The sequence below is a fragment of the Myotis nattereri genome, assembly GCF_964212035.1.
Source record: "Myotis nattereri genome assembly, chromosome: 5".
Taxonomy (NCBI): Eukaryota; Metazoa; Chordata; class Mammalia; order Chiroptera; family Vespertilionidae; genus Myotis; species Myotis nattereri.
Genome location: NC_138080.1, coordinates 83,070,339 through 83,213,076, shown reverse-complemented (window position 1 = coordinate 83,213,076; position 142,738 = coordinate 83,070,339). Strand labels below are relative to the sequence as shown.

The window sequence follows — 142,738 nt, the reverse complement described above, 5'->3', positions numbered from 1 at the left end:
AGCTCAGATGACCCAAGACAAAAGCAAAGACTTCAACTTGCTTTAAAACTTCTTTATCTAAATGAAGCTTTAGAGTAGCTATTGTTCTCACCTGAACTGAACACTCAAGGTCAAACTACAATGAAAAGTCAAAAGAGTGAAAATTCCTTTTATTTCACATGCCCACTGTGGAACTGGCTGCTAGAATTGTTGTGTTGCAAATAATTCTGAGAATGCATTAAGGTTCAGCAGGAAAGGGCCAGGATTCAGAAGTGGTGGCTGATTTTTCCACCATTCCTGCGTTCAGGTCCCATATCTCCGAATTGCAGAGTGAGGAATGCTCCATCTTAGGGGTTGTGAAACTGGGCATGATCCCATGCACCGAAAGGTTGCTGGTTTGATTCCCCATCAGGGCACATGCTCAGGTTTTGGGCTCAATCCCTGGTGCAGGGGTGTGCAGGAGGCAGCTGATCCATGTTTCTCTCTCTCTCTCTCCTGCTCCCTTCCTTTCTCTCTAAAAATCAATTTAAAAATCTTAAAATTAAATAAAGAATGGAACTGTCCTTGTTGAAATAGGACCCTTCTCACTCATCATGAGGCACTTGGAGCATAGCCTGAAACATCACTGCATTATGAGACGATGGCTTTCTGTGTTGCAAGAAGAACAGCATGTAATAATTTATTCATATTAAATTCCGTAAGAGGGATGATCGCAGAAACTGAGATCCAAAGAGGTTAAGGGCTAAGCCCCAGGTTCATGGCAGATGGTGTGTGATGAAGTCAAGAACCAGAAGCCAGGCTCTAACGCATCACTGCAAACCGCCCAACCGGTTTGGCTCAGTGGATAGAGCGTCAGTCTGCGGACTGAAGGGTCCCAGGTTTGATTTCGGTCAAGGGCATGTACTTTGGTTGTGGGCACATCCCCAGTGGGGGGGGTGTAGGAGGCAGAAAATATATTTAAAAAAAAGAAAAGAAAGAGCCAGAAGCCAGGCCTCCACCCTCTTACTTGGGTGTTACCCATCTCTAACTCTGCAGCTCCATCAGAGCTCGTCATGCCCTGAACACCTAACACCGGGGACTTCCAAAGAAGAGAGCGTTGAAATAAACTCAAGGAAGGGGGGGAGTGCTGCCTCTCTGTCTGAAATTCTGCCTCACACTGCCTTCAGCTACGTATCATTTCCACAAGCCCTTTGTCAGTGACACATTAGAGGCCTGCAACCCGGAGCAGCTCAGGGCTCCTGCTCAGACTCAAGTTTCCTTCTCACTTTATGAGCCGTAGCAACCTGAGCTTGTCCTCGGCTCCTCTTTCCGCAGCTATGTCCAAGGAGAGCCTGCCAGCTCTCCCTGCCTGGAGCCCGGGTGGAGTTACAAAGGCTGACACAGGCTGGTCACAATGAGTCCCTACGTAAGGAATTTACAAATCACAAAGCATGTCTATCGTCCCACCAAGCCCATCCCGCACATCACCACCATCACTTCTAGCCTGAACCACAGTGGCTGCCTCCCCTCCCACTCTGGCTTCACCGTGATCCCTTCCATTTTCCACACTGTAGGCAGAGATCTTTGAATAATGCAAATCTGCCCGGCTGGTGTGGCTCAGTGGTTGAGTATTGACCCATGAACCAGGAGGTCACTGGTTTGATTCCTGGACAGGAAACATGCCTGGGTTGCTGGCTTGATCCCCAGTAGGGGGCGTGCAGGAGGCAGCACATCGATGATGTTTCTCTCTCATCAATGTTTATATCTCTCTATCCCTCTCCCTTCCTCTCTCTCTAAAAAAATAAAAATATATTTTTAAAAGATAATAATTCAAATCTGATTGGGTCACTCCTTTGCTTAAAACCTTCAATAGCTTCCCATTGTTGTGAGCACTTGCTTGTGAGAAAAGGTGTGGGTGTGTGCGCATACACTCTCACAAAGGAGGGCTACAGTATTTAAACTGGCCCGTGACATTAGTACAGGCTCCACCTGCTCCACAGAGGGCGTATTTATTTATTCCTTTACATTTATGTAGGTTCTGCCTCGCTCCACAAAGGAATTGGAGTGGCTGTGTACATTTATGTTTCCTGGGGAGGCAACAACAGGAAGCTTTCTCAGCTATTTTCTGGAAACTTCATCCCGTGGTATCAGCCAACTACAGGACAGAATAATAATAAATGAGTGTTTTATTATCCTAAAACCCCCAAAAGGAAACTAAGGGACGAGATGCCTGCAGAGGTGCTCTGTGGCAGCATCAGGATGACTTCTGGATCACCGAAAGGGCCTTCCGAGGTGCCTTAGGAGAAACTGAGTCATCACCTAAGCCTACGTGTCAATATCATAGCAGTGGTGCCTAGATCCCTAAATCAAGGGAAAGTCCCCCAACCATGTTATTAGAATTTAGAAAAGCGCCCTTTCTAATAGAGTTCCCTTGGTGGCCTAATCTTATTTTTTATTTTTTAAAAAGTACTTATTTTAAATTATGCAACACACATTTCAAAATTCCAAGGGTACGGAGTGCCTATAATAAAGGCTTCACCCTATCCCGATCTTCGAGCCACCATGTTGCTCTCTCCAGGAGCAATCACTGTTACTAGGTCCTGGAAACATGCATACATAAGTCTGCATGGTCACAGTGTTCATTTTCATTCAAATAGTGGAATTCTTTTCACAATGTCCTGTGCCTTGCTTCCCTCCCCCACCCCCCACCTTGCTTTTTCAGTCACCGGTTTATCTTGAGACCCAGCCTCATTACCCGTGATGATCGGGAACTGTGACGGGGCTGAATGCTCCTGATTTTTCAGGGGCGTGACAGACGTGGCTGCAGCTAAACTGCACCTTGGGGCTGGGGAGCTGGGCTGACCGTGGAGCGCATCACCTGGAGAAGGGCAGCTCTGGCGCCAACAGGGCAGGGTGGGCTGACCTGGGGTCAGACAATCAGCCTGAGCCTCCCTCTGCACATCACTCAGGGACACGCTTATTTTTAGAGCTTTTAAATCATTTTTAATGACACAGGAAACACACAAATATATTCCCGCTGGGGGGAAAAGGTCAAACAATACAGTTGAAGTAAAAGCCCATTTGACTCCCCAAACCCACATCCACTCTACCCAGAACTATCCACTGTGGCCAATTTGGTATTTTGTGTGTTTTGAGCCTTTATTTATTTTTTTTTGTGGGGAAGGTTGTTTTTGTTCTGTTTCCTACATAGGGTCATATTCAATATACTCCACAGCTTTCTTCCCTCATTTAACATTTTGTCTTGGCCTTATTTCCATTGCAGGGTGTGTAGATCTACTCATTCTTTGTAACCACCACATTATGATGCTATTGTAGGGATGTGGCATTGTTTATGTAAGGACTAGAGGCCGGGTGTACGAATTTGTGCATGGGTGGGGTCCTGATGAGGCTGAGGGGAGGGGGGGCCAGGACGTGATCAGCCCTCCGGGCAGGTGGTGGGGCACCCTTGCTGGCTCGGGATCCGGATCCGTCCCTCTGATGTTCCCGCCAGTTGTCAGGAGCTACCTGGCCACCGCTTTTATATCCTTTCTTCCTTGTGGAGCGTCTAGGGAGGGGAAGTGGCTGCAGTGTCTGAGGCCAACTTCCAGGAGGCCTGTGGTGCTGTGGGGATTGTGCCCGCGGTGCTAGTCTGTTGGTGCCTGGCCTGTTCTCTGGAGATTGGACCTGCAGGACTACTGAGGGAGGGAGTGGCTGCTGATGGGCTGGTGGGCCGCTGGGACGGGTCTGTCAGCTGAGTGCTCCCACTGTGGGAGCACACTGACCAGCAGGGGGCAGCTCCCGTGTTGAGTGTCTGTCCCCTGCTGGTCAGTGCGTGTCATAGTGACCGGCTTTCTGTTCGTTCAGTCGTAATGGTCACTTAGGCTTTTATATATATAGATTTCCTCTTGATGGACATTTAAGTTGTTCCTAATTTTTTGTTCTTACACTCAGTGCTATATCTGAAAACTCTGCACAGGAGAAATAATTTCTCTAAGATAGAGAAGAGTAATGTTGCAAGTAAAGGGTATGCACATTTAAAATTTGAAGATACTTCATTTATCCTCCAAAAAGAAAGCTCCGGGTCTCCACTAGGCAGTGACACTGTGAGTTGTACAAGATTGCTGTTTTATCCATGCAGACTGTGACTCGAAACTGATGTAGGGCTCACCCAAGCACAAAGAGGCATGCAAACCCACAGGACAACGCAAACGCTAAAAAAATAAAAAAGCACCACTTGCACTGTCATCAGGATCAGGGGCAGAGGACAGCCAACATACAGGGGGAGAGCAGCCCCCTCCTTGCTCCTCTCTCCTCCTCTCTGGATGAATAAAGCAATATGGAAACATGGGAGGAAGGGAGGCAGGACTTCAGATGGAGTGATGCAGACATAATGAATATTTGCTCTAAGACTTCAGGAGGGAGGCTGCCCTCCTTATTGATCTCAGAGAGAACGGGAGGGAAAGAGAGATAGAAACATCAATGATGAGAGAGAATCATTGATCAGCTGCCTCCTGCACGCCCCACACAAGGAACCAAGTTCACAGGTTGACACTCAACCACTGAGCTACGCCGGCCAGGCCCTGTCCTGTTCTTGAATGTGCTATCGGCCTCTGTTCTCACCTCTGGGACGTGCTCATCATTGCCGCCGCTATTCCTTCTTCAGTTTCCCAAACACCAACGATTTTACTGAGGGTTGTGGGTAAAGGAGAGGGGTTGTAGCGCAGTGTGGAACGAGAAACAGATTACAAGTCCCAGGCAGCACTCTTCTGAAAACTCCTTGATCACTGTATCCTGGCAGGGGCCACTGGCTGAGCTTCTCATGGTAACTTGCCAGGTCACCTCCTCTCTCCCAGGGCCTTCTGCCATCTCCCCAAACCTTTCCCAATTCCACTGTCCAGGAGACAGCTTCTATTATTTATTCTTATTTGTGCCAGCTATTGAACTCTCTTGGTTTTGCAGAGGGGTTAACAGGCTTCATATGTTCAGATCCAGGCTCTGCCACATGTTTCCTGTGTGATCTTTGGCAAGTTACTTAGCTTCTCTGAGCTCCAGTTTCTTAATATGTAGAAGGGGTTACCTTAGAATGTGTTTAAAGTACCCGATATGTTAGTTCCTATCATGTGCAAGAGGATATTGTTCATGCTGGGAAAGACCCTGCAAGGTGTGCACCTCTCAAAAGAACAGCTACTGCCCTAAGTGAGTTCCACCACCACCCTAGGACACTTAGCAACTGGTTTTTAAAATGATTATTTTCTTCCACATGAGTGTGTTGTAAGAAAGCTTCCTTTTAGCTTAACTCCTCAGAAGTGTTGCTTACAAAATGCTTTAGACCTCAGCGGTGTCACGATGGCCATGAAAGAGGCTCTGGAACAACGTAAATAAGCTCCACCCAGGCCGCAGAGCTGAGATTCCGTGCAGTTGCTCCCCTTCGCACCCTCGGACACTTAGGAGTCATCCTTTCACTTTTCTCCCACCCACAGCCCCCAGCCAGCCCTTTGGGGTTTACCTGCAAATTCTCTACCTCCATCCCCATGTCCCAGGCCAGGCCATGCCACCATCAGCTCCTACCTGGGCACTGTACCAGTCTCCTCGCTGGTCCCCCTGCCTCCACTCTCACTTCCCTACAGCCCATCGTCCACCAGACCAGCAGAGTCATGCAAAAACATGCCAGGTCACTTCCCTCTCCTGCTTAAAACCTGTCGGTGCTTCCGGTTGCCTTCAGAGTAGCATGCAGGCTCCACGACAAGGCCGAGGGGTTCTGTCTGATCCCTGCTGCTTCTGCAGCTCCCTCCTCTCTGCCCTCACAACTCACCTCCGTTCTCCTCCTCTAACCGCCAGGCCCCACCCGTGTGAGCCTTTGCACTGGCTCTTCCCTGGAACAGTCCTCACTCCCGAAGCAACTCCACGGCTGCTTCTCAGCTGGCCAGTCTCCGTGCAGAAAGACTTCCCTGCCACTCACTCTAAGCGGCCCACCGCCGCCAATTTCCCTGGATGATACCACCCTGCTGATTGCCTTCCGAGTTTCTATTCACATGTGTACCGTGTGCGCCCCACAAAGCAGCGAGCTCTGTGCCTGCAGGCGCTTTGTCCGTCTTATTCCCTGTTCTGGCCCTAGAACCTTGCACAGTAAGTACACAGTATACACTTGTTAAATGAATGAACGAACACATGACTACATCAACGAGGAAAATGAAGAGGAAATGCCCAGGGCAACTTGTGATCGAAGGAGATGCTCCAAGGGAGGGTCCCAAGGAAGCTACCTGTCCATAGAGGAGCCTGGTCCTCATGGTGAGACAGGAGTAGAGGGAGCCAGGAGTGACAGCCCTGAGGTCCCCTTGGCCTCCTGAGATGGCAGAGGGAACGTCTCCTCATCACTCAGAAATGCCATGAGCACCACAGCAAAGGGACAGAGCTGCTGCTTCCAACGCTGAATTCCACGCAGCCACTGCCTTCTTCCTCCCGCCAGAGAGCCCACCGAGTTGCCATAGCAACAAAGGACTGCGCCAGAGTCCAAATAGGGATGTCTGTATCTCCCAGCACTTCTGGGAGGGCAGAGGGCAGGAGGGGAGGGGGGTTGGCCCATAGCTGTGTCCTTGCTCTGTCTGCCTCGGGCCTGTCTGCTCTCTCTGAGCAGAGCGCCCTCCCCTGCTCCGCCTCCCCTCACTGAACATCTGAGGGAGCAGCACTCCCTTCAGTCTTCTCCATTGTTTTCTCTCTCCTGCTGTGGAAGGAGAGGAGCTGGTGGCCTCATCTTTGTATCCTGTCCAGGCCCACAGATTGGCCAGAAGAACAAAGGAGAAGGTTCTCTGATGGCTTCCAGCTCTCAAGACTGCCTTACAAATGTTTTCTCTCTGAACGCCGCGTTATTAATCTAACTGGTCAGCTCCTGGAGTTTTTTAGCCTCTGTTGGCTGTCTTTTTGGTCCCCCTAAATTTAGCAAAACATGGCTTTCCTCCCCAGAAGCTGAACCCTTTGAGGAAGCAGCTATGAAACAGTTGTGTTATTTGTCAAAACAATGACAATAGCATCTAGCACTCACTAAGTGAGTGTGTGGCATGTATCACTTCTCACAATCCTTTCAGCTGCCTGGGGGAAATGTCTTCATGGTCCCTCCGTACATGTAAGGACACAGGCTCATCGTTCCTGGGGTCACAGAGTGGCTCAGAGGCCCGCTGCCATTTGGACACTGCACCCTCAGACTTGGACACCCATGCCATGGCCACCGCTCTACATTGGGAGGCACAAACAGCTACAGGGAATGGCACCTGTAACTTCCCCGGCCCAGCCAGCCCCTTGGTCCTCATGTGGTCCTTTCCGGGTCATGGTGGCCAGCAGTTGGCTCTGGCCCCACGTCGCATCATCTCCACAGGGATCTGACAGCAGCTCCCTCAGTGAAGGAACAAAGGCATCTCTTTTATAGCCCCTTCTTTAGAAACCTTGACTTCTTGCTGCGTAAGCGGCTGCTTGGATTGGCTGCTGCCATGGCAACTGACTGCTGCTCTCTGTCCAATTATGTCAGCCCAGACCGAAGGGCCTCTGGGTCCGTTTCCTGCCCCAGCTTGCCAACCCAGCCCTTCTGACCTCCGGGCAGCTTTGATTGCCTAGGCTTTCTAATTACAGCTGCTTTTCCGTTCCCTGGTCCTGCCTGAAACCTTGGTAATCTGCATTGAACTTCTCCTCCCAACAGCCCATTTGTCCCACCAGGGCCCCTTGCTCTTTATCTGTGGTTTCTGAAGCACTGGTTGTGTATCCAGGCTTGCCCCCAGTATACTTTCGCACCCTGGTCGGCAGATAGCTTGGACACAAAAATTTCAAGCGTCCTGGGATTAGTATTTGGCACTGTGATCTTTCTGCTGCAATTGTGACCTTGTAGGGGGTCTACAGCGCCCTAATTTCAAGCCTGATTTTTTCGTTCATACATTTATTCATTCACTGATTCATGAGCACCTGCTATGTCGCAGGCTCTAGGGTTACCACAGTAAATAAGAGAGTGGAACTTTGCATTTTCCTGGGGAAGAAGGGTAAACAGATCAGCAAACAAATATATATAATTTTGGTAGTGGTAAGTGTGAAGATACAGGAGCTAAGAAGCTTTAATCCTCGGGATGGCCTTTCCCTCTGGCCTCGTCTAAGCTCCCCACCTCCAGAACGAGGGGTATACAGATGACGGGGATGAGGAGACGGTGCATGGTGTCCAGGGGGCACTCTCAGATGCAAAGGGCAGAGACCAAACTTAGGGAAGAGGGGTCTTTAGGCAATGCTGCTGCTGGGGGCCTGAGGCCTGGAAGTCATCAGGACACCCTCACCATCTCCTCAGGCCACCAAATTCCCTCTCCTAGTTGTGGCTTTCCCTACCAAATAGAAAGTGTGGCTGCTGACAGACTCTATAAGCTTTACTTTCCACAGCCTCGGTCATGGAAGGCAGCCTGACCTCAAGCATTCCTCCATTCCAAGACCAAAACTCCAAGGGAAGAGACGAGTTGGCCCTGATCAGAGGTCCCCAGGACCTGGGCTGGGCTAATGAGAGACGGCCAAGGATGGGTCAGAGTTCTAACAAAAAGGCTCCCTATCAGTTAGCTCCCTAAGGTTGGGAAGGTGAGTGAGACCCATCCAGGTGTGTGCCCCTCAGTCCCTCCCCCTCCCCCGACCCCTACTCCTACTTCCCCACTTTCATGGTCTCCATTCTGTGCCTGAGAGGCAGCTTTGTGCCAGTGCCCCAGTTTATTCCCAATTCTTAAGGTCACCTTCTGTTCTGGGGGCTTCTACCCACTCTATGCATGCCCTCAAGTCACCACCACCACTAGCTGTTATGTACAGCAGGTTTTTCTGAAGGCTTGGGGGTGACAGATAGGGAACACCTTGTCGCTCAGAACTAACTTGAACTCCATCCATAGAATCGATTCTCACTGTCTTCTATCCTTAGTGCTCAGACTGATATCACATCGTTTCCTTCTCTCCTTGACCGCTCCCCCAGTACTGGCAGCAGGCACCTTGAAATTCCTGTTTATTTCCCATGTAGAGCTATTCCGCTTTTCGCTTGCACTCGAATCAAATTCCTGAACCTACCCTGGCCTAAAAACACACTTAGATGCTTTGCTAAGCCAAAGACTCTTATATCCGAGCCTACAAAGGACAGGAGCTTTGGAACTGAAGTTACTGGTCTAACTTATCCACTATCAAATACTCAGGGCTCCCCTTTACACCACGCAGAGCAAGGGCAGGAGGTGGGAGTGGATGGGGTCATGCATTTTATCAGATTTGGCTGCAGGATAAAGTGCTGTCACCTCAATGCTGAGCTCTTGCAGGGGTGACTGGGAAACATACACATGGTACATCCCCTTTGAGGTTAGACGGGGTTGCATGCTCGGATCCCTTGGACTTCCTTTGAAGGGTAGACTCAGCAAGTCATACACTAACCCAACACTTTGGGGGTGGTACAGAGGAAGAAAGAACAGCTATCCAACTGTAGAGGTCAGGGATGCCTCAGCAAGGAACACAAAATCTATTTCAGAGAAGAGAAAGAGTAGCAGGACCCCTCCCTCCCACTGTCAGTTATATTTTCCAGCTGAAAAAGTTCAAGTTCGTGCCTGCATGTCCAATGTCTGCCCTTTTCACTCTCAGTGCTGTGGGGATTAGCAAATGCTAGAATTCTAACCGAGAGATTTCTTCTAAACCTAGCTATTGGGTTGGTGAAGATTCGAGGTGAAGGCCTCTGGAGAGCTGTGCCCTTACATGTTTCCAGCTGCCTGCAGCTATTTCTGTGAACAATCAGAGCTCTCTTTGTGGCCTTGACAAACCTGTTTGGGGGCAGACTGCCCACAAGGACACTCATGCACAGTTCTCAAGTCTTGTTGTCAAGGCCGTTTTTAACTTTAGGGAGGGATGGCAGGCAGTGGTGGGAGAGACAAACTGCCCATTCTGCTCTGTCCTCTTTTCCCCAACGATTTCATATGAGAATTACCAAAATCTCGGTGCTCATTCCTGAGGAGTCTGGTTCCTTCTCATTAACTCAGGGTTCCTGGAGTCTGGACTTATTAATGGACTCCTTCTGACCTTGTGGTTATGAGCAAACTGCAGGCTGCTTCTGCAAATAATTTGACTTTGGATCTAGGGACTGGGCTACATGGTTGGTGAGATCCCTTCCCCTTCTTATAAGAGGGAATTAACTGGTCTAGGGGCATGAGAATGGGCCAGGAACCAGGTAGCTTTGGGGATCTAGTCCTAGCTCTGATGAAGTCCAACTCTGAGCAAATCCCTCACATCTCAGAACCTTGCTCTTCTTATCTGTTAGCTATATTGTTTGACAGGGGTAGTTTCCTAACCCATCACTCATCTCTACCATATGTTTTGTCATACCTGTACTGTTATATAATGTTTGTGTGTGTTTTTTTTTTATTGAATTGCCTTTTCAACTTGGCTTTATGCTAAGCAATATATCCACGGAATCACATAATAATGTGCTAGGTTTGTTTCTCTGCTATTCGTTAAAACAAATAGTTATTTGTAATCATACTCATCTGTAAAACTCCTGAGACCATCCTGAGTACCATACATACCACCCTTTGGGAAACAGTGGGTTAGAGCATCACTTCGGCTCCCAAATATTTCTTCACTTCTACTGTGGAATTCTAATAATCCCAAGAGGTAAAGCAATTTCAGATAAATATATATATATTTCCTGAGCCAACAGCCAGCATGAAGCTTGAAACAAAATGGTTGTGTTTTGACTTTTTCTCTTCCATCAACTTCCAGACCCAATTCTGACCCCAATTTCCCACCCACTGCTCTTCCCTCAGCATCTCAGAATTCCACATGGTCTACTGAAGGCCTCATCCCAAACTACCCTAGGCCTGCACCTGTATCAGAGTGTCAAACCTCAGAGGGAAGGCAGGGGAAGGTAGGAAGATGGATAAGAGATCAACCAAAGGACTTATATGCACGCATAGAAGCAAAACCAATGGACATAGACAGTAGGGGGAAAAGGGCATGTGCTGGGGGGTGGGAGTGGCCGGGGAGAGGTCAATGGGGGAAAAAGGATACCTATGTAATGCTTTAAACAATAAAGAATTTAATTTTTAAAAAATCACCCAATGATATTCTGAAGATCTGCGCATTGCATTGTACATAAATTTTACCTAAGTTAAAAAAATACAAAACTAAAAAAGGTATGTTCTAGCCCCACCCCATTCCTACTGAAACAGAATCTCCAGTGGTAGAATCTGAAAAAGTCCCCACCTTCTTCTGACACACAGCCAGGGTGGGGAACCTTTGGCTCCTCAGAGAGCTTTAGCTGACTCCCTCATAGTTTACCAGATTTAAGAAAATTATAAAGCGGCTACTAGAACGAAAGATTGTGTAACAGCTATTGCTTATTGAACACTTATTCTGTTCTCAAATTCTTCCAATAACCCAGCAAAGCAGGTACTATTTTCTCCACTTGCCAGATTTTTTTAAAAACTGAGAGTAAGACACTTGCCCAAATCAGACAGCTGGGAAGTAGCAAAGGTCCTTAGCCCAAGCCTTCTATACTACAACTATCTCATTCTTTCCACCATGCATTCGTTTCTTTCATTCGTTCATTCGTTCATTCATTCACTGAAACAATAAAAAACAATTAAGAATTGCCTGTCTTCTTGGAGCCTGGCCCAGGGAGCAGGCCCTCTGCTGGGCGTTTTGCCACACCACCTCCCTGAGAAGACGGAGGAGTGATGGGCGAGGGAGATGAAGTCTGTGAGGCAGCATTTTCCTTTGCTTTGTAGACTTGGGGAGGAAATGGGATCCCGGGCCTCTTTTGATTTTAATTATTCAGGTGGCTTGGGGAAAGGCAGGAGGTTTATGGTTATATAAGCATAACTAAAGGAAGCCTCTGTTGCTTACTTTGGGAACTTTCCAGAAGCTAACACCAATAGCAAATCATGTTAAAAATGGGTTAAAATCATTATCAGATTATGAATAATTCACAAGGCACCCCCTGTTACCCATTACATTTGCTCTACATAATTGCTTCCTGGAAATCTGCTCCCAGTGCAGAGAATTGGGACTATGCATGAAACGGAATATTTCTGCCCTTGACAAGGAAATTCAAACAAAATTGTGACTTAGTTTCAGTCCATTGCTGCCTATCCCCTTTGAGTTGCTAAGACTGGTCCTTTGCTCCAGAAAAATAACTGAGCAAGCAAAAAAGGGTCTCGTTCCTTGGAGAGGGAGGTCAGCCCCAGCTCCTATCCATACCAGGCAGTGCCCATGCTCTAGATGTTGTGGAGGGTTCAGGGCTAGAGGAGGGATGCCTGTGGGAGAACCAGAGTCAAAATGTACTCTGGATGGTACAAGATAAAGATGGGAATGACCAGACAATGAGAGTAATCTTTTTTAAAAAAAATTCAGATGTAATCCATGCTTTAATGTATACAAGTCACTTTCCCCCAGCCCATTAATCTACTTCTGTTTGCCTTTTATGGGTGTTTCACATAAACAGAATCATGCAATTTGTTGCCTTTTGTGACTGCCATTTAGCATCATATTTTCAGAGTTCATCCATGTTGTAGCATGAATGAGAATTGCACTCCTTTCTATTGTTGAGTAATATTCCATCGCATGGATACACCGTATTTTGCTGACTCATTCATCAGTTAACGGAAATGGGGTTGCTCCCCTTTTTTCGCTATTATGAAGAATACTGCCATCACCATTTGTGTATGGGTTTTGTGTGGACCTATGTTTTCAGTTCTCTAAGGTTTCAATTCCACCTAGGAGTGGAATTGCTGGGTCATAAGGCATCTGTTCAATTTTTTGAGGAGGTGTCAAATTGTTTTCCACAGTGTCTGCGCCATCTCACATCCCCACCAGCAATGCACCAGGGTTCTGCCCTTTTCTAGCAATATCTCCTTTCTCTAGCAATACCCTTGCTTTATCTCCTCAAAATGTATCTGTTCTCTGTACCATTCACAGCTAATCTGGCTTCATGTGTCATCCCTCTGGACAACATGTTCACAATTTAAGAAGCGCTTCCCGGAGATACACTAATACATTATTCAGGACACTTTCAAATTCTAACTGTCTGAAGAAAAAGAGGAGTTATTTACTTACGTAGCTGAGAAGATAGTGGGGTAGTTTACAGATGTAAGGGGGAGATTATGGGAACCAAGGCTTCAAGGTGAATCTCTTGCCCTCTCACACTCACCACCCCCACCTTTCCGAATTTCCCTCTTGTTTCTTTTCTTCGGTGCCCTCTTTCCACGATACTCTCTCCATCTCTCATCTCTGTAGCCTCTGCTGGGCCTCATTTAACATCAGGTTCTTTCCAAGTGCAAGAATATGGCTACCAGCAGCTCAGACTGACATCCTCCCAGCTTAGTGGCTTAGGTCTAGGGACAGGAACCTTCTCTGTCCCAGCATCAGGTATGTCATGCCCATTCCTGGGTCAATCACATGTTCAGGAAAACGAAGTCCAAAGGTGGGTCCACACTGGCTCCCACAGAAGAAGGGAATGGATGTACAAGGCCAGGGGGTGGGAGGGACAGGCTAGGCAACGGAACATAATCATATTTCAAAGGGGAAGTTCTAGCCTGGCTGGTGTGGCTCAGTGGCTGGGCTAGTGTGGCTCAGTGGCTGGGCTAGTGTGGCTCAGTGGCTGAGTGTCAACCTATGAACCAGGAGGTCACGGTTCGATTCCCAGTCAGGGCACATGCCTGGGTTGTGGGCTCCATCTCCAGTGGGGTACGTGCAAGAAGCAGCCAATCTATGATTCTCTCTCATCGTTGATGTTTCTATCTCTCTCTCTCCCTTCTCTGAAATCAATAAAAATATTTTTTAAAAAACTCACACAAAGGGAAAGCTCTAGCGTTTGAGATTTCCATCATCATGGCAGACACATAGAAGGCTACAGTGGGGCAAGAGGGACCTGAAAAAGACCCCATAGCTTTCTCTGTCTGTGTCTGGAGCCAGCCCTGCTCTGGACAGTTTCCTGGGGTAACAGAAGATACCGAGTCCCTGGGAAACCAACAGGCGTGTCACACACTGTAAGGCCACACGCATCACTGCAGCACACGTGGAGGCCGGGCAGGCCCACGCCTGACCTGATGACTGCCTCCTTCGTCATTTCACTGTGTGCAATTTTAATTTTTCTAAATGAGTGGAACTGAATCTTTCTCAGAAAATGGAGAAACAACTTCAGTAATTGAAAGCATTTTCTATTTTACTTTCAGTGGCTTCTAAAATTTGAGAAGGGCTCTCAAGGGACTTTCAAACCTCCCCAAGAAGGTTAAACAAACAGCTATTAGAACCTACACATTAAAAAGAAGAAAATGAGCTGAATCCTCAGATGTCAGAGCAGAAGGAGCGTGTGGGACCACCTGGTCCCCCCACTCATTTTACAGAGGGAGCAACTGAGACCCAGAGGTTGCAGGGCCTATCTGGTCATGTAGATAAGAGCAGGGCTGGCCCAGACAGGCGTGGCTCAATGGTTGGGCATCGACCCAGGAACCAAGAGGTCACTGGTTCTATTCCCGATCAGGGCACATGCCCGGGTTGCAGGCTGGAGGCCTGTAGGAGGCAGCTGATTGATGTTTCTCTCCCAAGGGTGTTTCTATCTCTCTCTTGTCCTCTCCCTTCCTTTCTGAAATCAATTAAAAAAAATTTTTTTAAAGAGGCAGGCTGGCACTAAATCCAGATCTCCCAGCCCATGCCCTTTCTTCTTGACCAGGCTTCTTGTCTGCACAAACTTTGATTTAAAAAATACAGTTCCAGATGCATAGTAAGGGCACAGAAGGAGGTGCCGTACAGATGCAAATACTCCAGTTTTGACTCACTTCCTTGGGCACTGCAGGATCCCGCTCTGCGCCCTGGGGAGGATTCTTGCTGAAATCAGCACTGTTTGGGCCATAACAAGCTGTGAGTCACACACTGCACAGGAAGCATCTTAATGAGGTTTCTGAGTGAGAGAGAATTCTTAAGGGGGCGGGACAGAAAAAGGTGCAGACATTTTTGGAACTGAAATAAAGAGCTGAAATCAACAGATTCGATCTGAGTACTGACAATGTGTAATGTTCTGTGGGCAGTACAAAGACATTTCAGACACAATCCTCTTCTTGCCCATTTACAATCCAGTTACCCAGGAGAGGACACATACTCCTGGAACGTGTTTAAGAGCCTATTTTAAAAAATATATATATTTCTTTATTGATTTCAGAGAGGAAGAAAGAGGGAGAGATAGAAACATCAATGATAAAAGAGAATCATTGATTGGCTGCCTCCTGCACACCCCCTACTGGGGATCAAGCCCGAAACCCGGGCATGTGCCCTTGGCCGGAATCGAACCTGGGACCCTTCAGTCCGAAGGCCAACGCTCTATCTACCAAGCCAAACCAGCTGGCTAGGGCTATTATTATTATTATTATTATTATTTTGCATTCAATTGAAAGGGCATTTGAAACGAGTTTAGTTCTTGTCTGTCTTATAAATTATAAATATTTCTCTCCAGCTTTCAGCTTTTTAAAAAATATTTTTTTATTGATTTCAGAGAGGAAGGGAGAGGGAGAGGTAGAAACATCAATGAGAGAGAATCATTGATTGGCTGCCTCCTGATGGGGATTGAGCCCACAACCTGGGCATGTATCCTTGACTGGAATCGAACCCGGGACCCTTCAGTTCGTAGGCTGATGCTCTATCCACTGAGCCAAACCAACTAGGGCCAGCTTTCATCTATTGACTTGTTTTTCTCTTCTGAAGTTTTTAATTTTCATGTGATCATATCTATCAATTATTTCCTTTGTGTTGCTTAAGCTTTGATGTCATGATTCAATATTCTTTTCTACTAGAGAATATCATCAGCCTATCTAATAATAGACAAATAGGGTAATTAACCGTACCTCTGTTATGCTTCCCATTGGCTAATCAAGGTGATATGCAAATTAACTGCCAACCAAGATGGCGGCCAGCAGCCACGCAGCTGAAGCGAGCAGGAGGTTTGCTTGCTTCAGTGAAGGAGGAAGCCAAGGTTCCCCACCTGCCGTGGCCCAGCTCTGAGCTCTGAAAGCAACAATGTTTCAGGCTGTGTTTGATACGCTTACCCGCTTAACCGCAGATACCCGTCTCCCAAATACATCAAGATGTTTGTCCTGGATGAAGCTGATAAAACGTTAAACCGTGGATTCTAGGACCAGATCTATGACACATTCCAAAAGCTCAACAGCAACACCCAGGGGCGATGCTCGCCCGAGACTTCACCGTCTGCCATGCAGGGAGATAGGGACCAGAGGAACGAGACGTGATTATGAGAGAGTTCCGCTCCGGCTCTAGCAGAGTATTTACCACCACTGACCTGCTGGCCAGAGGCATTGATGTGCAGCAGGTTTCTTTCGTCATCAACTATGACCTACCCACCAACAGGGAAAACTATGTCCATAGAATCGGTCAGGGGTGGACGTTTTGGCTGTAAGGGTGCGGCTATTAATATGGTGACAGAAGAAGACGAGAGGACTCTTCGAGACATCGAGACCTTCTATTACACCTCCATTGAGGAGATGCCCCTCAGAGTTGCTGGCCTCCTGAGAGGGGCTGCCCTGCCTCCTCACTCCAGCCAGGGTTCAGACGTTGGGGGACTGAGGAGGAGCAGGAGGGAGTAGGGGAGGGAGCCAAGGGATAGACATCTTGTCATTTTATTTCTTTTGTCTTTTCCTTTGACTAAATGTCACTTTTTGAGGCAAAGAAGGAACAGTGAACATTTTAGATATTCTTTTCTTTGGGGTAGACTCAGCACCATCTCTTCTCTTAAAAACACTGATCTACTTCCTTGACTTAGTAAACCCCCAAACTCCACAGGCTCTCCCTGCTCCAGCCAACTTCCTCTGAAAATGATCCAAGGGGCCATAATGTCACTCAACCTCATTTACCAGACCAAATCTGGAGGGAGAACCCCTGAGTTAGGTGGCGCAGGGGATTGTACCCAAGTGTGGGGAGGAACAGGGAGAAAAATGGTAGCTATTTTTACATTTTTTGTATAGTGTTCATTAATTTAGGAAACAAACTCAAAATTCTGAATAAAATTACTTGGAAACTGAAAAAAAAAGATGAACGGCTGACCCCATATCTATTCTACTTCAATTTCATCTGAATTTTCTTCTAATACCTTTGTACACTCAAATATTAAACCATATGGAGTTTATGTTGGTGTACAATGTGAGGTAGGGATCTAGGTTTCTGTGGTTTTGTTATTCTTTCCAAATGGCTAATCAGTTATCACAACAACTTAATGGCTAATAGTCCTCTTCATTCCCAGTAATATTTTATAGAGGTGCAGACTGGGAAAAAGGAGGCTGGGTTGTTGTTTTAAAATATGTGCATAATACATGACACTTCCCTTTAAAAGGTGGGATCTAATCCCCTCCCCTTGAGTGTTGACTGGACTTAATAACTTCTAGTGAATACCTAAGAGTAAGGGGTTTGATTAAATGATGGCATATCCATAGAATGGAACATTATTTAGCTTTGAAAAAACTATGCTGTAGATAAATACTCACAGATATGAAAAGATGGTGATGGTAAATTATTTAGAAAAAATTTATTGTAGTATGTATAATACCATTCGTATGCACACTGATAAATATATGGATGGATATACATATATATCAAACACTAACAGTAGCTGACTTGAGATTATGGGTATTTTTTTTCTTCATTTTGTCTATATGTATGTTCTACACATCAGCTAGGTGGGTATCTGTTACCTTGTAAAGAGAAAACAATGGTAAGAATTATTTTCAATTCAAAACGTGACTGCCTCTCTGCTAGATGGCTGAAATAAAACAGACTATGATACAAAGCGCTGGTAAGAATATGGAGCCACTGGGACCTCATCTATGGCAGAAAGGATGTAAATTGTTACAACTGCTTTGGGAAACAGGGTGGGCAATATTACCAAAGAAAAACATACTCTATCCCATGGCCCAGGGTCATGGCATATACCCAGTTCCTTTCCTGAGTGTATACCAATAGAAATGAGTGTTTATGTACATACACCAAAATACACGTACGAAAGCATTCATTATTGCCTTACTAACAAGAGTCCAACACTGGAAAAACACCAGTGTTCATCAGCAACAGAATGGGGAAAATAAATTGTTACCACAGAAGATCACAGAGCAGTGAAAAAGAACAAATGACTACAACATGCTATAATATGGATAAATTTCACAGGTTTAACATTGAATGGAAAAAAGTCTAATACAAAAAAAGCACATACTATATTATTCCATCTACATAAAGGTCATAAACAGGCCCAGTGAACTGTGGTAGGCAGTCAGACAGACGTGAGCAGAAGAAGGACGATGGGCCAGGTACAAAAGGCCGCCAGGGCAGAACGCCGCAGGTGCCTAGCCAGGGACAACTGTAGGGCGGGCCCTCACCCCAGGGTGACCTTTCCTCCCCTAGGATATGGATGACTTTTCCTCCCTAGAGATAACATCTAGGCCTCAGTTGTATTTCCGCTCCAGGCCCAGAAAAGCAGCAAAACCAGACAAGCAATGCCAAGGCTGACCTCAGGACCAACTGCATTGAATAATGACCCTTGCCCTGGCCCTCTGCCCTGTCACCGACCAATCAATCAGTGGAGATCGGACTCTGAAACGACACACCCAGGAAGCTGCTGAATAGTCTATTGAGATCTTCCCCTAGGACCTCCCCTAAAATCTCCACCCTTAAACCCCTTAAGACCCAGCACATGCCAGTGCCTTTCCCTTCCCCGCCTTCTCCACCTGGCACATAACCATTACCTTCCTCACTCCCAAGCTCTACGGGCCCTCCTTTTGCCTCTACAACTTGTTTCCTCAGCCCATTGCTTCTAAAAATTACTCTACCTTTGTGATTTTCCAAATAAATGTTCTCTTATAGTTTGAGTCTTGGTTCTGAATTCTTTCCTACGCAGAACTCAAGTACCAAGGTTGCCGAACCCAGGTCCGAATTGACCCCACCGGTCTAACACCTGGTGCTATTCCCACCGCCCACAACAAGCCTAGGATGACAGAGATCAGAATAGGGGTCACCTTTAGGGATGGTACTGATAGAAAAGGAACATGAGAGAGCCTTCAGGGTGCTGGGAATGCTCTATACCAGCACTGTCCAAAAGAAACATAATGCAAGCTGCACATGTCATTTAAAATTTCCTAGTAGCCATTTAAAAACCTAAAGAGAAACAGATGAAATTAAGTTTAATGATATGTTTTCATTGAATGCAATAAACCCAAAATATATGTATATTTATTTATTTATTTATTTTATATATATATTTTTTATTGATATTTTACAGAGAGGAAGGGAGAGAGATAGAGTTAGAAACATCAATCAGCTGCCTCCTGCACACCTCCTACTGGGGATGTGCCCGCAACCAAGGTACATGCCCTTGACCGGAATCGAACCTGGGGCCTTTCAGTCCGCAGGCCAATGCTCTATCCACTGAGCCAAACCGTTTAGGGCAATATATGTATATTTAATCATTATTTTAAAATTATCAATGAATGCTTCCTTTTATCTTTTGTACTAAGTTGTCAAGAGTGTATTTTACACTTACAGCACACCTCAGTTCCAACTAGCCACACTGCAATTGCCTGGTAGCCATACGGTGGCTGGAAGCTACTGTACTGAGCAGCACAATATCTTGATCTGAGTGGTGTATACTTACATAAAAATTCATCAAGCTGTACATTTAAGATCTAAAAGTTATACATCAATACAAGAAACGTAAAACAAATTTTTAGCCCTGGTGGATGTGGTTCAGTTGGTTGAGCACCTTTCCACGCATCAAAGGTCACCGGCTCAATTCCCTGCCGGAGCACATGCCCATGCCCAGGTTGTGGGCTCGGTCCCCACTAGGGGGTGTGCAGGAGTCAGCTGATTGATGCTTCTCGCATCAATGCTTCTCTTTCCCTTCCTTTCTCTCTAAAAATCAATACAAACATATTTTTAAGAAGTGTTTAAATAAACATTTTTATCAAAAGGACTAGGAAACATATCAAGTAAAGAAAAGCTGCCTGTGGCTCTTCAGCTCAGCTGACAAGCTGCTTTGGAGCAGAGGACACTGTTCAGAGTCTCAGGGTCACCTCTCAAGTCAGCTGACTTGCCTGCACTACAGAGTCTTGCCCCGGGGTGTGGCGGGGCAGAGTGCAACCAGCTCCGCTGAAAGGCGGAGAAACAGAAACTTGAGGAGGATATGCAAGTGCTAATAGGAGTGTGGGGTGATTTTAAAAGTTAAAACACAGCGCCTTCTAACTGTGTTTGCCCCACTGAAGAGAACGCTCGGGGACTCATGCAGAAGGCAGGCAGGTGAGATCCCAACCCCCTGCCAAAAAGGTCTTCACGGCCCCAGCAGACCTGTGTTCCACTCAAGCCTGAGAATCCACCTCCGCAAATTTACTCTGAGCACCATAATTTAGGCCTGTGTTCCAAGGTGGGGCACATGTACCTGATGGTTTCAGTATACGCCAGGGTATCGTCCTTGAAAAAATGTGTGTCTAAGTCCGTTGCTAGTGTCTGAGTTTGAATGGGTCTCTGTGGCTGAGTTTGTAGCAAAGTGTTTTACACGCGTGGATTCCCTTCTCCCCAAATGCCCCGGAGCCTCCTCTTCATCCCCCAGCCAGGCACAGGCTCACGCCCTGCCTCCTCTGGGGGCAACACCAAGGCAGACCGGGTTGGTAAATGCAACCTGCAATAGTAGTAGAGTCAGGAATAAACAAACGCAGAAAGGAGGGAGGGGAAGGTCAGCCAAGAGGATAAACAAACAGGCTGCACTTCTCTCAATCCAGTCCACACTAAATTAGATACAAAAAAATCAGTGCCTCAAATCCAAATGTGAAGTGATTCATATGAATTTCATCACTGAACTTCACAAGGGGAATGGGTCTTTGTGCGGAGTGACATACAAAGGAGCACCTCTCTGCCTCCCCCACAATGGAACAGCAGCAGCCAAGGCCAGAAGAAATAAGAAGAGTGAGGGGGCTGGAAAGATGGTAGGTCCTGAGGGAGTAGCCTTCTGGGAGCAGGAACGTGTCTGGGGTGGGGAGAAGCAGGAAGAGCGATTCCTCCCCCGTCACGTTCCCCAGAGGTGGAGCCTTAGCACAGTCATGTAATAGTAAGATGGTGTTAATAAGTCAAGTGCATTCAGGATGAAAGTTATGGAGGGGCCGAAACCGGTTTGGCTCAGTGGATAGAGCGTCGGCCTGCGGACTGAAAGGTCCCAGGTTCAATTCCGGTCAAGGGCATGTACCTGGGTTGCGGGCATTTCCCCAGTGGGGGATGCTGCCTCCGGGGATGTGCAGGAGGCAGCAGATCGATGTTTCTCTCTCATTGATGATTTCTGGCTCTCTATCTCTCTCCCTTCCTCTCTGTAAAAAATCAATAAAATATATTAAAAAAAAAAAAAAGAAAGTTATGGAGGGAAGACATGCGAGAACAAACTCAGGAACCCCCCTAAAAAGACAGCCATCCATGAGGTACTTTTAAAAAATACATATTTTTATTTATTTTAGAGAGAAAGGGAGAGGGAGGGAGAGAGAGAGAAACATCAATGATGAGAGAGAATCATTGATCAGGTGCCTTTTGCATGCCCCACACTGGGGATCAAGCCTGCAACCCCACATGTGCCCTGACTGGGAATCGAACTATGACCTCCTGATTCAAAGGTCGATGCTCAACCACTGAGCAATGCTGGCTGGGCTCAAAAGGCACTTTTTCACCAGACTTTCTTCCTCCCCTGACAGTGACTCCAGCCCTGCCCCTGACTCCTTCCCAACATCTTATGTAATAAAAGCCTACTATGTAAATTGACCAAACCACTGAACGACCAGTTGCTATCATGCGCACTGATCACCAGAAGCAGATGCTCAACGCAGGAGCTGCCCCCAGCCCACAGGCCCCACCTGGCGGTGGCGATGGGGGGCGGGGACAGCAAGCAGGTGGTGCTGGGCCAGCCAAGGCAGGTGCCAACGGGGCCTCCCCGATCGCCCTGCCGGTTGCCCTACAGATCGGCCCTGATAGCCGGCCAGGCCTAGGGACCCTACCCATGCATGAATTTCATGCACTGGGCCTCTAGTACTAGAATAAAACTATAGCTCTTCTCCAGGAAATGCTAAATGCAGGTTCATGGGCACTATCTCCAGAGATATGGCCTCAGCAGGCCTGGGGTGGGGCCAGGAATCTGCATTTTGACCCAGCTGCCCATGATGGCAGTGATGCAATGGCTGGAGCCCACATTCTGAGCCCTTCTGACTACCCTCAGTGGCAGAGACTCCCTTGGGGTCTCCCCAAATTCCTCTCCAACCTCCTCCCTAAATTCCTGAGATTATGAACAGAAAAGTTGGGGGTGGTGGTGACATTTACCCCATGACAATATGATTCTTCCTTTCCCAAAATAATTTGCTAAGAGATGCTTTTGTTTTTTTTTAGGTGCTTGTCTTTATGTGTTTGTTTGCCACACTGAGCATATGGGAGAGGTTTGGCAGATGGCATTCAGGGGAGAGAGGGAGAGCCTTTTGAAGCCACTGGCAAACTGAACATCCCTGAGCAATGAAGGTAAAGGAGAGTTGGAAGCTAAAGTTACAGAGAGAATAGGAGTTGATTTACATACTTTTCAAGAACACTTCCTCTTATAACTGCAATAATAGTGACTCATGAGACTCCTGAACCAGGCCCTGTGCTGAGTGCTTTCTTCCTTAATTCACTAAAAATATATTTACACATGAACAAGTACATAAATAAACAAGCACAAAAATATAATCAGAGGCCGCATCTATAGACGGCCGATCCGTCAAGCAGTGTAGCCTTGTGGTTTAGCACAGGAGCTGTAGACAGCCTCACGTTCAAGTCTGGCTCTGTCAGTCACCCACTGCGTGACCTTAGCCAGAAACACTCCTGGGCGGGCCTCGGTTTCCTCATTTGTCAAATAAGGGAGCCTGTAGCTCATGGCGCTGTTCTGTGGACTGAATGAGATGATACATACAGAGTTCTTAGCACAGTCCTACATATAGTAAAACTGCTAACGAGTGTTTTCAATGGTTGTTATTATTGCTGTCAGAGTAGAGTGTGAGTCCTCTGTCCTAAAGTGGGGTGAGTTGATTCTATAGCCACTTCTGACTTCACACGTCCCTACAAAGAGCCAAAGAAATCAGGGGTGGGGTTGGGGGTCCGGGGCAGGCAGCTGCCAGGCCAGCATAATCACTGAGGTGTCGTCCAGAGCTGGGAGCAACCTGCCTCCAGCATTCATTATGCTGGCTGACTCTCCAGCACAGAGAGTATGTCCTAGAAACTGCAAAGATTTATAAAATAGGCATGAGGTCGTTTTAAGAATTAAATGAGGTCACAGACAAACAGTACCTGGCTCATGGACAGTATTCAATCATTATTAGTCATCATTATTATCTATAATTTTATAAGACATTTGCTGTAGTGTCTCTAAAAATATGGCCTCATCCTATACAATAAAAGGATAATATGCAAATAGACTGAACGGCAGAACAACCGAACAACCAAAGTGTAATATGCTAATGATATGCTAAGGCTGCTCAACTGCTTGCTATGACATGCACTGACCACCAGGGGGAAGATGCTTTGACTGGTAGGTTAGCTTGCTGATGGAGTCCAGCCAATCGGGACTGAGGGAGATGGGCCGGACACTCCCTGGAGCCCGCCCGTGGTCCTTCCCCAGCCTGATTGTGCACCAGTAGGGTCCCTCAGCCTGGCCTGCACCCTCTCACAATCTGGGATCCCTCAGAGATGTTGAAGAGCCGGTTTCAGTCTGATCCTGCAGGCCACTCCCCTTGGGAAGGTGACAGACACAGGGCTCATAGCTGTGAGTGCTGCTGTGGCAGCCCGAGCTTCTCCCAATTGGAACTGATTGGGCACGAGTCCGCAGCAGGCACAGTGGGGCCGGGATGAGCGGAAGCGGCAGGTAGGAGCTGCAGGCGGCATTGGACTGCGGGTTTCAGACCGATCCCTGCAGGCCAACCAGAGGGACCCCACCTGTGCACGAATTAGTGCACCGGGACTCTCGTCTATAATAATAAAAGTGTAATATGTTAATTAGACTGGACAGCTGAATGACCTTCCAGACGAAGTGCGGCAGTGGCAGGGGCTGAGGCAGAGGCAGTTAGGGGCGATCAGGCAGGCAGGCGAGTGGTTAGGGGCAATCAGGCAGGCAGGCCAGTGGTTAGGAGGCAGCAGTCCCAGATTGCGAGAGGGCTGTCCGACTGCCGGTTTAGGCCCGATCCCATCAGGCCTAAACCGGCAGTTGGACATCCCCTGAGAAGTCCTGATTGTGAGAGGGTGCAGGCCAGGCTGAAGGACCTCCCCTCTCCCCGTGCATGAATTTCATGCACCGGGCCTGTAGTTAATAATAATTAGCATTAATTGAGCACCACTCCAAGAGCCATCTCTTGGGTCTGGGTGCCCGATACTTTCACCTTTTCCTGATGGCAGCAGTCTTCTTTCCTTTGGGGAACTTCAGCCCCCCATCCTACGGTCTGGCAGTGCTGCCAATCACAGACTTCTAATCCAGCCCCTGGCAGTCCCGTTAAAGCCTAATTAGCCAGAGGCCACCATGGCCAAGCCTGCAGTCTGGAGTCCGATCTTGACTTGATAGAGCGAGGCGGGGCATTCCAGAGGACCCATGGAAGGAGGGCAGCTCTTTTGTAAATGTTGGGTTCCAGCTCAAGAACTGAGTGGGGTCTCAGTGAAGCAGCAATCACTTCTGGTCTGGCTGCTCTTTTGGAGTGGGGATTGAGAAAAACAGAGATTAACTACAGATTGAGTGTCGCCATTAGGTGAGGACGGCTGAGCAGTTGGTTATCCCAGTGGTAGATGAGAACAGCAAAGCAGGCCTTTGCTTTTGTCCTAGATCAGAAAGCAGTAGTCACCCAACCGGGGGTCCTCGTGACACTTCACAGCTTCTGCACGGCTTCGGGAGAACGTCAGTTATGTACGTGTTCATATGTTTCCTGTGGCTTTGCAGCTGGCTTTAACTTCCCTCTCCTCCAAGCTGGCTTTTTTCTTTTGCAGTCCAAGCTAACTTCCACTTCTGGTCCCAGACTGGGTTGGGCTCTTTCAGCCCCAATTGTGACTTTGTACAAAGATACCCTTCTTCAAGACACTTGACTATTATTTGCTAAAAAACTGTTATAATGAAATTTCCAACCTCTGATGACCTTGACATAAAGGTACCACTCCCACCACCCCACCCTAGAGTTGTGCAAAGCCCAGCCTGTAATTATAGGCAGCACCCTACCACACATGCCCTGAGCTGGAGCAATTAGGTGGGAGACAAAGGTCAGAGCAGGGACATCGAAGGCACAGTGCCAGGGGAGCCAGAGCGAAAGGCCAAAGGCATGGTGCTGAGATGCCTCCTGGCCTCTTCACCGCGCCTCCCGGAGGACCCATTGATGAGCTGTTCTTTCAATTCTGAGAGCTATCCCAATGTTTTTCCAGTACACCAAGCCACTCAACTTCTGCTGCTTGCCACCCCAGAACTCTAAGTGCCATATCTCTTTCTGTAGGCCTTGTATTGGTGACTGGGGAGGAGAGGAATATGATGCAGGCCCGCCTGAATGTACTCACTAACTACTTGTGATTAAAGGGAGTGATTAGTCTCATGACAAAAAAGATTCTTCCCTTTGCAGAATAATTTACTCCTTGGTCCTCATTTCCTTTCCCAGCCCCTCATTCTGTAAACTCCATGATAGCTCACCCTACCCCAGCGCCTGGCCCACAATAAGCCCTCAACACTCACTGAATGAATGAATGAATGAATGAATGAATGGTATGATCATCTCCATTTCTCCAGATAAGAAAACTGAGCCTCAAGAGGCTTATACTGTAGCTAGCCTCGCACATGCTATCAACAGAGATTCAAAACCAGGTCAGCCTGTATGTTCTCTCTACTACACCACACCATGTTTCTTTTATGTGCCTTAGAAAGGAGCACTCCTTTTCTTAGATAGGAGAAAGCCAAGGTGCCAAAGAAAGATTCCAATATCAAAATACCACATTCCAATTTGGTGGGTCCTCAAAAGTTAAACACAGAATTACCATATGACTCAGCAATTCCACTCCTGGGTATATACCTCAATGACGTGGAAACAGGTACTCAAGCAAGTACATGCACATGCATATTCACAGCAGCATTTTGGCAAAAGCCAAAAGGTGGAAACAGCCCAAAATGTCCACCATTGCATGAATGATAAACACACTGTGGTATATGCATGCAATGGAATGTTATTCAGCCATAAAAAGCAAAATTGTACTGATATACGTTACAATGTGAATAAACCTCAAAAACACTATACTAAGTGCAAGAAGCCAGACACAAAGGAATCATATTGTATGGTTCCGTTTATATGAAATATTCAGAATAGGTAAGTCCAGAAGCAGAACACAGATTTGGTTACCAGGGGTTGGAGGGAAGAGGAAGTGGAGAAACTGCTTCCTGGGTAGGGAGTCTCCTTATGGAGCGATGAAAGCTTTGAATTAAATAGAGATGGCGTCACATAGCATCGTGAGTGTACTAAATGCCCCTCATTTTTTCAGTTTGAGATGGTTATTTTTGTCATGTGAATTTCATCTCCATTTTAAATAACACATTCCAGGAGCTCTGTGGGCACTCGGAAACACCAAATGTCCTTGACACCTCTCCCAGCCCCAGGCATACAGTAGGTATGCAGTGAATGCTTGATGCTTTCCGTTGGTTTTGAGGCTGTGCTAGAGAAGCTCTCTTTTGGAGAGAATACGATCAAATGCCTAGAAGTACAGACAGCTCAGGTTCAAACCCCAGATGGGCCACTGCCATGATCTTGGGTGAATTTTGTCTGCTAGTTTTCTCATCAGTAAAACTGGAATAACTGTGCCTATCTCAGAGCGTTGTTCTAAGCACGGAGATTGTTATGCATGCAAAGCACTTGAACAGCCCCTAGGACACAATACATAGTCAGTATTTGCTGCTATAACAATGGTGATTATCTGCTACAGTGGGTTCCAACGCTCTCAGCCCCTCTATTTTCAAAAGTTTTTGTCATACTATCTCCCTGTAGTACATTTTGTGCTGCAGAGATCTGTTTTGCCGGGAAAGAAGCTATTATATTCAAAGTGGACTGACTTGCAAATGAGGAGACCTCCAGCGATGAAATTTCAAGGACACTCTGGAGGACCCTTCTTGGTTTTTATTTCTCTTAGCAGCAGAGAGCTCCCGGGAACTGAACTCAATGCAGAGTAGCTTAGAGTGGTTCCTGTTCCCTTCGGCTGCTTGTGCAATTTAGTGCATTTCTTGTGAGGTCTTTTCTCCGTTATTTGCTATGTGGGGCGGCATTGCTCCCCTCACAGCCCCAGGCTATTTCCTGTGCCCTGTGATGTGGAGGAGACTTGAGATGTGGGAAACATTCCGCACAGCTGGCCGGCCAGCTCAGAGGCCCACCCTGGTGCAGAAGGGTCACCAGCTCAGAAATCATCCTCCCCGGCCCCCCCCCCCCCCACACACACATATCAAGCTTGTACCCCTTGTCACTGCCCAGTTCACACATTGGATTTTTATTATTTATTTATTTATTATTATTTTGGGGGTTAATCCTCACCCGAGGATATTTTTCCATTGATCTTTCTAGAAAGAGTGGAAGAGAGAGGGAAAGGCAGAGAGAAACATTGATGATGTGAGAGATTGGTTGCCTCATGCACAAGCCCTGACCAGAGCCCAGGCCAGGGAGGAGCCTGCAACCGAGGTACATGCCCTTGAGCAGAATCAAACCTGGTCCGCAGGCCAATGCTCTATCCCCTGAGCCAAACCGGCTAGGGGCACACATTGGATTTTTAAAAATCATGTTTTAAAATAATTAAACTTGTTTAGTATAGGTAATGCATTCACAAAGGATGTAGTGGAGAGAAGCCACAGGCTGACCGGGTTTGAATCCCTGTTGATAAAGTGTGCATAGGCTGGTTGCAAGCCTCTTTTAGGCTGTTTCCTTATCCATGCGGTGTAAGGGAAGATGCTCTCTGCTCCCCGCCCCCAAAGAGATCATCGCAACTGATTCTTGAATATCCTTCCAGAGATGGTTTATGTATATGGGAACAAATACTTGTTCCTACTTCCATGACCCCATGCAAACTTTAGAATAAATGATACTATACATGGAGTTCTGCCTCTCGCTTTTTTAAAACCTATCTATTAGTTCACAGAGCTCCGACTCCTTTTTAATGGCTATGTTTTACTCCATTTCATAGGCACAAAACTACATCAAACCAGCTCATGACTGATGGATACTCAGGCTGTGGCCAATGTTTGTATTTAACAAGCAGGGCTGCAGTGACTGCACTTCCTTCTGCGAGGGGTGGGGCTTCCTCCCTCTCCCCTTGCACTTTCCCACAGGGGTGCCTACATATACAGGACGTGTCCCGTACTTTGTCCTGCATTCTGTACTGACTAATAGTTCGTATTCAGCTGCACCCCCCCCCCCAAGAAAAAATTACAAAAATGCATCCGAGCAATTTCCTCCACAGTAATTGGTACTTAGTCACTTACCTAGCAACACTAGCTGAAAAGCATTTCTGCACAAATAAAGACCTAGGCCACTTGTTCTCAACCTTCCTAAAGCCGCGACCCTTTAATACAGTTCCTCATGTTGTGGTGACCCCTAATTTCATTGTTACAAATTGAACATCATTAAAGCACAGTGATTAATCACAAAAACAATATGTAATTATATATGTGTTTTCCGATGGTCTTAAGCGACCCCTGTGAAAGGGTCGTTCGACCCCCAAAGGGGTCGCGACCCACAGGTTGAGAACTGCTGACCTAGACGATTCCTTACGGTTTCCTTCTGGTTTGGCGAAGGGAAGTACAAAAGGGGAGACTGGGAATTAAAGGGACTTATTTTCATATTCAAGAAAGGAAAACACTGTTCTTTGAAAAACCAAGTTCTGAACAGCAACCACCCTTAGTTAATAAGAAATAACTTACGATTTTTGTTCTGAAAATCAGCCAATCAGCAATACTCTCACCCTAGTTAATGCTTCTGAAAGTGAGCAAATCCATGGCAGAACCTAGTTTCTGACAGTCAGCCAATCAGTGACAGCCCCACATCTAGACACAGCCAATCAGCGAGCGCCTCACTCCAGGACTGTGCTTGAAGTCAGCCAGTTAAAGGCAGCCCTGCTCCAGAGATGCACCGACACAGCTGAAAGGCCTTACATCCCTGAAATACTTCTGAAAGCCCACCAGCCCCTGCGCCAGGCCCAGCCTTCCCCAAACCTTGCCTTAAACCAGTTCTGGCTTTGTGGGGGAGACGTTGCCTTAAAAGTACAGTTCTCACTTTCAGACAAACAGGAAGTTCACCTTCTTTGCATCAGATGTCAAGTTCAAGTTAATGAATTTGGAGCCCTTTCAACAATTATGAGTTCAGACTTGTGATAGATGCCCTGTTGCCATTGTGAGATTATCAAATTCAATCTCTTTGATCCTTACAGTGGTTTCTATTATATATTTAGTGTATATTTGAACCCCAAATACTAAAAAGCAAGCAAAAATTTCAGGCTGAATTTTCTGAGCAGCGAACATTAAATGAGGAAAAATTCCATTTGAAGCTTTCTATAGTATGCAAGTGTTCATTTAACGTAAAAGATGGAAAATCAGATATAAACCAGCATACGATGCATGAGCTAAGCATAAAAGATGCATGAGTTCCTCAAGTAGTCCTAAGAAAAGTGATAACCTAACACTTTTTTTGATGAAGAGAAATTCAGATTAAGAAGATAAAATAATTGTAGCAGAAATGTAATGGACTTCCCCACTCTATATCATCCTCAGTCTTTCAGCTCAAATAACTGTTTGGCTCAGCTGGTGTGTCTCAGTGGTTGAGCGTCGACTTATGAACCAGGAGGTCACAGTTTGGTTCCCAGTCAGGGCACATGTCCAGGATGCAGGCTCAATCCCCAGTGGGGGGCGTACAGGAGGCAGCCAACCAACGATTCTCTCTCATCACTGATGTTTCTATCTCTCTATTCCTCTTCTTTCCTCTCTGAAATCAGTAACAATATATTAAAATAAAATAACTATTTGAATGTACTACTACCAGAAGTGTTTTCTGGCTCCAAAATTGCAAGCACATTTTCAAAAACGTAATAGCTCCATTTATTATTACAAAGATTATCAAAGATCTAAATGTCTCACCTTTTTATGGCATAGCCACAATGCAGGTAATCACAATGCAGAAACAGCTCTTCCTTTGTGCAGTATTTTTCTTTGTCTTTTTTAATATTTTTATCGATCTCAGAGAGGAAGGACACAGAGATAGAAACATCAATGATGAGAAACAGTGATTGGCTGCTTCCTGCATGCTCCCCACTGGGGATTGAGCTGGCAACCCTGCATGTGACCTCCTGACTCAGGTCGATGCTCCACCACTGAACCACACCGGCTGGGCTGTGCAATATTTTTCTTATCAAAAACGTTTGCTTATGAGGCTATTGGGAGTAGAATTTTTTCCAGATGAAACTTCAGAAACAGTAGCAAATTTTTGCAGAAACTCTGTTATTACTTGTTAATGATAAACACACGCCAAAAACAAAGGAACACAAAACACTTTTGGAGGTGATGTATGTCTATCTTGATTGTGGTGACGGTTCACAGATGTATGCAAATGCCCAAACTTAATCAAATTACACATTAAATATATGCAGTTTGCATATATAAAAAAATTTAATTTGACATTTTTTACTACTTAGTTGGAGATAATACAATTTTTGATGAATGTCTGCATAAGGGTACAATGTTCATTCAAAGTTGAAGCAAAGCATGGATAACTATGGAAGGTGTTGCTTGTCCTGACTACATTCTGCATAATGCTGCTCAATAGTACTGATTGTGGTGAGCCAGCACGGCCATGGCATACTCAGCCCCAGGGTGCCTTATGTGCCATGACAGCTCAGCCAGGTTCAGTGAGCCTGAGAGGGGGTGATGAAGGATTAAGAAAGGACAGACAAGAGAATAGAAGCTGGGTCTGGGTGGGACGCTGTCCTCTCTGATGGAGAGCTAGCGACAGCGCCACGGACTACAAGCTGTGTCTTTATTCTATAGCCAGATTCCACGAGGCAAAGTAAGGGCGTGGCCAAGATGTTTACAACATTCTCGTGGGTTTCGATCCTATTCAACTACATACACCTGAACTCTATCAAGCCCATATTACTCAGACACGTGGGGCCACGTGTTCGGACCATAGGTTCAAGCTTACAACTATAGCTGTTGGCTATAATTGTGCTGGGAGGGCTCTGCCCTCCAAGCTGGGACTTGCATGTGGCCATGAGAGGACTGTGCTCTCTCATTAGTCCAAGGCTTGAACCTGTCCAAACACTGTAGCCGCTCTCCACATCTGATGTCTTTTCTCTTGAGACTGAAGTAACTGTCATGAAAGTGTTCTCCTACTTCAGCATTTACACTGTTCTAACTGAACAATGTAAGGATTTTGGTGGTTTTGTTGATGTTCAGTATTCTTTATTTCCCTCATATTCAAAGGCCATTGACTCTAACAAATGTCATCGGCTCTGGCCAGGTAGCTCAGTTGGTTAGTGCCTCATCCCAATACACCAAGGTTGAGGGTTCAATGCCCGATCAGGGCACATACAAGAATCAGCTATGCCCTGATCAGTGTGGTTCAGTTGGTTGGAGCATTGACCCAGACATTGAAAGGTTGCAGGTTTGATTCCAGGTCAGGGCACATATTCAGGTTGTGGGTTTGATCCCCAGTCAGGGCAGGTAAGGGAGGCAATTGATCAATGTTTCTCTCTCATGTTGGTGTTTCTCTCTCTCTCTCTCTCTCTCTCTCTCTCTCTCTCTCTCTCTCTCTCTCTCTCTCCCTTTCCCTTCCTCTCTCGCAAAAAAATAAAATAAAATAAATAAAAAAATAAAAAAAATCAACCAATGAATACATAAATAAGTGAAACAAATCAATCTTTCTCTCTTTCCCTCTCTCAAATCAGTAAAAAAATGTCATTAAGAGAATCCTCCATTTATATGAAATACTGACATTATACTTTAATTCTAAAGAAAAGGATCCCAAAATTCTGGTTGACTTTTGAAACACTACATTGGATAAAGTCTACTTATTTCTTGTTCATCTTTCAATATCAATTTAGCAATAAGACTACACAAAATGAGAGAAAAGCAGTGTCTCTGAAGTACTCCATTGCTTAAAGAACTTGTTAAATATGTTAAAGAATTAATGGAAAGTTTATCCCTTTTATTAGCAAGCTGTTCTTAAGAGGGGCATTCTATATAAACAGGAAAATAAATCACAGGCGAAAGTGGATAATTACTGTACCACTTGCTATGACTCTTTTGAAATGAATCTCATCCGGTGAAATTTTTTATTATTTTACCTGGATGTTACTCAGTGCTCTTTCAGCACGGGGACAGGTGGAATCATCATGTGTAGCACTGAGGACTCAGGGAAAGCCTTGGCAGGAGATTCCAAAGCAGGGGGAGGGCGGCACAATGTGGGGGCGTGGGGGTGAGGAGTGGAGTGTCTCTGGTGGGTCAGAGATCGGGGTTGAATCCCCTGCCCATCATCCACTCCACACGTGGAATTTTTCTGAATATAATGGTACAGAAAACCGGAGAAGAACCAAGCAACGCTTAGAGAGATGGAGTTACATTTATTATTATTATGCGCGGACTCAGAGGAAAATGTCTCTCAAATTCTGGGCGAAATCACACAGGAAGTTTCCTGTATTTATACTATTTTACCTTCTTTGTCTCCTAAATATGGGGTTTTTCCAGTTCCCTTTGCAAGTTCTTAAAGGGCCCTATGTGCTGGGGCTTTGAGACCTCAACCAAAGGCTTGGCCTGAAGCCAGCACCGATAACTTCATCTGGAGAAGGTTTAATGGCCTCTCTGAAATGGGAGTAGTCTCATTTTCCTTATTATTTAAGCCAGCAAGTATTTATGGAAGCCAGAAATAGCAGGGTTAAAATTTCAAACAGCAGTTTTTATAAAAGATGGATGCTTCAGTATTAGAGATCTATTGCTGCTAACCAAATATTGTATAAGTTATCAGCTTAAAAAAAATACAGATTTTTTTAAATCTCATAACTTCTGTGGGTCAGGAATTCAGGAGCAACCAAGCTGAGTGTTTTGGGTTTGGTGTTTCTCAGGAGATTTTCCTCAGGACACTGACCAGGCCTGCAGTCATCTCACGGCCGTGACCGGGGCTGCTGATCCACTGCCGGGGTGGCTGACTCCCGTGGCTGTAGGGAGATCTCATTTTCTTGCCACATGTGCTTTTTCCACTTTTCTCCTTTTTTCTCTTCTTTCTTCAAAAGAAAAGTATTTTCTCAGAAGCCATCCTTTTAATTCCTTGTCAGAACTAAGTTACCTGGCCTCCCCGAGGTGAGAGGCAGGGAGCGTATGAGGCTGTCCAGCATCTACACTGGAAGCAAGGGAGAAGGAAGGCTGTACCTGGCTGTTGGGTTAGTGTCTTCCATGACTACCCTGCCCTGAACCAGTCATGGCCAGCGGCATGGAAGCCTCTAATTCAGTGGTTCTCAACCTTCTGGCCCTTTAAATACAGTTCCTCATGTTGTGACCCAACCATAAAATTATTTTCGTTGCTACTTCATAACTGTAATGTTGCTACTGTTATGAATCGTAATGTAAATATCTGATATGCAGGATGGTTAGGCGACCCCTGTGAAAGGGTCGTTCGACCACCAAAGGGGTCGCGACCCACAGGTTGAGAACCGCTGCTCTAATTGGTAGGGCCAGGTTCATCAAACTCACATGAACCAAGCAGGATTTGGGGGGAAAGGAGCAGGATGTTTGTGCAAAGCAAGGGCGTATTAGAGAGCACAAAAACATCCATCCACACAGCGGTGCAGGAAGTTCTGAGACAGGCTAATAAGCCAGGACGAGGGGAATAGGGACACTGACAGAGAGTTAAACAGCCAAGCAGTTAACAGCCATCTAGCAAATCGAAAAATCCTATCTTCTGTGACCAAGGACACTTATGAAAACATCTGTAGTTGACTGGATTTTTTTCTGGCTCCTTTTTCCTGCCTAATAATCAGTTATTTCTTTTATAGTTTTCACCTGGCACACACATGACAGCAGAGTGGAAACAAATCACAAGTAAGAGTGTACCAAAATAATCGAAATTGTTTTCATTTTGTAAAAACAAACAAACAAAATGAGTAAATGGTTTACACTTCTCCTTAACCAAAGAATAAATAGCTTAAATCATGCTTTTCAGGGAGATATATAGCAGAAATCCAATTAGTGCCATTTGCCAGCCACATCCAAGGACAGAAGAAGTTAAGGGAATAAATCTCATTTTGGCACCTCAGCATAAAACTGATGAATATTCTATTGAGATCCTCCCCTAAACTTTCAGCCTTTAAACTCCCTGAGAAAACAAAGATCCCAGCATGGGCTCTTCCTCCCAGGAGCATGCCTGTGCCTTTCCCCCTCTTCTTCCCCACAGGCACGCACCTTCTAAACTCTAAGGGACCCCACAAGGCTTGCAATCAGGGAGCAGTGGGCAGCGGCAGCTCGTCCAGGGCTAACCCCCTGAACCTGTCCTCAAGGACCCCTTTCGCTGGCTTCTTAGTGAACCAAAGCAGCCCAGCCTAGTCCCTCTCCTGTTGTTTCTTCTATCCTAGGCCCTTCCTTGTTTCACTGTCCCCAGCTTCAGTAAATATCCTCTAAAAATGACCTGGACTTATAATGTGAAATCTTTCCTGCACGAAGTCAAGAAGGTACACACTACCAGCTGGCCTCGGCAGACCCACTCAGGGCCAGGTCCTCTTTCCAGTAACAGTTCCACTGTGTGGATGAACTCATGATTCTTCAAATTAGTCAGTCAATTTTAGTTCTGAAACAAGGGGACGGGAGTCCCGACGGGTGTGGGTAATAGTTTAAATCCAGGCATGGAGTGGGAGGAGTGTGAAGGGGGCAGGAAGTCAGGGTGGAGAGCATTTCAGGGTTAGAGAATGGGCTGTAAGGAGAGTAAGAGGAAATAAGATTTAATCATGGCTAGCCATGAATGCCAAGCTATGCTAACATTTCATTTAATACACACAACAGCCACATGAGGTCAGTTTTCCTTAAGTCCCTCTAAACTCCCATGTCCCATCCAGGTAAGAAAATAAGAGCTGGAGAAGGGGCGTCTTTTGCTGGAGTCACTCACCCGCGAAGTGGAGATTGGCTAGACCAGAATTCAAACCCAGGTCTCTCTGTTTCGTCCCCAGGCTGACTCCACAGATTCCAGATTTCCCTACAGACAGGAACATGCCCTATTAAAGTCACATGAAGTCATTCCTCCTGGAAAGATCTGGAAGCAGCTGCTGCATTCCAGCCCATGTTATCTGATGTGTTTGAAGACTAGAGCTGGAACCTCACTGTGAGACATCTGCAATCCTCATGCTGAGATGAGATTTCGGACTGAATTAAAAACAAGCTATACCAAGGCCCTGGCCGGGTAGCTCGGTTGGTTAGAGCATCAGCCCTAGATGCCAAGGTTCGATCCCTGGTAAGGGCACAGACAAGAACGTATGTCAGGGCATGTACAAGAATCAACCAATGAATACGTAAATAAGTGAAACAACAAATTGATGTTTCCCTCCCTCCCACCCTCTCTCTCTCTCTCAACACACACACACACACACACACACACACACACACACACACACACACAAACTATACGAACACTGACGCCAAAGAACAAGCCCCTCCAGCTGTAAAGGGCCCCACAGCCCTGTCTCTGCAGGGTCTCCCCAGGTTAAACCACCTCAGTGAAGCTGGTCTGCAGCAGCTGGGCCCAGGGGAGGGGTCAGCCCAGGGCTGTCCACACAGAGCAGCCGCCTAGCTGAGTGTGGAGGCCCGGGTATATTCCCATTAGCTGAGGGTGGAGGCCCGGGTATATTCCCATGTCTGTACAACAGCATGTAAGTATATTCAAGGAAAAACAGTTTAGACTGTGGGGAGACCAGGGACCCCCCTTTTTCTCTGCTATGCGTTGGGCTTAAAAAAAAAAAAGCAGAAAAGAACCAATTACATTTAAAATAACATCATTAGGGAGTCGCCCCCCCCCCCATGTATACATACATTTTTTGATAGCTCAATGATGTTTCTTTTTGTATTTAACCCATTGGAATGAATAATTATTAATGTGTATACATTTCGGGGGGACACCCTGTAGTTGTAATATCTAGGTAAGTGACATAAAAAAACAAAACAAAACAACACAAAGAAACTGAAGGCAAAGCCGGGCCCAGCCCAGGAAACCCTAAGGAATGACTGCTCTTCCTCCCCCACCCTCAGCGCCCAGCCGCAGCCCCGGGCTGAACAGCATTCCTGGGAGCCGGCACCTGAGCCTCCAAGGCCCCCCTCGCGCACAGAGCCCGCCTCCGAGCCCCGCCTTCCCGCGCACAGGCCTGCACGAGAAGAGGGGGTGCGTGGCCCCCAAAGGCCAGGAGTCAGCCCTTGAGGTGCGGCCGCACTGAGCCCGCCCTGCGGAGCCGGCTCGGGGGGCTGCGCGCGGCACCGCGTGACCGCGGCCACGTGACCCGCGCGGGGCGGGCCGCCAGCGCCGCAGCTGCTCCTGCGGCGGGAGGTGCCGGCGTAAGTGGGGAGCGGGGCGGCGAGGACCTCCTCGCGGGCGGGAGCGGGGCGGGCGGGCGGGAGCGGGGCGGGCGGGCTTCCGGGCGCAGCCCTGCCCTCCGACACCCCGAGCCGGGACCCCAGCGACCGGCTCGGACGCCCTCCTAGGCGCGGCTGGCGGGCAGTGGGGTCGCCTTCGGGGTGGGGGGAACCCTCCTGTACCCCACCAGGGCCGAGGCGGTCACTTCCGCCTCGGGCCTCCCACTCTGAGCGCAGTGTGGGGGAGCGAGTGCCCTCCCAGAACGGTTCCCTTTCCCCTGTGCGCTTGGGCGGAAACTGAAGAGCCACAGGCAAGGCCGGCGGGTGGCAGAGAACCGGTCTCCCCAGCAAAGCGCACGGCCCCACCTGCCCTGGTGACCCACGAGGAACCGCTGGCCCCTGCAGTTCCTGGGGAGCCTGTGGGCAGAGAAGAGCCAGCGGGTGGGGGTGGGGGGTGGGGCATGGGTCGAGCTACAAGGTCCGAGCCAACATATTGAGTACTGTGGTTACGCGTACTCCCTTCGTTAGTATTCGCCATCGTGAAGTTGGTCAGGTAGGTACTTGTGTTCCCATTTTCACGTAAGAGAAAACAGGCTCAGAGACTCTGGGTCCTTAGACCGAGGTCGTGGCAAAGGGAGTCATTGAGACTAGAACCCAGGTCTGTGCCCCAGCGGCGCCTCCTGGTGGGTGATGGCGGCACTGGGCCCAGCTGTCAGTTCCTGTGAACTGAGAGTCAGTGCTTCCCCTTCCCGGCGCAGCCGCCCGGGACCAGGTGTTGCTGCGTGAGAGGGGCTGCTCCTCCAAGCCAAACACCTGCGTCCCTTTCTCCCCGCCCCTTGTTAGCGAGTCCTTTTCTCACCTGCCCCTGCAGAGCACGATGAAGCTCATCATCCTGGACCACTATTCTCAGGCCAGTGAGTGGGCCGCCAAGTACATCAGGAACCGCATCATCCAGTTTCACCCCGGACCAGACAAGTACTTCACCTTGGGGCTCCCCACCGGTGCGTTGCGGAGTGCGGGGAGAGTAGGGGATTTTGGGGAGCCAGGGGACTTGAAGGAGGACTCTGCGGTACCGGTGCTATGAGCGAACAACTCCCCTGCCTCCTGGACACACAAAACAGAGGCCCCAGCTTCCTTTGTAGGTGGTTGGGCTGCTGCCTGCTCCTGAAGACTCCTGGAGCAGGAAGAACCTGGTTTTTGGCTACATCCTAAGTCAGCCCTGTTAGCGTGGGTTCCTTTCCAGGATTAAGTCCCAGCGCCATAAGGCAGACATTTTATGTAATGAATGAATTTCTTTTCTGTGCATCTGGAGTGCTACCATCTAGTCCCACCTCCCAGTCCATTCCTTTGGGAAAAATCAGAATGCTGCCTTTATAGGAAGATATTTTGATCCCAGCTCCTCCAAACAAATATCCAGATTCTTTCTTTCAGAAGCGGTCCTCCTGCCTTTTTTATGTGTTTTATGACTCGCTCTTTAATGAGACTCAACCTGGGAGTTTGCTGCTCCTCAGGGAAGTTTTCTCTGAACCCTCAGGCTGGCCTGTGCTTACCCGTCACAGCTGGAATTACTGCTTCTTGTCCCCACTCTGAGATAGTCTTCCAGGGTGGCTGCTATATCCCTCGCGTCTCTGCATCCCCATCACGAGCCCCTGTGCCTTACACGGAGTAGTTGCTCGGAGAATGTCGTGTTAGTAATTAAGTCTGATGTTCACTCACTACTAATCACAGTCATTTCAGTCACAGTGAGCTGCACGCTGGGGATTTAGCAGTGGACAAAACAGACACAGCTCTGCCTCTCTGGGGCTTACAGTCTAGTGGGGAACTAGGCAGTAAACAAGCATGACATGCAACATTTGGGTAGGACTTCAGATCTGACTTGTTTGAAGCAGCCCTGACTCATTTCTGGGTGCCCTCTGGGCTTCCAGGGGTGGGGGTGAGGGGCTGAAGGGTGTTCATGGCTGTGCCCTCTCTTGTAGGGAGCACCCCACTTGGCTGCTACAAGAAGCTAATTGAGTACTATAAGAATGGAGACCTGTCCTTCAAATATGTGAAGACCTTCAACATGGACGAGTATGTGGGTGAGTCTTGCCCTTTCAGTCCTTATCTGATTCCAGGAGAGTCCGAACTCCTCCCCCTCGCAGGCTGGAGAGGAATTCGGAGTGTCAGGAAACCAGTGACATCTGGTGCTAGGCTCAGCTACTGATACCTATCTCTTCCAGGCCTTGGTTTACTCAGCTATAAAATGGGGCCAATAAAACTGACCTCATAGGTTGTAAGCATTAAATGATATCACAGATGTGGAAGCCTCTTATTTAGAGCAAGCACTTAGTAAATATTCTAGTATTTTCTCCTGTGCCTCCTCCCCAACTCCATGCCCTTTCTTTTTAGAACAAATGACTGGAAATGGGATTATGGCAGGGGTTGTCCCCGTGTCTGTCTGGACTTTCTCTCCAGTGTTCCTCCTCTAGCGCCCCCTGCTGCCAGGTACACTGGGAGGGGAGATGAGACTGGTGTCTTTTCCGCTACTGAAAAGCTACAGCACCTTGGTCTCTGTCACCTCCTTCCATGCCCGACCACCCCCCCCTATAATTTTGTAATGGTTTCACTTTAAACATTGTTTTTAAATTGTAGCAAAATACACATAACATAAAAGGTACCATCATAGCCATTTTTATGTGTTCAGTAGTGTTAAGCACAGTCATACTGTTGTGCGACCAATCTCCACAACTCTTTTCATTTTGCAAAACTGAAACTCTATACCCATTAAATACCAACTCCGCATTTCCCACTCCTGCAGCCCCCGGCAATCACCATTTTACTCTATGAATTTGACTACTCTAGGTACCTCATATAATGAATCATACAGTATTTTGTCTTTTTGTGACTGGCTTATTTCATTTAACATCATGTTGTTGAGGTTCACCATGTTGTAACATGTGTCAGAATTTCCTTTTTAAGGCTCACTGTAAACATTCTTGATGTTTAGCATTAAGCATTAAATATTCACTTGAAACATGCTTTTTCTTCTTGACTGAAAAGAACCTTTTGGGAAGCCCTGAGATAATTCTCCCTAACCACCTGGTATTCAAGTGGGGGGTTCAGGCTGAGCAGGGTATAACGAGGGGAGTCGTGGGGTTAGGAGGCACAGGGTGAGGGGTGTGCATGCTTCCTTTCCCAGATAGGTATAGCTTCACCCCCAGGTACCTAAGCCACCTCCAGAAGCCCAGATTAACTCTGGCCTCCAGCCTAAGGTTATTCTCCCATGAAAAGGAGATCAAAATGAGGAGATTCCTCAGGCCTCTGGGGTGTAGCTACTCTGGCCCAATCCTGTAGTCATAGGTGGAGGTGGTGGGTAGACAGAGACATCAGCTCAGCTTATCCCGAGGGGGGGAGGGCTGGTGGCCAGGGTTCCCTGAGAGCATCTCTGGGGGCCTGGGGATAGCCTGGCCTCCTCCCCGAGAGGAAGGCTCTGGCTCCGCCTGGGCATGACTGAGTGTGGCCATGGCCCCACAGGTCTTCCTCGAGAGCACCCAGAGAGTTACCACTCCTTTATGTGGAACAACTTCTTCAAGCACATTGACATCCACCCGGAAAACACCCACATTCTGGATGGGAATGCAGCCGACCTGCAGGCTGAGTGTGACGCCTTTGAAGAGAAGATCCAGGCTGCAGGCGGGATTGAGCTGTTTGTTGGAGGTGAGCTTGACAGTGCGCAGGTGGCTAGGCCAGACCCAGCAGTTAGACACATGCGGTCTCAAACAGCTTCTTCTCTGCTCGTGACTGTAGGAGCCACTCATGACTCTGAGGAGGCAGGGCAGGCAGAGTGGGACCCCTAGCCCCCTGCCCTGGTTCTACTGCTCAGCAGCTGTGTGACACTGGATGTCTCCTCTTTCTGCACGTCAATGCCTTGTCAGTAGAATGAGGGTTTGAATTTGGGCTCTTGAGATTTTGTTGCCCAAAGTTTTATAGCTCAGTCATGGGACTTACCTAAACAGGTAAAATCACATGTAGTCCCAGACTACACTCAGCCCCTGCACGCGGTAGACAGCCAAGTGAACTCCAGGGAAGTTTTGTGATTTGCCCAGGTTAGCTGGCCAGAGTGTGTCCTCGTCTCAGATTCGTGCCTTTGTTCTTACCCTGGGCTGCCCTCTTACATTTCCACGTGTTGCCAGCTCCAGAGTCACCCACAGGGGTGTGAAGTTGGACTGCCTTTTACGGCTCTGGATTTAACTCTATTCAAGATGGGGAGGAAGAGGCCAGGAGCACTCATGTTCTGAGATTATATAAAGTTGGCAGCCCCTGCCCAGGCCCTGTGTGTGTTTTATTCACTGTGACTCCCCTGGTAGCAGGACCCCTGACTATTAGCAGGAGAGAGAGAGAGAGAGAGAGAGAGATAGAGATAGATAGATAGATAGATAGATAGATAGATAGATAGATAGATTACACTTCCATGACCTGGGAGGAAGAAGCTATTTGGAGTCCCCGTTTCCTAGCTTTCTGAGGATGGAAGCAGTTAACAATGGCAGTGTGCGCCCTAGAAAGAAAAGGGTGGGAGACGGAGAGGGAAGGATCACGTGCTTAGGTACCTGCCCAGGAGGAAAGGGACATGGTTTTCGAGTTTTGTGGACCCCGGATGGGGGAGGAGAGAGCGTCCCCCCCTGCAATCTGAGGCCCTGGCACTGATAGGCTGCCCTCTCCCCTGGGCAGGCATTGGCCCCGACGGACACATTGCCTTCAATGAGCCGGGCTCCAGTCTGGTATCCAGGACCCGTGTGAAGACGCTGGCCATGGACACCATCCTGGCCAATGCTAGGTTTTTCGATGGAGACCTCGCCAAGGTGCCCACCATGGCCCTGACGGTGGGTGTGGGCACTGTCATGGATGCCAGAGAGGTAAGGGTGCAAGGGGTCCACAGGCCTTCACGGGGATTGGACTGGTCTGGTTTCAAAAATTTAACTCTACAGGTACCACCTAGATACATTTGTATTAAAAATGAAGGCATTATGAGGATAAAATCCCAGCTGACCCCTATCAGTGTTCCTCCTTCCTCTTTGGAGGGAACCACTGTTCCCCGTGTGAGGCCTGCCCAGGAGACGGCAGGCTCCCTGGCCTGTGTATGTACCCCTTTCGAGCTGCGCACAGGCAGAGGAGCCCAGCAGTACTGCTGTCTGAGTATGAATTTGCACCTGCCCAGGTCCCAAGATGGACCCTCTGGTTCCCTGCAATTGGGGGACACTGTTTGAAGGGAGCTCCTATAGGTCCAGGATGTTGGTGGTTATAGCCCTGAGTTCGGGAATTCATAAATGTGGGAAACATAAGTGTCCTAAACTGAATTTAGTAAGTTTTTTCCCTAGAAAGTTGGGTAACATATTTTTTTTTTTTTTGTGGCTCGAATTTCCTACTGTCTTTCATTAGAATTTTAGAAGCATTTTTTCTTCCTGGATTATATTTAGTGGGAAGCAGACACAGACATTTTAACTTTAAGCTTCTTTGCCTAGGTCTGTAAACAAACATCTAAGTCCAAAATGAACTCTTGTGAAAGGTGCAATGGCGCCAAAAGTCTTGTGGGTAGCTTCCAGTCAGTACCTAGAGTCACTCTGCTGTACTTGGCCTTGTGGCTTGCAAACCTCCCTGTCGTGTTAGTGAATGCTAATCTGAGAAAGAGCCTGGGCTGGATATCAGGAAATTAGGTCTGGAATCCTGAACAAAGAGCTGTATTTCCTCTATGCCTGTTTTCTCACCTTTTAAGGAACAGTAGCCCTGGCTGGTGTGGCTCAGTTGGTTGAGCATTATCTTCTGTACCAAAAGGTTGCTGGTTCTATTCCTGGTCAGGGTACATGCCCAGGTCTCAGGTTCAGTCCCCGGGAAGCAGCTGATCAATGTTTCTCTCTCACATCCATAATTCTCTCTCTTCCTTCCTCTCTAAAATCAATAAAAACGTATTTAAAAAGAAAAAAGAAAGGAACAGTAAATCCTGTTCATAATTCCATGGTGCAAATGAATTACAAAGGAAATCCACAGAGCTGAGTTCTTTATGATCACTGTCCACTACTTGCTTTCTTGGTATTTCAGCTGTTGAAGGGAGTCTGTGCCTTTGTTTCATTTAAACCAGCGGTTCTCAACCTGTGGGTCGCGACCCCTTTGGGGGTCGAACGACCCTTTCACAGGGGTCGCCTAAGACCATCGGAAAACACATACATATTGTTTTTGTGATTAATCACTATGCTTTAATTATGTTCAATTTGTAACAACGAAAATACATCCTGCATATCAGATATTTACATTACAATTCATAAAGCAGCAAAATTACAGTTATGAAGTAGTAACGAAAATAATTTTATGGTTGGGGGTCACCACAACATGAGGAACTGTATTAAAGGGTTGTGGCATTAGGAAGGTTGAGAACCACTGATTTAAACAAAACGCATTACCCCAAGTCACATTAGTAGGTCTGATATTCGGAACTAATAGTGACCAAATTAAATGGCAGCCGTGATCTCACCATACAGATGACTCTCAGCATTGTTTCCAAGGCCCCCTGAGAGATTGGGACTCATCTTTTTGTGACTGTGAAAACTCACAAAACCTAGGACCTCCTAGAACCCAGTATCAAAACTGTTGGGATAAGAGTGGGCCTTTGTAGGGCACATCTGTTCACAGGGCACTTGCAGCCACCATCAAAGGTGCCAGGAGACACTATGGAGTGGTGGTTAAGAACATGCACTTAGGGTCAGAAATGACCTGGGGCAAGTCACTTAGCCCTGGCCCCAACCCCAGCCCATTTCCTTACAGGACAAGGAGTAATGATGCTCCCTACTCAGGCAACTTGTGTGATAACCTAGGGGGAGCCCGGAGCAGCGGGCTGCATTCTAAAGACTTGCAATGGTATATAGAACAGTAGTCCTTACAGCGGTTTGGGGCGGCCACACTAGAGTTCAGGCGCCTGGACTTCAGGTTTTGCTGCTCCTCCTCTGTCATGGGCTTGTTCTCTGATCCCCAGGTGATGATCCTCATCACAGGTGCTCACAAGGCGTTTGCTCTGTACAAAGCCATTGAGGAGGGAGTGAACCATATGTGGACCGTGTCCGCCTTCCAGCAGCATCCCCGCACCGTGTTTGTGTGCGATGAGGATGCCACCCTGGAGCTGAAAGTGAAGACCGTGAAGTATTTCAAAGGTGAGGGAGGGGAAGGCTTGGGAGTAGGTGGCCAAGTTCAGGAAATGCCTAGCTTTCATGCTCTGGACATTTTAATCAAATCTGATTTTAATAAAAATCAAACGCTGTTTCAGAATACACAGTCATTTCTCTTCCATCCATAACTGTGAGGGTCCATTTCTGGAGGTTGGTTTGCTCGGAGGAGGAGGAGAGAATGAAAAGTTGTAGTCCGGGGCTATGTGGGGCTATGTGATGATCTCCGCAGGACTACTGAGCCTCAGGCTGTCTGTCTCCCCTGCTCTCACACAGGCCTTTCCCTGTAGAAAAGGCACTGAACTGTCCTGAGGCTCTTGTTCTTTTACTTTAAAAGGACACACTGCTTTAAGCAAACTTGTATGAAAATCCTTTTACTGAGCAAATTAGGAATTTGTTCTTTGCTGAAAAGATTCTTTTAATGGCCAACTCCCCTGGAGATTGGGTTTACAAAAGTCCTGTGGATTCCAGCATTTATTGGGAATAACAATTTCTTTCCTATTCTTAGTGTGTTTATCATTTGGAGCCACACAGAAAGCATGAATTGGTATCAGTTCTAGGACAAAATTTGAGAGCTCCTGTATTACTGTTGACAGTTGTGGAACTCTGCCTCTACCTCCATTAACTACTTTTGTTTTTTTAATTTTTTTTGTAGGTTTAATGCTTGTTCATAACAAGTTGGTGGACCCCTTGTACAGTATCAAAGAGAAAGAAACAGAGAAAAGCCAGTCTTCTAAGAAACCATACAGTGATTAACCTGTGCTAATGCTAGTGCCAGGCACCTCACCGGGACAGGCAGGTCTTTCTGGAAATTGTCTTGGGGAAGGAATTGTTTTTTTCATCCAGTACGATTACTCTGGATAAATGGTTGAACTTAACTGTTCTTGGCTCTGCAGTGTGGAGCCTATCCATGGCGTTTAGCTATAGCAGAAATGACTTGTCTGTAACTTATTAATCAGAAAAAAATCACTCCATATTTTGATGTCTGCTCTACACAGATTAGGGTTTCGGCTTTGTGTTCTGCCTGACACTGTTCACACGTACAACACACTCCTGTCAGGAATCTCTATCATTATGTGCAGGTTCTCGGCTGGGGAAACAGGCTTGTGGTATTGGACAAACCCTCTTTGGAGAGGCTTCAGAGCCCCCTTGAGCCGGCTGCCCCTTATTTGAGAATCACTGCTCCAGGTGAAGGGACAAACTCTCAATGGCTAAAGTCAGCATAAGGAGGCAGTCCCTCTGGTCAGTAACAAGTGCCATGGAGAGAAAACTGCCCCTTTCTTTCCTCAGTTTCTCTCTCTCTCCTCTCTCCTCTCTTCTCTCTCCCCCTCTCCCCCCCCCCCCCCCTCTCTCTCTCAGTTGGCCTTTCCATGAACCCTGAGGACTCCTTGGGGGAGGACTTAGGAGGAGAGGGCTAAAGAGAAGGCTTTGCTGATAAGCTCAGAGCCTTGAGCGGCTCAGCAACGTCAAACTCCTCTCCCTCAGGGACCCTCCAGCACCTGAGGAAGGCGAGAAAGGCGGAAACCCTTTCCCACCAGAGCCCTGTGTTTTTGTTCCAAGGCCTCCCTGTGGCACCCCCTTTTACATACTCATTAATAGAAGGTCCCCTGGGGCAACAGACGCTGGCACGGTTTCAATGTGTTCAGCCAAGGTGCTAGGGGCTGGACAGGCAGCTCAATGGTGAGTTTAGTCACAACACGAGTGACATGCTCTCCTGCTTCCCTAGGAGCTGAGTGCCAAGACAGTATACAAATGCTTCTAAGGCTGCCTTTCCCCACCTAACTGCCCCTCTCATCTCTCGGGTTCATGTTGTGTGCTCTGATGTTTCTAGAACATCAGGAAATAGAACCCCTTTGTCCCTTTATCCTTTACCCCTGCTCACAAGATGAGTCTATTGCTGTCTTCCTTTTACCCTCTTACACCCCCCCCCCCCCCACCTTTGTGCCTGTTTCAAGCTGCTGCCGCCTGTTTCTCATGATCTTTGAAGCCAGCTCAAGCCTCTAAGTGCTGTTTGGTACCAGTGTTTTGTCTTTTTATATGTGATTGTGCTGTCATTCTGTTTTAAGTTGATAGATCAGTAGGCTTGTTTACAATGTTATATTTTCTATTAAATCCAATGTTTTCAAATTGGTCATTTATGGACTTCCACCACCCCCACTCCCCCAAAGGTTAGAAGATGGTCTGGGTTCATATATATTTGGGGACTAGCTGGTGAACAAAGCTTTATACTCACTCCTCACAACAGCTCTGCAGGAAGTCACAATCATAGCAACTGCTGATCTTTTTCATTTACTGGCGGAAAAGAAAGTATGTCTGTCATAAAAGTGAGCTGAAAAGCACCTGTGTGAAAAATGGTAGGAATGAAAAGTTGAGCAATAAATTGTTCATGTTCTAACTGTACTTGGGATCCAAACAAGGATGCAGCTGTTAAAAACAATAAGGCAGATCTGTGACCAAGAGGATATAAAAATAAAAACTGCATGGTATGGAAAATAGGTTTAGTTTTTTTTGTTTGTTTTTAAAGTTAAAAATCAATATAATGGCATATCTTAGGTCAATATAACTGAAGTACAAGTAGAAGTTGGAAGAAGGGTTTAATTTTTTATCAGTTATATTGACATATAATTTATGTGCTGGGTGGGATTAATTTTTAAGAAGGAATGTTATAGAAAAAATATATTAGAATGAAACGAAAAAGGATTTAGTGACAACAGCCAAACTGGAGATGTCTGTGTGAACTCAGGACCTTAAAAAGCTCTGTCTTGCCCAACTGGCGTGGTTGAGCATTGACCTATGAACCAGGAGGTCACAGTCTGATTCCCAGTCAGGGCACATGCCCAGGTTATGGGCTAGAATCCCCCGTGGGGAGTGTGCAGGAGGCAGCAAATCAATGATTCTCTCATTATTGATGTTTCTCTCTATCTCCCTTCCTCTCTGAAATCAATAAAAATATATTTAAAAAAAATATCTTTCCCAGGCCTGTGTTTCCTTGTGGTTCAACAGCAGCGTCATCCTGCTTCAACCAGTTCTTCTGTGGATTCTGGGCCAGCCTGGGCCTCTGATAGACACAGGGCCTCTTGGACAGGAGCTAATCACATGATTTGGGCAGGGATCACAGTGGACCTGGAATGTCTTGTTGCCATAAAACAAAGGTGCTTTAAAAAATGAGGCAGGAGCCCTGCCAGGATGGCTCCGTGGTTGAGCATGGACCTATGAACCAAGAAGTTGATTTGGGTCAGGGAACATGCCCAGGTTGCAGGCAGCTGATCAATGTTTCTCTCTCATAGGTGTTTCTATCTTTCCATCCCTCTTCCTTACCCTCTGTAAAATGAATAAAAACATTTAAAATAAATACAAAATGCAGTATTGAGAGGACGAAGCAGCCTGTTAAATGGGCCTTCAAAGGCCAGGTTGTGACAGTTTGATCACAATAAATATTTAATATAGCTAAGTAGAAAGAGTCGAGTCTGAAACCCCAAGTCTGATACTCAGAAAGGAAAAAGATTAAGTATACATGGAGAGCTATATTTCAGGAAGAGTGGGTAGAATGTGTTTCAAGTGATAAGTGGCAGCATGTTCACACAAATGTGTCACCTCTTCTATTAAATTTGTCGTTTACAAAGTAGAGATGGATACAAGAGCCTGGCCCACTATTCCCCTCCAGAATGGCTTAACCCCGTGCTTCCTCAGATCTCTGCTCAAATGTCATTTATCAAAGAGATTTTCCTTGGCCCTCCAACATAAATAGCAATCCCAATTCTCTCTCCCCCACTGCTCTATTTCTCAAACCTCTACCACCTGGCATGATTTTGTTTCCCACTAAATGTAAGCTTCATGAAAGCAGACTCTAAATCAGGGGTGGGCAAACTTTTTGACTCGAGGGCCACAATGGGTTCTTAAACTGGACCGGAGGGCCGGAACAAAAGCATGGATGGAGTGTTTGTGTGAACTAATATAAATTCAAAGTAAACATCATTACATAAAAGGGTACGGTCTTTTTTTTTTTTTTTTTTTAGTTTTATTCATTTCGAACGGGCCGGATCCGGCCTGCGGGCCGTAGTTTGCCCACGGCTGCTCTAAATGCTGCTCTATCCTGTCCCTATCAGTGCCTTGGTTTCTAGAAGACACCCATTATTTGTTGTAAGCCTGACAGTTACCCCCAAGAGTAGTGATCATATACAATAACCAGGGGAAATAACAGCATATTATATGATAATGGATTAGCAAACTGGTCTATTGAAGATATAAATTTGCAAATTTGATACCTCTTTCCTGGGAATCAAAACCCTTACTATGATGAGATGCATAAGTTTCCAATAAGATATTGTGACAATGCTGAGATCCTCTGGCTCAGAGAAATACGGGAATCCTCGGAATTGTGCAAGATTAGACTGTGGGTGCTGAAAGTTATCATGAACATTTGTTAAGAACATCATCAAAGCCATTTTTCTGACTCAAAACCCTAAGACTGGTATGCTGGCTGACTTTCTTATTCAGCCAAAGTTCAAGGACCTGACTATTCGGCTACTCTTTCCAGAGGGTCCCACAATGTCACAACTTCTCCATCCTCCTTAGGAGCTGCATCATGGTACAGCTATAAGTTAGTTTCTTCAGTGGCTGCCAACAAGTACTACTATCAAGAATGCCACCTTCCTATACAGTGGTTCTCAACCTTCTGGCCCTTTAAATCCAGTTCCTCATGTTGTGACCCAACCATAAAATTCTTTTCATTGCTACTGCATAACTGTAATGTTGCTACTGTTATGAATCATAATGTAAAGATCTGATATGCGGGATGGTCTTAGGCGACCCCTGTGAAAGGATCATTCGACCGCCAAAGGGGTCGCGACCCACAGATTGAGAACCGCTGCTATACAACAATTGGATGTCAGCTGGTTCAAATATAGTTTTAAGTGGCCTTACAGTATTTGGTAATACTGCTGTTCCTGCCTTGCTGCTATTATTAAACTAGAGGCCTAGTGCACAAAATTCATTCGGGGCAGGGGTGTGTGTGTGTGTCCCTCAGCCTGGCCTGTGCCCTCTCGCAGTCCGGGACCCCTGACTACTGGCTTAGGCCCGATCCCCAAGTTGGCAGTCGAGGATCCCTCTCACAGTGGGGATCCCTCTCGCAGTCTGGGACGCCTCACTCCTTACTGCCTGCCTGCTCGCTATGCCTTACTGCTCAGCTAGCTGCACCTTAGTGCTGCTGCAGAGGCAGGAGAGGTTCCCACCACTGCCACTGCGCTTGCCAGACGTGAACGGGGCTTCTGGCTGAGCGGCACTCCCTCTGTGGGATCGCACTGACCAGCAGGGAAGCTCCTGCATTGGGCATCTGCCCCCTGGTGGTCAGTGCACATAATAGTGAATCAGTTGTTCTGCTGTTGGGTCGATTTGCATATTAGGGTTTTATTATCTAGGATGTCATTTTACTCACCAATGTGTATAACAGACTATAATGAAACACAATGAGGAAAATTTAAATCCCAGACATAAAACAAATGCTACTAGTCTTAACCATTTACTGAATTTTTATAACATGGCAACTGCTGCCACCTGCTGGTGATGCTTATGGCAAAATTACTACTTAGTGGGATCTCCAAAATTCCTGCCAAAATTTTTAAATTCCTTTCCAAAGCAGGCAGCCACATGAATGGCTTTATGATGATCATATCTGATTAATTCTCTTAACAACAAAAATGTAAGTATATTAATGTCTAATGTAAACTAGAACCCTCTGTAACTAAAAAATGACCTGCTGTTAATGCTATAGGTCTGGGAATGTTGCCCTGAGGGAATGTGGCTGCCAAGTCTTTTCTCCATCATTCTTTTCAACAGGAAGGGATGTATATTTATTTTAAGTTAAAAACATTACTTAAGAAAATAAGTGGGACAAGATGCATCTCAACTGACAAAGGCAGGCTCTTAAATTTGTTCAATCACAAGCTTAAAATGTCACAAAACCTCTATTTTGACTTAAAAAGTCATTTAGTAACTTAATTTCATTTATCTTTCTACATCCAAACCTTTTACATCAAATCAAGAGATGTGGCTTCTTCAAACTAGCGCTGGGCAGGATGAATTGACAGTCTGCAAAGGGACCCTCTGCTCTCTCTCACCGAAAGAAATCATGAGGTTCATGTCAATTTATGGTAAATCTCAGTCCACTTGTAAAAGTGGCCTTCATGAAATTAAGTTATGTACAACACTCTTTGTTCATGTATTTTCTTGATATACCATCCTTTAACAAGGTAATTTATTTCTAGGGCATTCAGGGGGTTACCCCAATTTTCATTATAATCAGAGACAAAAGTACTCTACCCAAAACTTCACCATCTTAAAAATGGCTTATAACTCATGCCTCAAAAATAAGACTTTACAAGCCTTTGGCGACAGTACACGTATCATCAAACTCTGCTCTAATTATAAGACAATTTTTAAGTTACTTTTATTTTTAAGATTAAGCATCCTCATTGACAATCCAGAAATAGTCACTGCTGACTCTTTGGATACACACACATAAAATGGTTAAAAATGATTCCCCAATTTTCAGTGACAAGGTAGGAAAAAACATTTTCATAGCTGCAGCTGAATTCTGCCCTTTTCAAAAAAATCTTATTTTGCTACCAAACCAAAAGGAAAGACAATTTTTCAAAAAGCCAACAAAACCCTGAAATAGGGATCTAGGCAAGCCAAAATTATCCTCCAAAACAGTGCTGTTGCAAAAAACAGGTGGGAAACCAAACTCCCAAAGCACATTAGAGAAGACATATAGAAAGAATTTAGAAAGTTAGGATTGAACTACAGTACTGTGGAGTTCAAAAAGCACATAATTGGAAGCTCAGCTTGTTCAGCTTGGGAATGAATATATTAGGCTTCCTCTTATTCCAGCAACAGAAATAAAAATGGGAGCTGATGGAGTTGATATTAAAATTGTCCTTACCAACAGAAGGCTGGGTGAGGTAAAAGAGAGAATGTAGAATGAAGGTGGCAAAGACAAGTTGTTTTGAATCTAGGCTCTATTGCTCAGGAAAGCTGAACAGCGCTGAAATTCTTCTGAGCCAGTGTCATTAAATAACAGATTTGGCTCAGCATCAGTGAACTGTATACCACCTGCTATATCTGTGACCCACATTATTTGTGGTATTATAGAATATTTTTTAAATTATAAATTTCTATTCTGAAAAGCAGTATCAGGTGACCCACATTATTTGTGGTATTATAGAATATTTTTTAAATTATAAATTTCTATTCTTAAAAGCAGATCAAAATGGCACTGGGCCATCCAATCGGCTATAAAGGGTTCCCTCCAAAAAGAACTCAGCAGAAATTTAGGTTGGAAGGAATGTAACATGGAGTAAGATCAGGCTCTTTGTACAATTTTAATAAGGCTTCTAACCACCCCAGCCGTAAGGAGACTCCCTCAGAAGTTTAAAAAGATGATTCTCAGAGAACAAAAGGTCTGTAAGTTGAACTCTTGACCCCTTCTCCTTACCTAAAGCTTGGGAAAGAAAATAAATATTTAAATTTTTAACTATTCAGAGTTTCGGGAACATAGTAATATTTAATATTCCTTAGTTTTCATTTTTGAACCTTTGGCTTATCATTTTCTCCATTATGTTACACTGACAAATGTGTGAATGTGCCGTAGTCAGTAGTGCCACATGAAAATGTAAACCTCATTCTCCTCATCTTCTACACTGGAAGCGGGAATGAATGGTAACCCTAAATATCCTGCAAGTATCCTGAGTTACTCTGTATACTCAGCAAAAGATCAGGGCAAACCATTTCACTTCCACGTCTTGAGCAGGAGGAATGAACTAGTCTTCTTCAATCTCATCTTCCCAAATATCTTCATCAACATCCACAGCATAGAACAACCTGGAAGCAAATGATAAGGTGTAATTTTATAAACTTGAAAGAAACTATAAATAATTTCCTTGTCTCAAAAATACTTTCTGTACTCCTCAGATAACATCTTTATCTTTTCCTCTCCTTTAATCTTCCACTGAGAAGGACTAAAATATGGTCCCTCTGAACAGCTAGCTGCCTTAAAGCTTATTAGAATAGCCCTTTTAGGATCCAGACACTCTCTAGGGCCAGGGATAAGTAATGGAAGATGAGTGTCACAAAACTGATACTCAATGCACACAATATGTGGAATAAGCCAAGACTGGGGAAATCAAGCAATCTAGAAGTTAAACTCTTTTGAGACACTATAACTTTATTACATGCTAATCACTCCATCCTATCTTCATGGTCCATGCACTCTCCATTTTTAGTATGTTTTATAGTTACCAACTTGTCTTCCTTTCCTTATGTTATCTCTCTCTCTTCCTTCCTCTCTGAAATCAATAAAAATATATTTTTTAAAAAAGAAATAGATGTTTAAAAAAGAGAGGCTTAAGAGACAGAACCAAATAAAATGACTGAACTTGATTAGATCCTGTTTCAATAAAACAACTTTAAAAGATATTTTTAGGGATAACTGGAAGGTTCTTAATAAGTTTATTAGCTGATAATATGCCATTGTCATTAATCTGATTGAGACTTTTCATTGATTTTTTTAGAAAGGAAGGGAGAGGGAGAAAAACATTGATGTGAGAGTGAAACTTGATGCTCCCTGCTGGGGATCAAGCCTACAACTTGGGCATGTGCCCCGAATGGGAACTGAACCAGCAATCTTTCAGTGTAGAGGATGACACCCAACCAACAGAGCCACACCGTCCAGGTCTCATTAATTTTTTTAAAGTATTCTTATATAGAAGAATTTTCTTAGGCCATACACATGGAAGCATTTAGAGATGAAGCATCCTATCTCCAACTTAGGGTCAAGTACTTCAGCAAAAAAGTTAGAGAACAAACATTAGAAAGTTTTAATTAAAAAACAGAGAACAGGTCCAGCCAGTGTGGTCCAGTGGTTGAGCATCGACCCATGAACCAAAAGGTCATCAGTTCAATTCCCAGTCGGGGCACATGCTGGGTTTCTAGCTCCATCCCCAGAAGGGGGCATACAGGAGGCAGCCAATAGATGTTTCACTCTCACATCTAAGTTTCTCTCTCTCTCTCTCTCCCTTCCTCTCTCTAAAAATCAGTAAAAACATATTTTTTTAAAAAAGAGAATATGGCAAAACACTCTCAATTAATAATTTTGGTGGACGTTATCCTACTATTCAGTCTTATCCTTTCAAATTTTCTATTTAAAATTTTTTACTATAAAAAGCTGAGGAGGACGAAAAAGAAGTTTTCCAGGTAGCATATTTTCATCATAAACCTCATTTTCAAGAAAATAATATAAAAATTCACATATGTGGGAAGTGTGTAAGAGAGTTCTCTAATAAGCAAAGCACCAAGTCAAACACTGGATCTGTGGTCTGCAAATGAAGGTCCAAAAACTGCTGCTGAGCCTGGGGAACTCTGTGTACATACCGGTTAAAACACAGGGAAGCAGGATCAGTGAAATGTTTATAAGGGTTTGCTCTAGAGAGAGAACCCATGCAAATCCAACAGAAATATTGCATACAACCAGTACATGTCATCTTGTTACATCCATCTAATTTCTGGTGGGAAAGACAGAAAGGGAAAAATATCAAGGCTATAAAAGCAAAAGAGGAATGCACATGCCAAAAAGATTCAGTATAACATTCTCCTACCAGTGGTTCTCAACCTGTGGGTCGCGACCCCTTTGGTGGTCGAACGACCCTTTCACAGGGGTCACCTAAGACCATCCTGCATATCAGATATTTACATTACGATTCATAACAGTAGCAACATTACAGTTACGAAGTAGCAATGAAAATAATTTTATGGTTGGGTCACAACATGAGGAACTGTATTTAAAGGGCCAGAGGTTGAGAACCACTGTCCTAGTCCTAGTCCCTTTCCGCACACAGAGCTGAACACTATGGTAGGTAACACATTGATAGCTAGTTAATGCCAACTCTTTTGCATTACAGGTGAAACAGAAAATATTTAGCAGGCTTTCCTACAACTAGATACTTAGAAAGTTTTCTTCTGATAAACTCTAGATACAAACCAAATGCACTATATTGTAAACAGAAAATGTAGTTAGATTAATTAAAATGTTTGGATTTAATATATGTGATTTTAAACTTTTTACATAAATCTAAAAAACATTTGGTATCAAGTCCTCCACTTTATCATAGGGCTGAGATATATCAGAAGTAGTTAAATTGGTTAAATAGAATGTCAGTTTCCTTAATGGAGTACTTAGGGAATGACCACCAGGTTCAGTTCAGATATACAGTAGTACCCCCTTATCTGCAGTTTTGCTACTCATGCTTAACCCATGGTCCAAAAATACAGAGTGGGGCAAAAGTAGGTTTATAGTTGTGAGTATGCAAAACAGTTTATTTTTGTATTATTCATTAATTATTGTATTATTTGCCGTATGAACAACTGTAAACCTACTTTTGCCTCACCCTGTATTATATGGAAAACTTCAGAAATGAACAATTCATGTTTTACATTGTACACCATTCTGAGTAGTGAGATGAAACCTTGCGCCATCTCAACCAGGGCGCGAATCTTTCCTTCTCATTAGCCTGTTTCCATATCGCAGCACTCATATTCAAGTAACCATAGCCTAACACTACATCACAATCCTATATAATTCACCTCATTTTGTATCACTGCACATCATCTCAAGAGTGAACACAGTACAGTAATATATTTTGATGTAAAAAGATCACATTCACATAACTTTATTATAGTATAATTATTCTATTCGTTATTGTTGTTAATCTCTTACTGTACCTAATTTATAAATTAAACTTCATCATGGGTATGTTTGTATGTTTTGGAAAAATACATAATACATATATAGGGTTTAGTATCATCCTCAGGTATCTATTGGAGTCTTGGAACATATCCCCCACAGATTCAAGAGGACTACTATAATGGATTGACACAGTAGAATCAAATACAAAGATATATTTTGATTTTAAAACATATTAAGATTTTTGTCAAGAAGCAATAGATTATATACATTTGGGAAAATGTGCCCATTTCTTAAGCATATACTTGTTAAACAGGTGTGTTCAATTCCAGGATAAAAAGTTCTGAGAAGAAGTCAGGCTTGATTTTTTAAAAATCACATAGATGAGTTAAGAGTTGATTCTGGCTCTAGGATGGCTTGCCATTCAATTTTAAGGGGGGGATATAATGTGAGAACAACTGTCACTGTATGAAAGCACTTTGAAAAGGGACATCTACATACATTTAAAATAGATGACAATATTAAGTCGTTAATTTACAACTTCCAAGTAAGAGGGTTTAATAAATACCAAAAAGTTTTTTTAATTAGTCATAAAATTAATAGGCTTCTTGAGATGATCGTAACATGCCTGTGAGTCTGTTTACCTCTATGGGAGTCCCACAATTTGGGCAGTTCTTTGAGTTCTTTTCTAGCCACTCTTTACTTTCCATTTCTTCCAGTGCCTTCTGAATCACCCTCTTACCATACCTCTGTTCCAGAAATCTTTTATTGTCCTCATCTGCTTGCAGGTACTCATTTTGTAAGTCTATTAATTTCTCTAGAAAGTGAAATGGAAAATTAACTTTTATATAACTTTGCAATGCTGATTAAAAACTATTAAAAATGGCTATAACCTTTGACTACTCAGTAATGCTCCCTCTGGGACTTTATCATAATCCAAAGTAAAGTTATATGCATGGAAATGCACATAACAATGGCAAACAAATTAAATGTCCAAGGAAATAATTATGTGCGAAAGAGTCATTTGTGACATAATATTGTTATTAAAAACTTATAGTTAGGATGGCTACAGCTCAATTAAAATACTCATTACAGAATCCAGAAAAAAAGCATATTTAGGTTATGACTAGGTAAAGTTAGACATGCACAAATAACAAAGAACAAAAAGGAATCCTCCAACTAGAAAAGTTGAATTTGGTAAAGGTGGTAGAATAATAGGTTATCTTTTCCTTTTGATTTTGACTTATTAATGTTGATATGTTTGTACAATTAGTGGTGAACAGTTAAGGACTGACTTATCTAAAAAACGCAAAGGTTGAAACAGACACTGATTTTCCACTAACTCAGCATCATTCACCATCTATATACAGTGGGGCCTTAACTTAAGAGTGTCCTGACTAACGAGTTTTTCGAGATACGAGCCCTCTCTTGGCCGATTTTTTGCTTTGAGTTGCGAGCTAAAATTCGGGTTACGAGCCAGCTTCAGATACCCCACCGCTAGTTGGCGCAGCGAACCTCACAGTGAATGCCACATCAGCCCAGCATCACGTGTCTCACTCGTTCACTTCTTGATTTGACATACGAGTAATTTGAGTTACGAGCTCTGTCACGGAATGAATTAAACTCATAAGTCAAGGCCCCACTGTATATATAAAAGCCTAAGCGACAGGCTGACAGGCCCACTGGCCGACTGGCTGGTAGCTATGACGCACTCTGACCACCAGGAGGCAGACGCTCAGTGCAGGAGCTGCAGAGTGACAGCAACTTTGCAGAGTGCCCTCTTGCACTCTGGGAACCCTCAGAGGATGTCAGACTGCTGGGCGAGGGACACCACCAGTGCACAAATCCATGCACCAGGCCTCTAGTTTGATAATAACAAGGTTTATCAAATAAACAAAAGCACCTTTGGCTTAAGGGCAAAGGCGGTTTAATTTGGTATATTAAAAAAAAGTCAGTGAATAAAATTTATCACTCACAGCTACTAAAAAGTTCCTCCTGACACCTTTTCCCTTGATACTCTTCACTCTGATTTCTATTTATCACTTAAATGAATAGGCAACCATTCCCAAAGCCTTTACTTAGACACAAAAGGCTTTTGTTCATAATCCTAATATCTTAATTTTTCAACAGGATCAAGACTCTCAACAATGTTAATTATTTTGTGTTCCTAGGTATATTAAGGACAAAGGTTATTGCTCTAATGTTCTCAAAATAATAAAAATGCTAGTATTTCATATATTTTATATGGTAAAATCTAACATCTATATATATATATATATATATATATATATATATAGAGAGAGAGAGAGAGAGAGAGAGAGAGAGAGAGAGAGAGAGAGGAAATCAGATGCCAAATTTTACTGAAGCCCCTAAGTCTACCTTCCATTTTTTCCTCAAATGCTGTGAAACATGTGAAATGTACTTTAGCCTCTCAATGCTAAGGTTACAGAAATCTAATAAATGGCTTATAATTATGCTGTGGTGAGTTCTTCAACCCATCTACTGGACCACTACAAGACTCTGCTGTAGGCAATGGCAGCACCTACTCATTCTCCTCAAGGTACTTTCTTGAAGATAATAACACTCTAACAGTGCCAACTAGTAACTATAATAATAATAACAGCATTAATAATTACCACTTTGCCCTAGTTGGTGTGGCTCAGTGGATAGAACATCAGCCTGTGGACTGAAGGGTCCTGGGTTCAATTCCGGTCAAGGGCACCAAAAATCCTATATAATAAGGAGCTAATATGCAAACAGTTGTCACACCCTCATGCCGTAAGGGCTCAGACACTCAACACTGGGAAGAGAAAAATGGGGACCAGCCAGGCACAAATGAGCTTGTGAGAGAGGAATGAGGACCAGCCAGGCTGCAGCCCGGGAGAGGGACAAGCTGCCCGCCCCACGGTCCCGGGTGCCAGTGGCTGCGGCTGCGCCTTCGGCCCAGGAGAGGGACAAGCCACCCACCCCACGGTCCCGGGTGCCAGTGGCTGCGGCTGCGCCTTCGGCCCAGGAGAGGGACAAGCTGCCCGCCCCACGGTCTCCATGGTCCACATGGTCCTGGGCGCCAGCGGCTGTGCCTGCGGTCCAGGAGAGAGACAAACCACCCGCTCTGTGGTCCCGGGTGCCTGCGGTTGCAACCCAGGCGAAGCCGCCCATCCACAGTCCCCTGCGGCTGCAGCAGACCTGGGCAAAGCCAGCCCGGGTCCTGGGTGCCTGCGGCCGGCCAGAGAGAGGGAAGCCCAGGTCCCGGGTGCCTGCGACCAGCTGGAGGAGGGAATCCTGGGTCCCAGGTGCAGGGCGAGGCAGAGGCAGTTAGGGGCGATCAGGCCAGCAGGAGAACAGTTAGGGGTGATCAGGCAAGTGAGCAGTTAGGAGCCAGCAGTCCCGGATTGTGAGAGGCAGTTGGACATCCTCTGAGGGGTCCCGGATTGGAGAGGGTGCAGGTCAGGCTGAAGGGCCTCCCCACCCCCCGCACACACACCCCCTCCCTCCGCATGAAATTCGTGCACCAGGCCTCTAGTAAATAAATAAAACTAGTTACCACTTTGCCTTTTACATGTACTGGCCCATTGTTCTCAAAATTATCTATAGTGAAGGACTAGTTTTTCTCCCCTACTCTGTCAAGGACCAATACTTTTATTTATTTTTTAAAATATATTTGTATTGATTTTAGATAGGAAGGGAGAAAGAGAGAGAGAGAAACATTCAATGGTGAGAGAGAATCATTGACCAGCTGCCTCCTGCACACCCAGGGCATGTGCCCTGACTGGTAATCAAACTATGACTTCCTGGTTCATAGGTCGATGCTCAGCCACTAAGTCACACTAGCTGGGCAAGGACCAATACTTTTGAAAAATACAATCAAATGAATTTCTTCCTTACAACAACCCTAAAGTAGCTATTATCATCATCCCTGTTAGTTTGAGAAAGACCAAGTCCATTTAAATGAGAGTCCAGTTAAATCTATGTCAAAGGCCTGCCTTCTCAATCCTTATCTAGATCAGAAATGGCAAACAGATTATATATCTTGTGTCTACTTCAATAGAGGATGACTTTCTGAAGTGCTGTGTTCAGGAAGATTCTGAGGCCTCCCTGACCTCAATGAGAAAACACTTGATGACTGATCAGACATATGTGCCATGGAAACAAGAGTGACAGCTATGCATCTGCCAGCCAGAACAGACATTATTTCACGTCCATAGATAAAAATGACCTTGCCATTCCTTCCCTGGACTGTTGTCCCCTGATATCTGCATGACTTGTTTCCTTAATTCCTCCAAGTCTTTACTCAAATCACTTTGCCAGTGAGGCTTCCCCCTGGCTTTCCAAAGTAAAATCCCAAGCTCCTTCCCCTTCAGAACATTTAATATCCTATCTCTGCTTTATTTTTTTTCCTCCTTAGCACTTACCATCATCTGATATTTTTTACATGTTGTTTGCCTGTCTCCTCCACTAGAATGTAAGTTTCATGAAGGCATTTGATCACTAATATATCCACCGAAGTGAGGACAGTATCTAACACAAAAGTTTCTGTTGAATAAATACTTCCAAATGGAAAACTCAAGTTATGAGTTTGGGGGTTTTTGGTGGGGGATGGGGGACAAGAGAACTGAGTTCATTGATACAACTTACCTGCCGTGAGCTTACATGGAGAGACGCCGTGGTAGGTCAATCTGCATAAGGTACAGAAGGCAAAATTGCAGCTGGAGCAGATGCCCATGGTGCAGCCAGGCTCCTGCATCACAGGCAGCTGGCAGCATGGGCGGGGGCAGTACACCACATCTGCCATCAGGTCCAAGGTGGACTGGAGAAGCAGCCGATCGTAACGGGCAAATAACTCTGCTTCTACTAGCTCTTTGACCTGGAGTAAAATATTTTAAAACACAGAGGTTTGACAATTTCCCAACCAGTTCTGTTCCTGAGGATATACTTAGGCTGCTGGGCAAATCAGATGCACATAAATGAAACCCCTATACCTCACTTCAAGATCAAAACAAGCCCAGCTGGGGTGGCTCTGTGGTTGAATGTTGACCAATGAACCAGGGGTCACGGTTTGATCCCAGCTCAGAGCACATGCCTAGGTTGTGGGCTCAATCCCCAGTAGGGGCATGCAGGAGGCAGCCTATCAATGATTCTCTCTCATCACTGATGTTTCTCTCTCTCTCCCCCTCTCACTTCCTCCCTCTCTGAAATCAATAAAAATATATTTAAAAAATAAGATCTAACCAAGTATGGCAAGTCTGTATCTTGACTGAGATGGTGGTTACATGGATCTACACATTTGTCAAAACTAAGCAAACTGGCCCTGGCCGGGTAGTTCAGTTGGTTAGAGCACTGTCCCGATACGCTAAGGTTGCAGGTTTGATCTCTGGTTAGGGTACATACAAGAATCAACCAATGAATGCATAAATAACTGGAACAACAACTGATGTTTCTCTCTCGCTCCCTTCCTCTTTCTCTAAAAATCAATACATTAAAAAAAAAACACAAAAAACTAAGCAAACTGTACACTTTAAATAGGTACATTTATGCCTTCATAAATTTAATTTTTTAAAATCACACCAAGCAAGCTGTCCTTATGTTACAGTCTACTAAAGATTCGGTTAACCATTCCAAGGGATATGGGTTCAGATCCCAACCTCACAAAGACAGGCAGTGATTCTCCAAGGTCGATGGCATTCTAGTAAATATACAAAATAAGTCACCAGAATTACTTTACACCTTTTCAACATTCCTCCCTGCTGAGGACTGCCCATTCTGAGGCCAGCAAAGAAACCATTTATGTATGCTTAAATGGTAAAAACCATAGCATTCTTTTAATTCTCACCCGAGGAGTGAGGATATTTTTTTCCATTGAGTTTTAGAGATGGTAGAAGGGAGGAGGGAAGGGGAGAAAGATAGGAGAGAAAAACATCAATGTGAGAGTGACACATCAATTGGTTGCCTCCCATGTGTACCCTGACCAGGGGTAAGGATTGAATCTGCAACCCAGGTACACGTGCAGGCTGACGCTCCAATCACTGAGTAACGTTGGCCAGGGCAAGGCCATAGCATTCTTTTTTTAAAACTCCTTTCTTTTATTTTTTAAAAATATATTTGTATTGATTTGAGAGAGGAATGGGAGGGAGAGACACAAACATCAATGATGAGAGGAAGCCATTGATCTGCTGCTTCCTGCACGCCCCATACTAGGGATAGAGCCCACAACCTGGGCATGTGCCCTGACCAGGATTAAACCCTGACTTTCTGGTTCATAGGTCGACGCTCAACCTCTGAGCCACGCAGGCTAGGCAAGACCAGAGTATTATTGATGGATACAGTGAAACAACTTGTGGGCTGGCTCCAAGATCTCAGAATGCCCTGATGAGCCCTAGCAAGGAAGTTCCTGAGATGTCTCCCTTTGTGAAATGAAATTAGGATGCAGCTGTCGGTAAAGTTACCTGACCAGGAGTAGCCACTGAAGGGCACTTGGGTTCTGGGCAGTTGAGGCATTTAACTTGGCCATCTTTGATCTGGATTTCAAAGTAGTCCTTCAGACAGGCTTTGCAGTACACATGTCTGCACTCCAAGAAGTGCATGCATTCACTACCCAGCTTCTCACAGAAACAGATATTGCACAGAAACAATTTACTATTAAAGCATTTTATCTGCTGAGCTTGATCAAAGTCCAGGATTTCCTGGATCAGACTGGACAACGATTCCACATCCTGCACGGCTCTCTCATCCACAACTTCTTCTTGGTCTACAGCAGATCCAGCTGCTCCTCTACAATCTAGCTCTGTGTTGCCAGAGGCTTGAGCCGTCCTTCTCTGCAATTTTTTCTGAGAACCGATCTTGAGCTCGAAAGGAGAGACGATATTCAGGTACCCTAGGGTCTCTTCCTTAAGGAACTGCATCCAGGCGAACAGGACCACATCGCCACGGTGCTCTTCCCACAAGTTGTCTAAGTGCTTGCAGAGAGCAGACAGCTAGGAAAAAACACACGAGGAGGCAGTGAGTTTGGAAAGACCATGATGCTTTCAACTCCTGATTTCCCTTGAAACTTTAAGTTAGGCTCTCACACTTCCTAAAATGATTTTTTTTCCCACTGCTGTGATACACTGTACTATAAAACAGCACCAATATTCATTCTTTTTGGATCACTTCTTAAATTATTCAGCAACATGAGCCATAGTAGAAGACAAAGTCAGAAGCTAGAGGAAGTACCATGAAAACAAGAGAGATGGTATGACTGAACATGTAGAACTAGGTTTACATATGCTCCGCTGAATGGAGGACTTTCTCTGTTCTTTAACTGTCCTTTGTGTTAATATCGCTATACCTCAGGTAGGAGAAAGGGATCCAGTTCTAAAATTAACTGTTTCTATCCTGTCGAGCCTTAGCCCTGTAGATACCCTGCAATAGTTAGAAAGAGAACAGTTTGAAGGTTTTAAATTAATTCTTCCAAATCCTATCAAAAAGTCAACTCATGAAAAGATCAGTAACAGGATCCAACCTCAGAGTCCTTGTTACTCAGATTTACAAGCTGGTTTTAACTAAGCAATCTGGGCTTATACCAGAACCTGGTTAATGGGGGCAGACAGACTGATATTGAACCTGGACATGATTACAAGCCTGCAATGTGGTTTGGCTGCCATAGGGAAAATTCACACTTTCTAAGGTAAGCAACCAAAGTTTAAACTCTTTCAACTTTTCTACCTTAGAAGTAGTCTGTTTTATTTGAATGACAAATATAAGAGGACTCTCTATTAGAAATGTGAAATATTTGTAAGCAGAACTCAGGAATTACAAGCAGGTTTTCTTTTTAGGCAAACAAAAAAATTAAGTCTTCAGATGCAAATAAATTTTGTAAATTTAAATAATAAGTGAACAGGACTACATTTTCTGTTCCTTGCTGCTCACTCAACCCTACACAGGCATGAACTAAAACCACTAGTTATTTTCCACATTTACATGAATATGCTTATAAGATCAACCACACTTTAGAAACCTGTTGAAAGCTGTAAAATGGAGTGAACACTAAAAGGGAAGCTTTGAGTTCTGTTTGAGCAAAATCCAATGAAGAAGCCATTCTCTTCCATCCTCTTTTCTCCAGCCCCTTCTCAAAAGAGGCATCAGGGACATACATAACTGTGAGAAAGGGGAGATAGAAAGAGGAAAAGAGAAAAAGAGAGACTGTGCATGTATATATATTGGGAGAGGAATAATGGAAACTATAAGAAAACTAAGCCTATTTCCCTTCTGTTTACCAACCCCAATTCAGTGAAAGACAGGTCCATGTGTCGACTTCACTATCAACAGGTGAAATTCATAATGCCAAGGACTCAGGGCCCAGCAACAAACAAGAACTGAACCAAGAAGGAGTATAAAAGATGAGTTAAATGTCAATTACATACACAAAATTTTTGATAGAAAATTCTACTGTAATTTTAGCTATATAACATAAAATAATGAACAACTCTCCTCTCCTACACCCTCCAAAGCTAGCATTAAGTAAATTCTATTTGACTGAATCTGAAACTACCTACAGCCACACACCCTACTAATCTGTCCTTGTGTGGTACGTGTGTGTGTGTGTGTGTGTGTGCATATGCATACACACGCATGGATATAAAGTATCAGTTCTCTTGAAAAATAATTTAGTCAACTATCAGTAGATCACTGATAGATCTAAATGTCAAATAGCCTTTAATATTGGGAAGTGGGCAAATAATTCACTGTCTAGCATGTATTGCCTCTGGCACAGCTATTAGAATGTAAGGTAATACTCCTTTTTATTCTATGTGTATTATCTTTTTTTAAGTTTAATTTTGTTTTTAAAGATCAATTTTATAAAAGCACTCTTATCTAAAAATTAGACTATTGGGGCAGGGAGAAGGGAGGGAATGAAAAATACATGATCAAAAAGGAAAAACTGACAAGCTGTTCCTTAAGGTCAATAACTCTGACAGCTTTTGTCTTAATATACATCAATCTATCAATCTTTATCATGACTTCTAGAAAAGTAGCTGCTATTAATCCATTATCTACCTCAGAACACTCTATATTAGCTTCAAGTCATCTTTATGTCTCAATCACAAGTTAAGGTTGTTACTAGAAAGGGTTATATAATCTAGAGGAAGTTACTGTTCATAATATAAGGTCTCCAGCCTTCATGAGCTATCTACAGGAATCATATACATTTCTATTTGTGTGTAATCATATCATGTGAGAGACCAGTCAACAATTATTTGTTCTTATTATTCAGAGCTTTAAAAATAAAAGCACTTATTATGTTTATTTAAGAAATGTGTTTATTCTAACTATAATAGATCAATTTTAGTCCTCCTAATTACAATTAAATCTTTCTTTTAAGGAATGGATAAGAAACTAAGAAAAAAAAGAGTAATTCCAACATCTAAGGAAAATGAGGAGAAACTTATTGTTTCATCACAATACAGAGTAAGTGGGAAAATAGCAAAAAAAGAAAAGAAACAATATACTTGATTAGAAATTACTCCTATTGCAATTCATAATGATTAATAATTTTAATACTGCCATTTCTTTCTAAAGCACCAAACATTTTCAACCCATTAACATTAGGATTCATGAAGACAAGGGGAAAAAATTACAAAATCCAAAGCCATCTGTTCTCCATGCATTGAAGTCAAGATCAAGGTAGTCTTCAATTAAAGATGATTTTTTAAGTTTCTAAAAATGGATAAGAGAAATTAAGTTTCGGGTCTAACCTGAGTTGGTGACAGCCATTTGCCACTAAGTGTGAATGAAGGTGGGGAGGAGGATGGATAATCTGGTGGCAGTTCAAAGTTCAGCACAAGTGGAGGCAGAAAGCAAATGGTGTATTCAAAGCCACTATTCTGGAGACACTCATTTGAATTGCCTGAACCAAAAACAAAGATTAGAAAGGATCAGTTGGTCAATACGTGAGTGTCCATTACTGTTGAGCAATGCTCAAGAAAGACTTAATGTTTTTGTTGAGGGGATTAAAAACCCTCCCCCAAAGCACTTTCTAGTTCCTAATTTTAACTTCTTAGCCGCCACTTTAAAAAAAAAAAAAATCTTGTAAGTCCTTGAAAAATCTACTAAGCACCATGAAATTTATAATGATGATACACAACTTACTCTTGTATTCACTTTTGAGTACAATTCCTAACAGTAAAGAGCAAGTAATACACAATGTTTTCTTTTGTTATCGTTTTACAGTAGATGATTAAAAACACAATCTAGAGAAAGGCATGTTTATTCCTATCAAAGAGCCATGACCTACTTAGATCAGCATGTATCAACTACCCATGAATCATAGTTGGGACAATTTGTTCCAACATAATGATCTCAGGCTTGAGGACAAGATACAGCACACAACACAAAGTTTCACTTTACATGATCACACTTTCTTTTCTCAATGCCTTTGTAATAGAAATATTTGAGAAAGTGTGTATCAAAGTCTCCTGTAAATGTTTGTCTCAAATAAAGCAGTTTTTTGTTTTTCTGAAGCAAAGGGCCACAGAGTAATAGCACATGTCGCATGTTTATAGTAGTTTAAATCAACGGTCGCCAACTGGTGGTCTGTGAGGTCCAAAAGGTTGGTGACCACGGGTTTAAGGAAACCTTTGGAGCAGCGGTCGCCAACTGGTGGTCTGTGAGGTCCAAAGGTTGGTGACCACTGGTTTAAGGAAACCTTTGGAGCAGCGGTCGCCAACTGGTGGTCTGCGGACCACTGGTGGTCCATGAGGTCTGAAAGGTTGGTGACCGCTGGCTTAAATAATTCTGGAAAACAAATAGTATTAACCACCACCATGATACTTTAAAGCTTCCAAATGTTTTCACATACACTATTTAATTTCCTCTTTTATTATCTCTATTTAATAGCCCATGAGTCGTGGCTGATAAACTGCTAGTTAGAAGATTAGAATGCATGAATATGAGGATAATATCCTAAATTCAATGGTCAAAAGGTGGAATCAAACTGAAAACTGTTTACCTCCCAGTTCAATTTTCACTTAAAACAGAAACATACACTAAATCTGTAATAATACCACTTATCACTGATGCTTAAAAACACAAGGTGATAAATAATTTAGGTTTCAAACTCATAGAGCGACAGACTAACAGTTGTCAGAGTGGAGGGAGGAAGGGGGGCTGGTTGAAAAAGATGAAGGGATTAAGCAGTATAAATTGATAGTTACAGAAGAGTCACAGAGATGTAGATTACAACATAGGGAATATAGGTAACAACAGCAATAACTATGTATGGGACCAACTGGGTACTTGAAGCATTCGGGGGACCACTCTGTAAAGTACATGGTATTCTAACCACTTTGCTGTACATCTGAAACTAATATAGAATAATACTAAATGTAGACTGTAATTGAAAAACAAATAATTTAAGTTTCACTAAGAAATTGAGAATAATCTTTATTTAGAAAAATCAGCTTAAGAGAACATTAACTAACCGCTCACAAATATCTTGAAATTTTGTGGCAAGTCCAAATAGATCCTTGTTTCTCCACCTTGGACAGACTCTGCTTTTCTAAATTCATCTCCATCATAAATACTCGCCAGGGCCAGCAATTCATCCTCCTGGGCTTCTCGGTCTTCTGCCGACATTTAATTTTCTGAGGAGCTAAAGACAATTACATCAGTTAAAAACAGGAAAGGCTGAGTTTGGAAAAGTCTAGTAGCACACACACATACACACAAAAATTCCTCAGAAAGAAGTGCAAAGAATAAATCAATATTCTCACTATTCTGCTAAACTAAAAATGACAGGCATGTCTAATATTCTAGTAGCTTTGCAATAGTAACAGCCTTTTTTCCAAAAAGAATGACTTTGGTGCTTCTAACTGCTGACTTTATCGGTTAATATAACTAATTTAGGGGGAAAAGCATAATGTAAAAAAATTTTTTAAGGACAAATTCCAAATTAGTTTGGCTTGTCCACTAAACCTAGCAACATGCCCTGCCCACGAAAGAAGTCAAAGTATATTTGATATACTTTTAAAAAATAAATGAATTTTTTAAATCCACAGGAATCTCTAAGGCAGGTTTTCTCAACCTCAGCACTATTGACATCGGAATAAATAATTCTATGTTGTGAGATGCTGTCCTCTGTATAGGATGTTGTAACAGTAACCCTGGCTTCAACCAACTAGATACCAATAGCATGCCTTTCCCTCAAGAGTTGTAACAATAAAAATAAAAAGTTAAAAAAAAGAGTTGTAACAATCAAAAATATCTGGACACCCTAACCGGGTTCGCTGAGTGGATAGAGCATTGGCCTGAGGATTGAAGGGTCCCGGGTTTGATTCCAATCAATGGCACATGCCCGGATTGTGGGCCGCTCCCCAGTAGGGGGCATGCCGGAGGCAGCTGATCAATGATTCTCATCATTGATGTTTCTATCTCTCTCTCCCTCTCCCTTCCTCTCTGAAATCAATAGCCAGATATTCTGAAGGGACAAAATTACTCACAGTTTAGAAAACCCTGTTCTAGAAATGTCATAGGCACAGATACTATATAAGAGAATTAGGTAACTAAGGAAGCAGCAAAGTAACATTAAATTTTGGAAATACCAAATTTTGTCAAATCAAGTTTAAGATTTATCATTATTTTAGGTAACACAAATATGCTACAATTAAAGTATGAATCAATGCTTTTTAATCACAGCAACTAAAATATGCACCAAAATTTCAGATAATTTAAATGTAAAAAAATATGAATGAGAATCTATGAAAATAGTTTAATCAAAACAACAAAAATTTACCATTCTGTCAATTAAAATATTGGGACTATAATTGCATTTGCAAATATTCTCTCTTAACAAAAAATTTTTTTATTGAAATGTATAAAACTAAGTTAAGACATGGCTTTTCAAATTATAAAAGGTGACACTACAAAATTTAGACAAATTCATTTAAAATAATGCCACTTTCAAAAAATAATTGCTCCAACATATGAAAATGGTTCTGCTTATGCTGCAGCCCTATCCAAGACAATGACATGTTCCATTTGAGGTCAGTTAGTACCTGTTAATAATAACAAGAAAAGAATATGAACACTGCAGTCTATTTCAGTTCAGAGTCTGGAATTCATGCAAATATCCCATTTATTCTCCAGATGGTGGAGATGAGACTGCTGAAGTTGGATAAGAGGCCAAGATGTGGAACTCATACTAGATATACTATAGAAATCCTGCCATCTACAGAAAAAAACACAAAAGATGGTGTTAGCACCCTCTCCAAATTTAAATTCTGAATTTCCATTATTGCCACTTAAATCAAACACACAGTCAATCCTAATCTGCAGCTGAATACTACTCTCCCAGAACAGCCTGAGTCACAAGGTTAAAGGGGCATTTGCGTGTATCCAGCAGAGAGAGGTCTTATCTGACATTTTCAGCCTTGGGAGGAGCTGAAAAGGACCACCAAGGTAATGAGACAAGTCTTATCTTGCTGATTTCAGACCTGGGAGGAGTGAGAAAGACCGTCAAGGTCATGAGAGGAGAGTACATCACAAAACCCTTGAAAAACATCTAGTTTTTGTTTCTCCTTTCTTCTGCTGCTGCTTCTGTTCCTTCATTTCCTATCCCCCTCCAGTTTTTCCTCTCCCTGCTAATGAATTAATCCTGCAAAGGGATACTCCACATTAGGTAATGTAAGCATGACAGTAGGATATTTAAAAGCACATACACACATGCACACAGGCAAACTTTTTTAAAGAAACTGTTTATTGTCTGTCAACCTTATTTCCATTCTGTTAAGAGTTTGTGGAAGAACAGCTTAAGACCATTCAAGAGTTGTTCCTACCCATCCAGAGGCCTGAGCAGTGGTGGCTGCAGACCAGCCTTCAGTGGCAAGCTGAGCGCTCGTCTTCAGTAGGAAACTGCTGAATAGGCAGAGGGCACCTACACGCCTTCAGACCAGTCTGGGACCTCAGGTTGAGCAGCAGTGAAGTCGGGAGCTGGAACAGCCCATTCACTCTGAAATTTCTCGTGGGTCACAGCCTTTCAGCAGCGGCCTGCTCTTCCTTTTCAATCTCTTGAGGATCTCTGTAGAAGTAAAAATCAGGCATGACCTCCCATGGGTGTTCACGGGAGGTGGTGCCACGCATGCGCAGAACTTCCCGGGCCAGCATCCACCGTGAGACCCACTGAGTTAGCCCGCTGGTTGTAGCAAGGGGGGGCAATGTCCACATAGTACAGAGGGGAGTCTGTGTTACACAGAGCAATGGTGGGCAGGCTAACATAAGACGCCTCTGTGAGAGGCTGGTGGTCAGCCCGGGGATCAGAAGTCTTGGCTCCAAAGGCTGCTTGGATGTGGTTAGTGAAGGTTCCAGGAGTGAAGTGCCCAGAAATAGGAGTGGGTCCAATGGCAGCCGCAAACTTCAGCAGAGCTCACTGGCCAGTGTTCCTGGATGATATGACACTGACATCAGCGGGGTTTTCAATGGTGACAATGGCATGAGCTGCCAGCAAAAGCTTCTCCCAGGTTCTCTTCAGATTTATGATGCAAATGTCATCACTTTCCCTTTAGTAGATGCACTGTTCCATTTGGAAGTCAAGATTGGTGCCACCCCAGTGGGTTCCTGCTGCAAGGAATTTGAGGACATCCTCCTCCTTTATTTGCAGGAAACCAAGTGCTCTGGACAGTGTGAAAGTTTCCCTTTAAGTTGCGTGGGAATCAAGAGCAACACTGTATGGGCCCCCCTCGGGGTAGCGAGGAAAAGACTAAGTTCATTCTAAATACTTTAGAGCCCTAGCTGGTTTGGCTCAGTGGATAGAGCATCAGACTGCAGACTGAATGGTCCCAGGTTTGATTCTGGTCAGGGCACACGCCCAGGTTGTGGGCTCGATCCCCAGTTGGCAGCCGGTCAATGATTCTCTCTCATCACTGATGTTTCTATCTCTCTCTCTCTCCCTTCCTCTCTGAAATCAATAAAAATATATTTAAAAAATAAAATAAATAAAAAATAAATGCTTCTGAGCTGGGAGTGGGAGTAAAGGGAGGGGTAGCCCATAGATGAGTTATGGAGAATCCTATGAACACCCCAAAATTATGCAAAAATACGATATGAAACCGTAATTTTAAAAAGATTCTCAGATGTATGACACTCAAATAAGCTATAAATTAAATTCAGAATCAATTGACATTTATTGAGCACCTACGATGTACTGTATTAAGTCCTTTCAAATGACCTTATTTAATTTTAAACAATTTTACCAGATGTAGTAATTAAGCTTAACTAATTAAGCTGTTTCTTCCTACTTAAATATTTATAAGTGGGGTGAGAAATGAATTTATAGTTTATAGTTTCTGGTTTTAGGTTAGTTTTCTCCATGTCTGCACATTAGAGCCACCTGAGCAATTAAATCAGATATCAGTGATCTTATGTGCCGCTAGGATTGAGATCTACTCCCATCAACCGTTCCTCATGATCTACCCCATCACACCCCAGCTTCTGAAGCTGCCTTGGGGGTCCCAGTCCTTTCATTCAGGTCGCTGACCTACATTTCCCTCTCATTCTATCCCCTTAGCCTTCCAGACCCACCTCCAAAGCCCCTACTCTATGTAGAAATTTCTAATTAGATGTCATGCCTGTCTAAAAATCCAGCAAACTTTTTTAATGTAACTTTCCTATGACACTGTCTGGGGGGCTGACGCCCGCCTGGCATGACAATAGTCTGCATTTTCTCACCTACCAGACCGCGTAAGTTCCTTAAGGGTGAGAATCACGTCCTTTGCGTGTGTGTACTGTTCTCAGCATCTGGCAGTGCCTTGCAGTAGACACTGGGAAAAACTGGCAGTGTACTGGAGTGAGATGCAGTGTGCTGAGACGGGAGCCAGCGTCATACAGCTCAGTAACGGCTCTGCCACGTCCCACTAGAAGCTGGAGGTTGGGCTGGTGTCACAGGAACAGCAAGAGGAAATGGGGACGAAAACTCCGCTTGAGGTGATGGGCCCACGATGCAGTGTGCAGAGCATGTTTTATTGAGCTGGACACCTGAAACCTGTATGTCAACCCCAATAAATTCGATTTAAAAAAAAGAATGTCAGTTCTGAGTTATGTCAGTAACTCAAAAACAACAATAACCCAAACCAGCAAGGACAGTTAATACTTGGTGAGCTCTTACCGTGCGTAAGCCCTTTAAATGCATTAACTCCTGCTAGAGTCCCACAACCCAGGAAGCAAGTGCTATCACTATTTCCATCACACAGATGAGAAAAAATGGCATTTTAGGTCCTTTTCCGGCCCAAGGCCATACAGCTCATTAATACATAACTAAATCTGGATTCAGCCCACCCTGTTTCTTCACCGGTAACACAGGACCCAGAATAAATCCTGGCGCAATCAGACAAGAGATAATCCCAGGTTGACATTAGTTCTGGCAAACTGGAAACCGCTACCCTGCGGAGGGCAGCCCCTCCTCCGCGGCTCCCTGCGGCCCGGGGAAATCTCCTCCCTCTCCCGGGCCACACCCGGGGACTCCGGAGCCGGGGTCAGCCCGGCTCCGAACCCGCACGCCGCCGCCGGCGCCTCCACCGCTCGCCAGCCCGCGGGCAGAGCCGTAGTCCGTGCGACTCACCTACACCCGGGAGCAGGCCCAAGCCGCGCTCGCTGCCCCGCGCCGGGACACGGGGCGCAGTGCGGCCGCGCGAGGTCCCGCGGAAGCCGGCGCTGGACCCTCCGGTCTTTCCGCGCCCTAGGGCGGGGCGCGGTCTTAGCCGGGCCGGACTGGGGGCGCCCCGGCCGGTGTCCGTGGGGGGCTGAAGCCCACTGAGCTGCCCCGGCCCGGCCGCCCTTCTCGGTCTCGCGTGCACCGAGCGCTGGCCCCACCGTTCCTTCCGGCGAGCCGACCGTGCCGGGCCCGAAGGTTCCGCCCTCCGCCCTAGCCCGAGGCCCCTCCAAGACTCTCTCCCGACCGGTCTGGAGACGCCCGGCTCAACCTGCGCACCGCCTCTTCCGCCTTCGGAGCTGTCAGCTGAGCCAGGTGGATCCGGCTGGGGCGGCCCGGCGTGAGGACCACTCTGCGCAGCCGCGGCGTCCGCCCAGGCCCCTCGGCCGCCCCCCGCAGGCGGAAGGCTGCGCTGCAGGCGGGACCACCGGCACTCCTACCCCTGCCGGGCAGAAGTACTCCGCGTGCCAAGAAGATAGAAAGGCGGATCTGAGACCCCGTGCCCAGAGGGCTCCTTTCAGTGGTTCTGGGATAGGGCCCGGGAGTTAGGATTTGTACCAATCCCAGAGGGGATCGCGAGGCGGCGGTGTACGGGAGGCAGACACTCCCGTAACAATCCTAGACTTGCTCCTCCAGGGAGACTTAAGCAAGCCTCCTTGCCCTCCTCTGATCCCAGCTACCTTCTTTAGAAATGCTGCCCATCGTCCTGGCACCTCCAAGATGGAAGTATTCACTCATTGTTCATTTTATAACAATAATAACTGTAGGAGACAGGCCTCTGTGTAGAATTATTCGGCAGCATAGTCAACCGTTAGAAAAGAAACAGCCTGTGGGCAGCGGGTTACTGAATTTCTCCAGGGCAAACGGGATGGGGGAAGAGGGGGCATGGAAAGGGTATGAGAACGAAGAACTGTGCCCATGACCAATAGCACATGACCAATAGTCTAGGAAGATCCGCCTAGACTAGAGTCTAGGGCCCCTAGACAAAAGGAGGTGGAGACGATTAGAAAAGGCCCTAGTCCGTTTTTTTAAATAACCCAATTGGAGACAGTAAGACCTAGGCGATGTATGGGGAGAGACTGTTAATTCCTTAGTATTCAGCCAATGAGGAGGGTCTCTCCCACCATAGAGTTAAATTGCCTGTGATCACTGCTCTGTGTGTGTCTGCCTGCCCACTGGCACCAGCTCTCCAGAACTTAGTTTTTGTCATGCTTTATGTCTTCGAGTCCAGTTATTTGAATTCAGACAGGTGAGACTTTCTCACAATAACTGTCAGGTGAGAATTTCTCACAATAACTACTGAGCAATTAGGATGCTTCAAGCACTGTGCTAAGTGCTTTATGAACATTGTCTGTCTTCACTATAACCTTACGATTTAGGTACTATTTGTTATTCCCACTTCCTAAATGAGGAAACTGAAATTTAGGTTCAAGAACTTACCAAGGGGCACATGATTATTCAGAGACTGAGCAAGAATTAAAATTACATTTCTCCTGCCTCATACCATATACAAAAATTAATTAACTCAAAAAGGATCAAAGACCTAGATGTGAGAGTTAAACTAAGTATAAAACTCTTAGGAGGAAGGGTAGGAATAAATCTTCATGAACTTGGATTAGGCAATAGTTTATTAGACATAACACCAAAGCACATGCAACAAAAGAAAAATAAGTTGGATTCACCAAAATTAAAAACTTTTATGCTAAAAAGAAAAAACACCAACCCACTATCAACAAAGTAAAAATACAATCCACAGAAGAAAATATTTGCAAATGATATATCTGATAAACATCTAATATCCAGAATACATAAAGAACTCCTACCACTCAACAATAAAAAGACAAATAAATCAATTTAAAAATGGGCAAAGGATCTGAGTAGCAATTTATCCAAAGAAGATATACAAATGGACAGTAAGTACATGAAAAGATGCTTAACATCATTAATCATCAGAGAAATGCAAATCAAAACCACAATGAGAAGTGACTTCACATTCACTAGACTGGCTATAATACAAAGACAGGTAAAAAAAGTTTTGATGAGTATGTGGAGCAATTGGAACCCTCATCATTGCTGGTGGGAATGTAAGAACTGTGTAGCTGCTTTGGGAAATAATCTGATAGTTCCCCAAAAAGTTAAACATATAGATATAATAAGACCTACTCCTAGATATACACAAGAGAGTTTAAAACATTTGTTCCCACAAAAACCTGTACACAAAGGTATACTTATATTTGTATATATTTATTTGTATACTAGAGGCCTGGTGCACGAATTCATGCATGGGTAGGGTCCCTCAGCCTGGCTGGCGATCAGGGCCAATCGGGGCCGGCCAGAGGGAGGGACCATGGGAGATTGGCTGGCTGTGGGAGTTGGGCTGTGGGAGCACACTGACCACCAGGGGTCAGCTCCTGTGTTGAGCATCTGCCCCCTGATGGTCAGTGCGCATCATAGTGACTGGCCAGTCAACCGGTTGTAATGGTCGCTTAGGCTTTTATATACATAGACTAGGGGCCCGGTGCACGAAATTCGTGCACTGGGTGTGTGTGTGTGGGAGAGTGTCCCTCAGCCCAGCCTGCCCCCTCTCACATACTGGGAGCCGTCAGGCGTTGACCCCCATCACCCTCCGATCGCCTGATCAGCCCCTTGCCCAGGCCTGACACCTCCACCAGAGGTGTCAGGCTTGGACAGGTGACCCCCATCTCCCCCCGATCACTGGCTCTGGCCCCCGCCCAGGCCTGAGGCCTCTGGCCCAGGAATCATGCCTGGGCAGGGGACCCCCATCTCCCTCTGATCGCTTGCTCCAACCCCCGCCCAAGCCTGACGCCTCTGACCCAGGCTTCAGGCCTGGGCAAGGGGACCATCATATCCCCCCAATCCCCGGCTCCGCCCCCCACCCAGGCCTGATGCCTCAGCCAGAGGAGTTGACCCTCATCACCCTCCGATCACCAATCACCGGATCGGCCCCTTGACCAGGCCTGAGGCCTCCGGCAGAGGTGTCAGGCCTGGGCAGGGGACCCCCAGCTCCCCGCGGTTGCAGGCTCCACCCCTGCCCAGGCCTAACGCCTCTGGCCTAGGTGTCCGGCCCAGGCAGCGGGGACCTGCAGTGGCAGCGGGGGGCGCTGCGATCGTGGGCTTCGCTTTAGGCCCAGGCAAGGGACCCCTAGCTCCTGGGACTGCCAGCTTCGGCCGTGCCCAGCTCCCATCGCTGGCTCCACCCCTACTTCCTGCTATCACTGGCCAGGGCGGCAAAGGCGCCTGATTCTCTGATCATGGCTGGGGGGCAGGGCAAAGGCGGCCCCAGGGCCGCCTTTGCCCTGCCCCCCAGCTCTTAGCTCCCCCCTGGGTTTCCGATCACTGTCAGTGGCAGGGGGCTTCTTCCTGCTTTCCCTTTCGCCTCCCTGCATTGTGCCTACATATGCAAATTAGCCGCCATCTTGTTGGCAGTTAACTGCCAATCTTAGTTGGCAGTTAACTGCCAATCTTAGTTGGCAGTTAATTTGCATATAGCCCTGATTAGCCAATGAAAATGGTATCGCCGTACGCCAATTATCATTTTTCTCTTTTATTAGTGTAGATAGTGTACACAAATGTACACTATAACAACAGTATTCACAATAGCCAAAAGGTAGAAACAACTCAAATGTTCGTTAATGGATAAGTGGGTATACAAAATGTGGTATACTGGTATCTATATGATGGAATATTACTCAGCTATAAAAAGTAACTAAGTACTGATACATGCTACAGCCTGAATGAACCTTGAAAACATTATGTGAAGTGAAAGAAGTCAGACACTAAAGACCACATAGTGTATGATTTCATGTACATATATGAAAAGTTCAGAATAGACAAGTCCTTACAGACAGAAAGTAGATTAGTGGTTGCCAGGGGCTGAGGCAGGAGGACATGAGAAGTGACTGTAAGCGGAGATGAAGTTTCTTTTTGAGGGTGAAAATATTGTGGAATTTGATAGTGGTGATGGTTGCACAACTTTGTGAATATACTAGAAACCACTAGATAGTGTACTTTTAAATGGTGAATTTTATCTCAATAATTTAGGTAGAGGGCACATTTAAGTGGGATGCTGAGATGTTGGTTCTTGCTTCTGGGACCTGCTCTTGGTCTAATGATCTGCTATGGCCATCTTGAAATTCTTAATAATTTTCAAAAAAGAGGCTCTACATTTTCATTTTGCACTGGGCTTCAGAGATGTGAGATGATGGAGTTGAAGGCTAGGAGAGGATGGGGTGTGTGACCTTGGCCAGAGGTCAAGACCCAAGGCATGGGGTAGAGAAGCAGGAGTGAGTCACAGACTATGTCTGATACCTGCAGGTACTATGTTGGGGTCAGCAGGCCTCCATGGATGCCTGCACTTGTTCTCATCCATTGCTGGCATCCGCGGGAGACAGCCTCCTTTTCAATGGCCATCACTCACAAGCACTGCTGAAACAAGCCTTGGCATGGAGAGGGGCACCAGTGTGGAAGGGAAAGCCCTGCCCTAACTCTGGGAGAGGAGTGGAGGGTGGTGAGCCCACCCCAGTACAGAAGTGTCACTGACTTCCTGCTAGTCTCCTGTCGCTGTGTATTCGCTCACCCTCTAGATCTTAAAAGTTTTACTATTATCACATGAGAATCTGAACAATTGGTTTTTCTTTCTTTTTTTTAAAAAAAGCTATTACATTAAAAGAACAATTATAAATGACTATCAGAGTGCTACTCATGTCCCAGGTTCTGCTCTAAATGCTGCGCACTGTCTAAGCTAAACCGTACAGCAGCCCTATAACGTAGTTACCATCATCAGCATCCCTATTTTAAAGCGAAGGAAACTGATCACAGAGAAATGACGTGACTTGCCGCTGGCACACCGATGGTAAATTACGGAGCCAAGCTTTGAACTGGGCAATTGGAGTCGAGAGCCCACATCATTAACCCCGAGGCTATGCTTACATCTAGTTAACACTTTGCTCAAGGAAAGTGGTCAGCGAGGTTTATAAAGAGAAATAGCCAGATCGCCTCCTGCCCAGCTTCCTGGTCAGTGCAGCTCAAACAGTGCCTCAGGTCATCCCAGGGTTATATAAAAACAGATGCCTAAAAAGGCTTGAGGTGGCTGACAGTATAAAATGTTTTCTGTGCTTCTGAAGCAAGTAAAATTTGATTTACAGTAATAGGCACAGAATGATCATGTTTATACTTGCAACCTGGCATTTTATTATTATTCCCCTGAATAACAGTGAAAAGAGTTTTGTAACCCCAAGGTAACACGGCTCTGTAAGAAGGAAAGAGGGGTGAGATTTAGCAGCGGCTGCCATCATAAATCAGTGTGCGGTTGCTTCTCTCCGAGCTCCAGGCTCAACTCCTGGCTGTCAAAAACTAATAAAGGGAAGTCCCATGAGAATTAATGTAACGACGGGAAGACTCATTTTCCTTCCTGCAAGACTTACCTTGCTGAAGCAAGGAGAGAATTAGGTTGATTAGATTCTCTGTGAAGAAAGAAAAACAAACCAGTGGTTTGGAGGAGGAAAAATGTGGGTCAACTTCAGCTACTTCCCTTGCCAAAAGAAATATATATATATATATCCTTATAAATGCTGAATTCCACCAAATAAATGAGAGCCTGGATGACTGAATAAATTAATGAGTGAGTGTGATCCAGGCTTCCTCCAGGGTGGTTCTTACAGTCTGAGAACAGTTTGATCCTGGATCACCAGAAATGCTGAAAACATAACAAGGCCAATCAACACAGTCAGCCTCTGAATATTCATGCACAGATGATGCTCCCAGTCAATATGTTTGATCTTTGTGTTTACTCATAGATGTTCAAATTCACTGAGCAAACCAAAATTCTGAAACAAAACAAAAAGCAAGCCACACACAGAAAAACAGAAACGAAACCTGTGTTGAGAGCTTATTATTTCTAGATAGGACTGCCAGATAAAAATACTGATATTAAAAAAAATTCATTGTTTATCTGATCTAAATTTATTTATTTGTTTGTTTACTATTGACTTCAGAGAGAGGAAGGGAGAGGGGGAGAGAGTTAGAAACTTCAATGTCAACTGTAATTGAAAATTAAAAACTTTTTTTAAATTAAAAAATAAAATCAAAGAATGCAAAAAAACAAACAAACCATCAATGATGAGAGAATGATTGATTGGCTGCCTCCTATATGCCCTCTACTGGGCATTGATCCTGCAACCTGGGCATATGCCCTCACTGGGAATGGAACCATGACCTCCTGGTTCATGGATCAATGCTCAACCACTGAGCCACACTGGCCAGACTATCTGATCCAATTTTAACGAGGCGCCATGTTTTTTATTTGTTACATCTAGCAACCCATTTCTGGGCTAATAACCCTATGCAGAAGAGAGGGCTGAGGACAGAATCTGGGGACCATGCCCACACCTGGGAGTCAGAAGCAAGGAAACCCAAAGGAGGAATCAGAGAAACAAGACAGAATCTGGAGGGAGAACTAGGTGTGCACAGAGCTTCTGCTGAGCAGCGACACAGGCCCGGGGGCGTGATGGGGACCAGGGGGATGCTCAGTAAGAAAGGCCTAATGGCTGTCGAGTTTGGTCCTTACAAAGTTGCTGGTGCTTCTAAGAAGTTCTAAATCAGTGGTTCTCTATGAGGTTGGGGTGGAGATGGGTGTGTGTTGGAATGACCTACTGCATATCAGACTGAAAATCTCCATGCTGGAAACAGCCCACTTCCCCTCTGCAGGTGGGGAAGAGAGACATAATATATGAGCAACACTTATCAACTCAGAATGTATGTGGTCCAATTTGGGGGCTGTGTTGTGGTTACTAAAGCACAAAATAAATTATATATCTGTTATTGAAAACCATGAAGGAGACCCCTAATTTATAACAATTCATTTGAAAGTCCTCATCTTCAATCCTTGCTGTTCTCCAGTGCGCCCTCCTCCATGATTTCCTTCAGCATGCCCCTTCTCCATCCACTTTTCCTTTCGTTAAGTAGATCAATTAGACCTCTTTTCCAACAAAAAGGTCCAACTTCCCCAACCCTGTCCCAAATCATCTGCAAGATGAAGCCTTTTTGAAGAGGGGAAAACGGAGCTGACAATTATAAAATTCTCTTTGGCAGGCTGGGAAAGGGAAAACTATGCATTTTCTTGCTGTGTCCCTGGTATTTTGAAAAACTTTCCAAATGATTCTAATATCTAGCTCCCTTTGTGTCTTAACCTGGATAGAAACCCTTTCTATTTCTTGAAAAGTCCTATTTCTGAGAAAATTTCTCTCTGCAAATTGCATCCTTCCTTCTGCACTGGACCCAGAAAGAGGTGCCACTGTGTGAGAGTGGACATCTGTCATCTGTGCCTGCAAAGACCACGGAGTGCCATGCCGCCAGCGGAGGACCCTGAACATCTACCTGAATCTCATGGCAAGATTCCTGGCTAGACTGCTCTAACTTCAACAGGATCCTGTTAAAAGAAAAAGAGGCAGACTTACGAGGTCCAGTCACCTTCCCAACTGGAATGAGCCTGAGGACGAAGCTCCCAGCCTCATCAAAGCTGTCTCCATGGTTGTGATTATGGCAGCCGCTGGGCAGATTCACAAGGAGCCCGGGGTGGGCAGGCAGCCCAGCAGGACATTCGTGGTGTGGGACATGAGCCGAGCCTTCCAGCTGACCTGTGAATCCCCCAACGGGCAGAGTCCCACTCTACTGATCTGGCTCTTCAAGGTTTCTTAGGACTCCAGGTGTTTTAAAAAGATCCTCTGAGCCCTGCCCTTCCCACTTCACCCTCCTACCCCTCTCCATGACGAAGGACTTGTGTGAACAGCCTCAAGTCTGGTAGTGAGCAAGGCCTCCAAGTACCAACCCCAATTCTACCCCCTTTAAACAAAACTCAACTTGAGGGAGGCTGTGCTCAGTTGTTTTAAACCTATTTTCAAAACTCAGGGTAATGATCACAGGCCTCCAGGCCAACTAGCCCTGACCAACTCCAGTGACAGCTCCGTTCACCCCCTGCCATGTGGCTGCCAATGATCAACTGACCCTTGTAGCCAGAAAGGAGGAGAGAAAATTACTAAAGGGGATCTCATTCCCAGAGGAAACTGCCTTTAAAAAGGCTGGGGCCTTGTTTGCTGGCTTTGGATTCTTAAAGGGTTGTCTTAGCTTCATGCCCCCAATGTTAATAAAACAAACAAAAACAATAAAACTACCTGTGAAATCCAAATTCAAACTTTCTTGTGACCAGTGAGTCCGTTTTTGGCATCCATGGTCTTAGTCAAGGCGACACGCACACATACACACACACAGAGCACATATATAACAATGCCAAGAACATAAATGTTAACACCTATAAAACTGTGAGTTCATTCCTCCTGTAGGCATTGGGTCACATTAGGTTTCCCACTGAGACTAATGGCTGTTGTCTTGTGTCTCCCTGTGCAGAACAGGTCTGGAGCTGTGGATATCTGTGAACACCGGGCACCCACCTTTCTGCCTCTGTGCCTTTTCCTCTGCCTTTGGCCACCAGATGGCATTCTGGAAACATTCTCAGCCCCAGAGTTTCTGCACCGCGGCTTCCCAGCTTTTTACTCCCCACAGGCCTTTCTCCCTCCCTCTTCTCTATTCCCTTCCAATCCATTTTCCAGAGTGCAGCTGGAGGGGCTTTCTGCAGGGCAAATGTGTGTGATCTCGGGCAACTTACCTAACCTCTCCACTCAGGTTCTTCACCCAATGGCGTGGCTGTGAGGGTGGCATGAGATGATGTCGGCCATTGAAGCTCAGGGAGCCCTGGGAAATGACTTTCCAAGTGAAGGGAGAAACGCAAGACCATCTTCCCCATTTGCATGAGGCATAAAACCTGGTACACACACACACAGACACACACACACACACCAGCCTCCTGTATGGAGAGCTTTCTCTGTACCAGGCACGGTGCCAAGGCCGTATGTGCATCATCTCATTAAATCCTTACCCAAACTCATGAGATGGGTCACGGCCACACTCTACAGAGAAGGAAAGTGAGGCCCAGAGAGGTTAAGTGACATGTGAGTGTCTGCAAGCGAGGGAGCGTTCTGTACGTCTCCAGAGCCCGCCGTAGGAGAGGCCCCTTGCTCTGGCTGACAGGCTTCGTTCGGTAAGATGGTCGGGAAATCTCCAGAAGTAGATATGGGGTGAAGGAGAGGGTGTGGGAAGGAAACACAGAAGGGAGGGGAGGGAGTGGAGGTGGGGCTTAACCGAGGGCGGTCCCTTAGCCACCCCTGTCCTAATGACCACAGGCCTCCAGGCCAAAGGCCCTGATTGGAGTCACTTCTGTTGCATCTCTGGTCTCAAGGGCTCAGCTGCAAACACGCATCTAGGGAAAGCTGGCCCTTAAGCCCCACTACTTCAAATGCTTTATAAGCCTCTGGCCCAGGGGTCCTCAAACTATGGCCCGCGGGCCCCATGCAAATACAAATATTGTATTTGTTCCCGTTTTGTTTTTTTACTTCAAAATAAGGTATGTGCAGTGTGCATAGGAATTTGTTCATAGTCCGGCCCTCCAACGGTCTGAGGGACAGTGAATTGGCCCCTGTTTAAAAAGTTTGAGGACCCCTGCAGTCTGGACTCAACCTCAAGGTAGGGTGTAAGCATGGGAGAGGGCTGGAAACAGCAAACTGAGAAGCAGCAAGCCGCCTCAAAGGCCACCCAAACAAACTGCCCACTCACTTCCTTCCTGAGTCTTGCCTCTGCGAGGAGGGGAATGGGAGGGAGGGCACACCTTAGTCCTGAAGGGGTAGCAAGGGAGTTATCATTCAGGGGACTCTGCCATAAACAGCAGTGGGGAGAGAATTGGAGGGAGAGAAAGAGGGAGGAGGGTAAGGGAGAGGGAAAAGTCTAAAACTTATAAGACACAGGAGCTGGAGGCTGGGGGATTCCCCAGACAGGGGCTCAGACTGGACCAGATGCAGAGAACAATGGGCTTGTAGGCTGGGAAGCAGGAAGGGAAGGGGGTAGGAGGCCACATGGTCAGGCCAGGGAGATCCTGGTACTTCAGGAGCCAAGGCCGGGAGCACTCCCATGGGTCCCTGTGGGCAGGGACTGCCCCAAGGCCAGTGCCAGAGTCAGCCACAAGTGGGCGGAGCTGTGCAGATCATAACACCCTCCACTAACAATAACGTCATTACCTGTGCTTCAGGCCAAGCGTAGGCCCTGCGTGCATTATTTCATTTCATCCTCACAGTTTCCTGCTGCAGGGCTACTATTCTTATTCCCATTCACACTCTTAAAAGGGAGTGGAAACCCAGACAGGCCCGGTGACTTGTTCCACATGACCCAGCTGGTAAGCTGCAGAGTCAGAATTTGAACCCAGGCAGTTTGACTCTAATGGCCACTCTCGTAGTCACAGGTGTTTCTCATGCGACAAAAACGGGTGATCAGGACAGTCAAGATTAAAGATAGATGAGTGTAGGGAATAGATCAGAATGGGAAAGGGATAATGGGGAGACGCCGGACACAAAGAGACAAACAAGGAAGGGAAGAGACAGGGATCATGGTGTTGCCCAGGAGGGGCCTCAGGCCCTGGGCGACAGGCAGGGGCTCCGTTTCCCTCAGCGGTCACCTCGCTGCAGGGGCAACACCTTCCCATCCGCCTGGTCCCCGGAGTCCCTGCCGCATCCTCCTCAGCAGCAAGCCCCTGGGCTTCACAGGAAGCGCGCTCTCTTTCTCTAATTGGCATTGAAACACACAGCCCTCCCTTTTCCTGTAGGTGGGGTTTCCATAGGAAAAAGCTGCTTCTCTGTTTCCCCAGCATAGCAACTGTTTGGAAGTTAGCTCCCTACATCCTGCTCTACTGGGTCAAGTCCCTCTTGGCCCGGCTCTTGCCCATCGTTGGCTCTACTGGACCAACGGGTACCGCTGGCGATCTTACTTCATCGGTGCAGAGCCCTCTAGGATCTCTTCAGATGAAAATGGCCTTGCCTGGGAATCCTGCTCGTTCTATCATCATCTAATTATGGGACAAAGCTGTGCCAGCAGGTCTGGGGGCAGGAGAACAGGGCTAATCAAGCCCCCCCCAGAAACACTGGAGGACTTCCCAGCCTTTGAAGAACTCTAGCAGTTTCTGAATCTAACCCATTCTGGCGGTAAGCATGATGCAACTTCTCCGACTTTTGCTGGGGCTTTTGGGGCCAGGTGGCTACTTGTTCCTTTCAGGGGATTGTCAGGAGGTGGCCACTCTCACTGTGAAATACCAAGTGTCAGAGGAAGTGCCGTCTGGCACGGTGATAGGGAAGCTGTCCCAGGCACTGGGCTGGGAGGAGAGGCACAGGCAAGCTGGCGCTGCTTTCCAGGTCCTGCAGCTGCCTCAGGAGCTCCCCATCCAGGTGGACTCTGAAGACGGCTTGCTCCGCACAGTGAGGCGGCTGGACCGAGAGCAGCTTTGCCGGCAGCGGGATCCCTGCCTGGTTGCCTTTGACGTGCTTGCCAAAGGGGACTTGGCTCTGATCCACGTGGAGATCCAGGTGCTGGATATCAATGATCACCAGCCACAGTTTCCCAAAGGCAAGCAGGAGCTGGAAATCTCTGAGAGTGCCTCTCTGAGCACCCGGATCCCCCTGGACAGAGCTTTGGACCCAGACACTGGCCCCAACACCCTGCACTCCTATTCCCTGTCACCCAGTGAGCACTTTGCCCTGGATGTCATCGTGGGGCCTGATGAGACCAAACATGCGGAGCTGGTGGTGGTGAAGGAGCTGGACCGGGAAATCCACTCGTTTTTTGATCTGGTGTTAACTGCCTATGACAGTGGGAACCCCCCCAAGTCAGGCACTAGCCTGATCAAAGTCAACGTCCTGGACTCCAATGACAACAGCCCTGTGTTTGCTGAGAGCTCCCTGGCACTAGAGATCCAAGAAGATGCTGCCCCTGGTACTCTCCTCATAAACTTGACTGCCACAGACCCTGACCAAGGCCCCAACGGGGAGGTGGAGTTCTTCTTCAGCAAGCACGTGCCTCCAGAGGTGCTGGACACCTTCAGCATCGATGCCAAAACCGGCCAGGTGATTCTGCGTCAACCCCTCGACTATGAGAAGAATCCTGCCTATGAGGTGGATGTCCAAGCCAGGGACCTGGGTCCCAATCCCATCCCAGCCCATTGCAAAGTCCTCATCAAGGTTCTGGATGTCAATGACAATGCCCCAAGCATCCACATCACATGGGCCTCCCAGCCGCTGCTAGTGTCAGAAGCTCTTCCCAAGGACAGTTTCATTGCTCTCATCATGGCGAACGACTTGGACTCAGGAAACAATGGTCTGGTCCACTGTTGGCTGAGCCAAGAGCTGGGCCACTTCCGGCTGAAAAGGACCAATGGCAACACATATATGCTGCTAACCAACGCCACGCTGGACAGAGAGCAGTGGCCCAAATATAGCCTCACCTTGTTGGCCCAAGACCAAGGACCCCAGCCCTTATCGGCCGAGAAACAGCTCAGCATTCAGATCAGTGATGTCAACGACAATGCGCCTGTGTTTGAGAAGAGCAGGTATGAGGTCTCCACTAGGGAAAACAACCTGCCCGCTCTTCACCTCATTACCATCAAAGCTCACGATGCGGACTTGGGCGCTAATGGACAAATCTCATACCGCATCCAGGACTCCCCGGTTTCCCACTTGGTAGCCATTGACTCAGACACAGGAGAGGTCATTGCTCAGAGGTCACTGGACTATGAAGAGATGGCCAGCTTTGAGTTCCATGTGGTCGCAGAGGACAGGGGACAGCCCCGGCTCTCATCCAGCATCTCTGTGTGGGTCAGCCTCCTGGATGCCAACGATAATGCCCCAGAGGTGATTCATCCCCTGCTCAGCGATGGAAAAGCCAGCCTCTCAGTGCTGGTAAATGGCTCCACAGGCCACCTTCTGGTGCCCATTGATACTCCCAATGCCCTGGGTCTGGCGGGCACTGCCATGGCACCACTGGCCACCCACAGCTCCCAGCCATTCCTGTTGGTGACCATTGTAGCGAGAGACGCAGACTCAGGGGCAAATGGAGAGGTGTTCTACAGCATTCGGAGTGGGAATGAAGCCCGCCTCTTTGTCCTCAGCCCCCACCTGGGGCAGCTGTTCATCAACATCACCAATGCCAGCAGCCTCATTGGGAGGGAGTGGGAGCTGGAGATAGTGGTAGAAGACTGTGGCAGCCCCTCCTTGCAGACCCAAGCCCTGTTGAGGATCTTGTTCGTCACCAGTGTCGACCACCTGAAGGACTCCGCCCGTGCTCCTGGGGCCCTCAGCACATCAGTGCTGACGGTGATTTGCCTGGTCGTCCTGCTGGCCATCTTTGGGTTGATCTTGGCTCTGATCATGTCCATATGCCGGACGGAGAAGAGGGACAACAGGGCCTATAACTGTAGGGAGGCTGAATCCACCTACCGCAACCAGCCCAAGAGACCCCAGAGACACATTCAGAAGGCTGACATCCACCTCGTGCCTGTGCTCAGAGGCCAGGTGGACGAGCCTGGTGAAGTGGGGCAGCCCCTCAAGGATGTGAGCAAGGAAGCGACGATGGAAGCAGGCTGGGACCCCTGCCTGCAGGCCCCCTTTCACCTCACACCCACCCTGTACAGGACCCTTCGTAACCAAGGCAACCAGGGAGCCGTGGCTGAGAGCCGAGAGGTACTGCAGGACACAGTCAACCTCCTTTTCAACCATCCCAGGCAGAGGAACGCTTCCCGGGAGAACCTGAACCTTCCTGAGCCCCAGCCTGCACAGGGCCAGGCCCGCTCGAGGCCCCTGAAGGTGGCAGGCAGCCCCACAGAGAAGCCTCCTGGAGACCAGGGCAGCCAGGAAGCCCCGTTGAGCTCACCAGCCTCCTCTGCAACCCTGAGGCGGCAGCGGAATCTCAATGGCAAAGTGGCCGCTGAAAAAGAATCAGGCCCCCGTCAGATCCTGCGGAGCCTGGTCCGGCTGTCCGTGGCTGCCTTCGCGGAGCGGAACCCTATAGAGGAGCTCACTGTGGATTCATCTCCTGTTCAGGTACAGCTCTCTCTCTCTGGTCACCCCAGGATCACTACTAACAGCATCAGACACCACCATTACCCTCACAATCCTCATATTCATTCCTTAGGCTCACTGGGCACTTTATGATGTATTGAGTGCAGTGGTTCAGGGCATAGCTCTGGGGTAAAAAGAATTTAGCTGTGTGATTCTAGACAAATTACTTCCTGTCTCTGAGCCTTATTTTTCCCATCTGTAAAATAGGAATGACTATAAGAGCATCTACCTCACAGAGTTGTCCTGAGGATTTCGTCAGTTAATTCCTATACAGCATTTGCTCAGGAAGCCTGGCATAAGTAGACACACAGCAAAGGTAGGGATCAAGAATAAAAGATTTGGAGCAAGGCTGCCTGGGTTCAAGTGCTGGCTCCCCCGCTTTCTAGCTGTGAACCACAAGGAAGTTACTCAGCTTCCCTGTTGAAGATGTCCATGTTAACAGCACCCATCTCCTAAGTTTGCTTGAAGATAAAATGAGGGCGCTCTGGTGTCTGGCACGAAGCTAGCACTCAGCAAATGATTACAATGACTTCTGCAAAGCTCTTTCCATCTCCACCTGGGCAACCTCCCTGTGAAGCAGGCTGGCAGGGGCATCATTGCTCCCAGGCTCAGGGGCTGCATATCACTTGTTCGATATGCAGAGCTTGCCGGCCGGGTCTGCAGGATGGGACAGTGAACGTAACCTTGGAACTTGGGAGTCAGGCAGATCTGGGCTCAAATTTCAGCATAGCCATGTAGGAACTGGGCAGCTCTGGGCAAGGCCTTTAATATCGGAGCCTCATTTTCCTCATCTATAAAGTGGGGACTGTATGCCAAACTTACCCTGTGTCTACCTCCCAGGGGTCTGAGGATTAAGTGGGATGATAAATGGCCAAGTGTCTAGAGACCTGGGACTTACTAGACACAAATGGGAGACGTTTTCAGAGATGCTGCCTGATACCACACTCCTATCTGCTTCTCTGCACCCCAGATAATTTTCCCTGTGCCAGGCTATTTATCCAAAGCACACTTCTGTTTGGCCAGGCCATCATCTGAGGCTTCCTGTGAAGCAAGGACACAGCTTCCTTCCCCTCATTTCCCCCCACCCCCTTCAGGAAGCCACCTGGAGAGGGCCCAGCTGCTTTCTTAGGAGTCCTGCCCAGAGGTTGCCCAGAGCCATTCACTCATTCATTCATTCATTCATTCATTCATCAAATCCTTACTGAATGAGCTCTTTGTGCCAAAAACTGGTTGATAGTAAATAGAGACAGCAGAGAGCAGGCACTGTGGGTGGCCCCACTGGGGTGATGGAAAGAAGGCTGCCCATCTGGGATCAACTTGAGGGTAAGAGGCAGCTTGCCTAACGCTGCCTTTCCAGCAGCACAGTGGCACAGTGGAGTCAGATCCAAGTTCAAATTCCAGACTACCACTAACTGCTGTGTAGCCCCTGGTGGGCCTCAGGTTTCACACCTGCAAAATGGGTGTCATGGTATCTCTTCCCTTGAGTTATTGTAAGAATTAAATGAGATTATATATAACTTGACAGTTATTAAGTGCTTATCATAAGATCGATTAAGAAGTGATTTATATACTTTTACACATTTAATCCTATAATCACAACCACCGTATGAGCTGGATCTCATTATTATTCCCTTTTTTACTGCTGAGGAAACTGAGGCTCACAATGTTCATAGGTGGGAACCCGAGGCCAACGAACTCCAGAGTCTAGGCTCTGACTGTGAAGTGACCTTCAATGACAGTGCTCAGCTCAGGGTATGGCACTTGGGGAGAGTCCCTGAAGTACAGGCTGTCATTCGGGAAAAGGGTGGCACATGCCTTAGGAGGTGGGATCTGCCCGGAGGCAGGCAATGGGACGCTGACCCTTATGGAAACCCCAGTCCTGGCCACCTTCCCTTCCAACTCTCCTCTGAGGCTGGCACTTTCTGTCTTGAACTGCTCAGGGAGGAATGGGGGTGGGCTCAGGAGGCAGAGGCCGTGTTTCTAGGAGGAACAACCCAAACTCCTTGCATTCATGGAGCATTCTAAACTTTCAAGCCATCTAATTAATCCCGAAAACCCATGAAAAGTCTCGGTGGGTATTTCTAGCTCCACCTTAGAGATGGAAGGTCTGAGTAGGTCTGAAAACCTACTTGACGTTACACAAGCTAGAAATGACCTTGAACTGGGACTCAGCCTGCCAAGACTTGGTCTGTTGCCTTCTCCGTTGTGAGGCCCTGCAGGGTCTGGCCCTGGCATCCTTCCCAACTTCTGCCTCACTCTCCAACCATCTTGCAGTGTGCAGTGCCTTCTGTCTGGAATGCCCTTCACCCTTGGCCCAGACCCTCACCCTCTCTCCACCTGCCAAACTCCTATGGAGCCTTCGAGTCTCAGCAGAGGTGCCTAGCATGTAGTATGAACTCAATAAACATTTGTAGAAATAAGTATTCAAACTCCTCCCATTTCACCCCACAGCTTCCTATTTGCTCCAAGATGGGTAAGGGGCCCTCCTCTGCTCCCACAGACCCCCATCCTTTCTTAACCCAGTGCAACCCCCTGTAGTAACTGCTGTGCCCTGTCTCCCCTGACAGACTATGAGCTCGCTTCAGGGCAGACATTGGCACAGACAAACTTACTAAATACCTGTTGAATGAATGAAAGCATGAATCAATGAATGATTAAATGACACCATTTTTGTCTTCTCTACAACATAGTCTTATATCTGGCCCACAAAAATTGGCTGAGTGCTTGAATACTGCTGAAGGCAGGAAATAACTGTTTAAGATAATCCTGATCAAAGTAATAATGAATTTATGGTCAGGAAATGCCTTTTTCACCCCTAGCCCTGCCGATTCCAACAGGGGCAGGTCACTTGGGGAGATGAGAGGGGACTAGCCCAGATGGTCCCTATTCTCTCCCTCAGGCACCCAGGTCCTGGCTTGACAAAGGCAAAGTAGGGAACCTGCCCGTACAGGTCCCTGCCTCTCTCACTGTTCACCACCCACCATCCCCCGTCTGATCACACAATCATCTGAAACTGGAGGAAAGACTATAAAAAGAAAGCGCCGGCATTGAGGGAAACATCCGGCGAGGAAGTGTGCTGGGTCGGAATTGTGTGGAGTCAACAGATTTTTCCTGTCTTGTAGCAAATCTCCCAGCTGCTGTCCTTGCTGCATCAGGGCCAATTCCAGCCCAAACCAAACCACCGGGGAAATAAATACTCGGCCAAGCCCTGCGGAGGCAGGTAAGCACACTTAGCCCCCACAGGCTTCTCCAGCCCCCCTCACCCCTGCAGTCTGTGATCTTAAGGAAGGGTGATCACATCCCAGACCCACTCCCCTGGGACAGTGCCTCGGACAGCATCCATCCCCCCACCCCAGGCCACTTGGTCCTGGAGCCACTGTATTTATAGTATTTACAGGACAGGGTCACTAGGGAAATGACTTCATCCTGAGGCTCTGGTTATCTGTCCTCTGATTGCAGAGGTGCTGGGCTAAGGACTTTCAATCTGTAACTTTCAGCTTTCTTTCGCTTGACCCTTAAACATAATATGAAGGCCCCTGGCTAAGGACATGGATACGTGGGTGTGTTCCTTTAGGCTGTCCTAGAATTAAAGAGATGTCAAGACATCTAACTCCTTGTTACAGATGGAGACATTGAGGCTCTAACTAGTTGGGTTCAACCCAGTTATGTAAACTTGAGCAAGTCAAATAAATCTCCAAGGCCTAGTTTCTCATCTTTAAACTGAAGGTCACCACAATTCCTTGTAGTGATGGGGTAAGGATTTAATGACCAAATGTATTCTAAGCCCATAGCCCAGTGCCAAGCACATAGTAGGTCCACAAGCAATGGTAAGTCCTTTCCTCTTAAAGTGACTTTGTTCAAGGTCATATAGCCAGTGAGTGGCACCTGACTCCTGGTTCAGTGCTCTTGCTGTGACAACTTGTAGCTGCTTCTTCCGTTTTGTCAAAGGGAGTGAAAGGTAGTGAAAGGTAGTGCAGGGCAGAGGTGAGCACTCCAGAGTCAGAGCAGTCTAAATTTGAATTCTCACTTTATCACTTAATCCATGGGGAGCTTGTGCAAGCTGCATAATCTTCACAAGTCTTGGTTTTCTCATTTGTAAACTGAGAATGATAACAAGAGAACCCTTACAGATGTGGAAGGTTTAATGAAAAGGAGCATATACCCTGCAAAGCTTAAGGCAGCGGTTCTCAACCTGTGGGTCGCGACCCCTTTGGTGGTCGAACGAGCCTTTCACAGGGGTCGCCTAAGACCATCCTGCATATCAGATATTTACATTACGATTCATAACAGTAACAACATTACAGTTATGAAGTAGCAACAAAAATAATTTTATGGTTGGGTCACAACATGAGGAACTGTATTTAAAGGGCCAGAAGGTTGAGAACCGCTGGCAAGGCATGACTCAGAGTAATTTCTCAGTAACATGAATTGCTGTCATTGTTACTTGCCACCTCCCTGCTGATCTCTCCATGCAGTAGAAATAGCCACTGGAAAAAAGAAAAGAAAAGACCCCTCTCTCTCCTGACCTTAAAGCCCCTCAGGGAGCCTTCCACCTGCTGGATGATGAGGGGCCTGCCCTGTTCCCCCATGCCAGGAAGTCTGAGGAACTGGCCTCCCCCAGGTGATAAGAAGGGTCTATGGAGGGAGAAGCCAGGGAGGAGGCAGTAGGAGAGTGAAATGGGATAGTAGATTCTGAATAGCTTTTGGATGCCTCGCTTTAGCTGGACATGCTCTTCTGGTCTACAATTTGGCCTCAAATAGGGAGGAAGGAACATTCAATCACTAAATCCACAAAGTATTAAGTACCTACTATGCACTGAGCCCTGTTCTGAGCACAGATAAATATCCCTGCCCTCACTGGAGCTCATACTTTGATGGAAGGATGAATGGGTGAATGGATGGGTGGATGGATGGATGGTAGATGACCGAATTGATTCAACTGAAGTTACTAAACTCCTACTCTGTGCCAGGCAATGTGAAGGAATGGGAGGGACAATAGTGAGTAATCACATCTATGCAGTCATGGTCACTTCTGTTTGCTGAATGCTTACAATGTGCCAGGCCCGGTGTTAAGCTCTTTACATAAACCTTTCATGTTACAACGTCTCACCATGCCCCAAGAAGTAGATGTTACAGACTCAGAGTAGGCAGGAGGGATGGGATCGAGTCACTCAGGTCAGTCTGACTCTGAAGGCTGGACTATGTGGACAAATGAATGCTGGCATGAATAGAAGAATGTGCACGAGCTAGAATGAATGAACCTAGGTTTGAACTTTCTCACTTGGGGGCTGGGTTGGTTTCCTTTGCAGGAGTGTAATCCCAGACACAGATGGCCCCGGTGCCAGGGCTGGTGGCCAGGCAGAACCAGACCAGGAAGAAGGACCCTTGGACCTTGAAGAGGACCTCTCTGTGAAGCAGCTGCTAGAAGAAGAACTGTCAAGCCTGCTGGACCCCCACAAAGGTAGGGACTCCCCAGGGTGACCCCACTCTCCTTCTACCCCACACACAGTCTGCTTACACGCTCAGGCTTCGGAGTTCCGTTCCAATCACTGCAGGGAAACAGCCATCCCGTTTCTGGGGAGGAACATCAGCATTTTACTTCTCCTGGCGCTTCAGAGGCCTTCGTTTGTTTAACGATCAGATTCTACTCTGATTGTTCATTTTACAGATCATCGTAAGAATAGTGAACGATTACTGAGTTCTTGGTGTGCCAGGTACAGGACACATCTTATACACATTATCTCATTTAAGCTTCCAAACCGTCCTTGGAGGTAGGCATTATGAGCTCCAGTTTGATTATGAGCACTCTCATGAGAAACTGAGGCTCAGAGAGGTAACGGCTTGCCCAGTCACCTGGCTCATTAGCGATTGAAAGTGAGTCAACCTAGGCCTGCCTCCCACCAAGAGGCCTCCCCTTACCTCCTGAACCACTTTTTAGAATTTCTTTGGTGTGTTTAACTATCCTTTTACCCTGAGAACTGAATCACCTCATTAATGTGCTAACATTTCTTACTGAAACAAAAATATTTTTTTTCTGGAGAAACAATTAGTTTTGAAAATAGATACAAAAGATGAAGTTTAATTAAAGAGTCTGCTAGCTGGCCCCTCTGCTGTGGAGAGCCGTCAGCCCCCTTTAGGTAACACCTACAGATCCAACTGTCCCTAAGCTGTGGTTTTGTTTCTGTGGTAACAAGCTGCTTCTCATCTGGACATCCCCTGTGTGCTCCTCCGGCAGCAAACATGCCGAAGGCACGGCAGGCACTTCCTTTTCCTTGGTTAACAGAAATAAGGCTAACATTTACTGAGTGCTTTCTATGCGCTGGACCCTGTCCTAGGTGCCTCATGAGGAACTCTGACAAGATACAGACTATTCATTATCCCCAGCTCATAGAGGGAAAATCTGAGGGGCAGGGGTGTTAAATAATGTTCCCAAGGCTGTGCCGCCCATGGTTACTAATACCACTGTGGCTCTACATTAAAATTAAGTAAAATGAAATCTAATTAAAATTAAGTACATGTAAAATGAAAAATTCAGTGCCTCAGTCATACCAGCCACATTTCAAGTGCTCACCAGCCACATATGGTTAATGGGTATTGCTTTGGACAGCACATATATGCAAAGTTTTATAGGACTGTATTGTCTAGAATGTGGAACTGTGAAGTCCAGTATAGCAGCCACTAGCCACATGTGGAAATGTCTAGTCTGAACTGAGATGGGATGTAAATATAAAATGCACTTCAGATTTTGAACAGTTATTGTAAAAAGTAATTTATAATATCCCAATATTAAAAATATTGATTATGAAAAAATATTGGTTATGTGATAAAATGATAGTAATTATAAAATACTTTATGAATTTCACTTTTTCTTTTTACTTTTTTTTAATATATTTTATTGATTTTTTACAGAGAGGAAGGGAGAGAGATAGAGAGTCAGAAACATCGATGAGAGAGAAACATCGATCAGCTGCCTCCTGCACATCTCCTACTGGGGATATGCCCGCAACCCAGGTACATGCCCTTGACCGGAATCGAACCTGGGACCTTTCAGTCCGCAGGCCGACGCTCTATCCACTGAGCCAAACCGGTTTCAGCTCTTTTTACTTTTTAAAATGTGGCAAATAGAAAATTTAAAATGACCTCTGTAGCTCACAGTCGATCTCTATTGGGCAGTGTGGGACTGGAACCTGCGGGCTCGGTTCCCACGTGGTCCTGCTTTCCCACAGCACAGAGGGCAAGCACAGCGGGGATGAAGAGGGCGGCAGGGATAAAAAAAAAAAAGAGCCCGAGCTACTCATCTGAATGCTCACAGCAACCCAACAAGATGAGTACTGCCAGTTCACCACTTTATGAGAGAAAAAGGCTCAGAGAGGTTAAGCAATTTCCCCAAGGTCACACTGCTCACTAGCAGCAAAGCAGGGAAATCAAACCCAGGTCGGCCCAGCACCCACCCTCCACAGAGTAAATTCACCATCGCTTTTCAGCCATTCACACCCACCCCAGTGATTTTCTCATTCCAAGCTTCATTCCTTCGGAAGCTCTCTGACCCTGGTACAAGGAAAGGCCTAATTCCATAACGCCAAGAGTTCCAACCTTATTACTCCAGAGTCGCAGGGAACTAAGGTTTACATTTCCCAAATGCTGAGGGTTAATATTTGTTCATTCAATCATTCAGTGAATGTTCTCTAAGTCCCAGGCGTGGGCTGGACCAGTTGGGAAGTGGCCTGACCCTGCCTCACAAGCTGCACAGTCCCACGCTCACTTGGTGAGATGGAGACTCGTTTATATCAATATAAAAAACAATTAGCTGTATTTTGAAATAACTTTTCCAAATTACACAAGCAATATTTAGTTAATGTAGAAAAATGTAGATAAAAAGAAAATAAATCACTTCTGCCCAGGCTAATTTCAGTTAATCCTTTGGCAAATCTCCTTTCAGGCTTCTTTGCTATGCACAGATTTTATTTACTTTTAATTTTTTTTTTCCTTTTTGTTGATTTATTGGGGTAACTGGTTAATAAAATTATATAGGTTTTAGGTGTACAATTCTGTAACACCTCATCTGTATATTGCATTGTGTGTTCACACCACCAAGTCAAGTCTCCTTCCATCACCATTTATTCCCCCTTTACCCTCCTCTACCTCCTTCACCCCCTTTCCCTCTGCTAATCACCATACTGGTGTCTGAGTCTGAGTTGCTGTTGTTTTCTTAATCCCTTCACCTTTTCCAACCCCACTCACTCCTCTCAGAACTGTCAGTCTGTTTTCAGTCTGAGTGTCTCCACTTTGTTAGTTTATTTTGTTCATTAGATTCCACATATAAGTGAAATCATACGGTGCTCGTCTTTCTCTGACTGGCTCATTTCACTTAGCATAATACTCTCTGGGTCCATCCATGCTGCTTTCTTATCCAGTCATCTACTGATGGGCACTTGGGCCACTTCCAAATCTTGGCTATTGAAAATAATGTTTCAGATGAACAAAGGGGTGCATATATTTGTCTGAATTAGTGTTTTGAGTTTCTTTAGATATAATCACCGAAGTGGAATCACTGGGTCATAAGGCAGTTCTATTTTTAATGTCCATCCTGCTTTCCAAAGTGGCTTCTCCCATTTGCATTCCACCAACAATATGCACAAATTTTAAAGCAGCTCACTTTAGGCAAACACTAAATACATGTTAAAGTAGATGTTGTGCCTCTTTTTTATTGAAAGACACAGTTTCTTTAACTACATTTCTTAAAGACAGTCTTTCCTCTGCTTGGCCTCTACCATCAGGCCTGGGACTAGTTTTTGAGACAGGAAAAGAAGTGATGGTAGCAGTGGGTTCCAGGAGACAGGTTTTCACTGCCCCATCCCTTTCCTGGGACAGCCCTTAGAGAACCAGCCCCCCACCCCCAGCCTGATTCTCAGCAGAGGCCACAGAGGGGCCCCTGGAGCATCCAGGGGGAGGAAGGGCCAGCTCTTCAGAGTGGATAGCAGTGCAGTCAAAGGGGCTTCGGAGTCATCAGACCCAGGGTCAAATTTGGATTTAGTTGCGTAGTACATATGTGTTTTAACTTCTTAGAACTTTACAGTTCTCTCATCTATAAAATGGGATAATACTCTGGATTTCAAAGGTTGTGTGGATGAGATAATGATGTAAATTGCTTGGCACAGGAGTACTTAGTAAGTGGTCATTATTATGGTACAGACAGAAGGCAGCCCCAAGGCAGGAACTCCAGCCTTGGCCAAGAAAAGGGATTTTCCCCCATTCAGGGTGCGCCTGGCTACAATGAGTGGGTGAAAGACACCTAGACCTGAAACACGCCACCCACCAGACGTCATTTAAAAACAGGCCGATTCTAATTGTAGGCCTTCCTCCTGCCTCCTCTTCTCTCAGCTCATGAGCAACGTCAGTCAGTGGCCTTCCTGCCCAGTGAGCTTCCCTGTCAGGGCCTCTTCCTTCCTGTCCCCTTCTGGCTACCCAGTCTGTCCTCTGCCATTTCCCTTCCCTCCTTTGTTCAGTGCCCTTGCCCTGCCCACACCCCACCCTCACCCGCTCTGCCCTTCCGTGGGCTCAGCCCTCACTATGTCCTCTCCTCCCCCTGCAGGCCTGGCCCTGGACCGACTAAGCGCCCCAGACCCGGCCTGGATGGCCAGGCTCTCTTTGCCCCTTGCTACCAACTACCGTGACAACGTGTTCTCCCCGGACACTGCGGCCTTGGAGGAGCCAAGGACCTTCCAGACGTTCGGCAAGGGGTCGGGGCCAGAGCTGAGCCCGACAGGCACACGGCTGGCCAGCACCTTCCTCTCGGAGATGAGCTCACTGTTGGAGATGCTGCTGGAGCCGCGGGCCAGTGTGCCCGTGGAGGCTGCCTCCGAGGTGCTGCGGCGGCTCTCGGTCTGCGGGAGGACCCTCAGTCTAGACCTGGCCACCAGTGGGGCCACAGGCACGGACGTCCAGGGGGACCCAGGTGGAAAGAAGGGGACCGAGGGCAGGACCAGGACCAGCAGCAGCAACAGCAGGGGCCTTTGGATCCAGGAACCAGGGGCCCCGGGAGATGTTAGGGAGTCCCGGCCCTGAGGGCCCTCGGACACGTTCTGGTTTCTGATATTGTTGAACTCATTGAGCAGAAGTGGCTCGAGAACTTTAGGGTGACTGATGTTGCCCCACGGAGGGGACAGGAGCCCAAGGACTAACAGCTGGCTGACCAAAGCAGCCCCTTGTTAGGAGCTGGCTCTGCCTCTGAATTTCCTGGAGGATGGAGAGTGAGTGGCTGAGATAAGTGTTTGCTGGCAAAACACAGGTAGAGCACAGAGGGCTGGTCCTCGGGCGGAACAGACGCCATGGAGTGTCTGTCACGAGCAGGAAAGAATAGCCTTGTTGCATCCTGGAGGGTAGGGGGCTGCATCCTGGGGTGCCAGGCAAAGCTCTCCGACCTTCTAATAAAGGAAAAGCAGTGGCTTGTTCGCCTGTTTACACCCCTCAGGAGGGATGAATAACTGAGTGATAGTTCTTTGTCCTCCAGTCCGTCAAGTGGGTCAGGCTGGGCCTGGACAGGAACGGGGCACGTTTGGTGCAGTGTTAGGTACGCAACGAAGGACATGTGTACTCTTGACCCCACTCCTCTAGTGCTGCATTATCAAATAACCCGCTTCTCAGCTGGAAAATTAGGGCTACGGAAAGCGTGACTATTTATAGAGCATTTACATGAGCCAGGCACCAGGCTTACAATAGAATTTAATTAATAATTTCTCGACAACCCTGAGAGGGAGGTGTTATTATCCCCATCTCACAGACAAGGATATGAGCCGTGGAGAGGCTGGTGTCTTGCCCAAGATCAGGCAGAGAGCAGAGGCAGTGCTAGGACTCGGAGCCACGATTGTCCAACACCAAAACCCATGCCCTTGACCTTGACGCTAGACTGCCAGCCACGGGAAGGAACGGAAAAGCCCCCAGAGGTGAGCTCTTGTCGGTAGCGGACTTGCCTGAGCTCCCCTCCAGAAACACGGCTGAAGCGTATTTCCAAAGCCGCGCAAGCCTGCACGTCTAACCACCAAGCCCAGAGTGAAGGGGATTGATCTGCCCTGACGCAGGCCTGGGCCTCTGCAGAATCCTGTCCTTTCCCAGGGAGCAGCCCTTCAGGTACAGACATCATCTTCCCAGAAACCACCACTCGTGGGGAAATCTTTGTCACAGCAGGTTTGGGCCTGTGAATTCAGGCGCCGGAGGAGAGTGTGTGAACCGGCTCCATGAAACTCCATGAAATCGATAGTGACAGCAGCAAACCTTCCAGGGGAGGAGGGAGTGAAGAAACAGCAAATATCTTCCCAAGGCTCAGCCTTATCATTCTCTTGGAAATTTCCAAGCTATCATTCAGCTAGTTTCTCCATAGCGTGGGGATTTCCTGGATACTGAAGGCAAAAATTCCTCCTTTTCCCTCCTTTGGAGCTCAGTGCTCATGTTCACTGTCCTTCATCCTCCTAACTAGGGCTAATGATGCCAAGCGTACTTAGAATACGGTGTGGCATCAGTATTCCATTGTCCTGTTTTACAGATGAGGAAACTGAGCCCCAAAAGCTAAGTGTTTCAGGAGCCGGGTCTCTGATCACCTCAGCCAAGACAGAGTGATCTCCTTACAAAATCTCCTTACAGTCTGACCAGCCAGGTGCCTGGCACAAAGCAACATATAATGAATACCCACTGAATGAATGAATGAATGAATGAATGAAATAAAAATGCTTCAGAGCTCCCTTTTATCTATATTGGAGCTCCAGATAAAGCTCTACTAGGACCAAAAAAAAAAAAGGTTCCATATGTAAAAGCAAGCCTGAAAACCATAGCACCAGACAGGCTGGCCTCCCATTTACCAGTGTCTTTTCAGTACAGAGCTGATGTTGGGAGGGCGGACAGAAGAGATGGGGGAGCGGTGACCTGAGGAACCTTGAAGCATGGTTGGCAACTAGAGCATTGGATACACTGGATCACTGCCTCCTTCCTGTTCAAAAGTCCTAAATCTGTAGACCTTGGACCTCCCACCCCCACTTCGCTGAATTCTAGGCAAAACTTTGTGTATAGGCATTTTCCTAAGTAGAAGACAAACAAAATTCTCATCAGATTCTCGAAGGAACAGGTGACCTATAAAAGGTTATGCGGCACTGCTCTAAGTCACGATCTAAACCTCCACAGACATGGGTAATTTTGGTTATCGGGAGTCTGAACATTTTATAGCAAGGAAATGGCAGGACAGGAAAGGCTGACTGGCCCAAAGTCACGTGGCCGGTTTGTGGCAGGGCTGGGATTGAGGATGATGCTCGTTCTAATATATCAAGGGTTCTTAACCTGGGACCCGTGGGTGGGCTCCCGGATCTATGAACCTGCTGAATCGCTCCTAAGATGGGGAAGTGCGTTTTGCTACGGGAAGGAGTCAGTGCGTTCACCAGATTCTCAGAGGGCTGGGACCTAAGTAAGGTTAAGGACCACGGCAGTTTGCCTTTCCTGCAAAGCCTGGAGAACTCCTGAGTAGAGCTATTCTGAGGCACCAGCCTTGCTCAGGGCGGGGGGTGTGACCCCCTCCTAGCACGCTAATACCAGACAGTATATGTGGAGGCAGAACTGAGTGGGCTGAACAGGAAGGTCACAGAAACTTGTTGACGTCAGCTGAGATGGCAAAGCTGAGACTGGACATGCTCAGAACAGTTTCCCAAGATGGGCTCTGTCCCCTGGGAGATTGAGGGAGCAGGCGAGCCAGCGAGCACTCAGTTAAAAGTCGTCTTAATTTGGAAAGTGCAGTTTTTTATCAACAGTCAGCTGATCTCCAGCACCAGGAGTGGAATGCAGTGCTCACTCTGAGCCTGGGGCAGCTCAGAGATTGACGGGTGGCCTCCCTTCCCTGCCTGTCACCTGACTTCAGCTTGGTAGCTCACTGACCCTACCTCTTCTGGCTGAAACAAGAGTGAGATGGTAACCACCACCCTTGGGAGGCTGGGGAGAGCCACACCTCAAAAAGGAGAAGACAGGAGTGGAGAGGCTCAACTGGGCACGGAAAGTGTTCCTAGAAAATAGGTCGGCATTTTTCAGCCCTACTAAGTATTGGGTACACGGTAGTGGGTAAGGCAAGGAGGGAGGCACGATCAGAAGCACTCAGTCAACAAACATTCTGTATCTGTTGAGAAATTACTCTGCATTAACATCAGTACTGGAGGGGGTGTTACATAGAATCAATCTCTTCAACAAACATTTTAAGCACCTACTAGGTGTGGGGTAGGCTTGGTGTTGGGTGGAGAAGGGGCAATGCACAGAATCACTCATTCACTGAATAAATGTTTAATGAGCATTGTATTAACACAAAGACATAATGAGCCAAACAGCCTTATTCCCACTGTAGCATCAGGGCTCTCTGAAAACAGTACCTCTGGATAAGGAAACCGAGGCAGCAGAGCCTCCCACGAAGGTCTCATTGCTGAGGGCACCAGGCCCTGAGCCTCCGGTCACCCAGCATGCTGACCCAGGCTGGCCCTGCTGGCAGGGGCCACCTCCCTGTCCTCCCCCCACATTTCCTTTCAGGGCCCTGACAATGAGTCATTAGTAAAGGAATTTTAATGGCAAAAGCACACAGATCTGGGTCTATGGACGAAGACCATCCCCTGGGGCTGTGTGGAGACCGCAGTGACTGAACAGCCAAGGATTTCTGTCCCTTGAAAACATCTCTCTCACGACTTTCCCATCCTTCCCTCTCCACAGCGAGAGCTTAAAAATATCCCACCTCCACGCTTGGCACCTCGAATGGAACCAGTACTTAATTTGTAACGACTGAGGGGGAAGGAGGGCCGCATCTGGCCATCACCACACGACCCCCAGTGTCCCTGGACAGTCTGAACTGCCCCTTGGCCCAGGCATGGCCAGGAGGCAGCAGTAATCAGAGAACCAGAAATGCTAACAGGAAGGGGAGAGGCTGGCTCCCCGAGCAGTGACTTTACAGAGGTGCCCCTCGGAGGCTCATGGGCGATCTGCAGGGTGCCGCTCTGTGCTCAGCTCCACGAGGGAAGCATCGGGTTAACCACGCTCTGTACTGCAGGGCTTCTTGGAACCCTGAATATGCTGATGTGCTTTGTGAATCTATAAAAAGGGGACGTCTAGTGCAGTGCTTTCCAAACTTATTTGACCACAGAAACCTTTTTTTTTTTTTTTTTTTGGCAGAGAGATTACTGCACGGCACAGCTTAAAACCCTGAGCTTTAACCAATGCGTGCATGGAGCCCCTACCTGCACAGCCCCGTGCTAAGTGCTGAGGATACTGGAATCAAAGGAAGACAAGGCCCCTGCCCCACGGTAGGGCAGGGTGAGGCCAGTGTGTAGGGCAGCCCTGGAAAGGCAGCAGGAGCAGGGGCGGCAGTGGGGCTAGAGGAAGCTTAGGGCTCCAGCAATGACAGGAAAGTGACAGGACCACTAGAGGTTGTGGAAGAGGGGAGCAGCAGGGAGGGAAATGTGGACACTCCCCTCAACTCTTCCCACCTTTGAACTGGCCGAGCTGGTGGTCTTTCCAATCTGAACAGTCACTAGGGGTTTTGGTCGTCAGTCCCTCCCACACCCGACTCTCAACCACATCTACGCTATTGAACTTGGGCTCACATCCAGAAACCAGGGCACAGCTATTCACAAATTCAGTAATTGAAGTCATTAGCGTTGACTCAGAAATCATTTTTTCTAAGTCTCTCTCTTGGAGAAGCTTTTAAGACCCTTTAAATTGGTTAATGGAAAGTTTAGAGACGAGAATGGAGCCTAGGCTGTCAGTTCCCCGTTCCCGTCTCCCTGGCTCTCCCCAATACACTCAAGGGCAGAGTGATGAGATAATCCCATATCAGCTTTATTAAACTCCATGCATTTCTGGCACACCCTTCGCAAGCAAAGACCACTCAAACGCCACACTCTCCTGCTCCGAGTGTCCAGGTGCTCGATCTCCATTCACTCCCTCACATCCACAGGACGATAAAAACACTTCCACGTAAAATTACAGTGTGAACAGACAGAGAGCCCTGGACCAGGAGTCAGGGGTCTGGCACCCCTCCTGGCCTGGTGACTCATAAAGCCACGGAAACACATATGCCTCCTCCGGTCCTGTCCACAGTGCAATGCCCCACCAGCCCTGCGGAGTCGCAGGGCAGACACCATTGCTCTTGGTCTACAGCGGAGGGACAAGGCGGTGAGTCAAGCTACTCACTGCTTCAAGGTGACGTGGCCATGCACAGTGACATGGCCAGAACCTGGGCCTCCACACACTCTCCTCCTCCTTACTGTGCTGGGGCAGGTACTTAAGGTTCTTTGGGAAGGTGGGTGGATGACTGGCCTCTTCTTTGGGACTCAAGTTGTGGTATCTCTCTGAGAGCCCACAGGCTCCATCTTTAGGGCTGAAGTGAGAAGGTCTGAAAAAAGTCAAACAGATACATCAGGGATTTAGGCAAGAAAACTCCTTACTTCCCAACCAGACACTCATGAATCCGTTGGAGAGGAACAAAAGCGAACTGATTCAGTGTTCCCCACGTTTTAGCTGCTCATGGAACCACCTCAGGACTTTTGCCACCTCTCTGGATCTGTGTTCCCTTCTACGCAATGTCACAATGCTTTCCTTGAACAGGATTCACTGTTCTTAATGTCTGTGAAACTATATGCTAGTCACATTGTTACATGATATATTAAATATACACTAAAATAAAAACTATCAATTTGAATACCACCTAACATCCTCTTGTGAACCACCAGAGGCACACATATCAGATGCTGGCAAAAATATGATGTCGTCTTGCCCTGGCCGGCATGGCTCAGTGATTAGAGCACAGGCGGCACTTGCGTGCGTGTGCGCGTGTTGCGGCAACCAATGGATGTGTCTTTGTGACATCAATGTCTCTCTCTCTCTCTCCCCCCCCTCCCTTCCACTCTCTCTAAAAATCAATGGAAAAAATATCCTCACTCCTCTGGTGAGGATTAATTGAAGGAAAAAAAAAGATATAGTCTAATCTTGAGGAAACTATGGGGAGGGAGAAGGTAACTGATTTGCTCCAAGACAAAGGCTGAGGTGAGGACTTGGGTCTCCGGAGCACTCAGTGCCGTTTTCCACACGTCACTGAATGAATCCTTTTTGTGCACAGACCAGAAATGCCTGTGATTTATCCACTGCTCATCTGTGAGGCTACCAACTGAGGGGAAAGGTCAACGTCATTTATTAGCCATGCACCTGAAATTGCTTGAGAACTTGGCTCCCACTTGATTTCCACCCTGGAAAGGCATACTGACCCCTATCTTTATTGCCATCCAACTTCCTCCCTGCCCTCCCCCCCTGCACCAGTGAGAGGTACCAGTGACTGATCTCACCTTAGCCAAAACCCAGTCTGACGAGACTCCTTTCCAAGGAGTGTGGGGGGACAGCCATATTGGGGGCCTTGGGGCTGGCTCTGAGATGGCCACTTCTACAGAGGAGGCCAAGGTTCCCTGTGCTCCAGGCATGTGGGAGGCGCGAGGCTCCTGCCAGCAGGGTGTTCAGGCTGCAGAGGGAGGGGCTGGAGAAGGACTTCAACCCTGTGACTGCCAGGTCCTTGGGCCCCGAGGCTGCGAGGAGAGGTGAGAGTAACTCTTACCCATGCTGTATTCTTGGACTCCTATTTTGGAGCAAGGAATTCTGAAAGACTTGGTTCCCCGGCACTGTGAACCCACCCAGCCCGAGTGACTCATGGGTGAGCAGGGCTCTCGGAGCCCTCGCAGGGTAATCAGGGTGCCGAGGCAGCCTCAGGACATTGTCGCTCCTGGAAAATCATCAGGGCAGCTGCCGTTTATTTAATACCTACCGTGTGCCAGCCTTGCTGAGCCCTTTACAGTCATCTCATTTAACGCTTACAACTACTGGGTGAGCCAAGTACTGCTAGTACCTCAAAGTCAAAGGTGAAGAAACCGAGGCTCGAGGACATGGAGCCCAAGCTCAGTGACAGCACAGGGGCCAAAACAGGTTTGTCTGACTCGAAAAGCTGTGCTCTTACTCAACCACTGGGGCAGGAAAGAGCAAGGAGACCAAGAGCTATTGCCACCCCCTTCTCTGACGGGGAGGGGCCCTGTGGGCTTTGACCGGCACCTGCACCTGCCGCCTCCATGGACAAGAGGGTCCGCAGCCTCTCCCGGGCGGGCTCATTCCCCAGAGCCGCTGACTGCTGGTAACATCGCACAGCCTCTCCCAGGCTCCTCTGCACACCAAGGCCCTTCTCATAGCAAATTCCCAAGTGGTACCTGCTCTGTGAGTCCTAAAAGAGAAAACGGACAGACACACAGATACACGCTGCTTGCTTTCATCCATGAAACAAACGCTAGGCCATGCTGCCTGGATGCCAATGCCCCCGGTTCACAGACTCCAGACACCAGACACCCCCCAGCAACAGCTCGGGGTCTTCACTTCACGTGTCTTCTGGATCCCCTGGATTACAACACGTGTAACGACGCACCTTCTGTCTGTACAACTTACAACATGCTTTCACACCTGTTATCTTAGTCAGATTTTGAGCCTCATGACAACCCTGTGAACTAGGAGATAGGCAGGCATTACCGTCCCAATTTCAGAGATGAGGCAACAGGTTTGGATTAATAAGCGACCAGCTCAGTAGTGCACTGGTTAATGTGTAACACCTGGCTCTGCGGGAGGAAAAGCCCTGTTCTGTAGCATTCAGCAATTTCCATGGTGCAAATACTCTGACCATGGTTGATTTTACATATAACAGCTCTCACAGGCTGGTCTGAGCCAGCTCAGCACACCACTGGACGTGCGCAGGTCACACGCCAATCAGCAAGAGCTTGAAGCCGGCCCAATTCTCCTATCAGAAAGTCCCCTAAACAAAACAGAACTCAGTCCCAGTTCCAAAGTCCTCTCCTTTATCAGAGTGGGTCCCCAACATGCCTGGAGAGTGGAGATCTCATACCCCATTGTTGGCAGCAAGACAAAGATACTGCACAGCTCTCTGCTCGTCCAAGTAGGGCTCCTTGGTGAAAAGCACCCCGAGGAAAGCTTGGGCCTGTGGTCAAGAAGGAAGGAAAAACATATTTTGGTTGCTGCCAGACCCCACCCACTCCAGGTGCCCGGGAGAGGGGGAGAGGGGGAGAGGCCCCACCTATGGCACACACCTCTCTCAAGCCTGAGTCTGCAGCCTGCTTCAGCATGAACACTGCCCTCTGCCGCTCAGGGTCCCACGAGGGGGTTGGGCCTTGTAGCAGGCACCTGGCGTAGCGGTACTGAGCCAGGCTGTGGCCCTGGCTGGCAGCCAGCTGGTAACAAAGGACCGCCTGAGGCAAAGGGAGAAACACCGTCACTGCAAGTGGCTTTTTCTTTGATTGAAATTTTTAAATGATATTTTAATTAAATAGTACATCAGGATTACGGATTAGTCAGAAAATGCAGATAAGCCAAAGGAAATTTAAATACAGACACAACGAAAAATAGAAACATACAATCCCAAGAAATCCTGCCTCCTAAAGATCATTCTGTTAACATCTCAGTGTACAGCCTTGCAGACTTCTTCATATATATATATGCTTACATATGTACACATATATACTATATATATTTACACACATAAATATGTGTCTAGAGGGAGAGAAAGAACTACATTCACTATTTTGCGACCTATTTTTTCATATAACAATACACCATGAATGTCTTGCCCAGACAATACATATAGATCTAGCACATTATTTTTAAGGCCCACAGAGATGTTATTAACCAATTCTCTACTGAGGAAACTTCAGGTCGCTTCCCTTTTCTTTGCTACCATATACAATTTTAAGAAATACATTCTTGTATATAACATCTTTCCGTACTTTTTTTTTTAAAATATATTTTATTGATTTTTTACAGAGAGGAAGGGAGAGGGATAGAGAGTTAGAAACAACGAGAGAGAAACATCAATCAGCTGCCCCTACACACCTCCCACTGGGGATGTGCCCGCAACCAAGGTACATGCCCTTGACCAGAATCAAACCCAGGACCCTTCAGTCCGTAGGCCGACGCTCTATCCACTGAGCCAAACTGGTCAGGGCTATCTCGCTGTTTTAGAATTAATTAACCCACTCACCATAATAATACTCTAGGCACTGAGGGTATAGCTGCAAAGAAGAAAGACCAGGGCCCGACCTACCTGAATTTGGCATCTAAATTCCTAGAAGTTAGAGCTTTGTAAAAATGTTTCCCGCAAAAAAAAAAAGGGGGGGGGCGGGGCTTAAAAAACAAATGTTTCCCGCACAGGTGGGAGAGAGACTGGACTTCCCCACACCCTGCCCACTGCTCACTTCCGGAGGTCACTCTGGGCCTTGTGGCACAGGGGATGGGTCTGGGGACAGGAGAGCAGGTTGGTACCTTGCCAAGGTCCCTGGAGGTGCCTCTGCCATACTCATGACACAAGCCCTCGTTGTACTGTGCTTTGCTGTAGCCACGCTCTGCTGCTTTCTGGAAGTAGGAAAAGGCGGCCGTGTGGTTCCCATTCCGCACGTTCTCTGTCCCTGTAAGAAAGCACAGGGCGTACACACTCACAGCTCCCCCTGGGAGCTTCCCCGCATCCTCGGCCAGGTACCCACAAGCTGCTTCCTTCCTTTTTGGTGCCGGACATTTGCATGTATTTCCATTCTCCGAATATTTCACTGGTTTGCCATCCACATCAGTGGGCTCTGCCCTCCTCTACACCATCCTCCTCTTGGCAACAGGATGCCCATTTCCCTTTGGGACTAGCCCTCCCCCCCAGTGCTGTCAATCAACGTGTCTCCTCTCTTCCCAACCAATGAGAATCTCCCTCAGAAATCTGACTCCTGATCTCTTTGTGACAGGAGAGAAACAGCTTTTGCAGTTTATTCTGAGGACAGCACTTTGAAGGCACTATAGGTACTGCCCCCTGGGTCCACGGGCTTCCCTGATGCCTGTCCGTTCTGAGGCTCGGCAGGTCAGCAGGTCTCAATAGACTCCTGATGTGTTTTAAGTTCGCCAGAGTGGGTTTAGGCTGTTTGTGACCAACACAACCTCACACAGCTGATACTGTTACTGTTGCTTTATGACAGCACTGTGAGAGAGAATATAAGAGAGCAAAGACCTGAACTCAGGTGTGTCCAAAGCCCAGGTTCTCCCTCCAAAGAAAAAGGAAAACAGGAGAGGGGCTGGGCACAGCCAATTCTCAACTCTAAGCCTTTGCTTAAGCTGTTTCTCCTGCCTGGGATATCTTTTTCTGCCTCCACCATCTGGCCTTCGCATCCTGTTTCTGCTCTAGAACCTGCAGACCACACTCAGGCTTGAAACACTTTTTTGGCACTTACTTAATATACAAGCTTTTTTCTCCGAACTAAAATGTTTCAAGAATATAAGCCCTGTCTCCTCAATTAGACTAAAATCCTGGAGGCAGATGCAGAAAAAGAATGCAAAAGAAATAACTTTGCATAGGGTGAAAGCTCTATACAAATGCAAAATATGATTATGGCTTATGCTCCTTTTGTGTTCTGTCACAGTGCTTAGCACATGCTGAATAAATGAATATATGAATGAAGGAATGGGCAAGAAAATTCTCAGAAGAGACTGTCTGCCCATCAGAATCACAAAAAGCTAATGAGGCAGAAGCCAGGTTGCATTCAGCCGGCAGTGAACTGAAGTCGCCTCCCTGCTGCCTGAAAACTCTCCCACCAGGATTCACAGAGTCCTCCTGTCCTTGAGAAGGCTCAGAGGGCAAAGGATCCCACCGTCCCCATTCCCCACTGGCTCTACCAACATACCCAGATCCATCTACCCTTCTCAGTCTCCTCTGCCTCTAACCTAGACCAAGCCACCACCACATTTTGCTTAGTCATCAGCAACAGTTCAACCCAGTCTCCTGTTCCCTTCTCTGGCATCCCTTTAATCCACATCTGTCTACAGAACGGCCAGAGAGATCTTTAAAAAAGTAAATCAGATCATGTGACTGCCCTTCTTCCTGCACCAGTGTAAAACCCTCTAATGCAGCGGTTCTCAACCTTGGCTGCACATTAGAATCACCTGGGAATCTTTTTAAAATTCTGATTTCTGGGCCTCATCCTCCAGAAATTCTGTTTCGTTGTTACTAATGTTGTGGCCCCACCCCGTAACAAAGATACAGAATTTCCAGAGGATAAGGCCCAGAAATCAGGATTTTAAAAAGATTCCCAGGTGATTCTAATGTGCAGCCAAGGTTGAGAACCACTGCTCTAATGGCTTCCTGTCTTAGCAAATCCACACTGTACCAAGGCTCAGAAAAGCTCACTTGATCTGGCCCCTGCCAGCTTCTCTGACTTCATTCTCCCAATGATCTCTAAGCTCCAGACACACTTATTTTTCTTTTGTTCCTCAAAAAGCAAAATCAGTCCTGCCTCAGGACCTTTGCAGTTGTTGTTGCTTCTGCTTGAAAAGCTGTTTCTCCAGATGGAAACAAGACTGGCTTGTTTTTGTTAATCAGGTCTCAGCTCAAGGATCTCCCATCAGTGAGGCCTTCCAAATTAAACGTTCCTTGCCCAAATTATGAACACACTCCCCTGTTTAATTTTGGTCATAACATTTATCACCATCTGAATTCTCTTTATCTGTTTGCCAATGTATTGTTTTTTCTCTCCTTCAACTCACATGTTAGTTCCACGAGAGTAAAGGCTTTGATTGTCAAACACTAGATCCCTAACACCTAAAATACAGCTGAGGAAAAGGTGACTGCTCCATAAATTTGTTCTGAATGAATCCCAGCCTCTCACTCACCTGCCTACTAGACTCCATTAGATGCTGCTTGGGAGTCTGGGTCTCCGCATTAGAAGGCCTGAAACTTAAGACAAGTCACTATGGAAACCAGGACACATGGTGGAGAGGCATCTGCAGTCTCCAGATGAGGGTAAGAAGTTCTTACTCATGCACTTGAAGGCCTGCTCCAAACCTCAGGAGCCTGTTCTTGCCTATATGTGGCAGAGCATGCAAGGTGTTCTCCAAGATTTATTTCCTCCTTCTTAATAGTAGGCATACAGTTATTCAGCTAAAGACTACATTTCCCACTCTCCTCTGTGATGAGGGTGGCCGTAAGCCTACATTCTGGGCAATGATTTGTGCAACTTCTCAGTCATGTCCTTAAAGGGAAGGAGTGGCCCTTCGCTTTCCCACCTTCCCCCCTCCAGCTGGCTAGAATATGGCAGGATTTAGAATAGCCAACTAGGACCTCAAGATAGGCGCCAATTTGAAGAATGGCAAACATGTTTGAATGAGAATGGGTTCGTGACACCACAATGCCCCCATGCTAGATTTGTTTACCTACCTGGGAGAAAAGAAACTCTCTGATTTAAACCAATCCCTACTGTGACTCTATTTGACCTTCTCCATACCCTTTCCGTTTTCCCATCTGCCTGCCTTGAGGGAGGGTCCACCTAGTTACCTAGGAAGTTGAAAGCGATGGAAACACTGAGTTGGAAGAGTTGCTGAATGGAAGTCACAGCCTCCTCGAGGGAAAGCGTTTTTGATTTATCTTGTTCCTGGGAAGAAATACAAAGACTCACCATGGGGGAGTTCACTGGGCTTGCCACCTGCCCAGAGCAATGTTAGAAAGATCCAGGTGGCCAAATCTGGACAATACCTGCTTTTCACCAGTGGGCTGAGGCTGGGCTGGTTTTGCCTGGGAGCTGAAGCTACTGCTGGCATGCAGGAAGCTGACATCACTGGGATCTGCAAGGGAAAAGGCCAACAACCAGCCAGGGCAAAGGAGAAAGTAATTTCTCCTTTTCTCCCACTTTCCCAGTCTCCCAGCCCCTCCAGCCAGCACCACTGCCAGGAACCACAATAACCGTGAACTACCTCAGGAAGCCTGGGGCCTCACAGGAATGACAAGTCCCTTCCCTGGCATATACAACAAGAAATGTTCATCAGTCCAACTCCCCACCCCGCCCTGCCTTCTGCTGGTTCTAGGCGGCAGGGACATACCTTCCTCAAGGGGCTCCTGAGGACCAGCTGCTCTCAAGGATCCGTGTGAGGAGGGGCTCTTGGGCTGAGCGGAGGGTTCTTCCTGGCCCAGCCCGGGTTCCCTGAGGCCAGTGTGCCTGGGAGCTGGGCTGTCAGGGCTGGGGAGAATGTGCCTCCGCAACGCTGGAAGAGCCAGCGACAGCAGTCACATCAGGAGGGGATCAGTACAGTGAGCTCGGGGAAGTTTTGGGGACCAAAGGAAGAACCTGGAAACTCTTGTGACACCCCCTTCACAGACCTCCTCCTCCATTTCCTTTGCTTGCTTCCCTCTGCATGGGTTTAGAGGGGCCCACATTTACGCTGACCTCCTGCCTGAAGCATAAATCACTCTTCTGCTTTAATCTCCCAGTGGCAAGGAGGCATCTACTTTATTTATTCATTGTTGCAGCCCCAGCACCTAACGCTTTGTTGATGATAATACCGATAATGATGGTACCATAACAATAAGGGCAAGAATTTAATACTGAGCACTTCCTATGTGTCTATGTGTCAGGCACATATGACCTTGACATATATTAATTCATTTAGTCCTCCCAAGAAACCTATTATTACCCCTTTTTATAGATGAAGAAACTGAGGCATAGGGAAGTTTAAAATGACTTGTCTAGGGACCCAAGACTAGTAAACAGCAGCTCTGGGGCTTGAACCCCAACAGTCTGACTCCAGAGCCTTAACCAATTGGCTTCATTGCCTCTGTACCCCGTTACATAATAATTACTCAATAAAGATTCATTTATTAATGAATGACTGAGCAGAGAATGACCTAACTGGCTCAGGGGTAGACAGGAAGCCACACCCAGGATCTACAGTCTACTGCACCCCAGTGGGGCTCCCTCCATGGAAGGTGATGGGAGGACATTGGAGGGTAGGTGTGGCCCACACCCTGGGTGGATGGAACTTCCTCACATTCTCCTTCCTCTGACTTCAGATAGGAAAGGCAAGGAGCTGCTGATGGCTCTTTTCCTGAGGTGTGTCCAGAGATGCTTCCTGGCCCAGAGAAACTCCCAGCCCAGCCCTCCTGTCCCCGGGACTGAGAACTCACAGGAGCACGGATGCCACAGGGGAGATGAGAGGAAACAGTCCAGGGGACTGCGCCAAGAGCCGTGCTCCGCTCGCCGAGGTCCTGCTGGCAGCGATGCCTGGAAGTGGATCTGCCTTGCCAGCTGCAGGGCCAGCACAGCCAGAGTGCCCTGGGAAAGGCAGTCCATCAGGGACACAGCTGTCACCAGTCAGCCCGTACAGTCCTAGCCTGCAGCTCAAACATCACTTCGAGAAGCTTTTCCTGACCCCTAGTGGGGGCAGCTTCCACTCCACACTCTCACAGCACCCAACTTCCCCTGGGGAACCCTGATCGTACTGGTACCTAAGCAATCATCTCTACAATTATTCCACCAAGGTCTGACTCTCCTGTTAGTCTTAAAGCACCACGAGGGCAGCAGGAACCATGTCTGTTTTCCTCACCAATGTATCCCCGGCACCTAGTAGGGTGCTAAGATATACATGCTGAATAAACGCATGAGCGAGTCACTGAATAAATAGTCTAAGCAGGCAAAAAGATAATGTGGTAAGTTGGGGCTTTGCCACAAATGCAGGGACAGGTCAGTGTTCCCCACCAGGCTCACTCTCCTCTCTAACCTGGCACAACTCTTCCCTTCCCCTCGCCCTGACGAAGCCACCCCACCACACATCTTCACAGGTGCAGGCTTGTTCAAAGTGTCTCTTCTTCAATAGGTCTGCAGAACACCTGAGCTAGCTCCTACCCAGTGCCTCCCCCTTCCTATATACTGAAAGGGACACCCAAATACTTAGTGTTGCAACAGGAACTGGGCACAATGACAAATAAGACAGACACAGTTTCTGCTCCAGTCGAGTTTATCATATTCATTGATGGAGAAAGACAAAAACCCAAATACACAGAGAAAGAACTACAAATTATGCTACAGGAAACAAATCAGGGTTTACACAGAGTGTAAGGAATCAGGGAAACCCTCTCTATTGAGGTGACGTGTGAGCTGAGGCCAGAAAAAAGAGAAGGTGCTGGCACTGTCAATAACAGGGTTATGTACCAGGCACTGAGGAAAGCTTGTGCTCAGGCCCTTTCACACGGGCAGCAGTGGCAGGGCTGAGGGATGGCATCAGGACACCTGGGATCCAGGTCCAGTTTCCAAAAAGACTCTGGGGGATCACCCTAGGGTTTGGATCAGCCGTGGGCAAACTACGGCCCGCGGGCCGGATCCGGCCCGTTTGAAATGAATAAAACTAAAAAAAAAAAAAAAAGACTGTACCCTTTTATGTAATGATGTTTACTTTGAATTTATATTAGTTCACACAAACACTCCATCCATGCTTTTGTTCTGGCCCTCCGGTCCAGTTTAAGAACCCATTGTGGCCCTCGAGTCAAAAAGATTGCCCACCCCTGATTTGGATCTTTGGCAAAATGGGAAAATGCTTGCCCTGGCCGGTGTGGCTCAGCTGGTTGAGCGTCCTCCTATGCATCAAAAGGTTGCCAGTTTGATTCCCAGTCAGGGCACATGTCCAGGCTGCAGGCTTGGTTCCCAGTCTGTATGTGTACCAGAGGCTACCAATCGATGATGCTCTCTCACATCAATGTTTCTCTTTCTTCCTCTCTCTCTCTCAAAAAAACTAAAAAATCAGTAAAATCTTTTTTTTTTTTTAAGGGAAAATGCTCCCCTCTCCAAAGTGTGTTATGCCTCTAGTCCACAGCTTCCCAGACAGAAGTACCCCTGTCATGGGAGACACTCCAAGCTCAGCTCTGCTGATGACACCCATTTACAGATGAGACAACTGAGACTCAGAGAGGTGAAGTCATCTGCCAAAGTACACAGCATTAAAGTGATAGGGATGAGATGTGACAGACACAAGAAGGATGTGTGTGCCAACTTCATTCAAAATACCTTATAAGAACAACCTGTAAGGCAAAGACTCTGCTCTGCTAGACTGAGCATCTGATTTTATAGATCAAATTCAACAAATATTTATTCAGCAACTGTTATGGGCCAGGATCTGTACTAGGTGCTTCTACAAGCCATACTAGGTGCAGCAACCAAGCTATGGAGCATGGTAGGTAGGAGTATGAACTCCAGAGTAAAATCTGGCTCCTCTACTTAAGAGCTGTGTGGCCTTAAGCATGTTACCTAAAGCTTCAGAGCCTGTTTCCTCATCTATAAAATGGAGATATTTCCCTTACAAAACTTTCGTAAGGATTAAACAAGATAAGGCACAGATAATACTTTACATTAATAAAGAAAATATTAGCTATTTAGCATTATTTATTGTAAGCTCCATGAAGGCAACAATCATATTTACCTTGTTCTCCACTATTTCCCTAGTGCCTACCAAAAATGCTTGGCTCAGAGCAGTTAAATAGAAGTTTACTGAGTAAAAGGAGGAATAAACACATGGATGGGGAGTGTGGCTCTATATCCCCAAATATGCTCCAAAGTCACGAGTTACTCAAAATGTGAGTGTGGGCACAATGATGCCCTAGCTCCTGTTTCTAGACTATACGTCCATGCAGGATCATTCTCACCCACACTGAGGGGTAAGGACAGGACTGAGGAAGCCTTACCCACGATACGGCATCCCACAAGGTGTTCGGGGAGACACGGCCAGACATCCACTGAAAGGCATCCTTCCATCCATGGGACCGGGGGCCCCTGCTTGTGCCTGGACCTGGGCCATGGGAATCTGACCTAGATGATGTAATGACGGTCATTAAGTTCTGTCCCAGGTAAGAGGGAGGGGGGGCCAGGAGAGGAGACGAGTGAGGGGATGGCGGTATCTCACCTGTCAAAGCTTGGCACAGAGACCAGCAGAGTCGAGGAGGTAGCTTGAGACCCATCTGGGCTGGTGGGCTTGGGGGTCACCCCCCGGAGTCCAGGCCCAAGCAGACGGAGAAGAGCTGTGCAGAGCAACAAAAACCAGTCACCTCCATATAAACAGAATTGAGGCAATGGCAGGCCCACCCATCTTCCCTTTAATACTTGGAACCCCAGCCCAGGAACCCAGGGATCTCTGGCATCTGACTCTGCAAAGGTTCTTAAAGGATACATGTGGGAATTTTTTGCCTAGTACAGATTCTAGGGTGCCACCCCAGAACCAATAAGCCAGATTGTTCTGGGTGGGGCATCTATATTTTGTTGCCCCTGGCAATTCTGATGCCCTCCTAGGGTTGACAACCACTGTTCTACAATGACCAAGCATTCATACACATATTGAACTCTAGCTCAATATTTGGAGCAGTTTCTAAATCCCACCTTTTCATCGGCTCTGCCTATGCCACTGGCCTCTACACCAGTGGTTCTCAACCTTCCTCATGCCGCGACCCTTTAATACAGTTCCTCATGTTGTGGTGACCCCCAACCATAAATTATTTTCGTTGCTACTTCATAACTGTAATTTTGCTGCTGTTATGAATCGTAACGTAAACATCTGATATGCGGGATGTATTTTCATTGTTACAAATTGAACATAATTAAAGCATAGTGATTAATCACAAAAACAATATGTAATTATATATGTGTTTTCCGATGGTCTTAGGTGACCCCTGTGAAAGGGTCGTTCGACCCCCCCCCAAGGGGTCGCGACCCACAGGTTGAGAACCACTGCTCTACACCTTTTATTGACTCCACCCACCACCTCGTTACTTGGCTCCTCCCCCTTGAATAGCCACACCCATCTCCTTGGCTCTAAGCTCCACCCTCTTCCCACTAGCCCCACCGACCCCTCAAATTCCATCCCTTCGTCCCCGGGTGTGCAGCCCCGCCCCCCCCAGGCCCCGCCTTCCCCCGCTCCAGCCTGGTCCGCTGTAGCTGTGGCTCGGCCCTCCCTCCTGCCCCTCCTCCCGCTGGCGCCTCCGCTGCCTCAGCTCCCACGCCCCTCACTTCTGCTTCGGAGTCCCGGGAGGCGCCACATGTCGTCGCCGACACCAGAGGCTCGCAGCCCGAAAAGCGAGGCCAAACCGCGGGACAGCGGCTACGGCGGCCGCTGCAGCGCCCTCGGGGCGGCGGAACCCGAGGAAGCCCCCAACCGGCCAATGAGAAAGGGGCCCGGCCGGAAGGACGGCGCTGGGCGAACGGAAGTGGGGTGGAGACGGGTTGTGGGGAGCGGGAGGTGAAGTGCGGCAAGGGCGCGGCCACGTGGGCGGTGCTGGCACGAGCCGGGGGAGAACGCGGAGGCGGGTGCTCGCGGCTGGCAAAGCTGAGCCGCCGGAGAAGCGGGACTAGAGCGGCCTCGGTGGCGCCAGAGGCGCTTGCAGAACACCGTAGAGACGCGGAAGGGGAGCAGCCTTCCTCCGGCCGCGATGCTGGAGGAGGTGGGAGTAACGAGAAGAACCTTAGGGTCTCAGGTGGGAAGCCCGTAGTCCAGGCTCCCCGTCCAAGGCCCTCGGCCTGGAGAGGCGGGCCGGGCCGGCGGGGTAGGCGGTGAGGAGCTGCACAGGCAGGCCCTGATGCCGGGGTCCCAGCTCTGGCTCGGCTTTTGTTTCACCGCGTAGGCTCTGGCCAACCCCCTCCACTGTCTGGGCACCAGCCTTCGTAATGAGACGGTCAGAAAGTGGTCTGGTCCTAACTGGTTTAGCAGGAACAACTTGGGTTGCTGTTTTTAAACACCTAAGAGAGAGCTAGCTGGTTTGGCTCAACGGATAGAGCCTCGGCCTGCGGACTAAAGGGTCCCGGTTCGATTCTGGTCAAGGGCACAAGGCGCGGTTGCGGGCTCAATCCCCAGTAGGGGGCGTGCAGGAGGCAGGCGGTCAATGATTCTCTCTCATCATTGATGTTTCTATCTCTCCCCTCTTCCTTCCTCTTTGAAATCAATAAAAGTATATTTAGAAAATAAAATACCTAGGAGAGAACCCCCCGCCCCGCTATTCAAACACCTGTTGCTAATCAGAGCCTTCATCCTCAGACCCAGCCAGTGCCGCTGATGTGTGTTCTTTTGCTGGGAAAAGCATGGCTCCTCTTCCACTGCACTTGAATCCATAAAATAAAGCAGCTCAAATTCAAATATAAGGGGTGTAGATTTCCTCCTCCTTTTCCCCAGGTGCCTGACTTCTGGGTAGGTGGAAGTCTCCACCTGGGGTAAAAGAGTACTGGGGGGTACCTACTTTTAGACACAGGCAATTAATACAACCAGACTGATATATTCATATGTTCAATTTTTGAGCCATATGGTCAGCCACCATCCTAGAATCAGAAGACAGAGTGAAGAGCATTTGTGGCCTCCAGGAACACATGGTCTGTTGTTTGAAGTGTGGCCTCTGGAGTTCCACAAATGGTTTGAATTCCAGCTTTCTTGCCTCTTAGCTATGTGTTCTTGGGCAGTTTCCTTAACCACTTTAAGCCTCAGATTCTTTATCTATAAAAGAGGAAAAATACTATCTCATGCAATTGTGAGGCTTAAGTAAAATAGAACGTTTAAGGTGTTTATCATAGTTCCTGGCACACAGTAAGAGCTTTGTAAGTGTAAGTTGCTCTTAATTGTACTGGGGGAGGTGAGTAGGCAAAATAAATAGATATTTTCCAATAGTGAAAAATAGATATTTTCCACTGGGTTATGGGATACCAGGAAAAGATTCTGAAAAGTAGTTGCATTTGAGCTAGGCCTTTAAACTATAAGAGTTTGCCAGCCAATCAATGGTTCTCATCATTGATGTTTCTATCTCTCTCCCTCTACCTTCCTCTCTGAAATGAATAAAAATATATTTTTTTAAAAAAGAGTTTGCCAGGTGGAGAAAGGCATTGCAAGCTGAAGAAACAATAAATAGAAGCAGACATGTGAATATTAGGGAACTATTCAGAAATATCTTTGCTTTGGGATTTGGGGCAACCACTTTTCATATACCTTGTGTTGCTGCCTCAAAATAAAATATGCATACTGGTTTGGCTCTGTTCCTCCTGGGACTTTCACGTTCTTTTTCCACTCAGCCTGTCTTGTAGTTTATTTTATTCTTCAAGGTTCAGCCACATCTAGCGCTTCAGTGACAACTCCCCAACTATTGGAGCCCTCACTGCTCTCCACTTTTCCCAGTTTCTCTAGCACTTCATTTCCTACCACACAATTTAGCAGTAATTACATGTTGCCCTGTTATTTACCTCATTTGTGTAAGTCTAGTTTCTCCAGTTCTCTCCCTCAGGGCAGGGATGGCATTTTCCCATTTTGTGTCCCATATTGGGCTTGACATAAACTGTCCACAGAAGATGTTCAAACAATGCCTGTTGACTTGACGCCTTGCACTGCTATGATTACAGACATAGAACACCAGCCCCCAACCATCGGATTTATTGATTCTAGCGTAAATGTATTCACTCCACATATACTGTCATTGAGGGTCCTCCGTGTTTGAGGCTAGTTGAAGTTTTTTGAAGATAAGGTGTCTGTTCCCGTATGTAAAATGGCCTGATGACATCTCGTGTCCCTAGAAGTCTGAGAACACTGACAGACCACCTGTTTGAGGGTAGATGGCTAAGGCCGCTGGAGTCCTCGCTGACACACCAGATCACCTGTGGAGTGTGGCCCAGAGGAGCACCATCAAGGACAGCAGCTTTGTACCCTGGCCTTTAGTTTTGCCTGAACTTCAGGCCAACCCACCAGCCATTCTCTTCTCCCAAGATTGCTCTGTGTTGGCTTGTGGCCCAAAGTCAATTTGACTCAATCCCTCTACGAAGGTAAGTGAACGTACTACTCAGATGTCCACTTAACTATCTTTTGTTGATGCCATTGTGTACCCACCACAGTGAGGGTTCTAGACATTTGTTTTGGCAGACATTCTTAATTTGCATTAATCCATTATCTGAGAGCTGATTGCGTGCTGGAGAGTATCCTGAGTATACAACGGTTTTTTTAAAAAAATGAGTGTAGTCCCTACCCTCACAGAGAAAATAGTCTAGCAGGGCAAGCAAACTCAGTAGACAATTAAAATACAGAATGGTGTTTTAGTTATTGCAGCATAACAAACTCCAAAATTTTGTGGCTTTAATCAGTCATTATCTTGCACAGTTCTGTGAATTGACTGGACTCAGCTGGCAATTCTGCTGGTCTCACTGGGGGTCTCTCATGAGACTGCTGTCAGGCGGCAGCTGAGGCTGGAGTCATGAAGGCTCGCCTGGGACATTGGAAAGGCTGAGCCCCTTTGCCATGTTCCACGTGGCCTCTCCAGCTGGGTAGCTGAGCTTCCAAAATGGTGGCTCAGAACTTCCTAAAAGTACAAAAGTGGAAGCTGCCAGGCTCCCTAAGGCTTAGGCCTGGAACCTGCACAGCTTCACTTCTGCACTCTGCATTAAAGCAATTCACAGGATCAGCCCACTGTCGGTGTGGGAGGGGAAAACTCAGGGGCTTGAATAGTGGTTAAGAACTTAGCAAGTGCGTTAGTGGGAAAGTGCGGGGTGCTATGGAAACACGAGGAGAGGCTCATAACCTAGGAATGGAAATCCAAGGAAGACTCTGAAGGCAGCAACATCTGAACTCATGAGCCTAAAGATGAGGACTGGAAACTAGCCGGATGAAGAAGGGGAAGGGAAAACAGTTCTGGCTGGTGCAAGTGCCCAGGAAGGCAAAGAGAGTACAATTGTAGATCAGTGTGGTTGTTGAAGGACTGGTAAGGATATAGGATGGTGATAGCCCATTAGTCCGGAGAGGTAAATGGGGCCAGGTCATAAAGTCTTACAAACCTCCTAAGATGTCTGGGCTCTGTCCTGAGGGGATGGCACATCAAGGAAGGGAGCGTGATTCGGCTGGAGAGATCCTGAAAAGGTTATTGGCTGCTGAGTGGGCGAAGGCTGAGTCATCCCCTCAGCATTGCTGTCGGTTGTTTTTGCTTTTAACTAGTGGGACTTTTTATCATAAAAAAAATGCAAGCTCCTTTGTACAAGTTTGTTTTCTCGTTTTGAAATGAACATTTTAAATGTTCTGGACATGTGGTTGGTCAAGTGGTCAAACGATTCATACCTAAGTGTGAAGTGAATTAAGGAGAGCAGGGAGCATGCCAAGCTCAGTGGGTTTTACCCCTCAGTCAAGTAATGGTTGGTTAAGAGAGCACCTACTCTAGTAAAAAGTCAAACAGTACTGCAAGGCTTATAAAAAAAAATAGAGCAGACCCCTGCCATGGGCAGCTCTCCACTCTCTATTCCTACTCTCTAGAGGCAAACATTTCCAACTCTTTGAAGTTTCAGGAAGCAGCACAGTGGAGCACAGGTTCTAGAATTGGACTGTCTGGCATCCAACACTGCTCTCCCACTTACAGCTGGGTGATTAGCCAAGTGAATTATATCTTTTACCTCGGTTTCCTCATCTGGAAGATGGGAATGAGAATTGTACCCTTCTCATGAGTTAACATAAATTACCTGGCACGTGGTCAGTATATGGTGATAATGGAGAAGGATCTAACTTGAGAGCAGCTGTGAGGACAGCTGTGGACTTTTAATTGCACACTGTGCAGATAAATGTAAGGCATGAATATGAGTTAGAGGAAATGACAAGAACAGAGACTCATTTGCAGAGGTCTGAGTCCCTTTGTTCTAAGGCCAAACGCCCCTGTTTGCTCTCAGTCCCATTCCCTTCCTGTCTCTTCCAGAACCCTGTCTATTTATCTTGTCTAATTATCCTAATCCTCATGCCAAAGCATACATCTCTCTACTAGTTTTTTCTTTCTATGAGATACACACAGGCCTTTCCTATCTTGGGGTGGGGGGGGGGGGTCCTTCATTTGATCGCCCTGCCTTTTTCAGCTACCATCCCGTTTCTATTGCCACATTTTTTAAGGTAACACACAAACTCTCTCCCATTCCTTCCAAACTCTTTTGCTTTCAGCTTTGTCTCCCAGCTCCCATCACTGTTTTTCTGACACAACTGTCACTAGGGTCATCGGGGCCACCTCATTGACCACCAGTGGGCCTTTGCTCAGTCAGTGTCCAGAGCACCTGACTCAGTTGACCATCTACTCCTTAAATCTCACAGGCCAACCACCTCCCCATCGTATTTCCTTATTCCTGTCAATTGTGCTATTTCCCCAAGCTACTCAGGAAAGAAACTTTGAACCCAGGGTTGGCTCAGCCCTCCCCCACATTAGTTTTGACTCTCGTTGGCAATATTAGAAACTCACTGACACTAGCTCTTTAGGAAAGTTGTATCAGGATACGGAGGAGTAGGGGGACATTAATGGACCCCAAAGGCAATAATGCAGCTGGAACCCAGGGAAGATCAGGACTGTAGACTCAGGAGCCAGTGAAGTGAGCCCTCTCTCTAGCTTTCCGTCTGCATTTCTTGAGATCTGCGCAGACATCCCTAAGGTGTCAGACACTCCCCCACACAGCTAGTCACCAGGTCCTTAAAAAATCGCATTTTCATCAGGCCCTCGAATCTGTCCCCTCTCCAGCTTCCCTCGTATGGCGTCTCCCATGTTTACCCCTTGATTGTTCTGTTTCTGTCATTGTGAAACCGATGGTTCTTATGACTTAAATTTGGTTTTAAATTCCAGCTCTAGAAATCATCTCTATATATTCCTCAGAGATCTAGCCTTTCCCCTGGATAATCAGCAACCCCCGAGGCAGCAGGAGACAGTAGGCCTGAATAATGGTCATGGGGTTGGGACCTCTGGCAGGCTGAAGATAGCATCTTGACCTAAGTTATGTTTCAGTTCCAGAGTCCTATGGCTCCCATGAAACCATGGGAACAAGCCTCAGGGCTGACCTCTAGACCTGGAGAAATGATTCATTACCCTTAGCTCACAGCCAACACGTTAACTTCCAGCAAGACACTGAACTCCTAACCCACCATGTCTTGTGATTTTGCCCTATTATACAACCTGTAACCTACACACCATTGGGAGTTCAGGCTTTTGAGCATTAGCTTCCTGTTCTCCTGGGTGGTGTCATTCATCGATAAAATAGCCAATATTTCTCCACTGCAATCCTCCAGTGTTTGGCTCTGTCTGGTGGTGGACAAGCTCTTTCTGTTCTGTAATAATTGCTTCTTCCGCCTCCCGACCCTGAGTATCAGCATTGCCCACCTTTCAGTTCTTTGTTGGTTGGTCTTTTCTTGAACTACCTTCTGTGTTGTTGACCCATAATGAGAGTAGAGTGGTTAAGAGCTTGGACTTCAGAGTCCTAATGGCCCGAGCTTGAATCTCCCACCCCTTTCTAGTTGTGTGAACTTGGGGAAAGTACTTGAATTTTTTCAGCCTCAATTTCTCATCCGTGAAATGGGGATAATATTGGTTCCTTCCCGACATGGTTGCTGTGAGGATTCACTGAGCAAACACATGTAACGTGCTTAGTTAGCACAGTGTTTGGCACACAGAAAGGACTCAATAAATGGCCACAATTATTAGCCTTGCCTTGTTCTCTTACCTGAGTTCTAGTCTTGCATCACTGCTCTGACCTCAGACCCACCTGTCAGAATTCTCCGGGTACTGCTGGAAGGTGCAGCTTTCTGAGAGCCGCAGGGTGGGATGACCTGAAAAAGAGGGGTGGTCTTGAATCCTTGAAGGAACGAACCCCCATCTAACCAGTCAGCCCTGTGCAAAGTAGACTCAGAACAGTCCCCTGTAAGCCTCCAAATCTTTTTGCTGGCTGAGTCCTGGAATCTGGGAGAGCAGGCTGGGCTGCCTTTACGAGAACAAATGAACCTAAAAAAAAAAAAAAAAGGCCCAGGGGTGGTCAGAGGAGATGTAGCAGGATCAGTGGAGCTTTGAGGTGGGTGTAAAAAGTGAGAGCGGCACCCTTAGGGCGCTGAGCCCGGCTTAGGCTCAGGCCTCCCTCCAGCGCCGGGGATTTGGCAGCACAGAAGCCAGAGGCACTCCTGTTTTTAGCTGAGCTGCAGCCGGTCTCCTGTGCTGCCCAACGAGCATGCCTCATTAAGCTCAATGTGGGGGAAGCTTTCACCTGCCCCTCAGCCCTGCGCTCCCACCTCCCTCCCTCCCCGCTCCTGGGTGGCAGCATTTCTACCAGCAGGGATGTGGGGAGGGGTAGGCAGGGGTGTGGAGAGGGGCAGGAGGGGCAGTCCCATTCTTGCCAGTTGAGAAAGGGGTTTGTGGGCTGGGATGTGAATGCAACCTTTAAAAAAGGGAGGTTAGCCTCACAGCTGTTGGCTAGGAGACAGCATGGTCAGGTAGTTAAGAACTCCGACTCTGAAGCAGAATGTGCCTGTGTTCGAATGTCACTTCCGCCATTACTGTCTTTGTGATTCTTGGCACGTTGTCTAACTTCTTTTATCTTTCAGAGAGAGCAAGGGAGAGGGAGAGAGAGATAGGAACATCAATGACGAGAATCATTGATCAGCTGCCTCCTGCACGTCCCCGACTGGGGATCGGGCCTGCAACACGGGCACGTGCTCTGATGGGGAATCGAACCATAATCTCCACTCAAACACTGAGCCGCTTGGGCCGGGCTGTTTAACCTCTTGAAGCCTCCTCTGTGCAGTAGGGATGATCCTAGGCCTTTCTGATAGTGGTGAGTTTTAATGTCATAGTGCAGGTAAAGCATGACACTTAGTCCACCCATACCACCTAGAGCCAAGGGCCCTGGCCTTGCAGGAACAGCCATCCCCATCCCCCCCCCCACACACACACACCCTTGCTGCTGTCTACACCCCATCTGTGTTGTCTTCTGTTTATATGTCTGTCTCTGCCCTTGGACTATGAACTCCATTAAGTCAGAGATAGAATTGTATGGCTCTGTGTCCTAGGCACCCAACACGGGACCTGGCACATAGATGAGCTTAATAAATACAGGTTTACCATGGGAAGGCACTGATGAAATAATAGAGAAGACTCAAGATTCCCTCTGGTCTCAGGATCCCACCATCCACTCTGGGTCACTTACCACGAATAGAGGGCCTACGCCAGACACTGTCCTGGGGCCTGGGGATACCACAGTGGATGCAGTAAGATGGGCTCCTGGCCTCATGGAGTGGACTGTCCAGGGGGTGATGGACGTTAAACACATCACATTTATACATTTTCACTAGGAGCACTGCTAGCAAGGAGAAGCCCAGGCTGTTATGAGAAAATAGAACAGACTGCGCTTGGAGGAGGGCAGAATCAGGGAGAGTTTTCTGGATGATGTGACAAGTAAACTGAGGCCCAAAGAAAGAGCAGGCTGGCTAGAAGTGGAGGGTGGGAAAGAGCCTTCCAGGCAGAGAAAACAGCACATGCAAAGGTCCTGAGGCAGAAGGGACCTAGGCTGCTGGGTGGAAGACAAGGTTAATGCTGCTGGAGCCCAGTGGAGGGGGTCAGTGGCCTCTCCAAGTGCACGGAGTTGGGAGCTTGGGTTATGCAGAGCCTTGTAGGCTATAATAATTCGAGCTTTGATCCTAATGACAATAACTAACATTTATTCCATTTTATGTGTGTGTGCACTGTGCTAAGTATTTTACATGTGTGTTACCATTTACTTTTCACAACTCCCCTAGGAAGCTGGTGCTATTCCCACTGCACAAATACTGAAAACCTGGCTCGGAACTTAATTTGTTCAAGGTCAAACGGTTGGCAGTTGGCAGAGCTGGGTTTGAACCCAGACCTCGGATCCAGAGCCGCCCAATTAACCCTTGGGTGGCCCAGCCTAAGAGCTAAGTCTTTGATCTGCGCTGCAAGTTCCTCATGGCCTAGGTTCCTCTTTCACCCCCTGTCCCAGGTCCTTCTGACCGCAATTGGGGGAACTCACGCAGAGGTTCGCTCTGGCCAAATGAGGGCGGGGTGGGGTGGGGGTGGGGCGCCAACTGCAGGCGCTGCAGCTCCGGAAGGAATCGCCCCAGCCGCCCCCCGCCCACACCGCGGCCGCAGTGCAGTGGGCGCTGGGTGTGCGCGCTCACGCAGCCGCGGCAGCTGTGAGATCTGGAGGTAATGGACCCCGAGAGCCTGCGGGGCGGAGAGGGGGCGCCCCTCGGCGTCCGGCAGGGGGCTCTCTCTCCCCGCTGTCCCCTGGCAGAGCGCCGCAGCCCCGCCGCCGGGATCACGTTCCCTCCAGCGTTCATTTCTGATTAAAAATGACTATTTTTTTTTAAATGGGCTTAATTCTTTCTTTCTGTCCTCTCCCAGGGCCAGAAAGAGGCAGAAAGCGACACCGAGAATCCATTCCAAACGAGCAGCCAAGGGGAGCTGCGGCAGCTCCCAGATGTTGATGTTTTGTTTTTTGACATAAATCTTTGCACTCATATGGGAGTTTTCATTGATTCATGTTCCCATCTGCTGAATTTCCTTTTATTTATTTAATATGGCTTTTTGGGGAAATCTTGCTCCGAAGCTCTGGAGGAGCATAAACTGTGCAACCGCCGCACACCCTCCCCCCCCCTCCCCACCCGGCTGCTGGGGGAAGGGAGTCAGCGGCGCGCTGCAGAGGAGGCTGCTCCGAGTCCCCGCGTCCCTGCAAGGGGCGGGCGGGGGCAGGCGCCTAACACCCCCGCTTGAGGCCAGCCCGAGGCTGTAAACCCGAGAAGAAACAGCATGAGCCTAGGCACATTGCGTCTCTGTTCGTTTCTCTTCCTGCCCACTCACACCCTGCATTTCCTTCACACTGAAACACACCCACCCTGGTTCAACAGTTTAGAAACCAGGAAACACCCAACACTGGATGTGGGCATTAAACATGTTAGAGGGTCTCCTCTTTCCCGAACTCATCCCTCAGTCCCCCCCCCCCCCCACCACCAGTGAATCAGGATAATGAAGAGCTTCAACTGCAGTCAGACGGCCTTCGTGTGAATCCTGACTGTATTTCCTCCAGGGCATTCTTGAGCAAGTTAACTTCTAGGAGCCTCAGATTCCCCATCTGTAAAATGGAGATAATTATTATTTCTTTCTCAGATGCAGGCACGTATCACCCATGAGGAAAGTGAGACTGAGTAGTTACCAGATTTGCCCAACTAAGAGCCAGGACACACTCCTGGGTCTTTTCTGATCCTTATCCTATCTCCACCCCCACCCCTTGTCCGGCTGCTCCTCCAGGTTTCCCAGGATATGCCATCTGCTGGCAGAAAGAAGGAGCTGCCCTCTTTTCCACGAGGCAGAGAAAAGACTAGAAGTTAGTGGTTCAGAATGTCTGACCAAAATCCTCTTACCCTTGGCACACAGGCTCAGGTTTGGGAGGGATCCAGAGGTCATCTCATCTGGTCTCCTACGTCGTCCTTGCAGGCTTCCCTGACAGGTGCAGGGAACTCACCCCCTTACACGGCAGCCCCTTCTACCTGAGGCTACCTCTGGCTATTAAGAGACCCATGGAACGGGACCATGTGAATGCGAGAAACCATGATTTCCACAGACCAAGCCCCTGAAGACCTATCCTGGCTAATGCCCAAGGCTGTATCTCTAGTCCTGAGTAGACGAGGGATTCCTCAAAGTGGGAGGTGATTCCATCACACATATATCGAATGCACATTCTCTCCCTGTGTAGATCCCATCCAGCCCAAGCTGTACTGCGTGGGACTCTCCTTGCAGAGCAGGATAGGCCTGCATATCCGGGACTCTGATTGGGTTCTAGGCTCACCCTGTTGGTGCACATGCCCTCCACCCTATGTTCCAGGTGCACTGTCTTCTGGAACTCCCATGCATGGTAAGTGATATGATGTCTCAGCATGTCCTCAGTGTCTTATAGGGCAGTGATGGCGAACCTTTTGAGCTCGGCATGTCAGCATTTTGAAAAACCCTAACTTAACTCTGGTGCCGTGTCACATAGAGAAATTTTTTGATATTTGCAACCATAGTAAAACAAAGACTTATATTTTTGATATTTATTTTATATATTTAAATGCCATTTAACAAAGAAAAATCAACCAAAAAAATGAGTTCGCGTGTCACCTCTGACACGCGTGTCATAGGTTCGCCATCATTGTTATAGGAAGTAAGCCCTCAAAATATGTTTATTGAAGATAATCAGATGGTACGGGAGGGCACTTCTGCTCACTTTGCCTGACAACCACCTCGAATGAAACCAGTGCCTTCTTGAACCTTGAGATTGCCATGAGAGAAAAGAAGGGGGAAATTATTTGAAACAAGACCTGAAAATAATAGAAGGGGAGAGGCAATACACTGTAGTGAGATGGATAATTATCCACCAAAATCCATCCTTAGCTTCTTCTACGGTAGCAGAATTGAGCTGGAATGGCAGGTGACTAAGTAAAGAGATGATGTGCACCACTTTAACGCCAGGTTCTTTGAACCTTACACATACATAAACCCTGACACATGCTTCCCCCTTTTCACCAGCTGGATCTCAAACATGCCAGCAATCTGGCCATAACCATGTGCCCCATGACAAGGCCTAGAGTGACCTTGATTTCTTAATGACTATGTGGAACAGAACAGCCTGCTGATCTGAAACTCTCTCTTCAGACCATTACATGAGAGAGAACTAGACATTCACATTTTTTAAGCTCCTGAGTTATGACTGGCTTTCTAGTTATAGCAATTGAGTATACTCGAATTAAAACAGAGCGTAGGTAGTGAGCTGGTTAAGAGCCTGGGCTTCAGCCCAGCCGGCGTGGCTCAGTGGTTGAGCGTGGAGCCATGAACCAGGAGGCCCGGGTTGTGGGTGCAATCCCCAATGTGGGGTGTGCAAGAGGCAGCCGATCAATGATTTTCTCTCATCATTGATATTTCTATCTCTCTCTACCTCTCCCTTCCTCTCTGAAATCAATAAAAATATATATATTTTAAAGAGAGCCTGGGAGCCCTGATCGGTTTGGCTCAGTGGATAGAGCATCGGCCTGTGTACTGAAGGGTCCCGGGTTCGATTCCAGTCAAGGGCATGTACTTTGGTTGTGGGCACATCCCAGTAGGGGGTGTGCAGGAGGCAGCTGATCGATGTTTCTCTCTCATCAATGTTTCTAACTCTCTATCCCTTTCCCTTCCTCTCTGTAAAAAATCAATAAAATATATATTTTTTTAAAAAGAGCCTGGGCTTCAAAGTCAGGTTGACTTGGCGTACACTCTAGCTCCCCACTTAGAGCTGGTGGCCCTGGGGTACTCATGAACACTCCTAAGCCTCCGTTTCCTCATCAGTAAAATGAGAGGGATCAATACAACACTTACGATGACCACTTTGAAAGGCAATCTTTGGGATTGTCCATTAAAGCTGAAGATACTCATAGTCTTAATGCAGCAATTGCAGCAATTCCTTTACAAATTATATACCCGAGAGAATTATGGGCGCGTCCACCAGAACTCATGTACAAGAATGTTGGGATGTCCAAAAAGGGAGAAAGCCCCAATACCCATCTATAATGGAAGTATACATTGTGGTATTCCAGACAATGGAATGTACATCAATGAACAGCAATTAATTTCAGACACATAAAACAACATAAATGAATTCCACAAGGACTCATGCTAAAAAAAAAAAAAAACCCTCAAAAGAATATATGTTGTAGTATTCCATTCATATATAGTTAAAATATATATTGCCCTAACCGGTTTGGCTCAGTGGATAGAGCGTCGGCCTGTGGACTGAAGGGTCCCAGGTTCGATTCTGGTCAAAGGCATGTACCTTGGTTGCGGGCACATCCCCAGTAGGGGGTGTGCAGGAGGCAGCTGATCGATGTTTCTCTCTCATCGATGTTTCTAACTCTATCCCTCACCCTTCCTCTCTGTGAAAAAAATCAATAAAATATATTTTAAAAATATATATAATACTAACCTATATCTGGTATAATTTAGGAATCTATACATGGTTAATAAAACTATAAAGAAAAGCAAGGGAATATTTATCACAGATATATGTAATAATATGTAATATATTAATGTTATAGCGACAAGTATGTGTTTTAGACATTTTCTGTATATCTGTTACATTTCACAACTGAGTTTATAAAATCACTTACCTACACAGATCTTGTAATATAGAAATCCACATCTGAAACCTATATGTTCATGTTGAACAATGTCACCTCAATAAATATAATTTAAAAATAAAACAAAATACCACTTATCTGGAAGTGTTGTGTGAGAACTGAATGGGGTCATGCAGGTAAAGCACTGAAGCTCCCTTGCCTGGTATATAGGACGTGCTCTATGGAAGTGACTTTTGTAATGCCGAGGGAAAGATGTAGGGCCTTGGAGAAGGCCGCATGATCAAATTAAGAAAAGGGTCTATTTTTTCCTTCGAAGTACGTTGGCTTCCTACTTTTATGCTATCCTGTGTGAAAATGTAAATGTGGAGGAGGGGGGCTGATTTAGGGATAGTTGACTGTTGTACGCTTAGTATAGAGTTGGAAACTTCACTTTCCCCCTCGGTGAAGACACAAGGGGAGGGGGACCTTACAGGGCCTGGATGAGGAGGGTAAGAGCAGTGAGAAGAAAAGTACATCTGTGCAGGCCCCATGGGAGGTCCAGGCATGAGGCTCCTCAGGATGTCTCCCCCACACCCTCTGGGCTGTGTCATGCTCCCTGCAGTATGGATGAGGCCGTAGAAGTCAGCACAGGTGACAGTAGGATGGCCCAGGCCCAGCTCAGTGACAGTGAGGGAAGTCATTCTGCTGACTCTGTGCTCTAAGGCACCGTGGAAACAGCCAAGATTAAGAGCAGTCACCCAGCCAAATGGTGCTGGGATACACTAGGCGGCCAGGAAAACCTGGCCAGAGTTTTCTAGCTAGGAGACGCCAGCAGAGGTGTGCACCTCTGATGCCATGTCTGAGGGTCTCAGAACTGAGACTGCTGTGCCCAGGCTTGACCATGAGCTTCCTAGATGTGCCTCCTTAAGGAAGCCCAGTTTGGGATCCTGGGGAAGCTTCCCTTCCCAACCAGAGTGAGCTATTTCCACACTGGGGGCTGATACACTTCGCCATGGGGGTGGCGGGGAGGGGAGTCATGGAGAGAAGGGAAGCTAAACCTTGGACCCGCCATCAGGACTATGGGTTCTTGGACTAGAGACTCCTTAGGATTTTCCCCTTTTACTCTGACCCCATCTGGTTAATCCAGTTCAGTAATTCCACTCTCCCCATATCTGCTGAGGACATGTAATGTCCAGGTGCTTTTCTAAATGCTGGGGATAGCCCGGCTGGTGTGGCTCAGTGGTTGAGTGTTGACCCAGGAACCAAAAGATCACCGGTTCGGTTGCTGGTTCGATTCTGGTCAGGGAACATGCCTGGGTTACAGGCTCGATCCCCAGTGGGGGGCCGTGCAGGAGGCAACCAATTGATGACTTCCTCTCTCATCAATGTTTCTATCTCCCTATCCCTCTCCCTTTCTCTCTCTCTAAAAATCAATTTAAAAATATTTTTTAAAGACAGAACCTGGAAAATATTAGAGATGGCGGCATAGGTAAACACCGGAGATTGCTACCTCACACAACCACTTCGAAAACACAGCTAAAAGACGGAATGGACAACATCCAGAACCACAGGAAGGCTGGCTGAGTGGAAATTCTACAACTAGAAGGAAAGAGAAAAGCATACCGAGACTCAGAGGAGGTGCGGTGCAGGAGTAAAATACAAAGGTGCGGAGGTGCATGCGGAGAGGGCTGGCGGCTGAGGTCACGATTGTCTTTTTCAATCGGGAAGGAGTCTCAGGCTCTGAGCTCCAGTTCCAGGCGAGTCTCTGGGGAACCAGACTCATACGGGAGAAACGGGACTGTCTGGCATTGGTCAGAACTCAAGGGCAGCTTTCTCTCGGAGGTACTTGAAGCGATTGCTGGGACACTGAGAAGCAGGGCCACTGAGGACAGGACTGAGAGCAGCCATACTGCTCGCTCTACCCACCCTGTTGATCCCTGGGGCTCCGCCCCGCCCAAGCCGTGCATGGAGGCTTTTGCATATGAAAGGCCCGGCCCTTTGTAATCTGAAAATTACTTAACAAACTGCAGCTGCCCAAGGCCCCAGGGCAACTTGCATTGCTTTACAGCTGGCTTCTGCAGGGTAGCCTCAGACAGAGGCTAGCTTAGCACCTCCTTAGATCCAAGAGCCAGTGTACCCAGTGGTCACAGTGGGACCATCCAATTATAACTCCACAGATCCATAAGGGACACACTCAGGGGACAGACTCAGTGAGCACCAAAGCCCCACTGAAGCAAGTCATGCTCCATAAGGGTGTCTTCAGCACAGAAGTTCTCCCACCGTAGACACAGCTGATTCTCACAGCCAATTGGCCTGGAGGTCAAATCCTCCCAGTGTTACCTACAACAATCAAGGCTTAACTACAACAAGACTGTGCACAAGGCCCACAAGGGGGTGCACCAAGAGTGTCTACCTCAGGTAATTGGGGAGGCTGAGCCACCAAGCCCTAGGGGACACTTAGCACAGAAAACCATTGTATCAACACAGGGAAGCATAAAAAATGCCAAGACAAAGAAACAGGACACAAATGGAGGAAAGCAAACTACTGGATATAGAGTTCAAAGCCACACTTTTAAGGTTTTTCAAGAACTTTCTAGAAACTGCCAATAAATGTAGTGAGATCCTCAAGAAATCTAATGAGACCCTCGAGGTTGTGATAAAGGACCAACTAGAAATTAAGCATACACTGACTGAAATAAAGAATATTATACAGACTCCCAACAGCAGACCAGAGGATCGCAAGAATCAAGTCAAAGATTTGAAATATGAAGAAGCAAAAAACACCCAACTGGAAAAGCAAAATGAAAAAAGAATCCAAAAATACGAAGATAGTGTAAGGAGCCTCTGGGACAGCTTCAAGCATACCAACATCAGAATTATAGGGGTGTCAGAAGATGAGAGAGAGCAAGATATTGAAAACCTATTTGAAGAAATAATGACAGAAAACTTCCCCTACCTGGTGAAAGAAATAGACTTCCAAGTCCAGGAAGCGCAGAGAACCCCAAACAAAAGGAATCCAAAGAGGACCACACCAAGACACATCATAATTAAAATGCCAAGAGCAAAAGGCAAAGAGAGAATCTTAAAAGCAGCAAGAGAAAGAAACTCAGTTACCTACAAGGGAATACCCATACGACTGTCAGCTGATTTCTCAACAGAAACTTTGCAGGCCAGAAGGGAATGGCAAGAAATATTCAAAGTGATGAATACCAAGAACCTACAACCAAGATTACTTTATCCAGCAAAGCTATCATTCAGAATTGAAGGTCAGATAAAGAGCTTCACAGATAAGGAAAAGCTAAAGGAGTTCATCACCACCAAACCAGTATTATATGAAATGCTGAAAGGTATCCTTTAAGAAGAGGAAGAAGAAGAAAAAGGTAAAGATACAAATTATGAAGAACAAATACACATCTATCAACAAGTGAATCTAAAAATCAAGTGAATAAATAATCTGATGAACAGAATGAACTGGTGATTATAATAGAATCAGGGACATAGAAAGGGAATGGACTGACTATTCTTGGGGGGGAAAGGGATGTGGGGGATGCGGGAAGAGACTGGACAAAAATCGTGCACCTATGGATGAGGACAGTGGGTGGGGAGTGAGGGCTGAGGGTGGGGTGGGAACTGGGAGGAGGGGAATTATGAGGGGGAAAAAGAGGAACAAATGTAATAATCTGAACAATAAAGATTTAATTAAAAAATATTTTTAAAAATAATAATAAAAAATAAATGCTGGGGATATTATGATGAATAAAGAAGATGACCTGGGCCCTGCCCTCAAGGAGGTTACAGTCTAGGGGAGAAGAAGTGCAGGATAAATAATTTCAGTGGTGAGGTATGTTACAAAAGGGGAGGCTCAGAAATCTATGGGAGAGGGTCAACAGGAGGTTTAACACAGTTTAATGATGTTTCTCAATACAGGGTCCCTGGGCCACTTGCATCAAAGGCATCTGGGCCTCGGACCAGATGTACTGAGTCAAAGGCTCTGATGGTGGGGCCTGCTATTTTTTAAAAATTGAAGTAAAATTTGCATAGCATATAATTAGCTACTTAAAAGTGTGCACTTCAATGGCATTTAGGATATTTGCAATGTTGTGCAGTCGTCATGTCTATCTAAAGGGTGTCCCAAAATTCACGCAAGAAGTAATTTTGATAGAAAACACAGGTTTATAATTAAAAATTGTAAATTTTTTATTTATTTTATTTTATTTTTATTTTTTTAAAATATATTTTATTGATTTTTTTCACAGAGAGGAAGGGAGAGAGGTAGAGAGTTAGAAACATCGATGAGAGAGAAACATCGATCAGCTGCCTCCTGCACATCTCCCACTGGGGATATGCCCGCAACCCAGGTACATGCCCTTGACCGGAATCGAACCTGGGACCCTTCAGTCCACAGGCCGACGCTCTATCCACTGAGCCAAACCGGTTTCGGCAAAAAATTATAAATTTTTTATTGATTCATAAAGTATATAGTCTAGGGTTATGTATGGAATAGCATATTGGGTAAATGGCCTCCATGGCTTTGCTGGCACATACGCACTCTTTTGTTGAAAATTTCCATGACCATTTTGCATAAATGTGGCTGAATTTCCTTGATCACCAAAACGGGAAATTACATGACCAGGAAATGACTCATGCAGTAATTGAATTGTTTCTCGGGCTGAAATTGTCGCATTTGGGGTTCAGAAAATCCACAAGTGATTGTTGAGAAACAAATGCATCCAAAACCTGTCACTGTTTGGTGCGGATTTTGGGCTGGAGGCATCATCGGACCATTCTTCCTCGAAAATGCGGTTGCTCAGGCAATAACAGTTAATGGTGCTCGCTATCGCGACATGATAATCCAGTTTTTTGTGCCTAAATTGCAAGATATGGATGTGGACGACATGTGGTTTCAACAAGACGGTGCCACATGCCATACAGCCCGAGAAACAATTCAATTACTGCATGAGTCCTTTCCTGGTCGTGTAATTTCCCGTTTTGGTGATCAGAATTGGCCGCCCAGATCATGCGATTTAACGCCGTTGGACTTTTTTCTTTGGGGTTTTTTGAAGTCTAAGGTTTATGCCAACAAGCCCACGACCACCCATGCCTTTAAGGAGGAAATTGAGTGCTGTATCAACGAAATTCAGCTACATTTATGCAAACGGCTATGGAAAATTTCAACAAAAAAAGTGCATATGTGCCAACAAAGTCGTGGAGGCCATTTACCCAATATGCTATTCCATACATAACCCTAGACCAGGGGTGGGCAAACTTTTTGACTCAAGGGCCACAATGGGTTCTTAAACTGGACCGGAGGGCCAGAACAAAAGCATGGATGGAGTGTTTGTGTGAACTAATATAAATTCAAAGTAAAAATCATTACATAAAAGGGTATGGTCTTTTATTTCAATAGTTTTATTCATTTCAAACGGGCCGGATCCGGCCTGCGGGCCGTAGTTTGCCCACGGCTGCCCTAAACTGTATACTTTATGAATCAATAAAAAATTTACAATTTTTAATTATAAACCTGTGATTTCTAACAAAATTACTTCTTGCGTGAATTTTGGGACACCCTTTAGTTCCAAAACATTTTCATCATCTCAAAAAGAAAACACCCATCAAGCAGTAACTCCCCCCTAACTTATCTCTTGACAACCACTAACCTGCCTTCTGTCTCTCTGGATTTACCTATCCTGGACATTTCATATGAATGTAATCATATATGACTTTTTGTGTCTGCCTTCTTTTGCTTAACATAATGTTTTTGAGGTGCATTCATATATGTTGTAGCATATATCAGTACTTCATTTCTTCTTATTGATGGATAATATTCCATTATTGTATCACATTTTGTTTACCTATTCCTCCATCAACAGAGATTTGGGTTGTTTCCACCTTTTGGCCATTGCTAATATTGCTGCTATGAATATTCATGCACAAGTATTTCTTTGAGTACTTGTTCTCAATTCTCTTGGGTATACACCTAGGAGCGGAATTGCGGAGTCATAAGGCAATTTTGTTTAACTTTTTAAGGAGCTGTCAAATTGTTTTCCACAGTGGCTACGCCATTTTATTTTACATGCTGATTAGGAACGTGCAAGGGCTCCAATGTTGCCACGTCTTTGCCAACACTTGCTATTTTCCTTTTAAAAATTTTATCATAGCCATTTGAGTGGGTGTAAAGTGGTATCTCATGGTGGTTCTGATTTGCATTTCCTAATGACTATGAAGTTGGGTATCTTTTCATGTACTTATTGGCTATTTGCATCTCTTTTTTGGAGAAATGTCTATCCAAGTCCTTTACCTATTTTTCAATGGTGTTATATGTTTTTTGTCATTGAGTTGCAAGGGTTCTTTATGTATTCTGGATATCAGAATCTTTTTGGATATGCAATTTGCAAAGAAAGAAAGAAAGAAAGAAAGAAAGAAAGAAAGAAAGAAAGAAAGAAAAAGAAAAAGTGTTTTTTTACTTTCTTGATGGTGTCCTTTGATATACAAGTTTTTAATTTTGGTGAAGTCCAATTTATTCATTTTTTTCTTTTGTTTCTTGTGCTTTTGGTGTCATATTTAAGAAACCATTGTGAAAGCTATGGTCATGAAGATTTACCCTTATTTTTTTCTAAGAGATTTATAGTTTTATCTCTTACATTTAGGTCTTTGATCCACATTGAGTTAATTTTTATATACAGTATGAGGTAGGGATTCAATTTTCTTCTTTCCCTTCTCCTTCCCTTTCCACTCTGCTTTCCCTTTATGCCCTTCTCCTTCTCCTTCTCCTTCTCCTTCTCCTTCTCCTTCTTCTTCAGCATGTGGATATCCAGTTGTTCTACTATTTGTTGAAGAGTATTCTGTTCCCATTGAATGGTCTTAGCACGCCTGTTGAATATCAACTGACCATAGATATATGAGTTTATTTCTGGACTCCCAATTCTATTCCATTGATCTATATGCCTGTCTTTATGCTCGTATCACGCTATTTTGATTACTGTAGATTTGGAATAAGTTTCGAAATCAGAAAATGCGAGTCCACCAACTTTGTTGTTCAAGATTGTTTTGGCTAGTCTGAGTCCCTTGTAAATCTATACGCATTTTCAGGATCAGCTTTTTCATTTCTGCACTGTCAAAGGTCTAAAGGTAGGGCCCAGAAATATTCTGTTTTAAGAAACAGAAGTACACATAACATGAAATTTATCATCTTACCCATTTTAACTGCACAGTTCAATGGTGTTAAGTATATTCACATTGTTTTACAACCAATATCCAGAACTTTTTATCTTGCAAAGCTGAAACGCTATACCCATGAAACAACAACTCCCTGTTTCCCCTGGAACTGACCATTCTACTTTCAGTTTGTATGAATCTGACCACTCTAGATACTTCCTTTGAACTATGGTGCTGGAGGAGAGCTCTACAGATCACCTGGACTGACAGAAAGACGAACAAGTGGGTCCCAGAGCAAATTGAGCCTGAAACATCGCCAGAGGCAAAAACGACAAAAACTGAAGTTGTCCTACTTCAGACACATTCTGAGAGGGCAGTGTTCTCCGGAAAAGACAGTAATGCTGGGGAAAGAGAAGGCAGCAGGAAAAGAGGAAGACCAAATATGAGGTGGATTGGTCCCATGAGTCTTCAGGAGCTGAGCAGGGCTGTTGAGGACAGGACACTATGGACATCACCCATTCATAGGATCACCAGGAGTTAGAGTCAGCTCAATGGCATGTAACATACACAGATACCCCATGTAAGTGTTGTTTTGTGAATTGCTTATTTCACTTAGTATAATGTCCTCAAGGTTCATCCATGTTGTAGCACCTTCTGCATGCTTGCCAACACTTGTTATTTTTTGGCGGGTTCTTTTTTTAATCCTCACCTAAGGATATTTTTCCATTGATTTTTAGAGGGAGAAGAAGGAAGGGGGAGAGACACAGAGAGAGAAACATTGATGTGAGAGAGACACATAGATTGGTTGCCTCCTACACAAGCCCTGACCAGGGCCAGAGATAGCCTGCAACTGAGGTACATGCTCTTAACCAGAATCAAACCTGGGCTGATGCTTTATCCACTGAGCCAAACTGGGTAGGGCTCTGGGTGTTTTTGTTTGTTTATTAATAGTGTGAGCTGATATCTCACTGTGGTTTTGATCTGCATAGGAATCTGCTTTTTTAAAATAAACTTTTATTTTGGAACAATTTTTAGATTTGCAGGAAAGTTACAAAGATAGTACAGAGAGTTCCTGTATAACTCTCATTCATTTTCAGTTTCTCTGAATGTTATCATCTTATATTGCCATGGTACTTTGTCAAAACACACACACACACACACACACACACACAGTGACTCTTACATGTAAAGTTTGAGAGCCACTGATTTAGGAGTCAGGAAAGTCCTTCTTGGGAAATACATTTCAACATTACTTGCAAGATAAGTATAAGTGAATATAGGGAACAGGGTGTGATCCAGACAAAGGGAGCAAATTCTGCCAAAGCCTGGAAGTCATATAGAACTTGGAGCATTTGAGGATAATAAAAATGGCTATAATAGTAATTTATTGATACTTACCATATGCCAAGCATTGATAAGCACTTTAGAACATTACTTTATTTAATTTTTATAGCAATTCTATAAAATCGGAAATGTTATCGTCTCCAGTTTATAGATGAGGTAACTGAAAATTTCAAGTAACTTGCCCAAGGTCACTCAACTATAAAATGACAAAACCAGGATTTGAACTCAGATCTTTCTTTTCCAATTCCTTTTCTCCCACCAGGTTCTAGTCAAGTTTAACTATCTGCTTGCAGCAAGGAGCAAAACATAAAACATGTGTCTGCCTTGACCTCCTCCTTGTCTAAGTTTTCCCACGCTCTTTCGCAGGCGACTCATCCTTCAGGGCTCAGAGAGGCCTTCTCATTCCAAAGCTGTTCCTTACTATTTCTTATGCCTTCTCATTGAATTGATGGTTGTGTAAATACATGAATAGAAATAAGTCGCGTTAACAATTTGCAATTATATACTTATTTGTGTATTTATTTGTTTAATGTCTCTTTCTCTCTCTCACTATATAGCCAACCCACGTAGGTAAGGACCCAGACTGTTTGGTTCACCTAGTACCAGTAGGTATGTACTGAGCATTTATTGAATAAATGAAGATAGAAACTCAATAAATAATTTCGTTTTTAACTTTTAAAAAATATTTTTTTTTATTGATTTCAGAGAGGAAGGGAGAGGGAGAGAGACAGAAACATCAATGATGAGAGAGAATCATTGATCAGCTGCTTCCTGCATGCCCAACACTGGGGATTGAGCCCGCAACCCGGGCATATGTCCTAACCAGGAATCGAACCATGACCTCCTGGTTCACAGGTAGATGCTCAACCATTGAGCCATGCTGGCTGGGCTCAATAAACAATTTTTGGATGTTGAGTGAGTGATTTTGATTTTTGAGACAGAAGAAAATCAAATGGATTGTCAGATGTCATTTAAGACATTTGGATTCCCTCTCTCTAAAAAAAAACTTCAGCCTCATGCCTCCAACTGTCAAACCCTGTAGAAAGTGCCAGTGGTTTTTATTCCTCAGAAATAGATATAAAAGACAACTTGGGCCCTAGCTGGTTTGGCTTAGTGGATAGAGTGTCAACCTGCAGACTGAAAGGTCCCAGGTTCAATTCCGGTCAAGGGCACATGCCTGGGTTGCAGGCTTGATCCCCAGTTGGGGGCATGCAGGAGGCAGCCAATCAATGATTCACTCTCATCATTGATGTTCCTCTCTCTCTCTCTCTCTCTCTCTCTCTCTCTCTCTCTCTCTCTCTCTCCCTTCCTCTCTGAAATCAATAAAAATGTATTTAAAAAATAAAAGAGAACTTGGTCCTACTTAGGAAACATATCCTTCACTGTTGGGAAGTTCAAATCCTGAGACGGGGGTGAGACATCTCTATTCAAGAATATCATCAAGAAGGAAATAGAACAACACCCTAACAGCCTCAGATAGTCAACGGCAAGGTGGGAAGGGGCACAGCGACCTCCCCAGCCCTTTACTCGCTCTGGGAGTTTGCTTTTCAGCAAAGCACCAGAGAGCTAGCAGAGTGGCCGTGCTGCAGGTGAAGCATAATTGCTCCTATGTCCCCTGGCTCCCCCAGTGTTAAATTAGCTTTATGTCAATACCTCACTGGCAGTTGGGATGAATTATTGAAGCTCATTCACTGAAATGGGCCCAGGTTCTACTTGCTTTATGGAATGAAGTAGAATATGAGCATATTATTTCTGTTTGCCTTGTTGCAGTCAGTACATTTTCAGTCTGTTGTTAATATGAAGGGACTCAGCCCTGACCAGCAGATAACACCAGCCTCTGCTTCTCATGAGATCAGCAGAGACAAGCAAAGGGGAAAAGCACACAAACAGGTGTGCTGGCCCCAAACTCACAGGGCTCTCAGTTAACACAATTTCCACTGTAGTCCCCAAGCACCAATTCATATACCCATAAGCACATGCAGTCAATATCCACACACATATATATCCTTGCATACATTCAAAGATTCAATAAAGGTACGCTCACCGGGGGCCCAGGAAGAAAAATATGGAGCTGCCAATATTTTAAATAATAATTTTTTAAAAGACTATGCAACTTTTAAAGCTTCTCCTCTTCCCTCTCCTTCAACACCAATGCTTTCCTAGCAGGCCTGGCTAGTTTGTCCCCCAACACTTGGCAGACAGAGATGATCTGGGATCTCTAAGGTACAAGGTAAGAAACCCAACTGCTGGGGGCTCCTATGTGTGCATGAGAGAACAGTTTTCCTTCTCTGCTCTCCCCATGAGATGGTGTATCTGTGGATTTAAGATATGTTTCTACTGTTGGCTCCTATGTCAAAATTATTAGTTATAGCTCTGCTTTTATTCATACATGCATGCACTGACATTCACAGTCACAAGTGTGCATTAGGCTCGCTCTCTCTCTCCTCTCTCTCTCTCTCTCTCTCTCTCTCTCTCTCTCTCTCTCTCTCTCTTTCTCTCTCTCTCTCTCACACACACACACACACACACACACACACACAGGCCTTCTGGCCACATGGTTGTTTTGGATGCTGCTGAGAAGGCCTCCTGACCCTATCCGTTGGGTCATATGCCTCTCGAAAATCCCACCATTAATCATTTATCTCTTTGGGAGTCCTTGTTAAGAATCAAATTCCTCTGGTCAAGGCAACACACCATAAAGTTATCATCTAACATTTTGGGAGAAACTCACTCTACCCAGGGCTCCTTTCTCTCCTGGCTGACTGATTCTTACTCATTCTTCAGGTCTGATCTGGCCTTCTCTGCCCCTCCCTTTTCCTCCAGATTAATAAGGGAGATTAAGTTATCCCATTATTCACTCTTATTTCTCTCTGTTATTTCCCTTGTATGCACCTAAGTGATTATTTGTGTGATTTTATTTTTTTAAATATATTTTTATTGATTTCAGAGAGGAAGGGAAAGGGAGAGAGAGAAACATCAATGATGAGAGAGAATCATTGATCAGCTGCCTCCTCCATACCCCTACACTGGGGATTGAGCCCACAACCGGGGCATGTGCCCTGACTGTAAATTGAACTGTGACCTCCTGATTATAGGTTGATGCTCAACCCCTGAGCCACACTGGCTGGGCTAGTTCCATGATTTTATATGTATAGTTTGTGGTTCTGGTAGACTGAGCACTGCAGTTGGTTAAGGGCTGCTTTCCTCTCAGCTCTTCACTGTACCTCCAGTGCATAGCACAGTGCCTGGTACATAACAGATATTCAACAACATTTAAATGAATGGAGGGTTTGGGGAGAGGAGCGAAGAAGGAGGGAAAGGGGCACCAGAAGTCAGAGCAGGTGGTCCCGAACTGCTTTGATTTGGGCCTCTGAATATCACCAGTCTCTCCCTTCCTCACCTGCCAGGGAGACATCATGTCCCCCTTCCTGGGCAATACCCATGGAACCAGAGGGACAGCACTAGGACGCAAGGGAACAGAGACTTCTCATCTGTAGAAAACAGGTTTGAGGAACATCCTGGCCTGGTCTGGCTCCCCACTCTCCCACAATGTGACTAAGAGCTCATATTTCTGGAGCAAGCCTTGCATGAGGAACCCTCTCTTCTAGATAATTCCTGGTAAGATGAAGATGTTTGTTGCTGAGAATATATGGTATCAATAACAATAACAAAAATTCTATCAGCTATAAGGTTACTATATGCCAGATACTGGGCTAAACATTTTATACATATTTATATATAATTATATCAATTAATTATCAAACATCTTATGAGGTAAGTACACACTATTCCCATTTTACAGATGGGGAATAAGCTCAAAGATGTTGGTCCAAGGCCACACAACTAGAAAGCAACTGAGCCAGGGCAGGACTCTTGAGGCCACACTTACCCGCTGGCATGTACTACCTTCCATTGTAAGCCCATGAGGAGATGCTAGCCCACCCCTTATCCCTAGCCTTTCCTACTCACTCAGCAGATAGAAACTGATATCATTTGTGGACTGGGGATTTATTTGGGTCTTGGAAGCTGCCACTATTTCCTTGTCCTGGAAGCACTCTTGATTCCTAGAGTCAGAGAAGAGGAGATGCCAAAACCTTTGGAATCACAGGAAGAAGCAGATACAGGCAGCTGGAAGGTGCCAGTTCCTCGATGTTCCCAACAGAACACTCCTGGGCTCAGGCTCTCCTGCTTGAGAGATGGGCCCACATTAATCTTCCCTCTGCACTTCTCTGCTCCCCGTGGTGATCCTGAGGGCTCATCACTGGCCTCGAGGCAGGTGACAGGTGAGCCACACAGGGCCACAAAAACCCAAAACCAGTCTGTGTGGGGAAGGAGCAGCCGCTGAGCACGGGCCCCCTTTTTTGGGACTGCACTCAGGGCCCCGGTTGTCTACAGCCCCTTCCAGGAAGTGAGCACTGTCTTGGACATTGGATCATGGTCTCTTCCCTGCCTCTCTCTCCCTAGTGCACTAGCTGCAGCTTTGCTCCTCCAGTGACTTGCAGAGCCTGAACTCTATGCTCCACATTAGGCCTGGAATCACTTCAAGACTTCTAAGGTCCCCGACCTCATGTGGAAGAAGTTTGGTCTGCTTCAGATGCTTTCTGGCTCAGCCTTTCAACCTGCACTGATCCTGGTGTTACCCCCTTTAGTCTGTGAACTCCTGGAGGGCAGGGTCTAAATTAGTGTTGAATGTGGCCAGTTGGCATGTGTCCACCATTCCTACTTTCTTCTACTATGCTGCAGAAACTCGAACGCTGGAATACATTTCCCTAACTCCCTTGTAATTAAGTGCACTTGTGTGGCTAGAAGGCAGAAAGGAGGGAGAGGCCTTCTTTCTGCTATTTTTGGCTTTCTGCTGGCAAACAGGATCCTGGAGACATGAGGTTCTCCTGTGAGAGCCACTCCAGCTTCCTGGTCTCTTCTTTCTAATTTCTAGAAGGCCAATCTCTGGCAATAAGCTCTTTAATTCAGCGATTCTTTCTGAGTCCCCACCTTTCTGATCATGGTCTAAGTATTAGTTCTCCTAGTATTATTAGCTCTCTAGGTACAGTTTCTTGCAGTACATAGAGAGCTAATTCCACAAGTCTTTTTAATGTTTTTTGTAAACACTTAATTCCCCATGTTAAATTCCCTTCAGTTTAAAATACCTACAGTAGTTTCTAATTTTTTTGCACTGAACCAAGCTCTCAAAGAGTTGTGAAATGATTTCTTCTAGAAACTGGAAAACAACAACAACAAGATACATATAAGCATAGCCCATGGACACAGACAACAGTGTGGTGATGGCCAGAGGTAGGGGGGAGGGGACTGGGTGGAGGTGGGTAAAGGGGGGAGGGAATGGGGGACATCTGTAGTAGTGTCAACAATAAATTTAAAATAAATAAATAAATTCTTGTAGTATAAAAATAAATTTAAAAAGCAGGGTAGGAAGCTAGTGAACAGAGACAAATTATCATAAACCAGCTTCTCTTACTGACAATCAGCAGGCTTTCCCATTCAGGGTATAACAGAGATAGAGGCAGGGGCAGGTAGGTAGGTAAGCAAATAAACAGGCTTATATTTCAAGGGCTGTATGAGTCAGACATAGGGGATAGATAGGCAAATAAACACACAATGCAAATGTGGGAGTTCAGAATTGGCTATAGATCCACCATGGAATGTGGATTAATGTGTGTGACCCTTAAACAGACAGACAGACAGACACACACACACACACACACACACACACACACACACACTAGTTTGAAAATTCAAGCCCTTTATTTACTACTAGAGGCCCAGTGCACGAAATTCATGCACTAGGGGGTGGGGGTCCCTCAGCCCAGCCTGCCCCCTCTCACAGTTCGGGAGCCCTCAGAGCAGTGGTTCTCAACCTTCCTAATGCCGTGACCCTTTAATACAGTTCCTCATGTTGTGGTGACCCCCAACCATAAAATTATTTTTTTTATTCTTTTAATTAAATCTTTATTGTTCAGATTACTACATTTGTTCCTCTTTTCCCCCCCATAACTCCCCTCCTCCCAGTTCCCGCCCCACCCTCCGCCCTCACTCCCCACCCACTGTCCTCATCCATAGGTGCACGATTTTTGTCCAGTCTCTTCCCGCATCCCCCACACCCCTTTCCCCCACAAGAATAGTCAGTCCATTCCCTTTCTATGTCCCTGATTCTATTATAATCACCAGTTCATTCTGTTCATCAGATTATTTATTCACTTGATTCTTAGATTCACTTGTTGATAGATGCATATTTGTTGTTCATAATTTGTATCTTTACCTTTTTCTTCTTCTTCCTCTTCTTAAAGGATACCTTTCAGCATTTCATATAATACTGGTTTGGTGGTGATGAACTCCTTTAGCTTTTCCTTATCTGTGAAGCACTTTATCTGACCTTCAATTCTGAATGATAGCTTTGCTGGATAAAGTAATCTTGGTTGTAGGTTCTTGGTATTCATCACTTTGAATATTTCTTGCCATTCCCTTCTGGCCTGCAAAGTTTCTGTTGAGAAATCAGCTGACAGTCGTATGGGTATTCCCTTGTAGGTAACTGAGTTTCTTTCTCTTGCTGCTTTTAAGATTCTCTCTTTATCTTTTGCTCTTGGCATTTTAATTATGATGTGTCTTGGTGTGGTCCTCTTTGGATTCCTTTTGTTTGGGGTTCTCCGCGCTTCTTGGACCTGTAAGTCCATTTCTTTCACCAGGTGGGGGAAGTTTTCTGTCATTATTTCTTCAAATAGGTTTTCAATATCTTGCTCTCTCTCATCTTCTGACACCCCTATAATTCTGATGTTGGTACGCTTGAAGCTGTCCCAGAGGCTCCTTACACTATCCTCGCATTTTTGGATTCTTTTTTCATTTTGCTTTTCTGGTTGGGTGTTTTTTGCTTCCTCGCATTTCAAGTCATTGACTTGATTCTTGCGCTCCTCTGGTCTGCTGTCGGGAGTCTGTATAATATTCGTTATTTCAGTCCGTGTATGCTTAATTTCTAGGTGGTTCCCCAATATAAGATCGAGGGTCTCATTAGTTTTCTTGTAGATCTCATTAAGTTTATCGGCGGCTTCTAAACAGTTCTTGAGAGACCTTAAAAGTGTGGTTCTGAACTCTATATCTTCCATTGACAATTTTGTCCTGTTCCTTTTCTCCGCATTTTGTTATGCTTCCTTGGTGCACCCCCTAGTGGTCTTTGTGCGCGGTCTTGTAGTTAAGCCTTGATTGTTGTAGCTAATACCAGGGAGGGTTTGACCTCCAGGCCAAGTGGCTATGAGAATCAGCTGTGTCAGCAGTGAGAGAACTTCTGTCCTCTAGGGAGGTGCTAATCTAGCCTTTGCCTGAGGCTATCCGGCAAATGCCTCTGTGCAGGGCTTGGGCAGGGCGGGTCGCACAGGATCAACAGGGTGGGCCGGAGAGAGCAGTTATGGCGGCTCTCAGTCCTGTCCCCAGGGGCTCTGCCTCTCTGAGTCCCAGCAACGGCTGCAAACCTCGGAGAGAAAGCTGCACTCGCTCTGACTGAAGCCAGACAGTCCCGCTTCTCCCGTTTGAGTCTGGGTCCCTAAAGACTCGCCTGTATCTGGAGCTCAGAGTCTGCGACTCCCTCCCGATTGAAAACGCCGACCACGCCCTCCACCGCCAGCCTTCTCCGTGCACTCCGCACCTCAGAATTTGACTTCAGCACTGCGCCTCCTCTGAGTGTCCGTATGCGTTTCTCTTTCCTCCTAGTTGTAGGACTTCCACTCAGCCAGCATTCCTGTGGTTCTGGGTGATGTCCCTTCCGTTTTTTGGTTTCACTTTTGAAGTAGTTGTTCAAAGCAGCAAACTCCAGTGTTAACCTGTGCCGCCATCTTGGTTCTCCTCCATAAAATTATTTTCGTTGCTACTTCATAACTGTAATTTTGCTACTGTTATGAATCGTAATATAAATATCTGATATGCAGGATGTATTTTCATTGTTACAAATTGAACATAATTAAAGCATAGTGATTAATCACAAAAACAATATGTAATTATATATGTGTTTTCTGATGGTCTTAGGCAACCCCTGTGAAAGGGTCATTCGACCCCCAAAGGGGTCATGACCCACAGGTTGAGAACCACAGCCTCAGGGGATGTCCTACTGACAGCTTAGGCCCGCTCCCCATGGGGAGCAGAGGCTTAGAGCAGGCGCCCCGTGTGTGTGTGTGTGTGTGTGTGTGTGTGTGTGTGTGTCCCTGCTGGGGGCCTGCCTCCAGCCATCGGCGGAGGCTTGGAGCAGGCGCCCCTCTGTGTTGATAGCTCAGGCTTGAG

At 46.3% G+C, this 142,738-nt stretch overlaps 4 protein-coding genes, 1 long non-coding RNA gene and 1 pseudogene across 12 annotated transcripts; 2 read left to right on the top strand and 4 right to left on the bottom strand.

The window, feature by feature from the left end:
* Positions 1-32,610: 32,610 nt before the first annotated feature.
* LOC308519655 lies at positions 32,611-36,485 on the bottom strand. Its single transcript, XR_013996011.1, has 3 exons — positions 36,334-36,485; positions 35,154-35,240; positions 32,611-33,282 (listed from the first exon to the last, which is right to left on the bottom strand). It is a non-coding gene; the product is annotated as an uncharacterized lncRNA (long non-coding RNA).
* Positions 36,486-36,539: 54 nt separating this feature from the next.
* GNPDA1 (glucosamine-6-phosphate deaminase 1) lies at positions 36,540-46,733 on the top strand. 2 transcript variants are annotated; one of them, XM_081091764.1, is made up of 7 exons: positions 36,540-36,586; positions 37,476-37,605; positions 38,581-38,682; positions 40,118-40,300; positions 41,312-41,496; positions 43,605-43,779; positions 44,447-46,733. In XM_081091764.1, the coding sequence occupies exons 2-7, from the start codon at positions 37,482-37,484 to the stop codon at positions 44,545-44,547; spliced, it is 870 nt and encodes a 289-aa protein (XP_080947890.1). In that variant the 5' UTR covers positions 36,540-36,586; positions 37,476-37,481; the 3' UTR covers positions 44,548-46,733. The 2 variants fall into 2 exon arrangements, with proteins under 2 accessions (XP_080947890.1, XP_080947889.1); XM_081091763.1 differs by lacking the exon at positions 44,447-46,733 and having other exon boundaries at positions 43,605-44,335.
* On the bottom strand, positions 42,814-71,559 carry RNF14 (ring finger protein 14). Of its 4 annotated transcripts, XR_013996010.1 has the most exons (10): positions 71,112-71,490; positions 65,983-66,152; positions 64,258-64,409; positions 60,970-61,497; positions 59,162-59,390; positions 55,171-55,343; positions 53,218-53,348; positions 51,574-51,669; positions 46,025-46,131; positions 42,814-43,748 (listed from the first exon to the last, which is right to left on the bottom strand). XR_013996010.1 is itself a non-coding variant. In XM_081091759.1 (9 exons), exons 3-9 carry the CDS (start codon positions 66,134-66,136, stop codon positions 51,609-51,611), a joined length of 1,428 nt encoding a protein of 475 aa, XP_080947885.1. In that variant the 5' UTR covers positions 66,137-66,152; positions 67,555-67,727; positions 71,112-71,559; the 3' UTR covers positions 50,223-51,608. The 4 variants fall into 4 exon arrangements, 3 of the variants coding, with proteins under 3 accessions (XP_080947885.1, XP_080947887.1, XP_080947886.1); XM_081091759.1 differs by lacking the exons at positions 42,814-43,748; positions 46,025-46,131 and adding an exon at positions 67,555-67,727 and having other exon boundaries at positions 50,223-51,669; positions 71,112-71,559; XM_081091761.1 differs by lacking the exons at positions 42,814-43,748; positions 46,025-46,131 and adding an exon at positions 68,335-68,576 and having other exon boundaries at positions 50,223-51,669; positions 71,112-71,484.
* Positions 68,375-82,044, bottom strand: LOC308520296 (small ribosomal subunit protein uS2-like; annotated as a pseudogene). Its single transcript has 4 exons — positions 82,010-82,044; positions 71,481-71,613; positions 71,005-71,111; positions 68,375-69,168 (listed from the first exon to the last, which is right to left on the bottom strand). The product of its transcript is annotated as a small ribosomal subunit protein uS2-like (transcript).
* A 262-nt stretch (positions 82,045-82,306) lies between these two features.
* Positions 82,307-95,683, top strand: PCDH12 (protocadherin 12; the record flags this gene model as incomplete). The annotated part of the gene is made up of 4 exons (XM_081093503.1): positions 82,307-85,186; positions 88,327-88,424; positions 90,514-90,665; positions 94,797-95,683. The coding sequence occupies 4 exons, from the start codon at positions 82,307-82,309 to the stop codon at positions 95,267-95,269; spliced, it is 3,603 nt and encodes a 1,200-aa protein (XP_080949629.1). The 3' UTR covers positions 95,270-95,683.
* A 2,822-nt stretch (positions 95,684-98,505) lies between these two features.
* DELE1 (DAP3 binding cell death enhancer 1) lies at positions 98,506-120,404 on the bottom strand. Of its 3 annotated transcripts, none has more exons than XM_081092912.1 (13): positions 119,554-120,404; positions 111,998-112,112; positions 111,780-111,903; positions 109,233-109,380; positions 108,152-108,313; positions 107,808-107,896; positions 107,610-107,706; positions 104,570-104,712; positions 103,342-103,500; positions 103,140-103,232; positions 102,305-102,470; positions 101,554-101,787; positions 98,506-100,607 (listed from the first exon to the last, which is right to left on the bottom strand). In XM_081092912.1, exons 3-12 carry the CDS (start codon positions 111,825-111,827, stop codon positions 101,555-101,557), a joined length of 1,338 nt encoding a protein of 445 aa, XP_080949038.1. In that variant the 5' UTR covers positions 111,828-111,903; positions 111,998-112,112; positions 119,554-120,404; the 3' UTR covers positions 98,506-100,607; position 101,554. The 3 variants fall into 3 exon arrangements, with proteins under 3 accessions (XP_080949038.1, XP_080949039.1, XP_080949037.1); XM_081092913.1 differs by having other exon boundaries at positions 102,311-102,470; positions 119,554-120,365; XM_081092911.1 differs by lacking the exon at positions 119,554-120,404 and adding an exon at positions 113,095-113,245.
* Positions 120,405-142,738: the final 22,334 nt, after the last annotated feature.

Bases quoted from the DNA above. Each gene is read 5' to 3' on its own strand.
- DELE1 (XM_081092911.1), bottom strand. From the start codon at position 113,125: ATGTGGCGCCTCCCGGGACTCCGAAGCAGAA. The intron at 103,501-104,569 runs GTACCAACCTGC...CCTTTGCCTCAG, and splicing joins CCTCCAGGGACCTTGGCAAG to GCGGTCCTTTGTTACCAGCT. The intron at 101,788-102,304 runs GTGCCGGTCAAA...CTCTCCTCGCAG, and splicing joins CATGGAGGCGGCAGGTGCAG to CCTCGGGGCCCAAGGACCTG.
- GNPDA1 (XM_081091763.1), top strand. From the start codon at position 37,482: ATGAAGCTCATCATCCTGGACCACTATTCTCAGGCCAGTGAGTGGGCC. The intron at 37,606-38,580 runs GTGCGTTGCGGA...CCTCTCTTGTAG, and splicing joins CACCTTGGGGCTCCCCACCG to GGAGCACCCCACTTGGCTGC. The intron at 41,497-43,604 runs GTAAGGGTGCAA...TCTGATCCCCAG, and splicing joins CTGTCATGGATGCCAGAGAG to GTGATGATCCTCATCACAGG.
- RNF14 (XM_081091759.1), bottom strand. From the start codon at position 66,136: ATGTCGGCAGAAGACCGAGAAGCCCAGGAGGATGAATTGCTGGCCCTG. The intron at 59,391-60,969 runs GTAACTTTACCG...ATTTTACTCCAG, and splicing joins CAGTGGCTACTCCTGGTCAG to GTCAAAGAGCTAGTAGAAGC. The intron at 53,349-55,170 runs GTAAACAGACTC...CTTTCCCACCAG, and splicing joins ATTGTGGGACTCCCATAGAG to AAATTAGATGGATGTAACAA.